At 38.8% G+C, this 144,179-nt stretch overlaps 1 protein-coding gene and 1 pseudogene across 1 annotated transcript; one reads left to right on the forward strand and one right to left on the reverse strand.

The window, feature by feature from the left end:
* The first annotated feature begins 8,406 nt into the window (after window positions 1-8,406).
* LOC101151965 (cytochrome P450 2C19) lies at window positions 8,407-96,759 on the forward strand. Its single transcript, XM_004049816.5, has 9 exons — window positions 8,407-8,599; window positions 20,462-20,624; window positions 20,794-20,943; window positions 25,904-26,064; window positions 27,226-27,402; window positions 61,754-61,895; window positions 83,983-84,170; window positions 91,050-91,191; window positions 93,836-96,759. Exons 1-9 carry the CDS (start codon window positions 8,432-8,434, stop codon window positions 94,015-94,017), a joined length of 1,473 nt encoding a protein of 490 aa, XP_004049864.4. The 5' UTR covers window positions 8,407-8,431; the 3' UTR covers window positions 94,018-96,759.
* Window positions 76,190-80,182, reverse strand: LOC134759189 (uncharacterized; annotated as a pseudogene).
* Window positions 96,760-144,179: the final 47,420 nt, after the last annotated feature.

Here is a 144,179-nt window from a genome sequence, read left to right on the forward strand (position 1 = left end):
ATGTAAACTTTGTTGGGGAAGAAGTAGCAGGATTTCAGAGGATTGATTCCAATTTCAGGAGCAGTTTTACTGTGGATGAAATGTTATCAAACAGCATCACATGCAATAGAAAAATTTTTCATGAAAGGAAGAGTCAATGTGGCAAGCTTCATCACTGTCTCATTTTAAGAAATTTTTACAGCCACTCAAAGATTCAGCAAACACTACCATGATTAGTCAGCAGCCATCAACACTGAGGTAAGACCTTCCACTAGCAACAAGATTATGACTTGCTGAAGACTCTAATGATCATTAGCATTTTGTAGTCATAAAGTATTTTAAAATTGTTATGCACACTTTTTATATGTAATGCTATTGCACACTTAACCTACAGTATAGTGTAAACATAACTTTTTTTTTGAGGTAGGAAGTATTTATTGAAAATTGCATAAAACACTGCATTTTAAAATGTAACGATTTCATTTCAAATATAATTTTAACAAAGATATGGAATTGTAAATTTATTGACAATTATTAGGAAGTGTCTTCTTGTTGTATATTGATTGATGATATTATTCTTTCTAGATTTTTTAGTCTTCTTATTATTATACTCTAAGTTTTAGGGTACATGTGCACAATGTGCGGGTTTGTTACATATGAATACATGTGCCATGTTGGTGTGCTGCACCCATTAACTCATCATTTAGCATTAAGTATATCTCCTAATGCTATCCCTCCCCATGCCCCCCACCCCACAACAGTCCTCAGAGTGTGATGTTCCCCTTCCTGTGTCCATGTGTTCTCATTGTTCAATTCCCACCTATGAGTGAGAACATGCGGTGTTTGGTTTTTTGTCCTTGCGATAGTTTGCTGAGAATGATGGTTTCCAGTTTCATCCATGTCCCTACAAAGGACGTGAACTCATCATTTTTTATGGCTGCATAGTATTCCATGGTGTCTATGTGCCACATTTTCTTAATCCAGTCTATCATAGTTGAACATTTGTGTTGGTTCCAAGTCTTTGCTATTGCGAATAGTGCCGCAATAAACATATGTGTGCATGTGTCTTTATAGCAGCATGATTTATAATCCTTTGGGTATTTACCCAGTAATGGGATGGCTGGGTCAAATGGTATTTCTAGTTCCAGATCCCTGAGGAATCACCACACTGACTTCCATAATGATTGAACTAGTTTACAGTCCCACCAACAGTGTAAAAGTGTTCCTATTTCTCCACCTCCTCTCCAGCACCTGTTGTTTCCTGACTTTTTAATGATTGCTATTCTAACTGGTGTGAGAAGTTATCTCATTGTGGTTTGGTGTGAGAAGTTATCTCATTGTGGTTTGGATTTGCATTTCTCTGATGGCCAGTGATGATGAATATTTTTTCATGTGTTTTTTGGCTGCATAAATGTCTTCTTTTGAGAAGTGTCTGTTCATATCCTTTGCCCACTTTTTGATGGGGTTGTTTGTTTTTTTCTTGTAAATTTGTTTGAGTTCATTGTAGATTCTGGATATTAGCCCTTTGTCAGATGAGTAGGCTGCAAAAATTTTCTCCCATTTTGTAGGTTGCCTGTTCGCTCTGATGGTAGTTTCTTTTGCTGTGCAGAAGCTCTTTAGTTTAATTAGATCCCATGTGTCAATTTTGGCTTTTGTTGCCATTGCTTTTGGTGTTTTAGACATGAAGTCCTTGCCCATGCCTATGTCCTGAATGTTATTGCCTAGGTTTTCTTCTAGGGTTTTTATGGTTTTAGGTCTAACATGTAAGTCTTTAATCCATCTTGAATTAATTTTTGTGTAAGGCATAAGGAAGGGATCCAGTTTCAGCCTTCTACATATGTCTAGCCAGTTTTCCCAGCACCATTTATTAAATAGGGAATCCTTTCCCCATTGCTTGTTTTTCTCAGGTTTGTCAAAGATCAGATAGTTGTAGATATGTGGCATTATTTCTGAGGGCTCTGTTCGGTTCCATTGGTCTACATCTCTGTTTTGGTACCAGTACCATGCTGTTTTGGTTACTGTAGCCTTCTAGTATAGTTTGAAGTCAGGTAGTGTGATGCCTCTGGCTTTGTTCTTTTGGCTTAGGATTGACTTGGTGATGCAGGCTCTTTTTTGGTTCCATATGAACTTTAAAGTAGTTTTTTCCAATTCTGTGAAGAAAGTCATTGGTATCTTGATGGGGATGGCATTGAATCTATAAATTACCTTGTAGCCCATTTACATTTAAGGTTAATATTGTTATGTGTGAATTTGATCATGTCATTATGATGTTAGCTGGTTATTTTGCCTGTTAGTTGATGCAGCTTCTTCCTCACATTGATGATCTTTACTATCTGGCATGTTTTTGGTGGCTGATACCAGTTGTTCCTTTCCATGTTTTGTGCTTCCTTCAGGAGCTTTTTAAGGCAGGCCTGGTGGTGAGAAAATCTCTCAACATTTGCTTGTCTGTAATGAAATTCTGAGTTGAAAATTCTTTGCTTTAAGAATGTTGAATATTGGCCCCCACTCTCTTTTGGCTTGTAGAGTTTCTGCCAAGTTATCTGCTGTTAGTCTGATGGGCTTCCCTTTGGCGTAACCTAACCTTTCTCTCTGGCTGCCCTTAACATTTTTTCCTTCATTTCAACCTTGGTGAATCTGACATTTATGTGTCTTGGGGTTGCTCTTCTTGAGGAGTATTTTTGTGGTGTTCTCTGTATTTCCTGAATTTGAATGTTGACCTGCCTTGCTAGGTTGGGAAATTCTCCTGGATAATATCCTGAAGAGTGTTTTCCAGGGTGGTTACATTCTCCCCGTCCCTTTCAGGTACAGCAGTCAGATGTAGATTTGGTCTTTTCACATAGTCCCATATTTCTTGGAGGCTTTGTTCATTTCTTTTTACTCTTTTTTCCCTAAACTTCTCTTCTTGCTTCATTTCATTCATTTGATTTTCAATTACTGATACCCTTTCTTCCACTTGATTCAATCGGCTACTGATGCTTATGCATGCATCATATAGTTCTCATGCCATAGTTTTCAGCTCCATCAGATCATTTAAGATCTTCTCAACACTGTTTATTCTAGTTAGCCATTCGTCTAATCTTTTTTCAAGGTTTTCAAGTTCCCTACCATGGGTCAAACATCCTCCTTTAGCTTGGAGAAGTTTGTTATTACCGACCTTCTGAAGCCTACCTCTGTCAGTTCATCAAAGTCATTCTCCATGCAGCTTTGTTCCATTGCTGGCAAGGAGCTGTGATACTTTGGAGGAAAAGAGGCCGTGTGGTTTTTAGAATTTTTGACTTTTCTGCTCTGGTTTTTCCCCATCTTTGTGGTTTTATCTACCTTTGGTCTTTGATCATAGTGACCTACAGATGGGGTTTTGGTGTGCATCTTCTTTCTGTTTGTTAGTTTTCCTTTTAACAGTCAGTTCCCTCAGCTGCAGGTCTGTGGGAGTTTGCTGGAGGTCCACTCCAGGGCCTGTTTTCCTGGGTATCACCAGCAGAGGCTGCAGAACAGCAAATATTGCAGAACAGCAAGTATTGCTGCTTGATCCTTCCTCTGGAAGCTTCATCTCGGAGGGGCACCTGGCTGTGTGAGGTGTCAGTCAGCCCCTACTAGGAGGTGTCTCCCAGTTAGGCTACATGGGGGTCTGGGACCCACTTGAGGAGACAGTCTGTCTGTTCTCAGAGCTCAAACACTGTGCTGGGAGAGCCACTGCTGTCTTCAAAGCTGTCAGACAGGGACGTTTAAGTCTGCACAAGTTTCTGCTGCCATTTGTTTAGCAATGCCCTGCCCCCAGAGGTGGAGTCTACAGAGGCAGGCAGGCCTGGTTGAGCTGTGGTGGGCTCTACCCAGCTTGAGCTTCCTGGCTGCTTTGTTTATGTACTCAAGCCTCAGCAATGGTGGATGCCCCTCCCCCAGCCAGACTGCCACCTTGCAGTTCGAACTCAGATTGCTGTCCTAGCAGTGAGCAAGGCTCCGTGGGCATGGGACCTGCTGAGCCAGGCACAGTGTAGAATCTCCTAATGTGCCATTTGCTAAGACCATTGGGGAAGCACAGTATTTGGGTGGCAGTGTCCTGATTTTCCCAGTACAGTCTCTCATGGCTTCCCTTGTCTAGAAAAGGGAAATCCCCCAACCTCTTGTGCTTTCTGGGTGAGGCGATGCCCCACCCTGTTTTGGCTTGCCCTACATGGGCTGCACCCACTGTCCAACTGGTCCCAATGAGATGAACCAGATACCTCAGTTGGAATTGCAAAAATCAGCCATCTTCTGCATCAATCACCCTGGGAGCTGCAGACCGGAGCTGTTCCTATTTGGCCATCTTGGAATGAGGGGCCTCTATTTTTATTATTTTTTATCTTTAGATATTAACAGTCTGATTGTAAAGTTTATATGGAGAGGCCAAAAAACCCAGAACAGCCAATGTTAAGGAGAACAAAATCAAGTGATTAACCTTGTCTGATTCAACTTCAAGACTTATTATGAAGCCGCAGTAATCAAGACAGTGTGAAATTGGTGAAGAAACAGTCAAGTAGATTAATGCAAGTGAGTAAAGAGCCTGAAATAGATCATCAGAAATACAGCCAACTGATCTTTGAAAAAAAAGCAAAGGCAATTCAATGGGGAAAAATAGTCTTTTCCACAAAGACTAATGGAGTAACTGGAGATTCACATACAGAAAAATGAATCTGGAAATAGACCTTACATCTTTAATGCAAGTTAACTAAAAATATATTATAGATCTAAATACTAAATGCAAAACTATGAAACTCTGGTAATATAAGGTAGGAGAAAATAAAGATGACCTTGATCTGGCAATGGTTTTTAAAATACTACAATGAAGGCACAATCCGTGAAATAAAGAATAACTAAGCTGGCCTTTATTAAAATTTAAAACTTCTACTCCACAAAAGATAGTATCAAGGGAATGAGATGACAAGACACAGACTGGGATAAATATTTTTCAAAAGATATATCTGATAAATGATGGCTATCCAAAATTTTTAAAACTCAACAATTAGAAATCAGACACCTTGATTAAAAAAATGGGCAATGGGTCTGAACAGACACCTCATCAAGAAGACATACAGATGCCGAATAAATATATGAAAAGTACTAATCATTAAATGTCATTAGGGACCTGCAAGCTAAAACCCCGATGACATACTATTACACACTTATACACTGGCTAAAATTCAAAACACTGATAGAACCAAACGCTGGCAAGGATATGCAGCAAGGAGAACTACTAGTCATTGCTGGTGGAAATGCAAAATGGTACAGACACTTCAGGAGACAGTTGGGCAGTATCTAATAAAACTAAAATATGTTTCCTATATTATCTAGTAGTTGTGCTCCTTGGCATTTGCCAAATGAATTGAAAATATATTTCCACACAAAAATCTGCACATGGATGTTTATAGCAGTTTTATTCATCATTGTCAAAAATTAGAAATCACCAAGATGTTCTTCAATAGATAAATGAGTAGACAACATGGTAAACCTATACAATGAATGTTATTTAGTGTTAAAAGAAATGAACTATCAAGCCATGAAAAGACATGGAGAAATTTTATACATATTAGTAAGTTAAATCTTAAAAGGCTACATACTGTATGATTCCAAACATATGACATTCTGGAAAAGGCAAAACTATGCCAACACTGCAAAGATTATTTGTTGCTAGGGCTCGTGAGGAAGAGAGGGTGAACAGGTAGAGCACAGAGGGTTTTAAGGGCAGTAAAGCTATTTTATATGATACTACAATGGTGGATACATGTCATTATGCATTAGTCAAATCCCATAGAATGTACAACACAAAGAATGAACCCCACAGAAACTATGAGCTTTGGTTGTTGATGTGTCAATGTTGGTTCATTGATTGTAACCTATGAGAGTTCTTGATTGTGAGAGGCTGTGTGTGGGTGCAGGGAAAGAGGCATGTGGTAATTATATACTTTCCACTTTCCACTTAGTGTTGCTGGAAACCCCAAACTGCTGTTAAGAAATACATTTTTCTAAAGCCTACTTTAACCCACCATTCTAGTTAAGCTGAGGTTTGTATTACCCAGTGACTGTGGAGGGCTTAATGTTGATACTCCCCTGATCACTTGGACTGAGATGTGAATTCTATGAGACGGGATGTGACATGTCACTGAACTGGGAGTTGAAAAACTGTGATTCTAAGTCTTATACTGAGGCATTGTGATACTTTGTCTCACTGAGTCAACAATTGCTCATTTAAAAAAAAAATCAATTCCTGTTTAGAATAGTTGATCTCAGAGATCCCTTTTGTCTTCAAATTATCTATAATTCTTTCATTGTATAAACTGAAAGATCTAGGGAGGAGCCTCAACTTAGCAGAAGAGAGGAGGAGCAGAACTGGAACACCTAGCTCTCAAGGAATGAAATGATTATTCTAAAGAGAGCAACCGAGCTTATTTTACCCAAAATAAGGTAGTATATTTCTGTTAGAGTTTAAAGTTACGTGAGTCAGGGACCAAGTTATTGCTTTTCTTTGCCCTGTATAAAGGGTTCTCTAAGGCCTTGGACTCACCCAAGTACTAAAGGTTATAAAACCAAACTCTTCTGACCCCCAATCTAGTCAACTTGGGTTGTAATTATTAATGAAATTAATATTTATTTTGAAAATCATTTACTAGACTGAATCACGAAATACTGAACCATTGTACACAATCAGTAAATATCTGTGGACTCAATTGAACTGAATGTTTTGCTTGAAATGAAACCTTCAAGATGCAGGGCTTATGAATTCTAGTCTCAGCTCTAGCACCAGCAGACACCATGTTCTTGGCTACAGTACTGAATCTTCAAGGCTCAGCCTCCTCATTCCTGAGATGGGTCAATTTTATTGTAAGCAAAGGCAATTGAGAGATTCCAAAGGGATATGAGGTGTGAGAATTCTCTCTAAATGGGGTTAGAATCCCTGTTAAAAATGACCAGTGAAACATTGTGCAATTGTGTCTTAACATAACTTACTTTTTCTTAATAAGAGAACTGGAAATAACCTCACTAGGAAATTTAGAACAAATATGATGATATCTTTAAAGAAAATGGCTTTGTGTAAGTATTGTCGTTAGTGATCTAGTAATGTGTATCTTTCTGGTTGTATTTAGACCTTCAACTCAAATGTCAGCTCCCGTTAAGGTCTATACATTGTGGTGGTTTTGTGCTGTGGGTCCATTTAGTGATTTCCCTACCTCCCATCCTCTATTAGATTCACAACTGTTTTTCTGCCCATAATTTCCTATGCTTGCTTTGCATTGTTACATTTTTTTTTTGAAAATCAGAAAGCAAAATCAATATAAAGCAGCCATGTCTGGAGGAGACCAGGAGGTCAAGAAGCCTTAGTTTCTCAAACCCTTAGCACCAAATTCTCTGAGATCAGCTCTTCCTTCAGTTACACTGAGCGTTTCCCCTCTGCAGTGATGGAGAAGGGAGAACTCTTATTTTTTCTCATGAGCATCTCTGGGGCTGTTTTCCTTAGATAAATAAGTGGTTCTATTTAATGTGAAGCCTGTTTTATGAACAGGATGAATGTGGTATATATTCAGAATAACTAATGTTTGGAAGTTGTTTTGTTTTGCTAAAACAAAGTTTTAGCAAAGGATTTTTTTTTTTCAAATTTGTGTCTTCTGTTCTCAAAGCATCTCTGATGTAAGAGATAATGCGCCACGATGGGCATCAGAAGACCTCAGCTCAAATCCCAGTTCTGCCAGCTATGAGCTGTGTGGCACCAACAGGTGTCCTGTTCTCCCAGGGTCTCCCTTTTCCCATTTGAAATATAAAAAATAACAATTCCTGCCTTCACGTGTTTTTTTAGGGGGTTAAATGGTAAAGGTGTTTATATCTGCTAAGGTAATTTACTTGATATATGTTTGGTTATTGAAGATATATGAGTTATGTTAGCTATTTCATGTTTAGGCTGCTGTATTTTTAGTAGGCTATATTAAATAGAGGATTTCATTATAAAGGACAAAGTCTCCTAATCTTTGATATAGGATTGACATACTTTTTAATTATACAAGGCATAGAATATGGCCATTTCCGTTAAATCATAAATTCCCAACTGGTTATTAATCTAAGAATTCAGAATTTTGAGTAATTGTTTTTGCATCAGATTGTTTACTTCAGTGCTCTCAATTATGATGGTGCATTGGAACCACTTGGGTTAACATTTTTTTGTTTTTATTACCAATACCTAGGCTTCCACCTAGTACAATGAAACCAGAATGTACAGAGTGGGCACTGGGACGAAGGAGAACAAGACCAAAGGACATTTTATTTTTATCTCTATCAGTGGGTCAAAGTCCTTTCAGAAGAAGCATATAGTGGGCCTAGGTGATTGGCCACTTTATCCATCAAAGAGGCACACACACTTAATTAGCATGGAGTGTTATAAAAGGCTTGGAGTGCAAGCTCACGGTTGTCTTAACAAGAGGAGAAGGCTTCAATGGATCCTTTTGTGGTCCTTGTGCTCTGTCTCTCATGTTTGCTTCTCCTTTCAATCTGGAGACAGAGCTCTGGGAGAGGAAAACTCCCTCCTGGCCCCACTCCTCTCCCAGTGATTGGAAATATCCTACAGATAGACATTAAGGATGTCAGCAAATCCTTAACCAATGTAAGTATGCTCCTTCAGTGGCTTGCAAAAGGTAAGTAAATTCACCTGTATTTTTTAAATAAAGTATATCCCTAGAGGTACAATGTTACAAGAGATCATTGTAAAGTAAAATACTTTGAAAGGGTTTTGTTGCCTTTTCCTGTCTGTCAGTGTCAGAAATAGTGGAATGAAATAATATATTTTGTTATTAGAGAAAGATTTAGGTCTTTGCATGTTAAATTCAGAATAACAAACTGTCAATAGTTTGAAATGTTGTATTCCTTCTTTATTTCATAGCCATTTGCTAGAATTTTTGGCTGAGGGTAAACAGTAAGGGAAGTGTTTGTTATTAGAGATTTTATTAAATAAGTCCTCTACTATATTAGCCATGTGTTTTATTCAGAATAGCCGTGAAAATTGAACTTCTCTGAAGAAATAATTTATGCCTGTTGTAAAGGAAGCAGCTGTGGGTTTAGGACCAGCAAAAGCAGATAAGCGGTAGATAAGAAGTTATAGACTTCAATTATTAGATCCACAAACTAATGTTTTAATTAAGCTATAGCTACAATATATAAACCCCAAAATGACCTTAGGGTTTAGTAATAATAGAAAGAGGGTTAGAAGATGTATAAGCATTACGGTTTTTTCTTGAGTAAAAGATGTTTTAATAGTGTTAATATGATATGTGAATACACCTCGTTGTGTAATTATTAGCATATACAGAGAGTAAAGGGCTGCGATTAGTATATTAAGCCTTATAAGCATGATGGTATGATTAGATCAAGAGAATGAGACTGTAGTTATGAAGACTACTCCTACTAGATTGATGGTAGGGGGCAGGGCAAGATTGGTGGGGCTAGTTAAGAGTCATCACTTTCAGGGAGAGCAGTGTTTGAAGGCCCCGTGTTATTAGTATGCTTTTGTGTCTGGAACTGGTTCCTTCCAGTGGGTTCTTGGTCTCGCTGACTTCAAGAATGAAGCCACGGACCCTCGTGGTGAGTGCTACGGTTCTTAAAGATGTTGTGCCAGAGTTTGTTCCTTCAGATGTTCAGGTGCATCTGGAGTTTCTTCCTTCTGCTGGGTTCATGGTCTTGCTGACTTCAGGAGTGAAGCCGCAGACCTTCGCAATGAGTGTTACAGCTCTTAAAGGTGGCATGTCTGGAGTTGTTCATTCCTCCTGGTGGGTTTCTGGTCTCGCTGGCTTCAGGAGTGAAGTTGCAGACCTTTGCGGTGAGTGTTATAGCTCATAAAGGTAGTGTGGACCCAAAGAGTGAGCAGCAGCAAGATTTATTGTGAAGAGCAAAAGAACAAAGCTTCCACAGCATGGAAGGGGACCCAAGCAGGTTGCCGCTGCTGGCTCAGGTGGGCAGCTTTTATTCCCTTATTTGGCCCCACCCATGTCCTGCTGATTGGCCCATTTTACAGAGTGCTGATTTGTCCATTTTGCAGAGTGCTGATTGGTCTGTTTTTACAGAGTGCTGATTGGTGCGTTTACAAACCTTTAGCTAGACACAGAGAGCTGATTGGTGCATTTTTACAGAGTGTTGATTGGTGCATCTGCAAACTTTAGCTAGACACAGAGCACTGATTGGTGTGTTTACAATCCTTTAGCTAGACAGAAAAGTTCTCCAAGTCCCTACCTGACCCAGAAGCCCAGCCGGCTTCACCTCTCAATCCCCCCTTTAAACAGGACACCCCAACTGCTGTTGGGAATTCGGTGATGACTGCTGTAGCTACTTCCTGCTGGAGAGGGGCGAAGAAGGGGCCCTGCAGTTGTAGTGTCCTCCAGAGGGGAACTCTTTAGGCCAGTGAAAGGGCCAGTGGGTCAGTCTAGGTGTCCTTGGAAGGAGTTGTTAGTTGAGCTCATTTGGGGTTCCATTTGTAAGACCATCTGTAGCTTGATGGCTTTGATCCTAGAGGAAACAAATTTGACAAGGAGGTTAAAAATATGGGGCCTGAAGGTGAGTAATAGCAAGATGGCTGCCATGGGACCTAGAAAGGGGAGAAGCCATGTTGCCTAACTCCAGAGGTTGGTATGAGTTTGAAAAGCATTGTCTGATTTCAGAAGCCATTTCCTGTAAACGCTGGGTGGCATCTCATACTATTCCTGATTGGTTAGTGTAAAAATTATACTCTTCCCCTAAGAAGGTGCAGAGTCCTCCTTTCTCAGCAGTGAGGAGGTCTAGTCCTCAGTGGTTTTGGAGAGTCACTGTTGCCAAAGAGTCTATTTGGGATTGTAGAGTAAGGATAGATTTTGTTATTTCTTGTAAACTGTCTGAGAAATTCTTTGAGAGTGTGTGGTAGTAGGATAATGAAGTAGATAAACTGGCTATTCTGGTTCCTGTAGCAGTAGCCATTCCTAACCCTATAAGTAGGGATATCAGTGCATGGCTTTGCACTCATGGAGTTGAGTTTTGAGGGGTACTGATAGGGTCTGATTTCCTGGGGCAATGTTAATGTTGGGACTTAGAAAGACTAAGGTGCAGGTGCCAGTCCAGTTAGTGGGAAGGCAGATATAGGTCGACATTCCACATAAGAAGAATATACCTTGGCTGGGTAGACACAACTGGTTGTGTATGTTAAAAAGGTGTGTGTTTGTTGTTTTCATTTTCCCATACTCCTAGAGTACTTGCCAAGGTAGCTCCGGTGAGTGGCTGGAAAGGGGTGTTGGGAGCAAACTGAGTGGCTCCCTGTGTTCTATTTTCCCATTGGAGAAAAAACCGTTCTGTGTCTACTAGGAACCATTCAAGAGAGTGATTGAAAGGGGATGAGAAAACACTTACTAGTGGTGGGGGAGCTGCTGCAGGGGATCCAGGGGTGAATGGTCATGCAGGGAGTATGTTTGCCATTACAAAACCTGGACTGTTTGTTAAGCAGGGAGGAGGTGATGATATTTTGGGGCCCTGAGAAGTGGACAATCCATCTGAATAGAGCTGTTTGAGTGACTCAGAAGTTACTATGATCAGTTGGGGCTTGAAGTTGTAGGGTGTAATTACACTGATGGGGTAGTAGGTGCCTCAGGGGCAGGCCTGATAACAGGTTGCATTGGATTCATACAGGGGCTTGGAAAGTTAAGATGGTATTTGTAGTTACAAGGCTGTGTATGGGCTTTTCATTGCTTGTGTAATAGGTGAGGTTGGAAATGTAAGAATGTAAAAGTTGGATTGCACGTCCTGTTAGGGTATTCTTGGTCCTGTCAGAGATGGAGAAGTCAGCTAATGATTGCATATTTAGAAGTTGGAAAGGGTCTTTTCCATCATAATGAAGGTGGTAGGTTAATTTGGTAAAGATCCAGTTTTTTGTGGGAATGGGGGTGGCAACATAAGCAGAGGTTGATAGAGAGATACAAAGCCAACAGTCATTTGCCAGGGAAGGATTGGACTCATTTAACAAAGAGTGGGTTAATCTGAGAGTCTTGTAGAGATAATGAGGAGCTAGTGGAAGGGGAGGGGTGATTGTATGAGGTATCCAAGGAAGCAGGAGGGATAGATAGGCAAAGAGTAAATAGGAAGGTAAAGATGGTGCTCTGGAAGATGAGATCATTTTATCCAGGCCGAGTAAAAGGTAGGAGTAAATTGCTGTCAGAAGGAAGGAAGACAGAAAAAAGGTTGATGTGATTAGGATTTTCATCCCAGCAGGAGCTACAGTATATAGTCCTATTGCAAAGAGTATGGTTAATATGCTGCTTAATAATATGATGAAATAGTAAAAGTGTTCCATTAAAGGGGCAAGAAGAGGTGTTAAAGATAAAGATTATGTAGGTTTTCACTTATCTTTTTTAAGGAGGAAGGGGTTTTTCTTCAGGATCGGTGGTAGGAGCCTTTTTAGTCTGGGATGTTTCCTTCTGAAATAAGAGATGCAAGTCCTCCAACAGTTCGCAGGTGTATTGAGGCTGGTCTGGCTGATCTTGGGACTCCTGAGCTGATGGTCCTGCAGGTTCCTCAGGGGATGTCCAAAATTTAACTCAGGTGTGGTGAATCCAAGATTCCACTCCTGAACCTTAACTGCAGTGGGGTTAGAGAGGATTACCGAGTATTGTCCTTCCCACAAAGAGGCCATAGATAGGGAGGTAGAGGGGAGAGATTTGATCAACACTAGATCTCCTGGTTGAAACAACTCTGTTCCCTTTTCTCTGTGATATCCTTCAGGTAGGTTTTTAATGTTTCATTGATATTTTGCCAAAGAAGTTATATCTTTGACCAAGTTGGCCATTTCCTGATCAAGTAGGAGGTCATTTTGTGAAAAAAGGCCATCCATACAGCATTTCATTTGGACTGAGCCCCATTTTGTGAGAATTTCGGATTCTCAACAAGGTCATGGACAAAAGAGTAAAGAGTAGGCCATGGGAAATGAGATTCTTGTGTTAGTTTCCTTAAGTGCCTCTTGACTGTTTTATTTGCCTTCTTGACCTTCCCTGAGGATTGTGGCCTTCAGGTGCTGTGAAGGTGATATTGTATCCCTAGCGCCCTGGAAATTCCCTAAGTTATTATGGCTTTAAAAGCCAGACCATTGTCACTCTGTAAGCTTTGGGGAAGCCCAAATCTAGGAATTATTTCATGAATTAGGACTTTAATCACTTTCTCAGCCTTCTCTGTCTTGCAGGGGAAAGCTTCTATCCAATTTGTAAAGGTATCAACACAGACCAACAAGTATTGAAATCCCTTTGACTTAGGCATATGGGTGAAATCTAACTGCCACTCCTCTCCAGGATAGTGACCTATTCTTTGTTCCCCCCAAAGGGGCCCTATGATTGACCAAGGGATTATTCTTTTGGCACACCTCACAGGGTTTGACTACCTGTCGGATTGTCTGGAGGAGATTTGGCCCTGTAAATAGGGATTTGGCCATTTGATGAGTGTTTTCAATACCCATATGAAAAGTTTGGAGGAGGGTTTTAAGTATTTTCCACTGGCTGGCTTCAGGTATAAGTACCTGTCCTTCTTCTGTCATTAACCACGCGGAGGGGAGAGAAAACTATGCCCCTGTGAAAGTTCCCATTCTGTTTCAGTCAGGGAATACTGGGGCTTAATCTCTTGGAGGGGTTTGTTCCATACCAAGTGTCCTTCCATAGGTATTTCTAATGGGAGGTTCCACCTGGCAGCAGTTTTGGCCTCAGCACCTGCCTGATGGTTTCCTTCTGCCTTTTCTCCTTCACCTTTCTGATGGCTTTGGAAGTGTAAGACTGCCACCACCTTGGGTTTTTGCACTGAGTGCAATAACTCCATAATTTCCTTGTGGTATTTAATGGGGGTTTCTCCAGAGGTTAGGAACTTCCTTTCTTTCCATATTGCAGCATGGGTATGTAGGATTAGATAAGCTACTTGCTATTTGTATACACATTTATTCTTTTTCCCTTTCCCAGTTCTAAGGCTCGGGTAAGTGCCACCAGTTCTGCTAACTGGGCACTGGTCCCTGTGGGAAGAGGCTTACTTTCAAATACAGTTACATCACTAACTTTGCCATAACCTGCCCTTCATATCCCATTCTCCACAAATGAACTTCCTTCGGTATATAGGTTAAGGTCAGGATTAGCTAAGGGGACTTCTAAGAGGTCATCTCAGGTGGCATAAATCTGGACTATAATTTGTTGGCAGTCGTGATACCTTGGTTCCCCATCCTCTGGGAGAAAAGTGGCAGGGTTGAGGGCTATGCCTGTATGTATTTGAAGCACCAGTCCCTCAAGGAGTAGCACCTGATATCTAAGTAGGCAGTTGTCTGATAACCATAAACTTCCTTTGGCACCTAGTATGCCATTTATATCATGAGTAGTGCAGACAGTGAGATCCTTTCCTTGTATTATTTTGATAGCCTCTGACACTAAGACAGCCACCACCACAACTACCCATAAACAGTGAGGCCAGCCTTTTGCTACAACATCAATTTCCTTACTTAGGTATACCACTGGTTGTGGGGTTGTTTCACGAGTCTGAGTAAGGACTCCAAGAGGTATCCCTGCTCTCTCTGTGACGTATAAAGAGTTTTGTCCTGTGGGAAGGCTTAAAGCTGGAGCTTGTACTAGGGCCTGCTTTAAGGTTTTGAAGGCTGTTTCTGCCCCTGGTTCCCATTCTACTAGATGAGTATTTGCCCTCTGGGTTTCCTTGATTAAAGTACAGAGGGGCCTGGCTATCTCACTGTATCCGGGGATCCATAGTTGGCAAAAGTCGGTGATTCCAAGGAATGCCCACAAGTGTTTTAATGTCTTAGGGTGAGGATAAGGCAGTATAGGCTGTATTCATTCCTTGCTGAGGGCCCTGGTCCCTCTGGCTAAGATTAGGCCTAGATATTTGACCTGCTGTAGGCAAAGCTGGGCCTTTGACCTAGACGCCTTGTACCCTTGATTAGCTACAAAGTTCAAGAGATCTAGAGTAGCCTGCTGACATGAGGCTTCCGAACTGATAGCTAAAAGTAAATCATCCATGTACTGAAGGAACAGAGTGCCTGGACTTGAGAAGTGGCCTAGATCTTGGGCCAGTACCTGACCAAACAGATGAGGGCTATCCCTAAACCCTTGGGGCAAGACCGTCTACATAAGTTGGGACGTGTGGTCTGAGGGATCCTCAAAGGCAAAGAGAAACTGGGAGTCAGAGTGCAGGGGAATACAGAAGAAGGCATCCTTGAGGTCCAGAACAGTGAATTATTCTGCTTCCTCTGGTATTTGACAGAGCAGGGTTTAGGGGTTGGGTACAACTGGATATAGAGGAGTTACTGCCTCATCGATGAGTATAAGATCTTGCACTAGTCTCCACAGACTGTTTGGTTTTTGTACTCCTAGAATTGGGGTGTCGCAGGGACTGCTGCATTTCCTTACTGAGGCTTGAGTTTTTAAACGTTTAACAATATCCTGTAATCCTTCATGAGCTTCAGGCCTTAAGGGATATTGCCTTTGATAAGGAAAAGTGGTGGGGTCTTTTAGCCTGATTTGGACTGGGTGGGCATTTTTTGCCCTTCCAAATTGTCCTTCCAGTGCCCAGACTTCAGGGTTAATTCCCTCCTCAAGTAGGGGACAACAAATGGGTAACTTGTTTCTCATATTCATGTAGATAATAGCTCCAGCTTTCACTAATATATCCCTCCCTAATAAGGATGTGGGACTTTCAGACATAACAAGAAAGGCATGTGAAAAGAGCAAAGTATCCCAATTACAGCTGAGGAGGTGGGAGAAATACCTGGTTACAGGCTGTCCCAGGATTTCTCAGATGGTAACAGACCTTGAGGACCGTCATCCAGGACAGGAGATTAACACTGAGAAGGCCACACCAGTGTCCAGGAGGAAGTCAATTTCCTGGCCCTCAATGGTTAAACATACCCAGGGCTCAGTGAGGGTGATGACATGAGCTGGCACTTACCCTGGGCACCCTGAGTCCTGTTGTTGGATCATCTGGTTGGGGGCTTCTGGCCCAGAGAACCATTGCACTCTGGGGAAGTGTGCCTTCCAGTGATTGCCTTGGCATAGCAGACATGGGTGAGGGGGTGGCTTGTTTCTCATTGGACAATCTTTTTTATAAACGTCCTTGTAAACCACACTGATAACAAGCCCTACTGGGTGATTGGCCTGCTATTTTCTGTCCTCTCTGAACCACCAAGCTTTCTTTGTCTGAGGGCCGTGACTAAGGCTGCGACCTTTCTCTGATCTCAGTTTTCCTTTTGGGCCTGTTCCTCTTGGTACCTATTATAGAACACTGAGGTTGCCAGGTTTAATAATGCCTCCAGATTTTGTTCAGGGCCCAGGGCTCACTTTTGGAGCTTTCTCCTGATATCTGCAGCTGATTGGGTAAAAACTTATCTTTTAGGATCAATTGACCTTCTAGTCAGTTGGGTGACAGGGGAGTATATTTTCTTAAGGCCGCCTGTAGCCACTCAAGGAAAGCAGAAGGATTTTCTTCCTTTCCCTGAGTTATGGTGGACATCATTGAATAATTCATGGGCTTTTTCCTAATTCTCCTTACTCCTTCTAGAACACTGGTCAACAGATGTTTATGACTACAGTCCCCATGATCTGAGTCGAGGTCCCAGTGGGGATCCATACTAGGGATGGCTTGCTGACCAGTAGGGAATTTGTCCCTTTCTTCAGCTGTCATCCTATCATTTACTTGACTAAGATACTAGGTCTCTCCAAACTCTCAGGCTGCAGCTAAAACCACATTCTTTTCATTAAAGGCCAGGGTTTGATCTAACAATAGCATGACATCTCTCCAAGTGAGATCGAAGGTTTGCCCTAGACCCGGTAGGACATCTATGTACCTATCAGGATCATCTGGAAACTTCCCCAGGTCTGCCTTGATCTGCTGTAAATCAGAGAGGGAGAAGCGGCCATGCACCCAGGTTGGGCCAAATTCACCTCCCCCTACAGCTTGAAGGCGGCATAACTGATAGCCTGGGGATTTTTGTGGTCCTTTGGAGATTTCTTTGCTTATTTCCTTCTGGGAAGGGGAGATTAGAGGAGGCTTATCATTAATAGGAAGTGGAACTATAGGTAGGCTAGGATACGGGGGTAAGCTGAAAAGTCCTCCTGTGGGATGTAAATTGCAAGCTTTGCATAGTTGTGTATTCTTCTTCAATGAAAAGAAAGCTTGGATATAAGGTATTTCACTCCATTTGGCTTTCCTCTTACAGAAATGGTCAAGTTGCAGGATAGCATTGTAATTTATACTTCCCTCAGGTGGCCATTTTTCCCCATCAGAGAGAGAATAGTGGGGCAGGCCATAGTGCAGAAAAAAATGAGCCACCTCTTTTTCAGGGTTTGTGAGTCAAACTGGTCCCAATGGCTTAGGATGCATTTCAAGGGTGAGCCTGTTGATGCCTGATTGTCTCTCATTGGAAAGACAAAACTCTCCATGGTTTTGGTTTGTTTGTTTCTACCCTGCCCAGGAACCTGCAACAGTCCCTGGACCCTGCTGATCAGAATAGTTGCACTCACTGATGCAGCAGCAGAAACAACTCTTGCCCAAGAACCCAAAACAGTCCCTGGACCTTGCTGATCAGAATAGTTGCACTCACCGACACAGCAGCAGAAACACTAGTTTTCCTCCTAGACCAGAAGGAGGACTGAGGAAGGTCGGATTTAGTGGCCCTTACCAACACATTCTTGAAAATGTGTACCCCTGCCTGTCCTCCTAGACCACAAAGAGGACTGAGAAATATCAGATTTAGTTGCCCTTACCAATGCATTCTCAAAAACCTGTTAGAGTCCTAAGTGTTCTCCTGTTAGTATTGGAACTTTGCCTGTGTCCTATGAAGATGTTATGCCCCAAAAATGAAATGGAGGGCCATACCCTGAGGGAGGGAAGGGATCTCCAGAGTTGGAAGTGTGATGCCTTTTGTCCTCATTTATATGAACAGGAAGGATAGAATTTCTGAGGATCCCCATATCCTAGCTTCAGGAATAGTTTTTGTTAGGCCTGCTTGTCTGAGGAGGGATTCTAAAATTCCAGATAGTACCCCCTAAAACGGGGCTTTGGGCAAAAATTATGTCTTTCTGATTGGTGAGCCCGGGTGCCTAAAGAAGGTAACAGAGTCCTGGAGTTTATACTAGAAATCATTCATATAGGAGAAACTAGAAAAGCACCAGAGACAGGCAGTGGTTTTTAGCAGCGGGACTAGCCTCGGAGAAGAGAGGCAAGAGGAAGTTTGTCTGGCAGGCATTAGGACCCAGGAGGCAAGGGTCAGGATAGCTAGGATAGATAGGCAAGTCTCGCTTGGGTGACATGACTTTGAGAGTTCTGCTCATGGCCACAGGGTCAACCAACTTGTTGTCGGGACCCCGGAGCTGAATGGCTTTCTTCTCTGTCAACCCTTGGCGCAGCCCAGAAATACAGGAAAAGTGGAAGCTGGTTCCAGGCAAACCAACGCTCCCAACTCCAAAGAGTCGGGGATTGTTAGAGAGCCCTTTCCCAGAAAGCCTGACACCCCTGTCTTTAGTCTGGTGGCCACATTGGTCACTTTTAACTGGCTGACAGGTGCCCAGTATTTAGCCCCTGAATTCTAAGGAAAAATAGGACAGAACTGCAAGTGAAAGGGATCCAATGGTACTTGCTGCTTGGCAATAGGCAAAAGTCCCTTCATTGTCACCAAAATGTGTCCAGAATTGGTTCCTTCCGGTGGGTTCTTGGTCTCACTGACTTCAAGAATGAAGCTGCGGACCCTCATGGTGAGTGTTACAGTTCTTAAAGATGGTGTGTCTGGAGTTTGTTTCTTCAGATGTTCAGATGTGGCCAGAGTTTCTTCCTTCTGGTGGGTTCATGGTCTTGCTGACTTCAAGGGTGAAGCTGCAGACCTTCACAGTGAATGTTACAGCTCTTAAAGATGGCACATCCAGAGTTGTTCATTCCTCCTGGTGGGTTCATGGTCTTGCTCACTTCAGGAGTGAAGCCACAGACCTTCTCAGTGAGTGTTACTGCTCATAAAGGTGGCGCGTCGAGTTGTTCATTCCTCCTGGTGGGTTTGTGGTCTTGCTGGCTTCAGGAGTGAAGCTGCAGACCTTTTCAGTGAGTGTTACAGCTCTTAAAGGTGGCATATCTGGAGTTGTTCTTTCCTCCTGGTGGGTTTGTGGTCTTGCTGGCTTTGGGAGAAAAGCTACAGACCTTTGCAGTGAGTGTTACAGCTCATAAAGGTAGTGAAGACCCAAAGAGTGAGCAGCAGCAAGATTTATTGTGAAGAGTGAAAGAACCAAACTTCCACAACATGGAAGGGGACCTGAGCAGGTTGCCACTGCTGGCTTGGGTGGCCAGCTTTTATTCCCTTATTTGCCCCACCCATGTCCTGCTGATTGTTCCATTTTACAGAGTGCTGATTGGTGTGTTTACAAACTTTTAGCTAGACACAGAGTGTTGATTGGTGCATTTTTACAGAGTGCTGATTGGTGCATTTACAAACCTTTAGCTAGATACAGAGCATTAATTGGTGTGTTTACAAACCTTTAGCTAGAGAGAAAAGTTCTCCAAGTCCCCACCCGACCCAGAAGCCCAGATGGCTTCACCTCTCAGTTTGGTTGTGTACTTGTTTGTAGTTTGAATTTGCAAGGCAGAATAATAGGGATGAGGTTAGTCCATGGGTAATTATTAGGGCAGTTGCACCTGTAAAACTTCAGGGGGTTTTAATGAGAATAGCCATGATAATAAGTGACATGTGGCTTATGGAGGAATAAGTAATGAGTGATTTTAGATCAGTTTGGCACAGAAAAATTGAGCTTGTTATGATTATTCCTCATAGGGATAGTATGAAGGAGGAATAAGCTATAAACTCTGTTAAGGGGTTAAGGATTAAGGTGATTCTTATAATCCCCTAGCCACCTAATTTTAGGAGTGCTGCTGTGGAGACTATTGGCCCAGCAATCGGGACCTCTACATGGGCTTTTGGGAGTTCTAGGTGGATTCCATAGACAGGTGCTTTTACTATAAGTGCTATGATGCATGCTAATCATAAAAGACTGTTGGACCAGGAAATTGTTAGTTCTTGAAGCTGGGTATTTGTCTTAAGGTAGACACAAGAGTGCTGATAAATTTCTCAAGCATGAGTGTTTGAATAAGCGAAGTTTCAAACTTGGGTCTTCTGTATATTAGCTGTGGGACACTGAAAATGAATTTCTCATTCTCTTAGCTCAGTTTGTTTGTTTAAAATAGAGCAAATAGACCTGCTGAATATGTTGGTGTGAGGATTAATTGTAATCTGTGTAGCAATTGTCTGACCATTGCCTTGCACATCATAGGCCATCTGAGTGGCAAGTATAATAATCATCATCATGTTTATATATAAAATTCAGAAATATTTGAGCCTGTGTGACTGAATAAAAGCATACAAATACAATGAAAATATGAATCTAAGTCAGGCTTAGTAAATGGACAAAACAGTGACTTCATTTGCTGTTAACTGTATCTCCTTTTCTAGCTCTCAAAAGTCTATGGCCCTGTGTTCACTCTGTATTTTGGCCTGGAACGCATGGTGGTGCTGCATGGATATGAAGTGGTGAAGGAAGCCCTGATTGATCTTGGAGAGGAGTTTTCTGGAAGAGGCCATTTCCCACTGGCTGAAAGAGCTAACAGAGGATTTGGTAGGTGTGCATGTGCCTGTTTCAGCATCTGTCTTGGGGATGGGGAGGATGGAAAACAGACTAGCAGAGCTTCTCGGGCAGAGCTTGGCCCATCCACATGGCTGCCCAGTGTCAGCTTCCTCTTTCTTGCCTGGGATCTCCCTCCTAGTTTTGTTTCTCTTCCTGTTAGGAATCGTTTTCAGCAATGGAAAGAGATGGAAGGAGATCCGGCGTTTCTCCCTCATGACTCTGCGGAATTTTGGGATGGGGAAGAGGAGCATTGAGGACCGTGTTCAAGAGGAAGCCCGCTGCCTTGTGGAGGAGTTGAGAAAAACCAAGGGTGGGTGAACATACTCTCTATCACTTACCTTTCTGGACTGCTCTCCTCTCTACTGACATTCTTGGAAACATTTCAGGGGTGGCCAGATCTTTTATTTGGAGTCCTGGTTGTTAGCTCATGTGAAGCAGGCTTTGAAGCTGAGAGCCAAGGGAATTTGCACATGTTTGTGCTGTGTGTGTACAGGCATGATTGTGCATACAGTGTGGGTATAAAAGTTCATTTAATCCTATGTTCTCCTGAACTTTGCTTCTTTGTTTTCAAATAAGAAATGATGAATATAGATTTTGAGTTCATTTTTTGAAAGAGTTAAAGAGCAGTGTTTTTCCCATTACCTATTCCAGAACATGTGACCAGAGAATACTTGACAAGTGGACATGGTGGAAATGGCCCTATCACACCCCTAGGGAGCATGAACCAAATGGCATGTGCTTTTATTTAATTGGACTATGTTTGTATGGTCAGCCTCACTGACTTGTCTAGGGTTTCTTTTAGGCCCATGCTTGCCATTCTGGCCAGTAATGACATTCTACAGTTTTTATTGCTTAGGCATATCTTAGTGTAGTTCTCATCAGCTTTTATTTCTCTGTAAATACAGCATTATTTAAAAAATAGTGTTAATTATTTCTTGTTACTCTATTAATTTTGAGTAAACATGTGCTATAACATAATTCTGTGAAATACACAAATGTCTATAAAATAATTTATTTAACTAGATTTTAATTATTAGTAATAACTGTAATTTTTATTCCTTAAGTATAATTTGGCTCTGTTTCATTTTGCTTATCTCTTTCCAATTATATTTATGAAATTTTGGCTTAGAAATTTATGGTAATTATTATTTTCCACTGCCAACTCTACTCACCTATGAAGTTTTACAATGAATCAGTTTATCAGCTTGGATACCAAATTACCTGATTTTTAAATTCTGTTTTCCAAATGAAGTGAAAGACTGAAAATCAGATTTATCTGTGAATGATACACACACACTCAACAGACTTCCAGCTGTTCAATGCCTTGCTATTCATTCAGAGTACTTTTCACTAAAGTCACTATTTAGGGCCTATAGGTGTGAATTTGGAAGCTCTTTAAATATAAAGTTTAATATTTCAAAACAATAAGAGCTATTTATGAAAAACCCATAGCCAATATCATATTTAATGGGCAAAATCTGGAAGTATTCCCTTTGAAAACCAGAGCAAGACAAAGATGCCCTCTCTCACCACTCCTATTCAACATAGCTTTGGAAGTTCTCACCAGGGCAATCAGGCAAGAGAAAGAAATAAATGGTATTGAAATAGGGTGAGAGGAAGTCAAATTGTCTCTGTTTACAGATGACATGATTGTATATTTAGAAAACCCCATTGTCTCATCCCCAAAACTGTTCATGCTAATAAGCAAATTCAGCAATGTCTCAGGATACAAATTCAATGTGCAAAAATCACAAGCATTCCTATACACCAATAATAGACAAGCAGACAGTCAAATAATGAGTGAACTCCCATTCACAATTGCTACAAAGAGAATAAAATGGCTAGAAATACAACTTAAAAGGGATGTGAAAGACCTCTTCAAGGAGAGCTACAAACCACTGCTCAGGGAATTAAGAGATTACAAAAACAAATGGAAAAACGTTCCATGCTCGTGAATAGTAAGAATCAATATTGTGAAAATGGCCATATTGCCAAAAGTAATTTATAGGTTCAATGCTATTCCCATCAAGCTGCCATTGAGTTTCTTCACAGAACTAGAAAAAACTACTTTAAATTTCATATGGAACCAAAAAAGAGCTTGTAAAGCCAAGACAATCCTAAGCAAAAAGAACAAAGCTGGAGGCATCATGCTACCTGACTTCAAACTATACTACAAGGCTACAGTAGCCAAAACAGCATGGTACTGATACCAGAACAGATATATAGAACAATGGACCAGAACAGAGACCTCAGAAGTAATGCCACACATCTACAACCATCTGATCTTCAACAAAACTGACAAAAACAAGCAATGGGAAAAAGATTCCCTATTTAATAAATGGTGTTGGACAAACTGTCTAGCCATATGCAGAAAACAGAAACTGGATCCCTTCCTTTCGTCTTATAAAAAATTAACTCAAGATGGATTGAAGACTTAAACATAAAACCTAAAACCATAAAAACCCTAGAGAAAAACCCAGGTAATACCATTCAGGACATAAGCATGGGCAAAGACTTCATGACTAAAACACCAAAAGCAATGGCAACAAAAGCCAAAATTGACAAATGGTAAACTAAAGAGCTTCTGCATAGCAAAGGAAACTATCATAAGAGTGAACAGGCAACCTAAAGAATGGAAGAAAATTTTTGCAATCTATCCATTTGACTAAGGTCTAATATCCAGAATCCACAAGGAACTTAAACAAATTTACAAGAAAAAAAGAAAACAACAACAACAACAAAAAACTGCTGGGTCTGTCCTGCAGACCCTGGCCAATGGATGAAATGAGTACTCATATACAGGTATGAGGTGTAAGAGCAGCTAGGGGACTGTCTGGCTCAAGTGGCCAGAGTGTAACCTCGAGAAGCTGGAGCTGTATGTTTTTATTCAGTGCAGGCACAATGCTGAAAACCTGGAGCCCATGCAATCTGTAGGTAATTAATATTTATTGTTCGCCTTTCAGGGAACATCAAGAATGGATGATCAAAGGTCAGTTCCTGGTCAACATAAGTAAACAAGCCTGTTTAAGATGACTTCCCCTTCCCTCCCTTGTGCATACTCCTTGTCCTCTCCCTCAGGGTCAGAGAACAGCTGCGTTCAGCTATTCTCACCTGAAGCTATGCAGAGCCTTCCGACCTTTCAGAAGGCCTGCTCCTTTCCCTATACTTTCTCCCACCACTCTGATGGATCTCCTACAAACAACCCCATCAAAAAGTAGGTGAAGGATATCAACAAACACTTCTTAAAAGAAGACATTTATGTGGCCAACAAACATATGAAAAAAAGCTCATCACTGGTCATTAGAGAATGCAAATCAAAACCACAGTGAGGTAAAATCTCATGCCAGTTAGAATGGTGATCATTAATAAGTTAGGAAACAAGAGATGCTGGTGAGAATGTGGAGAAATAGGAAAGCTTTTACACTGTTGGTGGAAGTGTAAATTATTTCAACCACTGTGGAAGACAGTGTGGCGATTCCTCAATGCTAGAACCAGAAATTCCATTTGATCTAGCAATCCCATTACTGGGTATATACCCAAAGGGCTATAAACCATTCTACTATAAAGATACATACAAACGTATGTTTATTGCAGCACTATTTACAATAGCAAAGACTTGGAACCAACCCAAATGCCCATCAATGACACACTGGATAAAGAAAATGTGGCACATATACACTGTGGACTACTATGCAGCCATTAAAAAGAATGAGTTCATGTCCTTTGCAGGGACATGGATGAAGCTGGAAACCACCATCCTCAGCAAACTAACAGAGGAACAGAAAACCAAACACTGAATGTTCTCACTTATAAGTGGGAGTTGAACAATGAGAACACATGGACACAGGAAGGGTAACATCACACACCAGGGCCTGTTGAGGTGTTGGGGGGCAAGGGGAGGGAGAGCATTCGGACAAATACCTAATGCATGTGGAGCTTAAAACCTAGATGACAGGTTCATAGATGCAGCAAACCACCATGGCACATGTATACCTATGTAACAAATCTGCACAATTCTGCACGTGTCCCAGAACTTAAAGTAAAATTAAAAATTAAAAAATATAAAGTTTAACAATCACTTGATTACAACAACTTTATTTCAGAGATCCTTCACCAAACAAGAAAACCTTTTGTATAATTTAATTTATTTAGCTATTAAATGATAGACTTGGTCTAATCAATGTCAAATTTCAAATAAGTTAAATTTGAAGGATGATTAGAGATGATGGGCATTTAATTCCTAGAGAAGAAAATTCATTTTTAAAAAACTGAAGAAGAAACAAAAAACTCCATTTATTAATTTACTTTTTTTCTTTTTTCTTTTCTTTTCTCTTCTTTTTTTTTTTTTTTGAGTTGGAGTCTCACTCTTTTGCCAGGCTGAAGTGCACTGGTGTGATATCAGCTCACTGCAACCTCTGCCTCCTGGATTCAAGTGATTCTCCTGCCTCAGCCTCCCAAGTAGCTGGGATTACAGGCACCCACCACCACACTCGACTAATTTTTGCATCCTTAGCAGAGATGGGGTTCACCATGTTGGCCAGGCTGGTCTTGAACTCCTGACCTCAGGTGATCCACCTGCCTTGGCCTCCCAAAGTGCTGGGATTACAGGCATGAGCCACTGTGCCCTATCTAATTTACTTTTCCTTGTTTGCCTTATCTGGGATTTACATTTCAAATAACAAGTTTTTGTTTAATTTTTTTGACAAACTAATCTATGTTAGACATTCTATTCATTTATGTTTGTATTTGTTCTCATAAAACACATTCTGCTTCTTACATTTATTTTCTCAAATACATGAATTCACCCCTAGTCTCTCTAGTTCCTCTCTTCTGGTTCAATACATGATTCTTTGAGCTATTTGTTGTAATATAAAAAGCTTTGAAATCCCCAACTATTCTCACCCTTTCTATCTCAGTGCTTTGTTGTCTACAGACTTTGCAGACTGATGTGATTCCCTCTGAAACTTGAATTATTCGGTTTCTAAAAAAGTCTCTTTTTTTTCTTTCCAAAGTAAAAGACAAATAGGCCGGGAATGTAAATTTAGCATTTGAGCAACCATTATTTAACCAGCTAGGCTGTAATTGTTAATTCGAGATTAATGTAAAAGTGATGTGTTAATTTTATGCATGCCAAACTCTTTTTTGCTTTTAAGGGAATTCATAGGTAAGATATTACTTAAAATTTCTAAACTATTATTATCTGTTAACAAATATGAAGTGTTTTATATCTAATGTTTACTCATATTTTAAAATTGTTTCCAATCATTTAGCTTCACCCTGTGATCCCACTTTCATCCTGGGCTGTGCTCCCTGCAATGTGATCTGCTCCATTATTTTCCAGAAACGTTTCGATTATAAAGATCAGCAATTTCTTAACTTGATGGAAAAATTGAATGAAAACATAAGGATTGTAAGCACCCCCTGGATCCAGGTAAGGCCAAGATTTTTGCTTCCTGAGAAACCACTTACAGTCTTTTTTTCTGGGAAATCCAAAATTCTATATTGACCAAGCCCTGAAGTACATTTTTGAATACTACAGTCTTGCCTAAACAGCCATGGGGTGAATATCTGGAAAAGATGGCAAAATTCTTTATTTTATGCACAGGAAATGAATATCCCAATATAGATCAGGCTTCTAAGCCCATTAGCTCCCTGATCAGTGTTTTTTCCACTAAACTCCAAAGCCCTGTTTCTATAAAGTACTTTGGTGACAACCCCAAAGCGTGCTTATAACACTCCATGGACATCCAGGCACTTTGGAGTCTTCCATTACTCACAAGGCTTGTCCTTCAATTCACACTTTGTCATATTGTGTGACAGAAATATCCTAATCTAAAAGACATTATCTCCTTCAAGGACAGAGAATATTTGGAACCACAGAAGCTGCCAAGAAACACTGAATAGGGCAGAGGTGTTTGATGTCTCAGTTGGGATTCTAGCTGATGAGACAGCTGGTTAGGAATGAAAAAATTATTGTTTTTTTGGTGTATGAACCATAAACAGACATCACACTTTTACCCTGTGCTGAATTGGCATGTTTTATACTCTGCCTAAATAATAATTGTATGATTTTACAGAAGTCATTTAACTGCTCTGGTGCACAGTCGGAATTTGAAGTATCTTTGAGCCCCTCCCACTTCTAAAATACTAATTCAATTTCAGAGGCTGCTTGATAGAAATCAATATAGCAGGGACTATCTTTGTAGTATCAATCAGGTTGTGCAAACTCTTTTAACCTATGCTGTCATCTCCAAAATGTTAATGTAGTAATTCATACCATCTTATATTTCAAGATTGTAGAGAAGAATTGTTGTAAAAAGTAACAGAATTAATATAAAGATGCTTTTATACTATAAAAAGCAGGTATGAGTCTAGGAAATGATTATCGTCTTTGATTCTCTTGTCAGAATTTTCTTTCTCAAATCTTGTATAATCAGAGAATTACTACACATGTACAATAAAAATTTCCCCATCAAGATATACAATATATTTTATTTATATTTATAGTTTTAAATTACAACCAGAGCTTGGTATATTGTATCTATGCCTTTATTAAATGCTTTTAATTTAATAAATTATTGTTTTCTCTTAGATATGCAATAATTTTCCCACTATCATTGATTATTTCCCGGGAACCCATAACAAATTACTTAAAAACCTTGCTTTTATGGAAAGTGATATTTTGGAGAAAGTAAAAGAACACCAAGAATCGATGGACATCAACAACCCTCGGGACTTTATTGATTGCTTCCTGATCAAAATGGAGAAGGTAAAATGTTAACAAAAGCTTAGTTATGTGACTGCTTCCATATTTGTGATTCATTGACTAGTTTTGTGTTTACTACGGATGTTTAACAGGTCAAGGAGTAATGCTTGAGAAGCATATTTAAGTTTTTATTGTATGCATGAATATCCAGTAAGCATCATAGAAAATGTAAAATTAAATTGTTAAATAATTAGAATACATAGAAGAAATTGTTTAGATAAATATAATCTATCTGAACAATAAAGATGACAGGATAGGAAAAGCTCTGTTCTGCAGCTTCCAGTGAGATCAGCGCAGGAGGAACTTAAACAAATTTAAAAGAAAATAAAAAACATCTCCATCAAAAAGTGAGTGAAGGATATGAACAGACACTTTTCAAAAGAAGTCATTGGAGAAATGCAAATAAAAACAACAATGAGATACCATCTCATGCCAGTTAGAATGGCGATCATTAAAAAGTCAGGATATAACAGATGCTGAAGAGGATGTGGAAAAATAGAAATGTTTTTACTCTGTGGGAGCATAAATTAGTTCAATCATTGTGGAAGGCAGTGTGGCAATTCCTCAAGGATCTAGAACTAGAAATACCATTTGACCCAGCATTCCAATTACTGGATATATACCCAAAGGATTATAAATTATTCTATTATAAAGACACATGTACACATTTGTTTATTGTGCCACTATTCACAATAGCCAAGACTTGGAATCAACCCAAATGTACATCATTGACAGACTGGATTAAGAAAATGTGGCACATATACACCATTGAATACTATGGAGGCATAAAAAAGATGAATTCATATCCTCTGCAGGGACATAGATGAAGCTGGAAGCCCCCATTCTCAGTAAACTAACACAGGAACAGAAAACCAAACACCGTATGTTCTCACTCATAAGTGGCAGTTGAACAATGAGAACACATAGACACAGGATGGGGGAACATCACACACTGGGGCCTGTCAAGGGGTGGAGGGCTAGGGGAGGGATAACATTAAGAGAAATACCTAATGTAGATGACAAGTTCATAGGTGCAGGAGACCACCATGGCACGTGTATACCTATTTAACAATCCTGCACGTTCTGCACATGTATCCCAGAACTTAAAGCATAATAATAATAACAAAAATCTACCCAAGGGGAAACAAAATGCAGGTTTTAGGTGAAATGGAAGCAATTATCAACAAGTTAGAAAATATAAAATATTATGTCATAGGATGAAAATGGGCATCATTATCGCACACAGTTTATTGGAGAATGGGAAAGAATGGTTTAACCTAGGTGGGTTTCCTGCATTCCTGCAGATTGAAATAGGCCTTAAAATATTTGCAGTGAGAGTCAGAGGAGGGGTTTCAGATGGGTTGGAATGCTTTACATGGAGGTGTAGAGGTGTGTGATGGAAAAGAGTAGGTGGATGGAAGAGGGAAGGCTTCATTGAGTGTAAACTAAAATGATTTGTACAGATAAGAATTGGAATTTGGTATCTATCAGATACCGTGTAAACATCACCTCTTTTGTCATTGCACCATTTTTGAAAAGGCTATTTTTTCCTCCTATTGAATTGTCTTGACAACCTTGTCAAAACCCAATTGACTATAAATGTGTGAAGGGTTTTTTTTGGGGGGCTCTCAATTCTACTCCATTGATCTATATGTCTGTCCTAATGCCTATAGTACACCATCTTGAAGTCTTAATTACTGTACCTTTGTATTAATATCAACTTATTAAATCAAGGAGTGTGAGTCTTTTGTTGTTCTTTTTCAATACTGTTTTCACTATTCTGGGTCCCTTGAATCTTCATATGAAATTTAGGATCAACTTGCCAATTTCTTCAAAGGAGCCAATGGGAATTTTGACAGGATTGCATTAAATCTGTAGAACAGGGAGTTATGCCATTTTAAAAATTGAAGTAAAATTCACACAACATACAATTAACCAGTTTAAAGCATACACCTAAGTGGTATTTAATGTATTCACAATGTTGTGCAACCATCAGCTTTCTCTGGTTTCAAAATGTTTTTATTATGCCACAAAAACATATTATATTCGCTAAATAATCACTCCATTCCCCTACTCCATCATGTAATAACCTCTAATCTTTTTTCTGTCTCTATGGGTTTGTGTGTTATGGATATATAAAGAATTCATAGCATATGCAAACTTTTATTTCTGGGTCCTTACACTTACAATGTTTTGGAGGCTCATCTAAGTTGTAGCATATATCTGTACTTCATTCTTTTTTGTGGATAAAGTATATTTTATTTTCTATGCACATTTATCACAAATTGTTATTCATCTGTTTATGGACATTTGCATTGTTTTCAACTTTTGGCTCTTATAGATAATCTTTCTTTAACCATTTGTGTATGTTTCCTTATGGGCATGTTTTCATCATTCTTGGGTGTTTTCTCAGGAGTTGATTTGCTGGGTCAAATGGTAATTTTATGTTTATCTTCTTGTATAAGAGCCAAACTTTTCTAGAGTGAATGTGGCATTTTATATTCCTTCCAGCAATGTAGAAGGATTTCTGTTTCTCCACATAGTTGCTAATACTTGTAATTTTCTGTGTTTATTAAAGCCATCCTAGTGAATGTAAAGTGGTACCTCATTATGGATTTATTTATTTATTTATTTTGAGACAGAGTCTCACTCTGTTGCCCAGGCTGGAGTGCAGTAGCATGATCTCATTCAAGCAATTCTCCTGCCCCAGCCTTCAGAATAGCTGGGATTACAGGAATGTGCCACCATACCTGACTAATTTTTATATTTTTGGTAGAGATAGGGTTTCACCATGTTGGCCAGGCTGGTCTCGAACTCTTGACCTCAGGTGATCTGCCCACCTTGGCATCCCTAAGTGCTGGGATTACAGGTGTGAGCCACCATGCCCAGCTCTCATTGTGGTTTTAACTTGTATTTAATGACCTGTGATTTTGAACTTCTTTTAATATACTGTTACCCATTTGTATATCTTCTTTGGAGAAATGTTATTCAAGTCCATTTCCTATTTAAATTAAGTTGCCTTTATTTTTCTTTTTAAGCTATTAGAATTGTTTATGTTTTCAAAACATTAAACTCTTACATATACATAATATGAAAATATTTCCTCCCATTCTGTTGGTTGTCATTTCACATTCCTAATTATATTTTTGATGCACAAAGTTTAATTTTGATGAAGTTTGGTTTATCTATTTTTTCTTTTGCTCCTCTGGTATCAAATTTATGAATCTATTGCCAAATATGAAGTCATGAAGATTTACCCCTACGTTTTATTCTGAGAGTTTTATAGTTTTAGCTCTTATATTTAAGTTTTTCCGTCCATTTTTCAGTTATATTTTTCATTTGGAGTGAGGTAGGTTAGGTTCAGTTACATTCTTTTGTATTTTGTCATCCAATTGACTCATCACCATTTGTTGAAGAGATTCTTTCCTCGGACTGAATGGTCTAGGCACCCTTAATGAAAGTAAATTGGCCATAGATGTTTAGGTTTATTTCTTGATTTCAGTTTTATTCCATTGGTCTTGATGTCTATCTTTATGCTAGTACCACACTTTTGATTATTATACTTTGTAGTAAGTTTTGAAGTCAGAAACTGAGAACTCAGTGATACAGAAATTAAGAAGAAATTACTTAGGCAGAGAGTAAGCATTTGGGAGTTCTCAGTAAGGTTTTTCTTCTTAATGAAAAGCAACCCTAAATCATTGTCTGGCAAAGAGCATCGCGTAAAATCGAACTGCAAACATAGACAAGCAAGCTGGAAGCCTGCCCGGTGAATGCTGATAGCAAAGAACTACCTGTGACTAGGCATGTTCAAAATGGCGGCTCTATCTTCCCTTCCCTTTGCCAGCCACATGTACAGTAAGGAGCAGACAAGATGGCGCTGGTCAAGTGGAAAGTCTATTTGCATAATAACATTAGAGTGGGTTGGCCAGCCTTCCCTGCCCACTATGTAAATGCCACACCTGATTGAGCCAATCTTTGGGCCCTATATAAATCAGACACTGCCTTTTCCAGCCTGCCTATAAAATCTGCTGTGGTCCGCCTCCTTCCCCCTCTTTGGATGTCTCTCTCTCTCTCTCACAAGAAGCTGCTCTTTTTCTCCTTTCTTCTGTTATTAAACTACCTGCTCCTTAACCCACTCAGATGTGTCCATGTCCTAAATTTTCCTGGGGCACGATGACAAACCTGAGGGTATATATCCCAGGTAATGTAGCTGCTTCATCACCATGTACTTGCATATGAATTGGACAATCAACTTTCCCATTTCTGGAAAAAGGTCACGGGTATTTTGGTAGGGATTGCATTGAATTTTTAGATCACTTTGAGGAGTATTGCCATCTTAACAATATTAAGTCTTCCAATCCTGGAACATTGAAGAGTTTTCAATTTATTTAGGTATTAGATATTCTTTTTTCCTCTTTTGCAAGGGTCTGGTTTAGTTTAAAAGACAAGTTTACCTTAAATTTTGTATTTAGTTATGATCATTGCTTGCCTGATTTTAAAATGATACCATATGAAATACTTTCTTTTTAAAAAAATTTTCAACTTTTAGATTCAGGAAGTGCATGTTCAAGTTTGTTACATGGGTTTATTGTGTGATGCTGAAGTTTAGGGTACAAATAATTTCATCACCCAGGTAGTGAGAATAGTACCCAATAGGTAGTTTTTCAGCTCTTGCCTTTATATCTCTCTACCCTCTATAGTAATTGCCAGTGTGTATTGTTTCCATCTTTGTGTCCCACTTTTATATGAGAACACATGGCATTTGATTTTCTGTTGCTGCATTAATTCTCTCAAGACAATGGCCTCCAGCTGCATCTATGTTGCTGCAAAGACGTGATTTTTTTTATGGCTGCATAGCATTTCATAGTGTATATATACCACATTTTCTTTATGCCACACACCATTGGTTGCTTCTGTGTCTTTGCTATTGTGAATAGTGCAGAGATGGACATATGAGCACATGTGTCTTTTTGGTATAACAATTTGTTTTCCACTGGATATGTACCCAGTAGTGGAATTGCTGCATCAAATGATAATTTTGTTTTTAGTTCTTTGAGAAATTTCCAAACTGCTTTCCATAGTGGCTGAACTAACTTACATTTCCACCAGTAGTGTATAAGTTTTCCCTTTTTTCTGCAGCCTTACCAACATCTGTTATTTTTTGGCTTTTTAATCATATCCATTCTGACTGGTATGAGATGATATCTCATTGTGGTTTTGATTTGCATTTCTCTGATGATAAGTGATGTTCAGCATTTTGTCATATGCTTGTTGGCCATGTGTATGTCTTCTTTGGAAGGACATACGTTCTTTGCCCACTTTTTAATGAAGTTATTTGTTTTTTAACTTGTTGAATTGTCTAAGTACCTTATAGATCCTCACTATTGGACCATTGTTAGAGTCACAGTTTGCAAATATTTTGTCCCCATTCTGTAGGTTGTCTGTTTATTGTGTTGATACTTTGTCTTGCTGTGCAGAAGCTCTTTACTTTAATTAGGTCCCACTTGTCAATATTCATTTTGGTTCCAATTGCTTTTGAGGGATTATTCATAAATTCTTTGCAAAAGCCTGTATCCAGAATGGTATTACATAGATTTTTTTCTATAGGATTCTTAGTTTGATGTTTTAAACTTAGATCATTAATCCATCTCGAGTTAATTTTTGTATATGGTGCAAGGAAGTGTTCCAGTTTTATTCTGCGTATGGCTAGCCAGTTATCCTAGTTCAATTTACTGAATAGAGAGTCCTTTCCTGATTGATTATTTTTGTCAACTTTGTTGAAGATCAGATGGCTATAGGTGTGTGGCTTTATTTCTGGCTTCTGTATTGCTTTGGCTACTTGGGCTCTTCTTTGGTTTCAAACGAATTTTAGAATAGTTTTTCCTAATTCTGTGAAAAATGACATTGGTAGTTTGATAGGAATAGCATTGAATCTGTAGATAGATTTGGGCAGTCTAGCCATTTTAATGATATTGATAGTTTCAATCCATAAGCATGAACTGTTTTTTCATTTGTTTGTGTAATCTATGATTTTGTTCAACAGTGTTTTGTAGCTCTCCTTGTAGAGACCGTTTGCCCCTTTGTTAGCTGTATTCCTAGGTTCCACCCCCACCCCCCACTATGGCTATTGTAAATGGAATGGCATTCTTGATTTGGCTTTCAGCATGAACATTTTTGGTGTATACAAATGGTACTGAGTTTTGTACATTTATTTTGTGTGCTGAAATTTCACTGGAGTTGTATATCAGTTCCAGGAGCTTTTTGGAAGGTTCTTTAGGGTTTTCTAGGCCTGAGATGGGTCTTCTAGGTCTGAGATGGAGCTTCTACATCTACTAGTAAAAGATTGGCCTTGTACTCTTGAAGACAGTAGAAGGATGGGTATTTTTTAAAATTTTTAAATTATACCTTAAGTTCTGGGGTACATCTGCAGAACGTGCAGTTTTGCTATATAGGTATATACGCACCATGGTGGTTTGCTGCACCCATCATCCTGTCACCTACATGAGGTATTTCTCCTAATGCTATCCCTCCCTGTGTCCATGTGTTCTCATTGTTCATTTCCCACTTATGAGTGAGAACACGCAGTGTTTAGTTTTCTGTTCTTGTGTTAGTTTGCTGAGAATGATGGTTTCCAGCTACATCCATGTCCCTGCAAAGTATGTGAGCTCATCCTTTTTAATGGCTACATAGTATTCCATGATGTATATGTGCCATATTTTCTTTATCTGTCTATCATTGATTGGCATTTGTGTTGGTTCCAAGTCTTTGCTGTTGTGAGCAGTGCTGCAATAAATATACATGTGCATGTGTCTTTATAGTAGAAGGGCTTATAATCCTTTGGGTGTATACCCAGTAATGGGATTGCTGGGTCAAATGATATTTCTAGTTCTAGATCCTTGAGGAATTGCCACACTGCCTTCCACAATGATTGAACTAATTTACATTCCCACAAACAGTGTAAAAATATTCCTATTTCTCCATATCCTTTCCAACATCTGTTGTTTCCTGACTTTTAATGTTCGCCATTCTAACTGGCATGTGATGGTATCTTATTGTGGTTTTGATTTGCATTTTTCTAACGACCAGTGATGACGAGCTTTTTTTCATATGTTTGTTGGCCATATAGATGTCTTCTTTTGAGAAGGGTCTGTTGATATCCTTCACCCACTTTTTGATGGGGTTGTTTTTTTTTCTTTTAAATTTGTTTAAGTTCTTTGTTGATTCTGGATAGTTGCCCTTTGTCAGATGGATAGATTGCAAACATTTTCTCCCATTCTGTAGGTGGCCTGTTCACTCTGACGATAGTTTCTTTTGCTCTGGAGAAGCTCTTTAGTTTAATTAGATCTCATTAGTCAATTTTGGTTTTTGTTGCCATTACTTTTGGTATTTTAGTTATAAAGTCCTTGCCCATGCCTATGTCCTGAATGGTATTGCGTAGGTTTTCTTCTAGGGTTTTTATGGTTTTAGGGCTTATGTTTAAGTCTTTAATCCATCTTGAATTAATTTTTGTATAACGTGTAAGAAAGGGATCCAGTTTCAGCTTTCTCCATATGGTTAGCCAGTTTTCCCAACACCATTTATTAAAAAGGGAATCCTTCCCCTATTTCTTTTTTTGTCAGGTTTGTCAAAGATCAAATGGCTGTAGATGTGTGGTGTTATTTCTGAGGCCTCTGTTCTGTTCCATTGATCTATATATCCATTTTGGTAACAGTACCATGCTGTTTTTAATTACTTCGGCCTTGTAATATAGTTTGAAGTCAGGTAGCGTGATGCCTCCAGCTTTGTTCTTTTTGCTGAGGATTGTCTTGGCTATACTGGCTCCTCCTTGGTTCCCTGTGAAATTGAAAATAGTTATTTTGAATTCTGTGAAGAAACTCAGTGGTAGCTTGATGGGGATGGCATTGAATCTATAACTTACCTTGGGCAGTATGGCCAGTTTCATGATATTGTTTCTTCCTATCCATGAGCATGGAATGTTCTTGCATTTGTTTGTGTCCTCTTTTATTTCGTTGAGCAGTGGTTTGTAGTTCTCCTTATAGAGGTCCTTCACATCCTTTGTAATTTGGATTCCTAGGTATTTTATTCTCTTTGTAGCAATTGTGAATGGGAGTTCACTCATGATTTGGCTCTCTGTTTATCTATTATTGGTGTATAGGAATGCTTATGATTTTTGCACCTTGATTTTTGTATCCTGAGACTTTGCTGAAGTTACTTAACAATTTAAGGAGTTTTGGGCTGAGACAATGGGGATTTCCTAAATATAAAATCATGTCATCTACAAACAGGAACAATTTGACTTCCTCTTTTCCTAATTGAATACCCTTTATTTCTTTCTCTTGCCTGATTGCCCTGGGCAGAACTTCCAATATTATATTGAATAGGAGTGGTGAGAGAGGGCATCCTTGTCTTGTGCCAGTTTTCAAAGGAATTTCTTCCAGCTTTTGCCCATTCAGTATGATATTGGCTGTGGGTTTGTCATAAATAGCTCTTATTATTTTGAAATATGTTCTATCAATACCTAATTTATTGAGAGTTTTAGCATGAAGAGCTGTTGAATTTTGTCGAAGGCCTTTTCTACATCTATTGAGATAATCATGTGGTTTTTGTCTTTGGTTCTGTTTATATGATGGATTACATTTATTGATTTGCATATGTTGAAAAAGCCTTGCATCCCCGGGATGAAGCCAACTTGATCATGGTGGATGAAGCCAACTTGATCGTGGTGGATAAGCTTGTTGATGTGCTGCTGGATTTAGTTTGCCAGTATTTTATTGAGGATTTTTGCATCAATGTTCATCAGGGATATTGGTCTAAAATTCTCTTTTTTTGTGTGTCTCTGCCAGGCTTTGGTATCAGTATGATGCTGGCCTCACAAAATGATTAGAGAGAATTCCCTCTTTTTCTATTGATTGGAATAGTTTCAGAAGGAATGGCACCAGTTCCTCTTTGTACCTCTGGTGGAATTCAGCTGTGAATCCCTCTGGTTCTGGACTTTTTTTGGTTGGTATGCTATTAATTATTTCCTCAATTTCAGAGCCTGTTATTGGTCTATTCAGAGATTCAACTTCTTCCTGGTTTAGTCTTGGGAGGGTGTATGTGTCCAGGAATTTATCCATTTCTTTTAGATTTTCTAGTTTATTTGCGTAGAGGTGTTTATAGTAATCTCTGATGGTAGTTTGTATTTCTGTGGGATCAGTGGTGATATCCCCTTTATCATTTTTTATTGCATCTATTTGATTCTTCTCTATTTTCTCCTTTATTATTTTTGCTAGCAGTCTATCAATTTTGTTGATCTTTTCAAAAAACCAGCTCCTGGATTCATTGATTTTTTGAAGGGTTTTTTGTGTCTATCTCCTTCAGTTCTGCTCTGATCTTAGTTATTTCTTGTCTTCTGCTAGCTTTTGAATATATTTGCTCTTGCTTCTCTAGTTCTTTTAATTGTGATGTTAGGGTGTCAAATTTAGACCTTTCCTGCTTTCTCCTGTGGGTATTTAGTGCTATAAGTCTCCATCTACACACTGCTTTAAATGTGTCCCAGAAATTCTGGTGTGTTGTGTCTTTGTTCGCATTGATTTCAAAGAACATCTTTATTTCTGCCTTCATTTCATTAGTTACCCAGTAGTCATTCAGGAGCAGGTTGTTCAGTTTCCATGTAGTTGAGCGGTTTTGAGTGAGTTCCTTAATCCTGAGTTCTAGTTTGATTGCACCATGGTCTGAGAGACAGTTTGTTATAATTTCTATTCTTTTACATTTGCTGAGGAGTGCTTTACTTCCAGCTATGTGGTCAATTTTGGAATAAGTGCAATGTGGTGCTGAGAAGAATGTATATTCTGTTGATTTGGGGTGGAGAGTTCTGTAGATGTCTATTAGGTCCACTTGGTGCAGAGCTGAGTTCAATTCCTGGATATCCTTATTAACTTTCTGTCTCATTGATCTGTCAAATGTTGACAGTGGGGTGTTAAAGCCTCCCATTATTATTGTGTGGGAGTCTAAGTCTCTTTGTAAGTCTCTTAGGACCTGCTTTATGAATCTGGGTGCTCCTGTATTGGGTGCATATATATTTAGGATAGTTAGCTCTTCTTGTTGAATTGATCCCTTTACCATTATATATTGGCCTAGTTTGTCTCTTTTGATCTTTGTTGGTTAAAGTCTGTTTTATCAGAGACTAGGATTGCAACCCCTGCATTTTTTTTGCTTTCCATTTACTTGGTAGATGTTCCTCCATCCCTTTATTTTGAGCCTATGTGTGTCTGCACGTGAGATAAGTCACCTCAATTCAGCACGCTGATGGGTCTTGACTCTATCCAATTTTCCAGTCTGTGCCTTTTAATTGGAGCATTTGGCCCATTTACATTTAAGGTTAATATTCTGTGAATTTGATCCTGTCATTATGATATTAGCTGGTTATTTTGCTTGTTAGTTGGCACAGTTTCTTCCTAGCAATGATGGTCTTTACAATTTGACACTTTTTTACAGTGGCTCATACCAGTTGTTCCTTTCCACGTTTAGCACCTCCTGCAGGAGCTCTTGTAAGGCAGGCCTGGTGGTGACAAAATTCTTCAGCATTAGCTCGTCTGTAAAGGATTTTATTTCTCCTTCGTTTATGAAGCTTAATTTGGCTGGATATGAAATTCTGGGGTGAAAACTCTTTTCTTTAAGAATGTTGAATATTGGCTCCCATTCTCTTCTGGCTTGTAGAGTTTCTGCTGAGAGATCAGCTGTTAGTCTGATGGGCTTCCCTTTGGGGGTAACCCAACCTTTCTCTCTGGCTGCCCTAAATATTTATTCCTTCATTTCAACTTTGGTGAATCTGACAATTATGTGTCTTGGGGTTGCTCTTCTCGAGGAGTATCTTTGTGGCATTTTCTGTATTTCCTGAATGTGAATGTTGGCCTCTCTTGCTAGGTTGGGGAAGTTCTCCTGGATAATATTCTGAAGAGTGTTTTCCAACTTGGTTCCATTCTCCCCGTCACTTTCAGGTACACCAATCAGATGTAGATTTGGTCTTTTCACATAGTCCAATATTTCTTAGAGGCTTTGTTCATTTCTTTTTACTCTTTTTTCTCTAAACTTCTCTTCTAGCTTCATTTCATTCATTTGATCTTCAGTCTCTGATACCCTTTCTTCCACTAGATTGAATCGGCTACTGAAGCTTGTGCATGCATCACATAGTTGTCATGACATGGTTTTCAGTTCCATCAGGTCATTTAAGGTCTTCCCTATGCTGTTTATTCTAGTTAGCCATTCATGTAATCTTTTTTCAAGGTTCTAACTTCTTTGTGATGGGTTCAAACATCTTCCTTTAGCTTGGAGAAGTTTGTTATTACCGATCATCTGAAGCCTTCTTCTCTCAACTCGTGAAAGTCATTCTCTGTCCAGCTATCTTCTGTTGCTAGCAAGGAGCTGCTTCCTTTGGAGGAGAAGAGGTGCTCTGATTTTTAGAATTTTCAGATTTTCTGCTCTCGTTACTCCCATCTTTGTGGTTTTATCTACCTTTTGTCTTTGATAATGGTGACATACAGATGGTGTTTTGGTCTGGGTTTCCTTTCTGTTTGTTAGTTTTCCTTCTAACAGTCAGGACTCTCAGGTGCAGGTCTGTTGGAGTTTGCTGGAGGTCCACTCCAGACCCTGTTTGCCTGGATATCACCAGTGGAGGCTGCAGAACAGCAAATATTGCAGAACAGCAAATGTTGCTGCCTGATCCTTCCTCTGGAAGCTTTGTCTCAAAGGAGCACCCAGCTGTATGGGGTATCAGTCGGCCCCTACTAGGAGGTGTCTCCCAGTTAGGCTACTCGGGAGCCAGGTACCCACTTGAGGAGGCAGTCTGTCCATTCTCAGATTTCAAACTTCCTGCTGGGAGAACCACCACTTTCTTCAAAGCTGTCAGATAGGGATGTTTAAGTCTGCAGAAGTTTCTGCTGCCTTTTGTTCAGCTATGCCCTGCCCCCAAAGGTGTAGTCTACAGAGGCAGGCAGGCCTCCTTGAGGTGTGGTGGGCTCCACCCAGTTCGAGCTTCCTGGCTGCTTTGTTTACCTACTCAAGCCTCAGAAGTGGTGGACGCCCATCCCCCAGCCTTGCTGCCACCTTGCGTTTTGATCTCAGACTGCTGTGCTAGCATTGAGCGAGGTTCTGTGGGCATGGGACCCTCTGAGCCAGGCATGGGATATAATCTCCTGGTATGCCATTTGCTAAGGCCATTGGAAAAGCACAGTATTAGGGTGGGAGTGTCCCAATTTTCCAGGAACCATCTGTCACGGCTTTCCTTGGCTTGGAAAGGGAATTCCCCGACCCCTTGTGCCTCCCAGGTGAGGCGATGCCCCGCCCTGCTTCAGCTCACACTCCATGGGCTGTACCCATTGTCTGACAAGCCCCAGTGAGATGAACCTGGTACCTCAGTTGGAAATGCAGAAATCACCCATCTTCTACGTTGCTCACACTGGGAGCTGTAGACTGGAGCTCTTCCTATTCGGCCACCTTGGAACCTCCCAGTATGGCCATTTTCTCAATATTTATTATTCCTATCCATGAGCATGGAATATTTTTTCCATTTCTTTGTGTCCTCTTTTATTTTGTTGAGCAGTGGTTGGTAGTTCTCCTTGAAGAGATCCTTCACATCTCTTGTATGTTGGATTCCTAGGTATTTTATTCTATTTGTAACAATTTTATATGGGAGTTCACTCATGATTTGGCTCTCTGTTTGTCTCTTTTTTGTGTATATGAATGCTTGTGATTTTTGCACATTGATTTTGTATCCTGAGACTTTGCTGAAGTTGCTTATCAGCTTAAGGAGATTTTGGGCTGAGACGATGGTTTTTCTAAATACACAATCATGTCATCTGCAAACAGGGACAATTTAACTTCCTCTTTTCCTAATTGAATACCCTTTATTTCTTTCTCCTGCCTGCCTGATTGCCCTGGCCAGAGCTTCCAACACTATGTTGAATAGGAGTGATGAGAGAGGGCATCCTTGTCTTGTGCCGGTTTTCTTTATATATGTAAATATATATATATATTTTTATACTTTAAGTTCTAGGGTACATGTGCACAATGTGCAGGTTTGTTACATATGTGTACATGTGCCATGTTGGTGTGCTGCACCCATTAACTCATCATTTACATTAGGTATATCTCCTAATGTTATCCCTCCCCCCACCCCCACCCCACGACAGGCCCCAGTGTGTGATATTCTCCTTCCTGTGTCCAAGTATTCTCATTGTTCAATTCCCACCTATGAGTGAGAACATGCGGTGTTTGGTTTTTTCTCCTTGCCATAGTTTGCTGAGAATTATGGTTTCCAGCTTCATCCATGTCCCTACAAAGGACATGAACTCATCCTTTTTTAAGGCTGCATAGTATTCCATGGTGTATATGTGCCACATTTTCTTAATCCAGTCTATCATTGATGGACATTTGGGTTGGTTCCAAGTCTTTGCTATTGTGAATAGTGCCGCAGTAAATGTACATGTGCATGTGTCTTTATAGCAGCATGGTTTATAATCTTTTGGGTATTTACCCAGTAATGGGATGGCTGGGTCAAATGGTATTTCCAGTTCTAGATGCCTGAGGAATTGCCACAGTGACTTCCACAATGGTTAAACTAGTTTACAGTCCCACCAACAGTGTAAAAGTGTTCCTATTTCTCCACATCCTCTCCAGCACCTGTCGTTTCCTGACTTTTTAATGATCGCTGTTCTAACTGGTGTGAGATTGTATCTCATTGTGGTTTTGATTTGCATTTCTCTGATGGCCAATGATGATGAACATTTTTTCATGTGTCTTTTGGCTGCATAAATGTCTTCTTTTGAGAAGTGTCTGTTCATATCCTTCACCCACACTTTGATGGGGTTTTTTTTTCTTGTAAATTTGTTTGATTTCTTTGTAGATTCTTGATATTAGGCCTTTGTCAGATGAGTAGATTACAAAAATTTTCTCCCATTCTGTAGGTTGCCTATTCACTCTGATGGTAGTTTCTTTTGCTGTGCAGAATCTCTTTAGTTTAGTTAGATCTCATTTGTCAATTTTGGCTTTTGTTGCCATTGCTTTTTGTGTTTTAGATGTGAAGTCCTTGCCCATGCCAATGTCCTGAATGGTATTGCCTAGGTTTTCTTCTAGGGTTTTTATGGTTTTAGGTCTAACATGTAAGTCTTTAATCCATCTTGAATTAATTTTTGTATAAGGTGTATGGAAGGGATCCAGTTTCAGCTTTCTCCATATGGCTAGCCAGTTTTCCCTGCACTATTTGTTAAACAGGGAATCCTTTCCCATTTCTTGTTTTTGTCAGGCTTGTCAAAGATTAGATAGTTGTAGATGTGTGGTATTATTTCTGACAGCTCTGTTCTGTTCCATTGGTCTATATCCATATGGTACAAGTACCATGCTGTTTTGTTTACTGTAGCCTTGCGGTATAGTTGGAAGTGAGGTAGCATGATGCCTCCAGCTTTGTTCTTTTGGCTTAGGATTGACTTGGCAATGTGGGCTCTTTTTTATTTCCACATGATCTTTAAAGTAGCTTTTTCCAATTCTGTGAAGAAAGTCATTGGTATCTTGATGGGGATGGCATTGAATCTATAGATTACCTTGGGCAGTATGGCCATTTTCACGATATTGATTCTTCCTATCCATGAGCATGGAATGTTCTTCCATTTGTTTGTGTCCTGTTTTATTTCATTGAGCAGTGGTTTGTAGTTCTCCTTGAAGAGGTCCTTAACATCACTCCTAAGTTGGATTCCTAGGTATTTTACTCTCTTTGAAGCAGTTGTGAATGGGAGTTCGCTCATGTTTTGGCTCTCTGTCTGTTATTGGTGTATAAGAATGCTTGTGAATTTTGTACATTGATTTTGTATCCTGAGACTTTACCGAAGTTGCTTATCAGCTTAAGGAGATTTTGGGCTGAGACAATGTGGTTTTCTAGATACACAATCATGTCATCTGCAAACAGGGACAATTTGACTTCCTCTTTTCCTAATTGATTACCCTTTATTTCTTTCTCCTACCTGATTGCCCCGGTGAGAACTTCCAACACTGCGTTGAATAGGAGTGGTGAGAGAGGGCATCCCTGACTTGTGCCAGTTTTCAAAGGGAATGCTTCCAGTTTTTGCCCATTCAGTATGATATTGGCTACGGGTTTGTCATAAATAGCTCTTATTATTTTGAGATATGCCCCATCAATACCTAATTTATTGAGAGTTTTTAGCATGACGGGTTATTGAATTTTGTTGAAGGCCTTTTCTGTATCTATTGAGATAATCATGTGGTTTTTGTCTTGGGTTCTGTTTATATGCTGGATTACGTTTATTGATTTGCATATGTTGAACCAGCCTTGCATCCCAGGGATGAAGCCAACTTGATCGTGGTGGATAAGATTTTTGATGTGCTGCTGGATTCGGTTTGCCAGTATTTTTTTGAAGATTTTTGCATCGATGTTCTTCAGGGTTATTGGCCTGAAATTTTTTTTGTGTGTGTCTCTGCTGGGCTTTGGTATCAGGATGATGCTGGCCTCATAAAATTAGTTAGGGAGGATTCCATCTTTTTCTCTTGGTTGGTATAATTTCAGAAGGAGTGTACCACCTCCTCTTGGTACCTCTGGTAGAATTTAGCTGTGAATCCTTCTGGTCCTGAACTTTTTTTTTGGTTGGTAGGCTATTAATTATTGCCTTAATTTCACAGCCTGTTATTAATCTATTCAGAGTTTCAAATTCTTCCTGGTTTAGTCTTGGAAGGGTGTATTTGTTCAGGAATTTATGCATTTCTTCTAGATATTGTAGTTTATTTGCATACAGGTGTTTATAGTATTCTGTGATTGTAGTTTGTATTTCTCTGTGATTGGTGGTGGTATCCCCTTTATCATTTTTTATTACATCTATTTGATTCTTCTCTCTTTTCTTCTTTATTAGTCTTCCTAGTGGTCTATCAGTTTTGTTGATCTTTTCAAAATATCAGCTCCTGGATTCATTGATTTTTTTTAAAGGGTTTTTTGTGTCTCTATCTCTTTCAGTACTGCTCTGATCTTAGTTATTTGTTGCCTTCTGCTAGCTTTGGAATTTGTTTGCTCTTGCTTCTCTAGTTCTTTTAATTGTGATGTTTTGGTGTCAATTTTAGATCTTTTCTGCTTTCTCTTGTGCATATTTAGTGCTATAAATTTCCGTCTACACACTGCTTTAAATGTGTCCCAGAGATTCTAGTATATTGCATGTTTGTTCTCATTGGTTTCAAAGAACATCTTTATTTCTTCCTTCATTTCATTATGTCCTCAGTAGTCATTCAGGAGCAGGTTGTTCAGTTTCCAAGGGGTTGTGTGGTTTTGAGTTAGTTTCTTAATCCTGAGTTATAATTTGATTGCACTGTGGTCTGAGAGACAGTTTGTTATAATTTCTATTCTTTTACATTTGCTGAGGAGTGCTTTACTTCCAATTATGTGATCAATTTTAGAATAAGCACGATGTGGTGCTGAGAAGAATGTATATTCTGTTGATTTGGGGTGGCGAGTTCTGTAGATGTCTATCAGGTCCACTTGGTCCAGAGCTGAGTTCAAGTTCTGGATATCTTTGTTAACCTTCTGTCTCATTGATCTGTTTAACAGTAGGATGTTAAAGTCTGCCATTATTATTGTGTGGGAGCCTTAGTCTCTTTGTAGGTCTCTAAGGACTTGCTTTATGAATCTGGGTGCTCCTGTATTGGGTGCATATATATTTAGGATAGTTAGCTCTTCTTGTTGAATTGATCCCTTTACCATTATGTAATGGCCTATGTCTGTTTTGATCTTTGTTGGTTTAAAGTCTGTTTTATCAAAGGGTAGGATTGGAACCCCTGATTTTTTTTTTTTTTTTTTTTGCTGTCTATTTGCTTGGTAGATCTTCCTCCATCCCTTTATTTTGAGCCTATATGTGTCTCTGCATGTGAGATGCATCTCCTGAATACAGCACACTGATGGGTCTTGACTCTTTATCCAATTTTACAGTGTGTGACTTTTAATTGGGGCACTTAGCCCATTTACATTTAAGGTTAATATTGTTATATGAGAATTTGATCCTGTCATTGTGATGTAGCTTGTTATTTTGCATGTTAGTTGATGCAGTTTTTTTCATAGCATTGATGGTCTTTACAATTTAGCATGTTTTTGTAGTGGCTGGTATGGTTTGTTCCTTTCCACGTTTAGTGCTTCCTTCAGGAGCTCTTGTAAAGCAGGCCTGGTGGTCACAAAATCTCTCAGCATTTGCTTGTCTATAAAGGATTTTATTTCTCCTTCTTTTATGAGGCTTAGTTTGGCTGGATATGAAATTCTGGGTTGAAAATTCTTTTCTTTAAGAATGTCAAATATTGGCCCTCACTCTCTTTTGGCTTGTATGGTTTCTGCTGAGAGAGGCACTGTTAGTCTGATGGGTTTCCCTTTGTGGGTAACCTGAGATTTCTCTCTGTTGCCCTTAACACTTTTTCCTTCATTTCAACTTTGGTGGATCTGACAATTATGTGTCTTGGGGTTGCTCTTCTCGAGGAGTATCTTTGTGGCTTTCTCTGTGTTTCCTAAATTTGAATGTTGGCCTGCCTTGCTAGGTTGGGGAAGTTCTTCACTTCCTGAAGAGCGTTTTCCAACTTGGTTCCATTCTCCCTATCACTTTCTGGTACACCAATCAAATGTAGATTTGGTCTTTCACATAGTCCAATATTTCTTGGAGGCTTTGTTTGTTTCTCTTTACTCTTTTTACTCTAAACTTGTCTTCTCACTTTATTTCTTTATTTCATTAATTTGATATTTGATCACTGATACCCTTTCTTCCACTTGGTTTTGTTGACTGCTGAAGCTTCTGCATGCATCATGAAGTTCTCATGCCATGGTTTTTGGTTCCATCAGGTCATTTAAGGTCTTTTCTACACTGTTCTAGTTAGCAATTCATCTAACCTTTTTTTCAAGGTTTTTAGCTTTCTTATGATGCATTAGAACATGCTCCTTTAGCTTGGAGAAGTTTGTTATTACCGACATTCTGAAGCCTACTTCTGTCAACTCATCAAAGTCATGCTCCATCCAGCTTTGTTCCTTTGCTAGTGAGGAGCTGTGATCCCTTGAGGAGGAGAGGCACTCTGGTTTTTAGAATTTTCAGCTTTTCTGCTCTGGTCTCTCCCCATCTTTGTGGTTTTGTCTACCTTTCATCTTTGATGTTGCTGGCCTACAGTTGTGGTTTTGGTGTGAATGTCCTTTTTGTTGATGTTGATGCTATTCCTTTCTGTTTGTTAGTTTTTCTTCTAACCGTCATGTCCCTCAGCTGCAGGTCTGTTGGAGTTTGTTGGAGGTTCACTCCAGACCTTTTTGCCTGGGTATAACCAGCGGAGGCTGCAGAACAGCAAATATTGCAGAACAGCAAATATTGCTGCCTGCTCCTTTCTCTGGAAGCTTCATCCCAGAGGGACACCCACGTGTATGAGGTGTCTGTTGGCCCCTACTGGGAGTTGTCTCCCAGTTAGGCTACATGGGGTTCAGGTACCCACTTGAGGTGGCAGTTTGTCTGTTCTCAGAGCTCAAACACCATGGTGGGAGAAGCACTGCTCTCTTCAGAGCTGTCAGATAGGGATGTTTAAGTCTGCAGAAGTTGTCTGCTGCCTTTTTTTCAGCTATGCCCTGCCCTGGATTCTATAGAGGCAGTAGGCCTTGCTGAGCTGCAGTGGGCTCCACCCAGTTCAAGCTTCCCAGCCCCTTTGTTTATCTACTCAAGCCTTAGCAATGGCGGACGCCCCTTCCCCCACCTGGCTGCAGCCGCGCAAGTTGATCTTAGACTGCTGTGCTAGCAGTGAACAAGGCTCCATGGGCATGGGACCCACTGAGCCAGGCACGGGAGAGAATCTTCTAGTCTGCCTGTTGCTAAGACCATGGGAAAAGCACAGTATTTGAGTGAGAGTGTCCTGCTTTTCCAGGTATCATCTCTCACGGCTTCCCTTCACTAGGAAAGGGAAATCCCTTAACCCCTTGCACTTCCTGGGTGAGGCAGTGCCCCACCCTTCTTCAGCTCACCCTCCATGGGCTGCACCCATTGTCCAACCAGTACCAATGATATGAACCAGGTACTGCAGTTGGAAGTGCAGAAATCACTTGTCTTCTGCCTCAATCATGCTGGGAGCTGCAGACCAGAGCAGTTCCTATTTGGCCATCTTGCCACTAAATCTCTAGTTCTTTTAAATGTCATGTTAGTATGCTGATTTTAGATCTTTCATGCTTTCTCTTGTGGACATTTAGTGGTATCAATTTCCCCCTACACAATGCTTTAAATGTGTCTCAGAGATTCTGGTTCATTATTTCTTTGTTCTCATTGGTTTCAAAGAACATCATTACTTTTGCCTTAATTTCGTTAGTTACTCAGTAGTCATTCAGGAGCAGGTTGTTCAGTTACCATGTCATCATGCAGTTTTGAGTGAGTCTCTTAATCCTGAGTTCTAAGTTGATTGCACTGTGATTTGAGAGACTGTTTGTTATGACTTCCATTCTTTTCATTTGCTCAGGAGTGTTTTACTTCTAATTATGTGATCAATTTTAGACTAAGTGTTATGTGGTGCTGATAAGAATGTATATTCTGTTGATTTGGGATGAAGAGTTCTGTAGATGTCATTAGGTCCACTTAGTCCAGCGCTGTGTTCAAGTCCTGAAAATCCTTGTTAATTTTCTGTGTCATTGCTCTGTCTGATATTGACAGTGGGTGATAAAATCTCCCACTATTATTGTGTGGGAGTCTAAGTCTCTTTTTAGGTCTGTAAGAACTTGGTATATGAATCTGGATGCCCCTGTATTGGGTGCATATAATTTAGGATAGTCAGCTCTTCTTGTTACATTGTGTCTGGATTTTGTTCCTTCTGGTGCGTTCGTGGTCTTGTTGACTTCAGAAATGAAGCTGTGGACCTTTGTGGTGAGTGTTAGAGCTTTTAAAGGTGTTGCAGACCAAAAGAGTGAGTAGCAGCAAGATTTATTGTGGAGAGCGAAAGAACAAAGCTTTGACATCATGGAAGGAGACCTTAGCGGGTTGCTTCTGCTGGCTGAGGTGGCCAGCTTTTAGTCCCTTATTTGTCCCCACCCATGTCCTGCTGATTGGTCCATTTTACCGAGTGCTGATTGGTCCATTTTACAGGGCACTGATTGGTCTATTTTTCAGAGCACTGATTGGTCCATTTACAGTGTGCTGATTGGTCCAGTTTACAAACCTCTAGCTAGCTACAGAGCACTGATTTGTGTTTTTTACAGAGCGCTGATTGGTGCATTTTACAATCCTTTTGTAAAACAGAAAAGTTTTCCAAGTCCCCACCCAACCCAGAAGTCCAGCTGGCTTCACCTCTCACCTTTACCATTAGGTAGTGGCCTTCTTTGTCTCTTTTGATATTTGTTGCTTAATGTCTGTTTTATCACAGACTAGGATTGCAACCCCTGCTTTTTATTGCTTTCTATCTGCTTGGTAAATCTTCCTCCATCCCTTTATTTTGAGCCTATGGGTGTCTCTGCATGTGAGATGGGTCTCCTGAATACAGCACACCAATAGGTCTTGACTTTTTATCCAATTTGCCTGTCTGTGTCTTTTAACTAGGGTATTTAGCCCACTTACATTTAAGGTTAATATTGTTATGTGTGAATTTGATCCTGTCACTATGATGTTAGCCGGTTATTTTGCTTGTTAGTTGATGCAGTTTCTTCGTAGAGTCAATGATCTTTACAATTTGGTGTGTTTTTGCAGTGGCTGGTACCAATTTTTCCTTTCCATATTTTGTGCTTCCTTCATGGGTTCTTGTAAGGCAGGCCTGGTGGTGACAAAATCTTTCAGTATTTGCTCGTCTGTAAAGGATTTTATTTCTCTTTCACTTATGAAACTTAGTTTGTCTGGATATGAAATTCTGGGTTGAAAATTATTATTTTTTTAAGAATGTTGAATATTGGCCCTCACTCTCTTCTGGCTTGTCATGTTTCTGCTGAGAAATCCACTGTTACTCTAATGGGTTTTCCTTTCTGGGTAACCCAACCTCTCTGGCTGCTCTTAATATTTTTTCCTTCATATCATATTTTGAATATTTTATCTGTCATTTCTGAGTTGTCAATTTATTTAGGGTTCATTTCTGGGGAGTTAGTGTGATCTTTTGGTGGTTTTACAATATTCAGATATTTCATGGTGCCAGAATTCTTATGCTGGTTTCTTCTTATTTGGAGAGGCAACCTCTTCTGATTTTTGAATTTTTGTTTTCTGCAGATAGAATTGTTTTCTCTCCCTATTTTTTTTCTTTCCTTTTTCCCTCTCCCATCCAATGGGGGTGTAACTATAAAGTATGTTGGGTAGGGTCTTTGACTTTAATTCCATAGCTGTGTTTACTTCTGCGGGTAGTTTTATATCGGCCTGTGCAGTTTGACATACATGTCAGTAGATGGGACTTGTGAGCAAAAGCCAGCTGCAGCTAGCACAATTTGCTCTAGCACAGCTTGATCCTTGTTTTCTGGGGGATCTTCTTTGTTTCCTCAGGCAATCTGTTCATCTGTGGAATGCAGAGTGGTCTAGGCTCCCTGCTCAGCCCCAGGGGAATCAAGATGGGTGGCACTGGACTGGGCAGTCTTATCTAGTTTCCCTAATGACAGGCACTAGCACCAGCACTGAGAAATAATCCAGTGGGCAGACATGAAGCCCCCAGGGTTGTGCTAGCCATGGAGCTGAGAAACCTCTTTGGCTCCAAGTACTCTGCAGGGGTAAGGGAGGGGAGACTTGGTGGTGGCCTAAACTTCTAATCCAGGTGAGTGGGTGCTTTGAATGCTTCATGATCTGTCTGAGTGTGAAGGAGAGAGAGCTCCCCTGCAGCCAGATCTCTGTACAGGAAGGGGAGGGTGGCTCAGGCTGCCAATCCAGGTGAGCAGGTGCTTTGAATGCCCTGAGATCTGCCTGGATATGGAGCAGAGAGGGCCCACTTGCACCATGATCTATGCACAGGCACAGGAACTGTGGGGTGGCTCAGGGTGCTGATCCAGGTGAGGAATGCTCTAAATGCCTGGCAGTCTGCCTGGGTGTGGAGCACAGAGGGTCCTTCTGGACCATTATCTATACCAAGGAAGAGTGGGGTGGCTAGGACTGCTGGTCCAGGCAAGTAGATGCTCTGAGTGCCTGGAGCTCTGCTTTGAGGATGGAATGGAGAGGGCTCCACTCCTCAATCTTAGGGGAAAGGCTGACGCACCAAGCAAGGACACATGCAGACCATTTCCAGGTCACCAAGCTAGTCCTGGCTGTAAATGTCATCACCCAGGAGAACTGCTGTAGCAGCTCTCCTTCCATCCCAGGTCTGTAATGTGGGAGGGCACAATTCCAGTACCCACTGCTAAGGTGCTTTCCACAATTATGGCTGTGGAGGTCCCTACCTTCCTCCAGACCAACTGCTCCGATCTCTGGCCTGAGACTAAAATATCTGCGTGGCCATGATGCCAGGCTGCCAAAGAATGATTGACTTTTTATGCTCCCGTATTAAAAGCAGCATCTTGCTCTTGGTCCCAGGTATGGGAAAATGTGTGCAGCTTTTCCTGGTGTCTTTCCCTCTCAGCATGTTCAAGCCTCTCCCAACCTTAGCTGCAGGGCTTAGAATAAACAAAGTGCTCTCCCTTGACCTGGGTTGCTCAGATCCCCAGTTGAAAGGTGAGTAGCCAGGGGAGGCTCTCTTTCACATAACGGGTCTGTACTTACTTTTATCAGCTGAATGCCATCATGAGGCTGTTTGTCCACATTTTCCTCCCCAGGTATCTTAGATGTCTTTCACGATTTCTGTGGATTTTTCTTCTTGAATTTAAGCTTACAGAGTTGATCTTTATGTACTTTGCTATTTCCAAGTGGCTGAAGCATGCTAATTGCCTCTAATCTGCCATCTTGGAAAATATGGTATTCTTTATTCTTTAGCAATGTTTAATAGTTTTTAGTGTCAGAGTCTTTTATTTTCTTGATTATTGTTTTCCTTGTGTATTGTATGAGATTTTTCTATATATAGAAACATGTTATCTTGAACTACACATGATCTGAATTTTTCCTTTCCTATTTGGATGTGTTTTATTTCATTTTCTTGCGTGGTTGCTCTGGCTAGAACTTCCAATACTATGTTTAATAGTAGTAAAAGTGGGCATCCTTGTTTTTTTTCTTTTCTTTCTGATTTTAAGTTATAAGACTTTAGCCTTTCAAAATTTAGTATGCCTTAGCTTTGCAGTTTTCATAAATATGCTTTATTATGGTAAGGGAGTTTTATTTATAGTTTTATGAATATTTTTGTTATGATAGGTGTTGAAAGTTGTCATTTTTTTCTGCATCTAATGAGATGAACATGTTTTTCTCTTTTATTCTAATATGGTGTAGTGCACTGGTTGACTTTCTTGTTGAACCACCCTTGCATTTCTGGGATAAATCTCACTTGTTTATTGTGTGTAATCTTTTAAATTTTGTAAAACATGTTATGGCAAAATACACAAAAAAGTTTCTGTATTAATCATTTTAAGTGTATAGTGTATTGGCATTGATTACATTCACATTGTTGTGCAAACATCACTGCCATACATCTACAGAATTCTTTTCATCTTACAAAATGGAAACCTTATACCCATTTAATAATAACTCTTGGCCGGGCATTGTAGATCATGCCTGTAATCCCAGCACTTTGGGAGGTTGAGGTGGGCAGATTTCATGAGCTCAGGAGTTTGAGACCAGCCTGGGCAACATGGTGAAACCCTGTCTCTACCAACAAAGCAATCAACAAACAAAACCAAAGTAATATAATTTCCTCAACTATGCAAACTATTTCATATTAATAATTCCATGAAGTGTGTCCATAGTAACACAAGATGGGCCTTATAAAGTTGGCCTATCACATTCTTTGAGGTCTTTGTCAGTCTTATGTGCCAGATACTGTGTGGACTAGCTGCAGTTAAAATTCCCATTCCCTTATCACTTGCTCTGAAATTTATCTGAAGTCAAAGGGAATGGGTTGCCCAAAGAGAAGTGTCCAGAGACGTGGATGATGTGACAAGAAATGTTGTAGAACCCCACCCCCACCTCAAATGATAACTGTACATTTCTCCTTTCCACCGTCCCGTGGCAACCAACATTCTACTTTATGTCTCTATGAAATCGAGTATGCTGGGTACCTCATAGAAGTGGAATCATTACATATTTGCCCTTTTGTGACTGGTTTATTTCACTTTGCCTAATGTTATGTTCTCAGGGTTCATTCATGTTTTCGCATGTGTCAGATTTTTCTTCATTTCTAAGGGTGAATAATATTCCGTTGTATGTATAAACCAAATTTGCTTACCCATTTTTCTGTTGATGGGCACTTGGATTACTTTCACCTCTGGCTTTGTGAGTAATGTTATTATGCATATGGGTAAATAAATATCTCTTTGATGTGCTGCTTTCAATTCTTTTGGGTATATACCCAGAAGTGGCATTTCTGGGATATGTGGTAATTCTATTTCTAATTCTCGAACGTCTTAATGTTTTTCTTAACAGCTGCACCATTTTACATTACATTCCCATCAGTAGGACATGAGGGTTCCAATTTCTTCACATTCTCACTTGTTGTTTTCTTTTGTTTTCTTAGCCTTTATTTATTAGATTTACTTATTATTTATTTATTAATAATTTATAAATATTACAAATTATAATAATGCAAATGTATAATAGTAAAAAATATATTATAAATATGTTACCATAAATGTATATTATATAACATATATAAAAGTATATTATTATTGATATATTATAAATTTATAATTTATTATTTTAGTGGGCACAATAATTGTACATATTTATGGGGTGTACTGTAATATTTCAGTATATGTATACAATGTGTAATGATCAAGCAGGATGATTAACATATCTATAACCTCAAGTATTTTTCATTCCCTTGTGCTTGAAACATTAAAAATCTGCTCTTCTAGCTATTTGAAAATATACAATAAAGTGTTGTTAATTATAGTCACCCTACACTGCTATAGAATACTATAACTTTTCTCTTTTGTATAGCTGAAGTTTTGTATCTGTTAACCAACTTCTGGCTATCCCCCTTACTTCTCTACCTCTACTAGCTACCATTCTGTTCTCTATTTCTGTGAGATTAACTTTCTTAGCTACCATATATGAATAAGAACATGCGTTATTTATCTTTCCATGCCAGGCTTATTTCACTTAACATAATGTCTTCTAATCTCAACCACGTTGTTGTGAATGATAGAATTTTGGGCTTTTCTTATTGGTAATTAGTTTTCCATTGTGTATGTATACATACCACGTTTTCTTTACCCATTCATTTGTTGATGGACACTTAGGTTGATTCCATATCTTGGCTATGGTGAATAGTGCTTTAAGTAAATATGGAAGTATAACTATCTCCTTGATATAACAGTATCTTTTCATCTGGTTATATACCCAAGAATGGGATTGCTGGATTATATGGTAGTTCTATTTTTAGTTCTTCGAGGATTCTTTATACTGTTTTCCATCATGGCAGTACTAATTTACATTATCAATAAGTTTTTCAGTTCTCTTTCTCTGCGTCCTCACCAGCGTTGGCTGTCTTTTGTCTTTTTGATGATAGCAATTCTAACTGGAGTGAGCTGATATCTCATTGTGGCTTTGATTTGAATTTCCTTGCTGATATAATCATAAGCATTTTTCATATACCTATTGGCCACTTGTATGTCTCTTTTGGGAGATGTCTGTTCAGTTCATTTACCCATATTTTAATTGTAGTATTTGTTTTTTTGTTTCTGTTGAGTTGTTTGAGTTACTTGTATATTTTGGATATTAATCCTGGTCAGATGAAAATATTGCAGATATTTTCTGTCATTCTTCAGGTTGTCTTTCCACTTTATTGAATGTTTTCTTTGCCCTGCAGAAGTTTGCTATAATCTCATTTGTCTAATTTTTACTTCAGTTGCCTGTGCTTTTGAAGTTTTATCCATTGCCAAGACCAATACTCTGAAGCATTTCTCCTGTTTTTCTTCTAGTAGTTTCATAGTTTCAGGTATTAATCATTTCATTTGTTTTGAGTTTATTTTTGTAAATAATGAGAGATAAAAATCTTGTTTCATTTTTCTGCATATAAACATCCAGTTTTCCTGTTGCTATTTAATGAAAAGACTGTTCTTTCATCAGTGAACGTTCTTGGTGCCTTGTCAATAATGTTTGCTATAAAGGCATGGAATAATTTCTGTGTTCTCGTTCTCTTCCATGGGTCCATGTGTCTGCTTTTAGGCCAGTATAATGCTATTTTAGATATTATAGCTTTATAGTATTTTTGTGTGTTTTTAAATGTTTCTGGGTACACAGAAGGTATATATATTTGATGGGTACATGAGATCTTTTGATATAAAAATGCCATGTGTAATAATCACATTATGGAAGATGGTTTATCTATCCTCTCAAGCGTTTATCCTTTATGTTACAGACAATCGAATTATACTCTTTAAGTTATTTAAAAATGTATGATTGACTAATTATTGACTATAGTCACCCTATTGTGCTATCAAATACTAGGACTTATTCATTAATTATAACTATTTTTGTACCAATTAGCAATTTCCACTCCCTTTCACCCACTCACTGTCCCTCCCAGCCTCTGGTAACCATCTTTCTACCCTGTATCTCCATGGGCTCAATTGTTTTGAGTTTTAGATCCCACAAATAAGTGAGAACATGTGATGTTTGTCTTTCTGTTCCTGGTTTATTTCACTTAACATAATAATCTCCAATTCTATCCGTGTTGTTGCAAATGACCGAATCTCATTTTTTTAAATGGCTGTATAGTACTCTGTTGTGTATATGTACCACGTTTTCTTTATCCACTCATCCATTGATGAACACTTAGGTTGCTTCCATATCTTAGCTATTATAAACAGTGCTGAAACAAACATGGGAGTGTAGATATCTCTTCGATATACTGATTTCCTTTCTTTTGGATATATACCTAGCAGTGGGATTGCTGGGTCATTTGGTAACTTTATTTTTAGTTTTATGAGGAACCTCCAAATCTTGCTCCATAGTAATTGTATGAATTTAAATTTCCACAAAAATATATGAGGGTTCTTTTTTCTTCACATCCTTACCAGCATATGTTATTGCTCATCTCTTGGATATAAGCCACTTTAACTGGGGTGAGATGATATCTTATTACAGTTTTTATTTGCGCTTCTCAGATGATCAGTGATATTGAGCACTTTTTCATATGTCTGTTTTCCATTTGTATGTCTTCTGTTGGGAAACATCTATTCAAATCTTTTGCCCACTTTAAAACTAAATTATTAGATTTGTTCCTAGAGAGTTGTTTGAGCTCCTTATATAGTCTGGTTGTTAATCCCCTGTTAGAGGGGTAGTTTTCAATTATTTTCTTCCTATCTGTGGGTTATCTTTTCACTTTATTGATTGTGTCCTTTGCTGTGCTGAAACTTTTTAACGTGATATAATCCCATTTGTCCATTTTTGCTTTGGTTGGAGTTTTCTAAATCTACAATCATGTAATCTGCAAACAGACAAAATTTGATTTTCTCTCTTCCTGTTTGAATACCTTTTATTTTATTTCTTTCTCTTGCCTGATTGCCGTGGTCAGAACTTCCAATATTATGTTAAATAGAAGTGGTGAGAGAGGGCATCCTTGTCTTGTGCCAGTTTTCAAAGGGAATGCTTCCATTTTTGCCCATTCAGTATAATTTTGGCTGTGGTTTGTCATAAATACCTCTTACTATTTTGAGATACATTCCATCAAAATCTAGTTTATTGAGAGTTTTTAGCATGAAGAGGAGTTGAATTTTGTCAAAGGCCTTTTCTGCATCTATTCAGATAGTCATGTGGTTTTTGTCATTGGTTATGTTTATGTGATGGATTATGTTTGTGTGTGTTTGTTTATTTATTTATTTATTTTGAGACAGAGTCTTGCCCTGTCACCCAGGCTGGAGTGCAGTGGCATTATCTCAGCTCACTGCAACTTCTGCCTTTCAGATTCAAGTGTTTCTCCTGCCTTAGCCCACTGAATAGCTGGAATTACAGAGGCTGACACCACGCCTGGCTAATTTTTTGTATCTTTAGTAGAGACTGAGTTTCACCATGTTGGCCAGGCTGGTCTCAAACTCCTGACCCTGTGATCCACCCACCTCAGCCTCCCAAAGTGCTGGAATTATAGGCGTGAGCCACGTCGCCCGGCCTACATTTATTGATTTGCATATGTTGAACCAGCCTTGCATCCCAGGGATGAAGCCAACTTGATCGTGGTGGATAAGCTTTTTGATGTGCTGCTGGATTCAGTTTGCCAGTATTTTGTTGAGGATTTTCGCATGGATGTTCATCACGGATATTGGCCTGAAATTTTCTCTTTTTTTTGTTTTATGTCTGCCAAGTTTTGGTATCAGGATGATTCTTCCCTTATAAAATGAGTTAGGAAAGAGTCTGTCTTTTTCTACTGTTTGGAGTAGTTTCAGAAGGAATGGTACCAGCTCCTCTTTGTACCTCTGGTAGAATTCGGCTGTGAATCCTTCAGGTCTTGGGCTTTATTTTTTGCCTGGTGGGCTATTCCTTGCTGCCTCAATTTCAGAACTTGTTATTGGTCTCTTCACGGATTGGACTTCTTCCTGGTTTGGTCTTGGGAGGGTGTATGTGTCTAGAAATTTATCCATTTATTCTAGATTTTCTAGTTTATTTGCATAGAGGTGTTTGTAGTATTCTCTGATGGTAGTTTGTATTTCTGTAGGATCAGTGGTGATATCCCCTTTATCATTTTTTGTTCTCTCTATTTGATTCTTCTTTCTTTTCTTCTTTATTAGTCTGGCTAGCAGCCTATTTTGTTAATCTTTTCAGAAAATTAGCTCCTGTATTCTTTGATATTTTGAAGGGATTTTCCTGTCTCTATCTCCTTCAATTCTGCTCTGATCTTAGTTATTTTTTGTCTTCTGCTAGGTTTTGAATTTGTTTGCTCTTGGTTTTCTAGTTCTTTTAAATGTGATGTTAGGGTGTTGATTTTAGATCTTTCCTGCTTTCTCCTCTGGACATTTAGTGCTATAATTTTCCCTCCAAACACTGCTTTAGCTGTGTCTTAGAGATTCTGGTACACTGTGTCCTTGTTCTCATTGGTTTCAAAGAACATCTTTATTTTGCCTTCATTTTGTTATTTACCCAGTAGTCATTCAGAGCAGGTTGTTCAGTTTCCATGTAGTTGTGCAGTTTTGAGTGAGTTTCTTAATCCTGAGTTTTAATTTGATGGCACTGTGGTCTAATAGGTTGTTTGCTTTAATTTCTGTTCTTTTGTATTTGCTGATGGGTGTTTTACTTCCAATTATGTGGTCAATTTTAGAATAAGTGTGAAGTGATGCTGAGAAGAATGTATATTCTGTTGATTTAGGGTGGAGAGTTCTTTAGATATCTATTATGCCCGCTTGGTCCAGAGCTTAGTTCAAGTCCTGGAGATCCTTGTTAACTTTCTGTCTCATTGATCTGTCTAATATTGACAGTGCGGTGTTAAAGCCTCCATCTATTATTGTGTGGGAGCCTAAGCCTCTTTGTAGGTCTTTAAGAACTTGCTTTATGAATCTGGGTGCTCCTGTATTGGGTGTGTATCTATTTAGGATAGTTAGCTCTTCTCGTTGCATTGATCCCCTTAACATTATATGATACCACCCCTTTTTTTAATCTTTGTTGGTTTAAAGTGTGTTTTATCAGAGACTAGGATTGCAACCCCTGCTTTGTTTTGCTTTCCATTTGCTTGGTAAATATTCCTCCATCCCTTTATTTTGAGCCTATGTGTGTCTTTTCACGTGAGATGTGTCTCCTGAATACAGCACATTGATGGGTCTTGACTCTATCCAATTTGCCAGTCTGTGTCTTTTAATTGGGGCATTTAGCCTGTTTACATTTAAGGTTAATATTGTGTGTGGATTTAATCCTGCCATTATGATGCTAGCTGATTATTTTGCCTTTTAGTTGATGCAGTTTTTTTATAGTGTTGATGGTCTTTACAAAATTTAGTATGTTTTTGCTGTGGCTGTTCCCAGTTGATCCTTTCCATATTTAGTGTTTCCTTCAGGAGCTCTTGTAAGGCAGGCTTGGTGATGACAAAATCCCTCAGCATTTGCTTGTCTGTAAAGGATGTTATTTCTCCTTTGCCTATGAAGCTTAATTTAGCTGGATATGAAATTCTGGGTTGAAAATTCTTTTCTTTAAGAATGTTGAATATTGGCCCCCACTCTCCTCTGGCTTGTCGAACTTCTCCAGAGAGATATGCTGTTAGTCTGACGGGCTTCCCTTGGTGGTAACCCGACCTTTCTTTCTGGCTTCCCTTAACATTTTTCCTTTATTTTAACCTTGGTGAATCTGACAATTATGTGTCTTGGGGTTGCCCTTCTTGAGGAGTATCATTGTGGGTGTTTTCTGTATTTCCTGAATTTGAATGTTGGTCTGTCTTGCTAGATTGTGGAAGTTCTCCTGGATAATATCCTGAAGAATGTTTTACAACTTGGTTCCATTCTCCCCATCACTTTTAGGTACACCAATCAAACGTAGATTTGGTCTTTTCACATAGCGCCATATTTCTTGGAGGCTATGTTCATTTCTTTTTATTCTTATTTTTTAACTTTTTTCTTCACATTTTATTTCATTAAGTTGATCTTGAATCTCTGATATCCTTTCTTCTGCTTTATCAGTTTGGCTATTGATATTTATTTATGCTTCATAAAGTTCTCATTCTGTGTTCTTCAGCTCCATCACGTCACTCATGTTCTTCTCTAGTTAGCAATTTGTCTAACTTTTCTCAAGGTTCTTAGCCTCTTTGCAATGGGTTAGAACATGCTCCTTTAGCTCACTGGAGTTTGTTATTACACACCTTCTGAAGCCTACTTCTGTCAATTCACCAAATTCTTTCTCTGTCCAGTTTTGTCCTCTTGCTGGCAAGGAGTTGTGACCCTTTGGAGGAGAAGAGATGTTCTGGTTTTTGAAATTTTCAGCCTTTTTGTGCTGTTTTTTTTCCCTCATATTTGTGGATTTATCTACCTCTTGTCTTTGGTGTTGGTGACCTTTGAATGGGTTTTTTGCGTGGACATCCTTTTTGTTGATGTTGATGCTATTCCTTTCTGTTTGCTAGTTTTTTTCCTAACAGTCAGGCCCTTCTGCTGCAGGTCTGCTGGAGTTTGCTTGAGGTCCACTCCAACCTTGTTTGACTGGGTATCACCAGAGGAGGCGACAGAACAGCAAAGATTGCTGTGTGTTTATTCCTCTGGAAGCTTCGTCCTAGAGGGACACTTGCCAGATGCCAGCCAAAGCTCTTTTGTATGAGGTGTCTGTTGACCCCTGCTGGGAGGTCTGCTCTTCTCTTTAGAGCCAGCAGGCAGGAACATTTAAGTCTGCCGAAGCTGCACCCACTGCCACCCCTTCTTCCAGGTTCTCAGTACAGTGAGATGGGAGTTTTATCTATAAGCCCCTGACTGGGACTGTTGCCTGTCTTTCACAGATGCAACTGCTCAGAGAGTAGGAATCTAGAGTGGCAGTATGGCTACAGTGGCTTTGCGGAGCTGAAGTGGACTCCACCTAGTCCTAGCTTCCTGGAGGCTTTGTTTACACTGTGAGGGGAAAACCACCTACTCAAGCCTCAACAATGGCAGACTCCCCTCACCCCCCCACCCCCAAGCTCGAACATCCCCAGTCAACTTCAGACTGCTGTGCTGGCAAACAGAAGTTCAAGCCAGTGGATCTTAGCTTGCTGGGCTCCATGGGGGTGAGATCCCCTGAGCTAGATCTCTTGGCTCCCTGTCTTCAGTCCTCTTTCCAGGGGACTGAATGGTTCTGACTTGCTGGTGTTACAGCACCACTGGGGCATAAAAAAAACCCCTCCAGCTAGCTTGGTGTCTGCCCAGATGACCACCCAGTTTTGTGCTTGAAACCCAGGGCCCTGGTGGTGTAGGCTTTCAAGGGAATCTTCTGGTCTGTGGGTTGTGAAGACCATGGAAAAGCTGCAGTATTTGGGCCAGAGTGCACCGTTCTTCACAGCACATTCTCTCAAGGCTTTCCTTGGCTATGGGAGGGAGTTCACCAATCCCTTGGGCTTCCAAGGTGAGACAACATTCCTCCCTGCTTCAGTTTAGCCTCCATGCACTGCACCTACTGTCTAAACATTCCCAGTGAGATGAGCCAGGTACCTCAGTTGGAAATGCAGAAATCACCTACCTTCTTCATTGATCTCGCTGGGAGCTGCTGACTGGAGCTTTTCTTATTCAGTCATCTTGCCAGCCACCCTCCTGATTGAGTTTCTTTAAGGTAATTATTTTGAATTCCTTTTTTGAATATTTGTGGATTTTTTTTCATTGAGGTCTGTTATTTGAGAGTTATTATGTCCCTTTGGTGGTGCCATATTTCTTTATTTTTCATGTTGTGTCCCTGAATTGATGTCTATGCATGTGATGGAACAATTGCTATTCCAAAATCTCTAGAGTGAATTTCATAGAGAAAGACTTTTATCTGAAGTTGAGTGTTTGTGTGCAGGTGATGAAGAGTGGGTAACTCAGTTTTTGATAGATGCATTGTGATAGTATCTGTGTAGTTTCTCTAGCTATGGCCAATATCAGCAATAATTTTGGGTGCCTCAGTGGCCTAGGCTGTAGAAGTTTGCAGCAGTATCAGGAGCAGTGTAGGTTGTTAATGTCCTTAGTGTCAAAGTATTTGGGCGTCCTCCTATTTTTATTTTCCTAAAATTGGGGTGACTTAGCCTAAGGGATTCCTTTTGGTGTCATCTCTGACATGGCATTAACTCAGCGGCATTGGTGCTGGGTTACAAGTACAGATCCTTGAAGTTGTAATAGAAGCATCATTCTAGACTCAGGGTCTTTTAATCATGTATTGTGACACCTGGGTCTTGCGGTGCAGGTTCACTCTCTGTGGCAGTGTTGAATGTAGATTACCCACAGAACCAAGGTCTATGACTCTAGTACACCTTAGCAGCCGAAGCCCACAGACTGAGTTGTGGCTGTGAATCTGTTTCTGAGGGTGAGGTGCAGGAAAATGCCGTTGCCTGCCTCTGATGTAGAAGGGGTGCTCTTTAGATTTGAGCCCAGCAAGTAGAATATGGCTACTATCATTAATAAGATAGGATATACTACCTTATTAATGCTAAGTAACCAAGCTCAAGTCATGAGATGGAAATGTTAATACTGGTTTGTGACTGCACTGTTCTTCTTACTTAAGAGTAATTTTCAACATGGCAAGCTTAGAAAACTGTGTGAAGCTGATGTTACCAAGGGAGAGGACTCTTTGTCTACACATGTTGAGAGAATCTAGTCTATTTCAGTGGCGTTAACTACACAATATTTAACATGACACAGGTCACTTGGAGACTCTAAAAGCATAATTAATTTATTGCTGGCCTAGGGACTTGTTAGAAAGTAATATGTTTTTGTATATTGATGATCTCTTGTACTCAGTATTCAAAACTTTCCCCTTATTGTTGTCAATTCTGCATCACATCAACACCCCAGCCCTAATTCAAACTAAGTATTCCTCATCCATTGCTTTCGCTCTCTGAACTTCCAAATTGTGAGAACTCCAGTCTCTGAGCCTTGGCATATGCCTTACCCTTACTCTCTCTTTTATTCCCTGTGGGCAATTAATGTCCTTATTCTCCATCTTCATCATTGTCCTTTCTCTTCACTTTGTATAATTTTATTTATTCCTGCACTACTTGCATTCTAGAAAAAGTTGTCTGTTGCCTCCCATATAGATTACAATACTGTGGGCCCATCTTGTCATTGTAAACTCATTCTCTTTCTCTATAATTTATTCTAGGTTTTACTGTCATGTTGCTTTTTTCATATCTGTTTTTATAAAATTTCAACTTTATAATGAATCTGCAGGCAATATTGAGTCCAAGTACCTTTCTGACAGAAGAAGATAATTGCAGACTCTTGTTTCAGGCTCATAGTATCTAATGATATGACCCTAATTTTCCTATTTTTATTAATTTAAGTTGTGGTTGTCTACAGGTAATAGTAACTTTAACAGAAAATGTCTTTATATCTTCTCATTTGTGTTTTGAGAATGAAAGAGGAAATAGAAGAAGTGGACCTAGAGATCTTCTGCTTATATATTTTTTTTGCCAAAAAATATGCTGTGTGAGTCAGCTAACTGCAGAGTCTGACAAATGGAATTTTTAAGCAAGCATGGAATAAGGGGGCAGGAAATAAAGTTTGGGCCAGTTGGTCTACAGCATCCACTACACCATACAATATTTTTTTCTAGTACTATACTTTACAGTTTCTATGTTGGTAAGTATACAATGTGAGTAATTTTGAATTTACTGTCATCAAATATGCAGTTAAATAATTTGTCAGATCATTGCATCAAATCATTCCTAGGAAAAGCAAAACCAACAGTCTGAATTCACTATTGAAAACTTGGTAATCACTGCAGCTGACTTACTTGGAGCTGGGACAGAGACGACAAGCACAACCCTGAGATATGCTCTCCTTCTCCTGCTGAAGCACCCAGAGGTCACAGGTATGATCACAGAGGATGAGTTAATTGAGTTTTAGGAAAGATGTTGGGAAGGTGCTGCTAGTGTTCTCCTTTCTGTTTCTCTCAGAGTAGTTTCATTATTTAAATTTCTGTGCCCACAGCTGTAATCTGTCCCAATTTAACGGTGTGATTAAAATGGAATATCCTGGCCTGGTGCAGTGGCTCATGATTGTAATGCCAGCCCTTTGGGAGGCCTAGGTGGGTGGACCATTGAGGCTAGGAGTTCAAGACCAGCCTGGCCAATATGGCCAAGCCCCATCTCTACTAAAAATACAAAACGTAGCCGGGCATTGTGGCACACCACTGTAATCCTAGCTACTTGGGGGCTGAGGCATGGGAATCGCTTGAACCCGGGTGGTGGAGGTTGCAGTGAGCCAAGATTGTGCCACTGCACTCTAGCCTGGGTGACAGAGTGGGACCCTGTCTCAGAAAAGAAAAAAAAGGAAAAGAAAAGAAAAGAAAAAAAGGACATCTTTGCACAGTAGAGGAAGATAACTGAGAGAAATGAAGACAGCATGGCAGTTTCAAAAGCAATAGAGCTCTGGCCCAGTGTGTCTGGATTTCATCGACAGTGACTTATGGCAGGAAGAGACAACATAAGTTGGCCTGGGATTGCATGTTGGTTTTGTTATTAAAAGGCCATTTTGAACAGCAAGTGTATTGTTAAAGATAATTTTTCTCATTCTCAAAATTTCAGGTTCAAATGCTGGAGTAGGGAAAATGGAAACTCTTCTTATTGAAGGATAAATGGTAATCCTAGAAATGTAGTGAGGCTGCCTGAAAAAATTCCTAGTCTGATAAGTGTTCTAAAAAGTTAGATTCATGAGAAAGTTGATTCTGTTTACTAAAAGAGGTACCTAAAGCATGTTCCGTTTAGGCAGAAGATGTACCTGAGACAGTTTCTGTGAAATTGGTGTTGGATAAAATAAGAATATTTTTGGGGGGGCCAATAATTTTATCTTTTATGAACAACTTTACTTTAGAAATTTTAAAGACTTTTGGTTATGCTGCAGATAATAAATATTCTTTTTTCCCCTGTGTCAGTATCCCCCATTTAATGACAATAACCTAATTACAAATAAGAGTTAGGCCTTTTTTTGAACAATTACTAACCTATAACGTTCTAGAAGATTTTTTCAACTTTTTTTTATAGATTAAAGGGTAAAAATACAGATTTGTTACATGGGTAAATTGTGTATCACTGAGTCTCGGGGTCCCAACTATTTCATCACACTGGCAGTAAGCATAGCACCCGACAGATGGTTCTCCAACCCACATCCCTTCTCTCCCTCCCCTATATAGTGATCCTCAGTGTCTGTTGTTCCCATCTTTACGTTCATGTGTATTCAATGTTTACTTCCCATTTATAAGTGAGAACATGTGGTATTTGGTTTTCTGTTCTTGTATTAGATTGCTTAGGATAATGGCCTCCTGCTTCATCTATAGTGCTGTAAAAGACATGATTTTTGTTCTTTTTTATGGCTGCATAGTATTCTATGGTGTATATACTAGTCTGTTCTCATGCTGCTAATAAAGACATACCTGAGGCTGGGTAATTCATAAAGGAAAGAGGTTTAATGGACTGTCAATTCCACATGACTGGAAAGGCCTCACAATAAGTCTCTGATAGCAAGACTTATTTACTATCACAAGAACAGCATGGGAACACCCTGCCCCCATGATTAAATTATGTCCCATTGAGTCCCTCCCATGACATGTGGGAATTATGGGAGCTAAAGTCCAAGATGAGATTTGAGTGGGGACACAGCCTAACCATATCAGTGTATATTTACCACATTTTCCTTATACAGTCTACTGTTGATGGGCACTTAAGTTGATTCCATTTTTTTGCTATTGTGAATAGCACTACAGTGAACATATTGGTGTGTGTGTCTTTTTGATAGAATGAATTTTTTTGGGGGGCATATACTCAATAGTTGGATTGCTGGGTCAACTAAAGTTCTATTTTAATTTCTTTCAGAAATATCCAAACTGCTTTCCACAGTGACTGAACTAGTTTGCTTACCCACCAGCAGTGTAAAAGCATTTTCTTTTGTCTGCAACCTCACCAGCATCTCTTGTTTTTGGACTTTTTAATATTAATAATTGCCATTCTGACTGGTGTGAGATGGTACCTCCTTGTGATTTTGATTTTGATTTCTCTGATGATTAGTGATGTTGAACATTTTTTCATATGTTTGTTGGCTGCTTGTATGTCATCTTTTGAGAAGTGTCTGTTCATGTCCTTTGACCATTTCTAATTTTTTTTGTTTTTTGCTTGTTAATTTGTTTTAGTTTTTTATAGATTTGGGATATTAGCTGTTTGAGCTCTTTAAGCTATGTAGAGTACAGGCAATAGTCAATAAAGCTTTAACAAATTTCTAAAACACAGAGAGCAAATGGAGGAATAATAAATCTGTAAGAGAGGATAAACTTGTAACCAAAAAGTCAGAAGAGGAAAATTTATCAAGGAGGAAAATTAATCAGTGTCCCTTAAGTCCCCTCAATATTAGTATTTGGAAGTACCAAGGGTCAAATATGGTAGAGAATGAGGTTGAAAAAGGAGTCTCTCTCTGCCTAGGTTTCCTACACAACTCTTTTCATCAAGTAACTAATTTTCTCCCACAAGAAAAAGGAGGCTTACTCTCTAGAGAAACTGAGTTTAAGAAGCCCCGTACTCAGGGACAAAGGGCAGTGCCAGAAAAGACATGAGGTGTAGGCTAGAAAGGCAGATTTGGTAAGGGTCCACACCTTCAGTTCAGAGACTTAAAGCTCTTTTATTCATCTTGCTTCCTAAAATTCAGCAGCTAGCGTTATCCTACAGAAAGGGAACTGATCTAGAGAAATGACATTTTTCTTTTGCCATCTTAACAGAAAATTATCTTCAATGTCTAACAGAGTGAATTAAATGAAAACATACACTGCTAGACACAGGGTCATGGAATTTCAGGACACCAGAATTAAAGGGAAAATCACAAAAACTTTCAGAGCTATACCAGGTCATATTGAAAGAATTAGGATTCAGAATTCTCAAGAGGAACTATTAATATTATTTAGCATATTAATAGAAATAGTGTGTTTTCAGACTTGCACATTTGCCAAAATTTTACCTTCTATTGTCCCTTTCTCAGAAAAATATTGGAGAATGTGCTTAATTCAAATGCCTGAAACCTAGTTATAGAAAGTCCTGAGCTCCAGCAATCAGACCTCACGTAGGACAATAAGAGTGTCAGGGAGGCTGCCTAGCACCAGGCCTAGAAAACAACTACTTCAGAATGGACCTGGTGGATAATTCAGAAGTGAGATGAGACAGCAAGAACAAGAGATGTGACAGATTTTATGAGTTTCCAATAACTAAAAAAGGAGTTTCAAACATCTGCCTGAACATTTGTAAGTATTTCTAACTTGGGAAACAGAAAATTACAAATAGAAATAAAGAGATGTGGTTAAGTTTAAGAAAGAGCTAAAAATAAAATATAATCATAGCTGTCTTACCAGAGAACCATATTTATGTAGTCAGAATGATATAAGCAATGAATACTGATATCATAAAAATTGTCATCTAAATATATTCTGGAAAAAGCAGTGTGGAAAAATTAGTGTGTCTATCTGAGGGTGTGTTCAAATATGAGGTGAACATGGAGATTAAAATTTTCATGTCTCATAATAAAAAATTGTTAAATATAATCTACAAAAAGATAAGTAAGAAATAGAAACAAGGTCTTTATTTAGAAATGTGAATGTATTTTCAGAAGAAGCTGCTAGAATGTTCAAAATGGTAGATTTGGAAAGTGTGAGAATGAAGAGAATACCATTTCAAATTGCAGACTCTCACACACACAAGTACAGCTGCACAAATACACAGTTATATATATGCGTAAATCTGTTAGCATAACTTAATGTTTAAACGTGTTATTTTGATGTAAAATTAATTCCTGTTTTTTTCCAAGACAGTAATTTTATGACTAAATTTATGCTTTCTTTATGTTTTCAAACATTTCATTTTTCTTATTATACTTTAAGTTTCAGGGTACATGTGCACATTGTGCAGGTTAGTTACATATGTACACATGTGCCATGCTGGTGCACGGCACCCACTAACTCGTCATCTAGCATTAGGTATATCACCCGATGCTATCCCTCCCCCTCCCCCCACCCCACATCAGTCCGCAGAGTGTGATATTCCCCTTCCTGTGTCAATGTGATCTCATTGTTCAATTCCCACCTATGAGTGAGAATATGCAGTGTTTGGTTTTTTGTTCTTGTGATAGTTTACTGAGAATGATGGTTTCCAATTTCATCCATGTCCCTACAAAGGACATGAACTCATCATTTTTTATGGCTGCATAGTATTCCATGGTGTATATGTGCCACATTTTCTTAATCCAGTCTATCATTGTTGGACATTTGGGTTGGTTCCAAGTCTTTGCTATTGTGAATAATGCCACAATAAACATATGTGTGCATGTGTCTTTATAGCAGCATGATTTATAGTCCTTTGGGTATATACCCAGTAATGGGATGGCTGGGTCAAGTGGTATTTCCAGTTCTAGATCTCTGAGGAATCACCACACTGACTTCCACAATGGTTGAACTAGTTTACAGTCCCACCAACAGTGTAAAAGTGTTCCTATATCTCCACCTCCTCTCCAGCACCTGTTGTTTCCTGACTTTTTAATGATCGCCATTCTAACTGGTGTGAGATGGTATCTCATTGTGGTTTTGATTTGCATTTCTCTGATGGCCAGTGATGATGAGCATTTTTTCATGTGTTTTTTGGCTGCATAAATGTCTTCTTTTGAGAAGTGTCTGTTCATGTCCTTTGCCCACTTCTTGATGGCGTTGTTTGTTTTTTTCTTTTAAATTTGTTTGAGTTCATTGTAGATTCTGGATATTAGCCCTTTGTCAGATGAGTAGGTTGCGAAAATTTTCTCCCATTTTCTAGGTTGCCTGTTCACTCTGATGGTAGTTTCTTTTGCTGTGCAGAAGCTCTTTAGTTTAATTAGATCCCATTTGTCAATTTTGGCTTTTGTTGCCATTGCTTTTGGTGTTTTAGACATGAAGTCCTTGCCCATGCCTGTGTCCTGAATGGTAATGCCTAGGTTTTCTTCTAGGGTTTTTATGGTTTTAGGTCTAACGTTTAAGTCTTTAATCCATCTGGAATTGATTTTTGTATAAGGTGTAAGGAAGGGATCCAGTTTCAGCTTTCTACATATGGCTAGCCAGTTTTCCCAGCACCATTTATTAAATAGGGAATCCTTTCCCCATTTCTTGTTTTTCTCAGGTTTGTCAAAGATCAGATAGTTGTAGATATGTGGCATTATTTCTGAGGGCTCTGTTCTGTTCCATTGATCTATATCTCTGTTTTGGTACCAGTACCATACTGTTTTGGTTACTGTAGCCTTGTAGTATAGTTTGAAGTCAGGTAGTGTGATGCCTCCAGCTTTGTTCTTTTGGCTTAGGAATGACTTGGTGATGCGGGCTCTTTTTTGGTTCCATATGAACTTTAAAGTAGTTTTTTCCAGTTCTGTGAAGAAAGTCATTGGTAGCTTGATGGGGATGGCATTGAATCTGTAAATTACCTTGGGCAGTATGGCCATTTTCACGATATTGATTCTTCCTACCCATGAGCATGGAATGTTCTTCCATTTGTTTGTATCTTCTTTTATTTCATTGAGGAGTGGTTTGTAGTTCTCCTTGAGGAGGTCCTTCACATCCCTTGTAAGTTGGATTCCTAGGTATTTTATTCTCTTTGAAGCAATTGTGAATGGTAGTTCACTCATGATTTTGCACTCTGTTTGTCTGTTGTTGGTGTATAAGAATGCTTGTGATTTTTGTACATTGATTTTGTATCCTGAGACTTTGCTGAAGTTGTTTATCAGCTTAAGGAGATTTTGGGCTGAGACGATGGGGTTTTCTAGATATACAATCATGTCGTCTGTAAACAGAGACAATTTGACTTCCTCTTTTCCTAATTGAATACCCTTTATTTCCTTCTCCTGCCTAATTGCCCTGGCCAGAACTTCCAACACTATGTTGAATAGGAGTGATGAGAGAGGGCATCCCTGTCTTGTGCCAGTTTTCAAAGGGAATGCTTCCAGTTTTTGCCCATTCAGTATGATGTTGACTCTGGGTTTGTCATAGATAGCTCTTATTATTTTGAAATACGTCCCATCAATACCTAATTTATTGAGAGTTTTCAGCATGCAGGGTTGTTGAATTTTGTCAAAGGCTTTTTCTGCATCTATTGAGATAATCATGTGGTTTTTGTCTTTGGTTCTGTTTATATGCTGGATTACATTTATTGATTTGCGTATATTGAACCAGCCTTGCATCCCAGGGATGAAGCCCACTTGATCATGGTGGATAAGCTTTTTGATGTGATGCTGGATTCGTTTTGCCAGTATTTTATTGAGGATTTTTGCATCAATGTTCATGAAGGATATTGGTCTAAAATTCTCTTTTTTGGTTGTGTCTCTGCCTGGCTTTGGTATCAGAATGATGCTGGCCTCATAAAATGAGTTAGGGAGGATTCCCTCTTTTTCTATTGATTGGGATAGTTTCAGAAGGAATGGTACCAGTTCCTCCTTGTACCTCTGGTAGAATTCGGCTGTGAATCCATCTGGTCCTGGACTCTTTTTGGTTGGTAAGCTATTGATTATTGCCCCAATTTCAGCTCCTGTTATTGGTCTATTCAGAGATTCAACTTCTTCCTGGTTTAGTCTTGGGAGAGTGTATGTGTCCAGGAATTTATCCATTTCTTCTAGATTTTCTAGTTTATTTGCATAGAGGTGTTTGTAGTATTCTCTGATGGTAGTTTGTATTTCTGTGGGATTGGTGGTGATATCCCCTTTATCATTTTTTATTGCATCTATTTGATTCTTCTCTCTTTTTTTCTTTATTAGTCTGCTAGTGGTCTATCAATTTTGTTGATCCTTTCAAAAAAACCAGCTCCTGGATTCATTAATTTTTTGAAGTGTTTTTTGTGTCTCTCTTTCCTTCAGTTCTGCTTTGATTTTAGTTATTTCTTGCCTTCTGCTAGCATTTGAATGTGTTTGCTCTTGCTTTTCTAGTTCTTTTAATTGTGATGTTAGGGTGTCAATTTTGGATCTTTCCTGCTTTCTCTTGTGGGCATTTAGTGCCATAAATTTCCCTCTACACACTGTTTTGAATGCGTCCCAGAGATTCTGGTATGTTGTATCTTTGTTCTCGCTGGTTTCAAAGAACATCTTTATTTCTGCCTTCATTTCATTATGCACTCAGTAGTCATTCAGGAGCAGGTTGTTCAGTTTCCATGTAGTTGAGCGGTTTTGAGTGAGATTCTTAATCTTGAGTTCTAGTTTGATTGCACTGTGGTCTGAGAGATAGTTTGTCATAATTTCTGTTCTTTTACATTTGCTGAGGAGAGCTTTACTTCCAAGTATGTGGTCAATTTTGGAATAGGTGTGGTGTGGTGCTGAAAAAAATGTATATTCTGTTGATTTGGGGTGGAGAGTTCTGTAGATGCCTATTAGGTCTGCTTGGTGCAGAGCTGAGTTCAATTCCTGGGTATCCTTGTTGACTTTCTGTCTCGTTGATCTGTCTAATGTTGACAGTGGGGTGTTAAAGTCTCCCATTATTAATGTGTGGGAGTCTAAGTCTCTTTGTAGGTCACTCAGGACTTGCTTTATGAATCTTGGTGCTCCTGTATTGGGTGCATATATATTTAGGATAGTTAGCTCTTCTTGTTGAATTGATCCCTTTACCATTATGTAATGGCCTTCTTTGTCTCTTTTGATCTTTGTTGGTTTAAAGTCTGTTTTATCAGAGACTAGGATTGCAACCCCTGCCTTTTTTTTGTTTTCCATTTGCTTGGTAGATCTTCCTCCATCCTTTTATTTTGAGCCTATGTGTGTCTCTGCACGTGAGATGGGTTTCCTGAATACAGCACACTGATGGGTCTTGACTCTTTATCCAATTTTCCAGTCTGTGTCTTTTAATTGGAGCATTTAGTCCATTTACATTTAAAGTTAATATTGTTATGTGTGAATTTGATCCTGTCATTATGATGTTAGTTGGTTATTTTGCTCGTTAGTTGATGCAGTTTCTTCCTGGTCTCGATGGTCTTTACATTTTGGCATGATTTTGCAGCGGCTGGTACCGGTTGTTCCTTTCCATGTTTAGTGCTTCCTTCAGGAGCTCTTGTAAGGCAGGCCTGGTGGTGACAAAATCTCTCCGCATTTGCTTGTCTGTAAAGGATTTTATTTCTCCTTCACTTATGAAGCTTAGTTTGGCTGGATATGAAATTCCAGGTTGAAAATTCTTTTCTTTAAGAATGTTGAATATTGGCCCCCACTCTCTTCTGTCTTGTAGAGTTTCTGCCAAGAGATCCGCTGTTAGTCAGATGGGCTTCCCTTTGAGGGTAACCCAACCTTTCTCTCTGGCTGCCCTTAACATTTTTTCCTTCATTTCAACTTTGGTGAAACTGACAATTATGTGTCTTGGAGTTGCTCTTCTCGAGGAGTATCTTTGTGGCATTCTCTGTATTTCCTGAATCTGAATGTTGGCCTGCCTTGCTAGATTGGGGAAGTTCTTCTGGATAATATCCTGCAGAGTGTTTTCCAACTTGGTTCCATTCTCCCCGTCACTTTCAGGTACACCAGTCAGACGTAGATTTGGTCTTTTCACATAGTCCCATATTTCTTGGAGGCTTTGTTCATTTCTTTTTATTCTTTTTACTCTAAACTTCCCTTCTCACTTCATTTCATCTTCCATTGCTGATACCCTTTCTTCCAGTTGATCGCATCGGCTCCTGAGGCTTCTGCATTCTTCACGTAGTTCTCGAGCCTTGGTTTTCAGCTCCATAAGCTCCTTTAAGCACTTCTGTGTATTGGTTATTCTAGTTATACATTCTTCTAAATTTTTTTCAAATTTTTCAACTTCTTTGCCTTTGGTTTGAATGTCCTCCCATAGCTCAGAGTAATTTGATCGTCTGAAGCCTTCTTCTCTCAGCTCGTCAAATTCATTCTCCATCCAGCTTTGTTCCATTTCTGGTGAGGAACTGCGTTCCTTTGGAGGAGGGGAGGTGCTCTGCTTTTTAGAGTTTCCAGTTTTTCTGTTCTGTTTTTTCCCCATCTTTGTGGTTTTATCTACTTTTGGTCTTTGATGATGGTGATGTACAGATGGGTTTTTGGTGTAGATGTCCTTTCTATTTGTTAGTTTTCCTTCTAACAGAGAGGACCCTCAGCTGCAGGTCTGTTGGAATACCCTGCCGTGTGAAGTGTCAGTGTGCCCCTGCTGGGTGGTGCCTCCCAGTTAGGCTGCTCGGGGGTCAGGGGTCAGGGACCCACTTGAGGAGGCAGTCTGCCCATTCTCAGATCTCCAGCTGTGTGCTGGGAGAACCACTGCTCTCTTCAAAGCTGTCAGACAGGGACATTTAAGTCTGCAGAGGTTACTGCTGTCTTTTTGTTTGTCTGTGCCCTGCCCCCAGAGGTGGAGCCTACAGAGGCAGGCAGGCCTCCTTGAGCTGTGGTGGGCTCCACCCAGTTCCAGCTTCCCGGCTGCTTTGTTTACCTAATCAAGCCTGGGCAATGGCGGGCGCCCCTCCCCCAGCCTCACTGCCACCTTGCAGTTTGATCTCAGACTGCTGTGCTAGCAATCAGCGAGACTCCGTGGGTGTAGGACCCTCCGAGCCAGGTGCGGGATATAATCTCCTGATGCGCCCTTTTTTAAGCCTGTCAGAAAAGCGCAGTATTCGGGTGGGAGTGACCCGATTTTCCAGGTGCCGTCCGTCACCCCTTTCTTTGACTCAGAAAGGGAACTCCCTGACCCCTTGCACTTCGCAAGTGAGGCAATGCCTCACCCTGCTTTGGCTCCCGCAGGGTGCACACACCCACTGACCTTCGCCCACTGTCTGGCACTCCCTAGTGAGATGAACCCGGTACCTCAGATGGAAATGCAGAAATCACCCATCTTCTGCGTCACTCATGCTGGGAGCTGTAGACCAGAGCCGTTCCTATTCGGCCATCTTTGCTCCTCCCCACATTTCATTATTTTTATTTGTATTACTTATATATACTAACGTATATGTACATACAGATTTATCTTTTTTCCTTTTTTATTTTTTATATTTATGGGTACAGAGTAGGTATATATTAATATGTTTATGGGGTGGCATGCAATGTGAAATAAGCATGTCATGGAGAATGGGGTATCTGTGCCCTCAAGCATTTATTCTTTGAGTTACAAACAATTCAATTACACTCTTTCAGTTATTTTAAAATATACAATTAAGTTATTATTGACCATAGTCACACTGTTGTGCTATCAAATAGTAGGTCTTATTCATCCCTACTTCCCTTCTCACCCCCCACTATCCTTTCAAGTATCTGGTAGCCATCCTTCTACACTTTATGTCCATTAGTTAAATTCTTTTTATTTTAGATCCCACAAATAAGTGAGAACATGCTATGTTTGTTTTTCTGTACCTGGCTTATTTTACTTAACATAATGCTCTCCAATTCCATTCATGTTTTTGCAAATGACTGAATCTCATTCTTTTTTTATGGCTGAATAGAACTCCATTGTGTATATGTACTACATTTTCTTTATACATTTGTCTGTTGATGGTTATTTAGGTTGTTTCAAAGTCTTAGCCATTGTAAACAGTGCTGCAACAAACACAAGCGTGCAGATGTCTCTCCGATATAGTTATTTCCTTTCTTTTGGGTATATACCCAGTAGTAGGGTTGTTGGTAGTTTTATTTTTAGTTTTTTAAAAAACTTACAATATATATTTTTAGTTTTTTGAGGAACATTCAAACAGCTCTCCATAGTGGTCATACTAATTTACATTCCCACCAACGTTGTACGAGGGTCCACTTATCTCCACATCCTCACTAGCATTTGTTATTGCCTGTCTTTTGGATATAAGCCATTTTAACTGGAGTGAGGTGACATCTTATTGTAGTTTTGACTTACGTTTCTCTGATGATCAGTGGTGTTGACCACCTTTTTGTATGTCTGTTAACAATTAACATGTCTTCTTTTGAGAAATGTCTATTCAAATCTTTTGCCCACTTTTGGATTGGATTATTAGATTTTTTTCTATAGAGTTACTTAAGTTCCTTATATATTCTGGTTATTAATCTCTTGTCAGATGAGTAGTTTGCAAATATTTTTCTCCATTCTGTAGGTTATCTCTTCCCTTTGTTGATTGTATCTTTTACTGTGCAGAAACTTTTTAACTTGATATGATCCCATTTGTCCATGTTTGCTTTGAATGCCTGTGCTTGTGGGGTATTGCTCAAGAAATTTTTGCCTAGACCAATGTCCTGGAGATGTTTTCTAGTATTTTCCTATAGTATTTTCACAGTTTGAGGTCTCATATTTAAGTTTTTAATCCATTTTGAGTTGATTTTTGTATGTGGCAAGAGATATGAGTCCAGATTCATCCCTCTGTGTAGGATATTAAATTTTCCCAGCACAATCTATTGATGAGATGGTCTTTCCCCCAGTGTACGTTCTTGGTACCTGTGTTAGTCTGTTCTTATGCTTCTAATAAAGCCATACACAAGACCGGGTAATTTATAAAGGGAAGATGTTTAATGGACTCACAGTTCCACATGGCTGGGGATGCCTCAAAATCATGGTGGAAGGCAAATGAGGAGAAAAGTCACATCTTACATGGTGGCAGGCAGAGATCTTTGCAGGGGAAGTCCCATTTATAAAACCATCAGATCTTGTAAGACTTATTCACTACCATGACAACAGTATGGGGGAAACCACCCCATGTTTCAATTATCCCCACATGGCCTTGTCCTTGGGGTGTGGGGATTATTACAATTCAAGATGAGATTTGGGGTGGGGACACAGCCAAACCATGTCAGCACCTTTGTCAAGAATGAGTTCGCTCTAGGTGTGTGAAATTGTTTCTGGATTCAGTATTCTGTTCCATTGGTCTATGTGTCTGTTTTTATGTCAGTACCATGCTGTTTTTGTTAGTATAGCTGTGTAGTATAATTTTAAGTGAGACAATGTGATTCCTCCAGTTTTTTTTTTTTTTTTGCTTATGGTAGTTTTGACTATTCTGGGTCTTTTGTGGGTCCATGTCAATTTTAAAGATTTTTTTTGCTATTTCTGTGAAGAATGTCATTTGTAATTTGATGGGGATTTTATTGAATCTGTTTTGTTTTGATAGTATGGACATTTTAATAATATTGATTTTTCCAATCCATGAACATGAAATATTTTTCCATTTGTTGTGATCTCTTAAAATTCTTTCCTCAGTGCTTTATAGTTTTCATTGCATAGATCTTTCAGTTCTTTGGTTAAATTAATTCCTAGGTATTTTATTTTATATATGGCTATTTTAAATGGGATTACATTTTAAATTTCTTTTTCTCATTTTTCACTGTTGGCATATATCAACACTACTGATTTTTATGTTGAGTTTGTATCCTTCAACTTTACAGAATTTGTTCATCAGTTCTAATAATTATCTTGTGGAATCTTTAGGTTTTTCCTAGTGTAAGGTTATATCATCTGCACACAAGGATATTTTGACTTCTTCCTTTCTAATGTGGATAGCCCTTATATCTTTCTCTTGCCTGATTGCTCTTGCTAGGTCATCTAGTAGTATGAAGAATAACAATGGCAACAGTGGACATCCTTGTCATGTTCATGATCTTACAGAAAATGCTTTCAGTTTTCCCCATTCAGTATGGTACTAGTAGTAGGTCTGTCATATAGCTTTTTTTATGTTGAGGTATGTTCCTTCTATCTCAAGTGTTTTTTTCTTTTTTTTTAATTATACTTTAAGTTTTAGGGTACATGTGCACATTGTGCAGGTTAGTTACATATGTATACATGTGCCATGCTGGTGTGCTGCACCCAAATGTCCAACAATGATAGACTGGATTAAGAAAATGTGGCACATATACACCATGGAATACTATGCAGCCATAAAAAATGATGAGTTCATGTCCTTTGTAGGAACATGGATGAAATTGGAAATCATCATTCTCAAGTGTTTTTAATGAATTTTTATCATGAAGGGATGTTGAATTTTATCAAATACTTTTTCAGCATCAACTGAAATGATCATATGGTTTTTATCCTTCATTCTGTTGATATGATGTATCACACTGCTTGATTTCCACATGTTGAACCATCCTTGCATCCCAGAGATAAATCCCACTTGGTCATTGTGAATGATCTGTCTATTGTATTGTTGAATGTGGTTTCCTAGTATTTTGTTGAGGATTGTTGCATCAGTATTCATCAGGTGTATTGGCCTGTAGTTTTCTTTTTTTGATGTGTCTTAGTCTGATTTTGGTATCAGGGTAATACTGGCTTCATAGAATGAGTTTGGAAGTATTCTCTTCCCCTTTATTTTTTGGACTAGTTTGAGTAGGGTTGGTATTAGTTCTTTGTTAAATGTTTGGTAAAATTCAACAGTGAAGCCATCCAGTCTTGGGGTTTTCCTTATTGGGATAATTTTTATTACAGGTTTGATCTTGGTACTGGTCATTGCATGTTCAGGTTTTGGATTTCTTCCTGGTTCAATCTCAATAGGTCATATATGTCTAAGGATTTGTCCATTTCTTCTAGATTTTCCAATTTATTGGCATATAGTTACTCATAGTAACCACTAATTATTCTTTGAATTTCTGCAGTATCAGTTGTATTGCTTCCTTTTTTATTTTTGTTTTTATTTATTTGAAACTTCTTTTTTTTTCTTAGTCTGGCTAAAAACTTGTCAATTTTGTTTAATTTCTCAAAGAAACAACTTTTTGTTGCATTGACATTTTGTTTTGTTTTCTTCATTTAAATTTCATTTATTTCTGCTCTGATCTTTATTATTTCTTTTGTTCTACTAATTTTGGTTTTCTTTCTTTTTTCTTTTTTTTTTTTGTGCAGTTGCAAGATTTAATAGACTGAAACAGAGCTCCCATACAAAGGGAGGGGACCCAAAGGGGGTTGCCATTGCTGGCTCAAATGCCTGGGTTTATATCCCAATCATTGTCCCTCCCACTGTGCTTTCAGGCAGCAGATGATTGGCTATTTCTTTACCTCCTGTTGTTGCCTAATTAGCATTTTAGTGAGCTCTCCTTACTATCTGATTGGTCATGTGTGAGCTAAGTTGCAAGCCCCGTGTTTAAAGGTGGAAGTGGTCACCTTCCCAGGTAGGCTTAGGGATTCTTAGTCAGCTAGGAAATCCAGCTAGTCCTGTCTCTAAGTCCCCCATCTCAACATGAAAACCCAAGTGCTGTTGGGGAGGTTGGCCGACGACTGCTCTAACTGCTTCCTGCTGAATTGGGGTGTAGTAGGGGTGGTGCAGTTGAGATTTCCTCGGGAGAGGTGCCTTCAATGTCATTAACATCGGAGCATGAGCTAGCAGGCTGGTCCAAGGGTCTGCAGTAGATCTTAGTCATGGACTGCATCTGGGGCTCCATTTGAAGAATGATTTGTAGCTTTACAGCTTCAATTCTGGAAGAGACACACTTAAAAAGGAGGTTAAAGATACAGGGATTGAAATGTATGGCCTGCAGTGCCTTTGGCACACTTCACAGGCCCTGACTATCTGCTTGATAGTTTTGAAAAGGCCTGGTCCAGTAAATAATAATTTGGCCATCTGATGGGTGCTATCAATACCTAAGTGAAAGGTTTGGTGAAGGGTTTTAAGTAATTCCCATTGGTTAGCTGCAGGCAAATGTAATTTTCCTTTTTTGGTGGCTAGCCATCCCGAGGGGAGAAAACTATGTCTTCATGAGGTTACCCATTCTATTTCTCCTGCTGAGTATTGGGGCTTGGTTTCCCGGAGGGGATTACCCCATACTAGGGGTCCTTCTATAAGCATTTCTAATGGAGGGTTCTGCCTTGCAGCTCTTTTGGCCTCAATATCTGCTTGGCGGTTCCCTTCTATTTTCCTTTCCTTTCCTTTCTGATGACCCCAGCAGTGTAAGACTGCCACCTCTTTAGGTTTCTGTACAGCCAATAATAATCTCCTAACGGCTTCCTGAGGTTTGATAAATGTTCCCTCGGAAGTTAGGAATTTCCTTTCCCTCCATATTGCTGCATGGGCATGGAAGACTAGGTAAGCATACTTAGATCTGTATATATATATTTACCCTTTTTCCTTTTCCTAATTCTAGTGCCCGAGTGAGGGCTATTAGTTCTGCCAGCTGAGCACTAGTTCCTGGTGTGAGGAGATTACTTTCAAGTATTCCATTATCACTGACCACTGTGTACCTCGCTTTTTGAAGTCCTTTTTCTACAAAGGAACTTCCATCAGTGTACAAGTTGAGGTCAGGATCAGTCAAGGGAACCTCTAAAAGGTCCCCTCGAGTGGTGTAGGTTTGAGCAATTACTTGTTGACAGTTATGTTCTATCTTTTCTTTATTATTTGGAAGAAATGTGGCTCAGTTAAGAGTTGCACAAGTGTGCAGTTGCAGCACTGGCTCTTCAAGTAATAGAGCCTGATATTTAAGTAAGTGGTTGTCTGACAGCCACAAGTCTCCTTTAGCAGTGAGTATGCCATTCACATCATGGATGTCCACACAGTAAGATCTCTTCCTTGTATTCTTTTAACTTCAGATACTAAGCCTGCTACTGCTGCCACTACCTGTAAACCATGAGGCCAACCCTTTGCCACTACATCAGTTTCCTTACTCAGGTATGCCACAGGTTGCAAGCTCATCCCTTGGACCTGTGTAAGGACTCCTAGAGCTATTCCTGTTTTTTCTGTGATATATAAAGAAAAGTCTTGCCCTGCTGGCAAGCTTAACACTGAGTCTTGGGTTAGAGACTTCTTTAGGGCCTGGAAAGCCACTTCTGTTTCAGGTGTCCATCTTACTAAATGGATATTGACTTTCTGAGTTTCCTTACTTAGTGTATATAATGGTCTGTCTATTTCACCATACCTGAGAATCCACATTCAGCAGAAACCTGTTATGCCAAGGAACCCTCTTAGTTGCTTTATGGTTTTGGGATGAGGATAAGCCAGAATAAGCTGGATACGTTCCTCACTGAGGGCCCTGGTGCCTTTGGATAATTTTAGCCCTAAGTATTTAACCTGCTGTGAGCAGAGCTGAGCCTTTGGTTTGGAAATCTTGTAGCCACAGGTAGTGAGGAAATTTAAGAGCGCTTGGGTGGCTTGATGGCACAAGGTTTCTGAACAGGTAGCTAAAAGTAAATCATCCACGTACTGAAGGACAAGAGTGTCCAGGTATGAGAATTGACTCAAGTCTTGGGCTAATGCCTGGCCAAATAGAGGGGGGCTATCCTTGAACCCTTGGGGTAAAACAGTCCAGGTGAGTTGAGATGTTGGGTTTGAAAGATCTTCAAAGGCAAACAAGAATTGAGAGTCAGGATGTACAGGGATGCAGAAAAAGTCATCCTTAAGGTCCAGGACTGTAAACCACTCTGCTTCCTCTGGTATTTGGGAAAGCAGAGTATAAGGGCTGGGTACAGCTGGATATAGAGGGACAACAGCCTCACTGATAATCCTGAGATCTTTCACTAACCTCCACTGTCCATTGGGTTTCTGTACTCCTAAAATTGGAGTATTGCAGGGGCTATTGCATGGTTTTACTAGGCCTTGAGCTTTTAGGTCCTTAACAATCTTTTGGAGTCCTTGTTGGGCCTTGGGTCTGAGGGGGTGCTGCCTTTGGTAGGGAAAGGAGGTGGAGTCCTTTAGTTTAACTTGAACAGGACAGGCATTCTTTGCTCATCCATATTGTCCTTCTGTTGCCTAGACTTTAGGATTAATTCCTTCCTCAAGCAGGGGACAACCAATGGGTGTTCCTTCTCCTATGTTCAGGTGTATAATGGCCCCTGGTTTTGCTAGAATATCTCTCCCTAACAGGGGAGTGGGGCTTTCAGGCATAATTAGAAAAGCATGTGAAAAGAGTAAAGCTCTTCAGTCACAGCTTAGTGACTGGGAGAAGTATCTAGTGACTGGCTGTCCTAGGACCCCTTGGATAGTGACAGATCTGGAGGACAGTTGTCCGAGACAGGAGAGTAAGACTGAGAAGGTTGCACCAGTGTCCAGGAGACAGTTAACCTCCTGGCCCTCAATGGTCAAGCATACCCAGGGCTCTGTGAGGGTGATGGCATGGGCTGGGGCTTGCCCCAGGCACCCTCAGTCCTGCTGCTGGATCATCTGGTTAGTGGCTTCTGACTCAGAGGACCTTCATCCCCTGGGGCAGTGGCCCTTCCAGTGGATTCCCTTGACATAAGGGGCATGGATGAGGGGGCAGCTTACTTCTACTTGGACAATCTTTTTTAAAGTGTCCTTGTAGACTGCACTGGAAGCAAGCCCTATTAGGCATATGATTTTCCCAGCTTTTCCCTTTTCCAGAGCCTCCAAAGTCCACTTGCCTGGTATGCTTCCTCAATGCCTCCCTTAGTCTCTCCAGAAAGGCAGTAGGATTTTCTTCCTTTCCCTGTGTTATAGTGGACATCATTGAATAATTCATAGTCTTCCTAGTTTTCCTTAGTCCTTCTAGCACGTAAGTTAGCAAATGTCTGTGGCACCAATCTCCATGTTCTGATTCTGTGTCCCAGTGAGGGTCTACACTGGGAACTGCCTGCTGGCCTGTGGGGAATCATTCTCTTTCCTCTGATGTCATCCTATCATTGACCTGACTGAGATACCAGAGATCGCCAAACTCTTGGGCTGCAGATATGGTGGCACTTCTCTCATTTGGGGTTAGTGTCTGATTTAGCAGTAACATTATATCTCTCCATGTCAGATCAAAGGATTGCCCTAACCCTTATAAAACATCAATATAGCCATCAGGGTTATCTGATCTAAAATACCTAGGTCTATTTTAATTTGCTTTAAGTCTGAGAGAGAAAAAGGCACATGCACTCTGGCTGGGCTGAATTCTCCTCCTCCCTCTGCTTGGAGGGGGCATAATCAGGGAATATTGGCACTCTTTGGTTCATTATTTACCCCTTTATCTATCTCTTTTTGGACGTTTGTGTTGAAGGGGGATCTACATAATTGTGAGTTGTCTCTTAATGAAAAGAAAGTTGTACATATGGCACTTCACTCCATTTGCCTTTTTCCTACAAAAGAGGTCTAGCTGTAAGATGGTGTTATAATTTATACTTCCCTCAGGAGGCCAGGTTTCTCACCCTTGAAGAGGATATCGTGGCCAGGCGGTACTGCAGAAAAATATAAGTCATTTCTTTCTTTGACCCTTTCTTAGAGGGTCAAATTGGTCCTAATTCTCCAGAATACATCTTAGGGGTGTTTTTGCCTTGGGGGAAATGTTTCCCATCTGAAAAAAGAACATAGGGAAGCCAGCACCCCTAGTCATTTTCTGATGAGCATTAGTCCTAGAGCATCCTCTATGGTCCTAATGCTTATTCCTTTCCAGGGTGCATAACCACCCATGGACCTCTGCTTATCGGATTAGTTACACTCACCGATGTAGCAGTCCTGCATCTGTTTTTCCACCTCTCTTGACCACAAAGAAAGGGGCCCGGGCTGCTGGATTCTAGTGGTCCTTTACCAGCGTGCCCAACATTGCCTTTGCACTCAGAGGTGAGTTCCTTTCCAGGCTGTATAACCACCCATGGACCTCTGCTAATCGGATTACTTATGCTTACTGATGTAGCAGTCCTGCAACTGTTTTTCCTGCCTTTCTTGACCACAAAGAAAGGGGTCCAGGCTGCTGGGTTCTAGTGGTCCTTTACCAGCATGCCTAACATTGCCTTTGTACTCAGGGGTGAGTCCTAGAGCTGGGCTGGGTTCCTGAGTATTTCATAACAACCCAGCTGCCCCATCAACATGCATTCGCATAAACAACAGTTCTTATGCAAATTTGTTTCAGAGAGGGTGTATTGAATCTTTTGAGTCAGGATTGAGATAGTCTTTTGATTCTGTAAGTACTTTAAGTCTTGGCTGAGTGCAAAGAGTTCGCACTTTTGAGGAGACCAATTATTAGGCAATTTTTCTAAATCTGCTTCCACAAGAGTCTCTGTATCAGTTACTGAATATCCATTGAGGTTTTTTCCCCAGTCACCTGGGAGGAACCATCTATCATCCTGTCCTGAAGGGAGTTCCTCCTATGTCTGGTCGGACTGTTGTATGGTAATTAAGATTTAAATCCCTGTTAGGAAATCTGCTGGGTTAAGGGAATTATCAGAGGTTGGAGTTACATTACCTTTTTCTAACATTATAGCCCCATACATTAAGATTTTTGAGTTAGTGAGCTACCTTTTTGCTTTTTTTTTTTTTTTTTTTGACTTAGAATAACTCTGAACTGGTGAGGTGTGCTCACAATGAGGTTTCCTCTAAAAGTTACTTTTCTACTTTTAGTTAAGCAGTTGTTTCTACCGACTGAATGCATTTGGCCCATCCGCGGGTTACTGGGTTAAGGATTTAATAAGCCTTTATTTACACTGACAACAAAGTGGCGATTACCAATTACAGGTTTTAAATTTACCCTGGCTTTTAAAGGAATGGGGCACAATTTTTTTTTTTTAACTATTTCTATCTTTTTCTTTCTTTTTCTCTCTGAATCCCTCTTTGTCTCTCTCTCTGTCTCTCTCTCTTAGCCATTACAAACTTGGGGCCCTGGCAAGTGTGGTGGGGAATGGGTCCCATGTAACTGCCCATGTCGAGAGCTGTATACCTAAATCAGGAGGGATACCAGGGATAAGTCTCCCTGGGTTATAGCCTAGGTGCCTAAGGATGCAGCGTAGAGACTCCTTAGATCCCTTTAGAGATACAACTTGCTAGAGGAAATGAAAGTCTGAAACATTAGTACCTAGGAGGCAGGGATCAGAGGAAGTAGATTCAGAGGTAAGGAGAATTTTGGGGCTACACTTTCAAGAAAGTCATGGTCAGGACCCAGGAGGTATGGGTCAGAAGGAAAGGTAGGGGCGCACGCATGGGTGACTGCTGAGTAGAGACTTCTGGCTGCGCCATGATCTCAACCGGCTACTGCCAGGAGTTCGGGACAACAGCTTTCTGCCTCTATTCAGCCCTCAGCTTCCCCAAGAAAATTGGAAGTGGAAGCTGGCTCCAGGCAGACCAACATTCCCAATAGAAGGGTTGGTTGTTAGAAAGCCCTTCCCCAGATAGCCTCACACCTCAGTCTTAAGTCTGGTGGCCACACTAATCATTTTTAACTGGCCGACAGGTGCCTGGTATTTTCCTCCAGTTCTAAGGAAGGATAGGACAGAACAGCTAGTGAAAGTGGTCCAATATTACTGCTTTGGATGTCCCTTTGTTGTCACCAAAATGTTACCAGGGGGGTCCTTGCTCACAGAGCTCCCAAGATGGTGGTGAGCTGCTTCCAAGATGGTCGTGGGCCACTTCCAAGATGGTGGCAAGCTTCGTGTTCTCTGACCTGGGGTTCTTGGCCTCACGGATTCCAAGGAATGGAATCTTGGGCCATGCAGTGAGTGTTATAGCTCTACTAAAAGCTGTGGGTCATGGAAGAGAACAGTGGAACCCGGCAACTAGTGTTCAGGTTGATTAGGACAAACCCAGGCACTTAGCCATGCAGGAACAATGGCAAGATTTTAGCCCTATCGGGAATGGCAATGGGACCCTCACTGGATCAGGAGCACAGCAGACACCCTGCCAGATCTGGAGGGATGGAAGTCTGCAGCGGGTTTGCAATGGTGGCAAACAGCAGTGGTGGACGGCGAGTGAAAGCTCAGCTCCAGCCATAACAAACACAGACCAGAAGAGTGCAGTTGCAAGATTTAATAGAGTGAAAACAGAGCTCCCATACAAAGGGAGGGGACCCAAAGGGGGTTGCCCTTTGGTGTTCATTTGCTCTTGCTTATCTAATTCTTTAGGATTCATCATTAGATTGTTTATTTGAAAATTTTCTCCATTTTTGACGTAAGCTCTTAGAGCTATAAACTTTCCTCTTAGTACTGGTTTTGCAGTAGCCCCTAGGTTTTGGTATGTTATGTTTCCATTATCATTTGTTTCAAGAAATTTTTGAATTTCCTTTTTAATCTCTTCATGGACCCACTGGCCATTCATGAGCATATTGTTTAATTTCCATTTACTTGTGTAGTTTCCAAAATTCCTTGTGTTATTGATGGCTAGTTTTATTACTTGGTGGTCAGAGAAGATGCTTGATATTATTTCAGTTTCTTTGAGTGTTTTAAGACTTGTTCTGTGACCTAACATCTGGTCAATTCTTGATAACAATCCATGTGCTGTGGAAAAGAATGTGTATCTGTAGCAGTTGGATGAAATATTCTGCAAATATCTATTAGATCCATTTGGTCTATAGTGCAGATGAAGTTCAATGTCTCCTTGTTGATTTTCTATCTGGATGACCTGTCCAATGCTGAAGTGGGTTGTTGAAGTCTCCAGCTATTATTATATTGGGGCCTATCTCTCTCTAGTTCTAATTATGTTTCTTTTACATATCTGGGTGCTCCATTTTTTGTTGCATATATACTTAAAATTGTTCCATCCTCTTGCCAAGCTGAGTGCTTTATCACCAATTGTCATATTCTTTGTCTCTTTTTACAGTTTTTGTCTTGAAATCTATTTTGTCTGCTTTAAATATAATAACTCTTCCTCTTTTTTTGTTTCCTTTGGAATGTACTCTCTCATTCCATTCCTTTACTTTCAGTCTATGTGTGTCTTTTTAAGTGAAGTTTTGTTTTTTTTTTCTTTAGGCAGCAGATTAATAGGTCTTGTTTCTTCATCTAGTCAGTTTGTCTTTTGATTGGAGATTTTAGTCCATTTACATTCAGTGTTATTATTAAGTAAGGACTTACTTCTGCCTTTTTGTTATTTGTTTACTGGTTGTTTTGTGGGCTTCTCTTCCTTCTTTCATTTCTTCCTGCCTTCCTTTATTGATAATAATTTTCTCTGCATATATGTGTACAGATTTTTCTTAATGCCTAGCTTAAGGCACAGTTACATATTTGTGCATCTGTAACAGTCCTCTCTTTAAGTTACACATACTTCCAGCACTATAATTTAAATTTATTATGATGTTTGGATACCTTCATCATGATTCATGTACCCCTGAATTGCTAGAACAAATGTTCCATTTCTCTCCTTTTCCATCAGTTCTTACTTGTGTCTTGTCAGCTAAAGTCCAGGAAGAGATTGAACGTGTCGTTGGCAGACACCGGAGCCCCTGCATGCAGGACAGGGGCCACATGCCCTACACAGATGCTGTGGTGCACGAGGTCCAGAGATACATCGACCTCATCCCCACCAGCCTGCCCCATGCAGTGACCTGTGACGTTAAATTCAGAAACTACCTCATTCCCAAGGTAAGTTTGTTTCTCCTACACTGCAACTCCATGTTCTTTTATTCCTCAAATTCACAGTATGATTCTTACCCTCTACCATCACTGGGTGAGAGAAGTGCATTGCTCCTATGTATGGCAGTTTAATTGGACTTTCTGTTGTTTCCAGTTTGGGACTGTAAAGATTTGTAACAGGTCTTAGTGTCTCACAGTGTGTGTTTTTCAGATTTATTCTTTCTTCAAGATTGTTCTGGCTATTCTTAAGTGGTTATATTTCCAGACAAATTTTGAAGGTGTTAATTTTTCAATTTCCCAAAACATTGGGCTAGAATTTCTGTCAGGGTGACATTAAATTTATAGGTCAGTTTGGAAAGAACTGACATCTTGACACCTTGAGTCTTTCTGTTTGTGAATATAATCATGCTTCCAATTTATTTGCACTTTCTTTATTTTCCCAGGAATGTTGTGATTTTGTTGTCATGGCTTGCAAGTCTTTGGTTTTTCCTACATAATTAATGTTTTTGTTGTTGTTATAAACTTACAAAATGCCTTTTGATTTCTTTGTACTTGGTATGTTGAAACATAATTAGTTTTTATCATTCTGATGACCTTAATCTATCAACTTTGCTAAATTTACTAATCACTATTCATAATTTTTCTCTAGATTCATTGGAATTTCTGTGTACAGTACACTGTATCTGTGTTAATATTGTTTTATTTCTTACTTTCCAATTCTTGTGGGCTTAATTTCTCTTTATTGCATTGGCTAGAATTTCTAGGAGAGTGTTGAATAGAATTGCTGATAGTGGGCATCCTTGTTTCTCATTTCTAATCTGCAGGAAGCAGTGGAAGTTTTACATTTCAATATTGAAAATGATGCTAGAAGTAGATTTTGGTAGAAATTCTTTATCAGATTAGGGAAGTTTGCCCTCACATATATATAGAAATAAATATAAATAGAAATAAGTATGCACATAGAGATGAATTTATATTCTTCATATTGTTTAGGGCTTCTGTGTTTACATTCACAAGGATTTAGTTTGTAACTTTCTTTCTCAGAATTTTCAAGATTTTTGATATCAAGATTAGGCCAGCCTTATAAAACTAAGTGAGAAATGTTTCCTAATGTGAGTCTGTTTTTACTGCCTCCCCGTCCCCACTTTTCTTCTTGTGATCACTTAGTTGTATCTTTGAAATGCCTAATAACTTTTGGTTAAATACCAGATGTTATGTGTAAGAAAGTGCAGAATTTCAGAGGATGTTTATATTCTTCAAAGAAAGATTCATTCCTCTCCCATTGGCAGTCATAATGACATAACACATGTTGTCATGATTCAGAATTGTACATAATGTGAACCCAGTCGAAAATTGACTGTCAATGTTAGCTTAGCTCTCTGAGGTTCTCCTACCTCTGGAATCTTGAGACCAATTTTTGTCTTGGCAGCTTTACAATTGCCTTCTATCACATGGTTTCTGTATTCATCCAGACACTCTAGTTGCCATCTCAAACCTGCTCTTTTCCAATTTAAACCAAGACATATTATTAGTAAAATTAAAAATAATATAACCTAAAGTTATATTTTCAAGGGGAAAAATCAATGAGATTGGTAAGGTTGCAATTACTAATGTCACTTTTTGAAGAAGACAGAATTGTTAATTTACCAAGAGATTATGGGGCTTACCCTGAGGTCACTGATTTAGTACAAGAGTTAAGACTTCAATGCACTCTGTTTTCACAAACACAGGAGATAACCAGGAGAAGGCTTTCGCTTCTCAAAATTAGGGTCTGAGGGTAATAGTAATGAAACTTATTTCTTCTCCTATAACTAATTAATGAGAAATATACTGAAGAATCAGGATGAGTCGCCAGTCTCCCAATCCACTGCATCAGCTTTGGTGACCTGTTGAAGGGGAATGCTGCATCTGATGAGATTCTTCATTCACCCACCTGCAGGGCAGCTCATGCTATGCCTGGTGTCTTTTGAGCCCTGAGAACCCAGAGCTCAAGGAAATCACCCACTGAATCCCTTCTTCATGGAACAGCCTATAGAAAAGTGCAGCACTGTGTGGCCAATTCTACCCTCTTTACAAATCAGGCAAATGTATTCTTCTGCTACAGGCTGGATCCACTTATCTAGGTGGAGATAATAGTCTGAGAGAGGAGTTGGCAAACTGTTCCTGTAATGGGCCAGATAGTAAATATTTTAGACTTTTTAGGCCATGATGTTTCTGTTGCAATCCTTGACATCTGCTATTGTAGCATGAAAGCAGTCATAGACAATGTACAAATGAATATCTTCCAATTTTTATAGAAACAAATGTAAATTTCCCATAAATTTTTGTTTCAAAAATATTATTTATTTGCATTTGTTCAATGTAAATACTTTTAGCTCACATACTATACAAAAACAGGTGGCAGGATGGACTTGTGCAGAGAGTATTGTTTACTGATGCCTAATATAAGACTTTCCTGTCCAGTAGAATTTTCTGCAAAGATGCTCGATTGATTTGTGTCGTATTTAAAGAATATTTGTCAGCACAAGATTCCAAAGACTGACTTTTAACTTTCCCATAATTTTTTTGTTTTAGCTCTTATATTTACATCAATGACATGTTTCAAATTAATTTTTATTTGTAGTATGGAGTAATAATGGTCGTGCTTCAATGTCTATAAATTTCTATTTATTCAAGTAACATTTGTTGAAATAAATCTGCTTTGGTACCTTAAAAACATTTTAATATAGTACTTATTTATAAATATTCAAGGGAATATTTTTTAAAACAAAATTGTAGACTATTTATATGAAAACTTAGTGGGTAGAATTTTTCATCACCTTTGTATTATAAAATTTTTAAGAATAAATAACATTACACACATATATCTATATGTACATATGGCAGTGTGTATATATATCTACTTTGATATCTGTCCATCCATCTATCTAGACCTCAATACTTCAGTATATGTAGCCCAATAACAATGGTTTTCTCCTACATAATAATAATAATAGCATTCATAGTATGGAGTTATTGATACAATAATATTATTTACTGTACAGCTTATATTTAAAATTTCCCAATTCTTAAGGAACATTTTAATTACTTTTTTCTTTCAATTCACTCTCCAGTCAAGAAACAGGCACATAATTTGGGTATGTTGTCATTTTTATCTCCTGTAATCAAGAACAGTTCATTTCCTCTGTTTCCTTTCAGTATGTTGATCTCTGTGAAGAGTTGAGGCCTTTAGTCATTTAAATTTTCTTCGGGCTTGTTTTGTGTAATTGTTTTCTAGATATTATATTCCAGTTATGACTTTGGCAAGAAAACTACATAGTACTTTGACTATTCCACTGAATCACAGTGGTGAGGCAGAGGCACATAATGTTACATATGCTATTATTGGTTATGCTAAGATCCTGACCTAATAAGTTGGAATCTGCCAGATCTCTCCATTGAAGGAGTTCTGCTTTTATGTGTAAATGATGAAAATCTATGGCATGACACTTTAAGACTGAACACCCTCTTTCCAAAGTCACACATCCAATAGTTTTATCTTTCATTGATGATCCTTGCCTGGCCTGATGATCTTGACCTGAATGGTTACAAAAGATGATTTTTTTCTAATTTCATTATTCCTTCTGTATTTTTTTAACTATTAGAATCTATTTATTTATTTATTTATTTTATTATTTTTATACTTTAAGTTTTAGGGTACATGTGCACAATGTGCAGGTTAGTTACATATGTATACATGTGCCATGCTGGTGTGCTGCACCCATTAACTTGTCATTTAGCATTAGGTGTATCTCCTAATGCTATCTTTCTGTATTTTTAAGCTATGATTAATCTGTAATGAATATCTCTCCCATATCTTTAAATGATGACAAACAAACTGCATGGCAATGACAAACATTCAATAGTTTTATACTTGTAACTATACTTGTTACCATCCTAGAAGACGTCGTTTGAAGCTTAATCATATGTTTATTCACAAATGCCCTGTGAATAGACACTCTGGCCATTTCCCATGTCAACAGAGACTTCAACTTTATATTATTTATTTATTTATTTATTTTTATTATTATACTGTAAGTTTTAGGGTACATGTGCACAACGTGCAGGTTAGTTACATATGTATACATGTGCCATGTCGGTGTGCTGTACCCATTAACTTGTCATTTACCATTAGGTATATCTCCTAATGCTAACCATCCTCCCTCCCCCCACCCCAAAACAGTCCCTGGTGTGATGTTCCCCTTCCCGTGTCCATGTGTTCTCATTGTTCAATTCCCACCTATGAGTGAGAATATGCGGTGTTTGGTTTTTTGTCCTTGTGATAGTTTGCTGAGAATGATGGTTTCCAGCTTCATCCATGTCCCTACAAAGGGCATGAACTCATCATTTTTTATGGCTGTGTAGTATTCCATGGTGTATATGTGCCATATTTTCTTAATCCAGTCTATCATTGTTGGATATTTGGGTTGATTCCAAGTCTTTGCTATTGTGAGTAGTGCTGCAATAAACATATGTGTGCATGTGTCTTTATAGTAGCATGATTTATAATCCTTTGGGTATATACCCAGTAATGGGATGGCTGGGTCAAATGGTATTTCTAGTTTTAGACCCCTGAGGAATCACCACACTGACTTCCACAATGGTTGAACTAGTTTACAGTCCCACCAACAGTGTAAAACTGTTCCTATTTCTCCACATCCTCTCCAGCACCTGTTGTTTCCTGACTTTTTAATGATCGCCATTCTAACTGGTGTGAGATGGTATCTCATTGTGGTTTTGATTTGCATTTCTCTGATGGCCAGTGATGATGAGCATTTTTTCAAGTGCTTTTGGCTGCATAAATGTCTTCTTTTGAGAAGTGTCTGTTCATATCCTTCACCCACTTTTTGATGGGGTTGTTTGTTTTTTTCTTGTAAATTTGTTTGAGTTCATTGTAGATTCTGGATATTAGCCCTTCGTCAGATGAGTAGATTGCAAAAATATTCTCCCATTCTGTAGGTTGCCTATTCACTCTGATGGTGGTTTCTTTTGCTGTGCAGAAGCTCTTTAGTTTTATTAGATCCCATTTGTCAATTTTGGCTTTTGTTGCCATGGCTTTTGGTGTTTTAGACATGAAGTCCTTGCCCATGCCTATGTCCTGAGTGGTATTGCCTAGGTTTTCTTCTAGGATTTTTATGGTTTTAGGTCTAACATTTAAGTCTTTGATCCATCTTGAATTAATTTTTGTATAAGGTGTAAAGAAGGGATCCAGTTTCAGATTTCTACATATGGCTAGTCAGTTTTCCAAGCACCATTTATTAAATAGGGAATCCGTTCCCCATTTCTTGTTTTTGTCAGGTTTGTCAAAGATCAGATCATTGTAGATGTGTGGTATTATTTCTGTTGGCTCTGTTCTGTTCCATTGGTCTACATCTCTGTTTTGGTACCAGTACCATACTGTTTTGGTTACTGTAGCCTTGTAGCACAGTTTGAAGTCAGGTAGTGTGATGCTTCCAGCTTTGTTCTTTTGGCTTAGGATTGACTTGGCAATGCAGGCTCTTTTTTGGTTCCATATGAACTTTAAAGTAGTTTTTCCAATTCTGTGAAGAAAGTCATTGGTAGCTTGATGGGGATGGCATTGAATCTGTAAATTACCTTGGGCAGTGTGGCCATTTTCACGATATTGATTCTTCCTACCTATGAGCATGGAATGTTCTTCCATTTGTTTGTATTCTCTTTTATTTCATTGAGCAGTGGTTTGTAGTTCTCCTTGAAGAGATCCTTCACGTCCCTTGTAAGTTGGATTCCTAGGTATTTTATTCTCTTTGAAGCAATTGTGAATGGAAGTTCACTCATGATTTGGCTCTCTGTTTGTCTGTTATTGGTGTATAAGAATGCTTGTGATTTTTGTCCATTGATTTTGTATCCTGAGACTTTGCTGAAGTTGCTTATCAGCTTAAGGAGATTTTGGGCTGAGACGATGGGGTTGTCTAGATGTACAATCATGTCATCTGCAAACAGGGACAATTTGACTTCCTCTTTTCCTAATTGAATGCCCTTTATTCCCTTCTCCTGCCTGATAGCCCTGTCCAGAACTTCCAACACTATGTTGAATAGGAGTGGTGAGAGAGAACATCCCTGTCTTGTGCCTTTAAGTCATAGTCTACACATAAGATTTGTGAAAACTGAAGTGATGAAATAGAGTAGCAGGAGAGGACAGGCACTAAAGCCCAAGCTTGATGAAAAGGACAGATTCAGAAGGTTGCACCCAAGTACACAAGTACTCAGTACTTCAAATGTGATTGTGGGCATTTTATTTATTTATTTATTTATTTTTTTCATCAGCAGATTTTATTAAGAAGAAGAAACAGGAAATTCAAAAGCAAGTTCATTTTAAATTAGCTGGTCAGAAGAGTACAAAGAGAAAAAAAAGAAAAGAATCAAGAAATCCTATGGGACTTTGGGATTTTTTTAAATTTTATTATCATTATACTTTAAGTTTTAGGGTACATGTGCACAATGTGCAGGTTTGTTACATATGTATACATGTGCCATGTTGGTGTGCTGCACCCATTAACTCATCATTTAGCATTAGGTATATCTCCTAATGCTATCCCTCCTCCCTCCCCCCACCCCACAACAGTCCCCGAAGTGTGATGTTCCCCTTCCTGTGTCCATGTGTTCTCATTGTTCAATTCCCGATTGTGGGCATTTTAGCAAGATTATTGTCACTGGCCTTAAGCTCATGCCTCTTATTACTTCGTCTGTCTGTCTGGAAATGGTACTGCTCTTCTTTGGAATGGTGTTTCATCATCTGTACATCAAAAGATTTAACTGCATGATTACCACTGTTTCTTAAACCTTCGTGACTTCTTTACAGCTCAGTTCATCTATGTCTCTTGTTTCTAGGGCACAACCATATTAACTTCCCTCACTTCTGTGCTACATGACAACAAAGAATTTCCCAACCCAGAGATGTTTGACCCTCGTCACTTTCTGGATGAAGGTGGAAATTTTAAGAAAAGTAACTACTTCATGCCTTTCTCAGCAGGTAATATAAATTTATTTCCCTTTGTGTTTCAGGGTACAAGATAATTTTTTTGATCAGTTGGAACTTACATGTGCCTTCTCTGCAGTGGTACAGTTACTCTTTGTACATGATCAAGAGCACTGTTCTGAATGCCTGTGTTTTCTCCGCTCGTGATACATCCTCATTATTGGGCCAGATTAGTGGGTTTTGGAGAATTAATCCAATTCTTCCAAATTGAGAAAGCTGAAGTATAGGTTGGTTGAATTCTGCCTCTAGATACACCACTGAGGTACTCAAGAACTCCTCCTGGAAGATAAAACTAATTACATTTTCCTCACTAGCCATGAGGAAGTTATCTCACTCCAGAACTTCACTGAGTGTCTTCCACATGGTGTCCCTCACCCCCTAGGCTGGGCTTGTAGGATAAAATTATCCTCAAACACAGAATAGGGTCTTAAGAGGCTCACTTCTGTGTTTGGAAAGCAGAGTAAACAGATCATTGTAGTTCAATAGGACTGAGGCTGTGATATAGAAAAGAACAGGCTGTTGTGGGTTGGGAGGTAGATGGAAAAGCTGTCTGCTTCTTGTTCTCTTATAACCCAAAATGAGACATAAGTAACTAATAGCAGTAAAGACATTTAAGCTACATCAAAGGAGTCAGAGAGGATGAAAAGAAGAGAAGGCAGGGCTATTAAAGGAGATAATGAGCCACAGGAGCAGGACATTGGCTCTAAATAAAGGATATTAAAACCTTTGCCAAATAACCATGGATGGGATCAGGGGGACATTAAGAATGTAGCAGGATACTCTGCAGTGATGCAGAGCACCATGCTCTTTCCCTAGTCATGACAATGTTTTTTGGATGTTTGATCTCCACACGTGAAATGTGTGTGCTGAGCATCTGGTGATAGAATCTCCTTCCTTTTTCTGTGACCTTTGATGTCTGCTTTATATGTGGCACTGTAGATACCAAGATAACAAGGAAAGAAACCTTCCTTCAGGCATTCACATTTAGCACATGTATCAGTCCATTCTTTCATTGCTATAAAGAACCACCTGAGACTGGGTAATTTATGAAGAAAAGAGGTTATTTGACTCACAGTTCCACAGGCTGTACAGGAAGAATGGCTGGGAGGACTCAGGAAACTTGCAGTCATGGTAGAAGGCAAAGAGGAAGCAAGCATATATTTTCATGGAAGAGCAGGAGAGAGAGAGCAAAGAGGAAAGGCTACACACTTTTAAACAACCAGATCTCATGAGAACTCAGTCACTATCATGAGAACAGCAAGTGAGAAATCATCCCCTATGATGCAATCACCTTCTACCAGGTATCTCCCCCAACACTGGGAATTAGAATTTGACATGAGATTTGGGTTAGGACACAAAGACAAAGCATACCAGCACACAAATAAATAAATAAATAAATAAGAAATAAGAAATTATGATTCTAGGTGACACATGCTGTTTCTTCTGCCATATCAAAATACCCAAGACTAGGCAACTGATAAATAACAGAAATTTATTTCTCACAGTTCTGAAGGCTGTGAATTCCAAGATTGAGGTGTCAGAAGGTTCACTGTCTGGTGAGGGCCTGTTCCTTATTGATAATGCCCCCTCTGTATCCTCATGTGGCAGAAGCGCAAAAAAAGCAAAAGGGGAGAAATGGTTCCCTTGCATCTCTTGGTGTTATTATTTTAGCAAGGACAGAGCCCTCCTGACTTATTCACTGCCTACAAGGCCTCATCACTTTAGTAATGTCGCATTGGGGATTATGTTTCAACATATGAAATGGGGGGAGGAATATTCAGACCATAGCACATTTTTCAATGGAAGCATGAACATGATGTTGAGGAATCCCAGAGAAACGAACATTTTCTTGCTCAGTGAGATGAGAAAGAGGGTAAAAAAGGAGATAAAATTTGACCTATGTCCTGACTGTGGTAATAGAAAAGTTCATCTTGTTCAAAAGGAGAAGCATGATATAAAACTTGAAACCTCATAGTGTGTTGGAGACTGATGATGAGTGGCTATGCCTAGAGTTGAGAGTAGGGGAGGTGAAGAGTGTAAAATGTGATATGGATCATCAGACTGGAAACAGAATGTGAGGGTCCAGGTCAAGCTATTTGGATCTTATCCCATAGGACAGACAGGGAAGCCATTTAAAGTTTTAAAGTGAGGGGGTAACATGTTTAGACATGTGATTCTGAAAATACTTAGGGGGAAAAAATCTTTGGCTGCATACTGAGCCAGAAATACAAAGGGAAATGCCGAACGTGAGCCTCCTCCCCTAAGCCCTTCTCAGTTCAACCCACTGGACAGGTAATGTATGTTTCTCAAGAAAGATTTTAATGAATTGCTTGGCATGTAGCTGACAGTCAATAAACATTTGTTGAATACATGGTGCTTGATAAGATCTGAAGATAGGTGAAGAGTAAGCATGTCCATTCATTGTTCAGTTGCCTATCCATCCATTCATCCATTAATCCACCCACCCATCCATCCTTTCATTCATGCATTCACCCAACCACCCATCTATCTACTCATCCCTCCTATGATTCACCGAACAGTTCTTGCGTATTCTGTCTGTGCCAGTTATAGAGACAGTGTTTGTCACTCTCACAGTTACACATGAGGAGTAACTTCTCCCTATGTTTGTTATTTTCAGGAAAACGGATTTGTGTGGGAGAGGGCCTGGCCCGCATGGAGCTGTTTTTATTCCTGACCTTCATTTTACAGAACTTTAACCTGAAATCTCTGATTGACCCAAAGGACCTTGACACAACTCCTGTTGTCAATGGATTTGCTTCTGTCCCGCCCTTCTATCAGCTGTGCTTCATTCCTGTCTGAAGAAGCACAGATGGTCTGGCTGCTCCTGTGCTGTCCCTGCAGCTCTCTTTCCTCTGGTCCAAATTTCACTATCTGTGATGCCTTTTCTGACCCGTCATCTCACATTTTCCCTTCCCCGAAGATCTAGTGAACATTCAGCCTCCATTAAAAAAGTTTCACTGTGCAAATATATCTGCTATTCCCCATACTCTATAATAGTTACATTGAGTGCCACATAATGCTGATACTTGTCTAATGTTGAGTTATTAACATATTATTATTAAATAGAGAAAGATGATTTGTGTATTATAATTCAAAGGCATTTCTTCTCTGCATGTTCTAAACAAAAAGCATTATTATTTGCTGAGTCAGGTTATTAGACCTTCCTTCCTTTGTGCATAATGCAGGTGACAAATTAAAGAAAATAGAGTTCCAGGAGGCTATGCTGGTTCTCAAAATGATAAGGACAGAAAGGACAAAGGGGAAGATGGTAGGGAAGCTATTTTGGCTGAGCATTACCAAAATTTAGAGTTACATGAGGATTGGATTTGAAAGTGAGAAACTGTGTCCAGGAGCAGCTTCAACTTCTAGGGAAATATTCAGAGGATCAGGTATTGGGAGGAATGGATATTAAATGTTCCACATTGGTGTTCCTTTTTTTTTTTGAGACAAAGTCTCACTCTGTCTCCCAGGCTGGAGTGCAGTGGTGCAATCTCGGCTCACTGTAACCTTTGCCTCCCAGGTTCAAGAGATTCTCCTGCCTCAGCCTCCTGAGTAGCTGGGATTACAGACACATGCCACCATGCCTGGCTAATTTTTTTTGTATTTTTAGTACAGACAGGGTTTCACCATGTTAGCCAGGATGATCTCAATCTGCTGACCTCCTGATCTGCCTGCCTCAGCCTCCCAAAGTGCTGGGATTACAGGAGTGAGACACTGTGCCTGGTCTAATATTACTTTAAAGTGTCATTACTTTATCTCTAAATAAAGAATCAGGTTACTTTTATTACTTCATGTTTCCAATTTAGAATGAAGTAATGAAGTATAAATATATGCTTTCATATTGCTGCTCATGTGTTTTGTCATGCTTTTCTTTTCAAACATGAACAAAATTTCTTTTCTTTTTTCTTTTTTTTTTTAAATGGAGTCCCACTTTTGTTCCCCAGGCTGGAGTGCAATGGTGCGATCTCGGCTCACTGCAATCTCCACCTCCTGGATTCAAGTGATTCTCCTACCTCAGCCCCCCAAGTAGCTGGGATTACAGGTGCCTACCACCACACCAGGCTAATTGTTGTATTTTTAGTAGAGACAGGGTTTCACTATGTGGGCCAGGCTAGTCTTGAACTCCTGACCTCAAGTGATCCACCCACCTCAGCCTCCCAAACTGCTGGGCTTACAGGCGTGAGCCACTGCACCTGGCTGAACAAAATTTCTAAGAAGAATTACCAGGGTTTAATCTTTTTCAGCTTCTCCTATATTGTTTTAGTTTTAACATTAGTGGGATGATAATTTTATGCTATTGTCCTAATATAATTAGCCTCATGTCATCTCCAAAGCATAGACAACTAAGTATCTTATGTTAAATTATGTTCACCACTCTTCCTGTCTTCTACTTGAAATGTAAGAAATAAGAAGTAACATAATTGATTATGCTTTTCACAGCTCATCTCCCAGAACAAGCTACTTACAATTTGGAATACATTGAAAGATAATATATGGGTACAGATGTACATGTACATCAATGCATGTGTGTGTATATTATGTGCATTCACACATAATATATATATGTATAACTTATGCACACATACATATAGGGTTAAATGTTTATTTACAATATTGGGCTCATATCACACATCTTGTATTAAAACTTGCTATTTTCCTACCAAGTAATATGCCAGCAAAACCTCTAAGGTGATAGAAACATAGGCAAATAATTCGGAGAGTTAATAGAAGAGAAAGTGGAAATGGGTATTACATTAATGGAAAGATACAGATGGAAATTACACATTATACATTTTAAACATTCTTCATTGGGAAATGAAAATGTATTAATGTAGTGTTAGTAGAGGTGTTGACAAACACCCATGGGTGAGATAAATAAAAAAGTTGTCTAGTCTGTTTCCTCCTGGAGACTGTAGTGGATAATCTGTTTTCCTGCCTATTTCAGCTCCTAAAGGCTGCCTGCATTCCTTGGCTCATGAACTCCTTTTTCTTTCACTCCAAACACTTGCTTCTTTTGTTACATCTCCTACTCCTACTACTCTTATTCTCTCTCCCTTATGTAAAGACCCTTGTGATTACATGAAACCCACCAGTGTAATCTCTTCATGTCCAGACATTATTTAGCCTACCATACTATTATTATACCCATTTGAACAACCAAACAATTGCACTGATGATCTGTTAAGCATCTTGTTCAAGGTCACACAGCTTTTTAAGTGTCAGAGCCAACAATTGAACAAGGGCAATCTGACTGGAAAGTAGAAGTTGCTAACAACTTTGCTAATTCTCTGCATTTATTTTTATTGTTTGTATTTCTTCCCTAAAATACATGTTTCATATGAGAAGAGAACTTTATTTGGCTCACTAATGAATACCAGCCACCTGAAACACTGTTTAGAAGATACTGGCTCAATAAATATTTAATGAATGAATGACTACTTAATGAATTAATGAATTAATGTGGGCATAAAGGAGCACGTGAATTTATTTATTCTATTTTAAGGCCAATGTGACAATATTCATAGAAATGTATATGAACACCTCAGTCCTTCAAACAGTTTCACTTCTTGAGTATTCATGGATATCATTGAGTGTATATATTACTTACTATATATAAATGCTTATTTTATGATTGTTCATAATAGACTTGAAACAAAAATTTTACTGGAGGGTGTGAATAAATTATGGTGGATCTTTTTTTTTTATTATACTTTAAATTCTAGAGTACATTTGTACAACGTGCAGGTTTGTTACTTAGGTATACATGTGCCATGTAGGTTTGCTGCACCCATTAACTTGTCATTTACATTAGGTATTTCTCCTAGTGATATCCCTCCTCCATCCCCCACCCCATGACAGGCCCCAGGATGTGATGTTCCTCACCCTGTGTCCAAGTGTTCTCATTGTTCAATTCCCACCTATAAGTGAGAACATGCAATGTTTGCTTTTCTGTCCTTGTAATAGTTTGCTCAGAATGATGGTTTCCAGCTTCATCCATGTCCCTGCAAAGAACATGCACTCATCCTTTTTTACGGCTGTACAGTATTCCATGGTGTATATGTGCCACATTTTCTTAATCCAGTCTATCATTGTTGGACATTTGGGTTGGTTCCAAGTCTTTGCTATTGTGAATAGTGCCACAACAAACATACGTGTGCATGTGTCTTTATAGTAGCATGATTTATAATCCTTTGGTTATATACCCAGTAATGGATCACTGGGTCAAATGGTATTTCTAGTTCTAGATCCTTGAGGAATCACTACACTGTCTTCCACAATGGTGGAACTAGTTTACACTCCCACCAACGGTGTAAAAGCATACCTATTTCTTGACATCCTCTCCAGCATCTGTTGTTTCCTGACTTTTTAATGATCGCCATTGTAACTGGTGTGAGATGGTATCCCATTGTGGTTTTCACTTGCATTTCTCTGATGACCAGTGATGATGAGCATTTTTTCATGTGTCTTTTGGCTGCATAAATGTCTTCTTTTGAGAAGTGTCTGTTCATATCCTTTGCCCAATTTTTGGTGAGGTTGTTTGCTTTTTTCTTGTAAATTTGTTTAAGTTATTTGTAGACTTTTGATATTAGCCCTTTGTCAGATGGGTAGATTGCAAAAATTTTCTCCCATTCTATAGGTTGCCTGTTCACTCTCATGGTAGTTTCTTTTGCTGTGCAGAAGTTCTTTAGTTTAATTAGATCCCGTTATTCAATTTTGGCTTTGTTGCCATTGCTTTTGGTGTTTTAGTCAAGCAATTTTTGCCCATGCCTATGTCCTAAATGGTATTGCCTAGGTTTTCTTTTGGGTTTTTATAGTTTTAGGTCTAACATATAAGTCTTTAATCCATCTTGAATTAATTTTTGTATAAGCTGTAAGGAAGGGATCCAGTTTCAGCTTTCTCCTTATGGCTAGGAGTTTTCCTAGCACCGTCTGAATGTTGGCCTGCCTTGCTAGGTTGTGGAAGTTCTCCTGGATAATATCCTGAAGAGTGTTTTCCAAGTTGGTTCCATTCTCCCCGTCCCTTTCAGGTACACCAATCAAACATATATTTGGTCTTTTCACATAGTTCCATATTTTTTGGAGGCTTTGTTCATTTCTTTTTGCTCTTTTTTTCCTCTAAACCTCTCTTCTCACTTTATTTCATTCATTTGATCTTCAATCGCTGATACCCTTTCTTCCACTTGATCGAATCAGCTATTGAAGCTTGTACATGCATCAGGTAGTTCTTGTGCCATCGTTTTCAGCTCCATCAGGTCATTTGAGGTCTTCTCTATACTGTTTATTCTAGTTATCCATTCATCTAATCTTTTTTCAATGTCTTTAGCTTCCTTGCCATGGGTTCAAGCATCCTTGTTTAGCTTGGAGAAGTTTGTTATTACCAACCTTCTGAAGTCTACTTCTGTCAGCTCATCAAAGTCATTCTCCATCCAGCTTTGTTCCATTGTTGGTGAGGAGCTGCAATTCTTTGGAGAAGAAGAGGCGCTCTGGTTTTTACAATTTTCAGCTTTTCTGCTCTGGTTTCTCTTATCTTTGTGGTTTTATCTACCTTTGGTCTTTGATTTTTGTGACCTACAGATGGGGTTTTTGTGTGGATGTCCTTTTTGCTGATGTTGATGCTATTCCTTTCTGTTTGTTAGTTTTCCTCCTAACAGTCAAGTCCCTAAGCTGCAGGTCTGTTGGAGTTTGCTGGAGGTCCACTTCAGACCCTGTTTGCCTGGGTATCACCAGCGGAGGCTGCAGAACAGCAAGTATTGCTGCCTGATCCTTCCTCTGGAAGCTTCATCCCGAGGGGCACCCACCTTTATGAGGTGTCAGTCGGCCCCTACTGGGAAGTGTCTCCCAGTTAGGCTACATAGGGATCAGGGACCCACTTGAGGCAGCAGTCTGTTCATTCTCAGACCTCAAACACTCTTCTTTGAGGACCACTGCTCTCTTCAGAGCTGTCAGACAGAGACGTTTAAGTCTGCAGAAGTTTCTGCTGCCTTTTGTTCAGCTATGCCCTGCCCTGAGAGGTGGAGACTACAGAGACAGCAGGCCATGCTGAGCTGCAGTGGGCTCCACCCAGTTCAAGCTTTCCCAGCTGCTTTGTTTACCTACTCAAGCCTTAGCAATGGCAGACACCCCTCCCTCAGCAAGGCTGCTGCCCCACAGGTCGATCTCAGACTGCTGAGCTAGCAGTGATCAAGGCTTTGTGGGCGTGGGTCCTGCTGAGCCAGGCATAGGATATAACCTCCTGGCATGCCGTTTGCTAAGGCCATAGGAAAAGTGCAGTATTTGGGAGGGAGTGTCCTGTATTTCCAGGTACCATGTCATGGCTTCCCTTGGCTAGGAAAGGTAAATCCCCCAACCTCTTGTGCTTCCCAGGTGAGGCAATGACCTGCCCTGGTTTGGCTCACCCTCCATGGGCTGCATCCACTGTCCAACAAGTCCCAATGAGATGAACCAGGTAGCTCAGTTGGAAATGCAGAAATCACCCATCTTCTGGATCGATCATGCTGGGAGCTGCAGACCATAGCTGTTCCATTTTGGCCATCTTGGAATGGAATCCCCCCAATTTTTTTCTATTGTGGATCTAAAAAATGGAAAAGTATGCTGTAGTTTCAAATGATTTTCATCATCATATAATAATAAGTTATTTATTGTATGGCAGACACTATAATCATATGAAAACATTAATTAATTTAGTTCCTATAACAATACAATGAGTTTAGTACAATTGTAATTCATCTCCATTTAACAGATAAAGTCATGGAGGAACAGAGATGTTTATTAATGTGTCCAATATCATAAGGCCAATAAGTGACACAGCTGGAGTAAACAGAAAGTCTAATTCCAAAGTCCGTTCTCCTAAACTCTACAGTGTGCTGGGTTTATTTCTGGGGAGTCTCATCTGTACAGTTCTTCTAGGCTCTGGCTGTTAGAGACTTGGTCTCTCTTCCTCCACCTAAAACTATCCTGATATCTATATTCTCCTTTCTATTACTCTTCAATGCTATTCCAGATCTGGGTAGGAAAGCCTTAGCTTCACAGTCCCCCAATAATAATGAAATGGGTGTGTTCCCTTATCCCTCTCAGGATGTGTGACAGGGGTGTGGCTCACTTCCTTGGTGCTTCGCTGCTCAAACCGCAAGTGGGAGCATGCTGACAGGCAGGTACAGAGGCCGTGGGGAGTGCTTTTTAGGCTCTGGCACCACAGCAGCATCTAGGGGTGTCTGTAACTACTGAAGCCCAACCGGGTTGTGTTACAGTGTGCTCTTTCAACTTTGCTGTCTGCAGATGGCTTGTGTTAATCAGCTCAATTAGACCCTCTGCCTTATCGCAAGGTCAGAGGGCTTTCTGTATCCCAGGTTCTTGCCCTAGTTACTGGAGAAATCAGATCACATGTGGGTTTGGAGGATGAATGCAAAGTTTTATTGTGTGGTGATGGTAGCTCCTATAGAGATGAGTGAGGAGGTAGAAGGGAGATGGTTGGGAAGGTGGTCTTCCCCTGGAGTACGGCTGGCCAGTGGCTGGACTGTCCTCCAAACACCTCTGGCTGAATTCCCCTCAGCAGTATACTACCTGTACCCTGACAACTTATGGAAAAATAAAAAAAGAATAAATAAATTTGTAACATTTAAAAAATAAATAAATAAAACTAATGCCCCCCCCCCAATTAAAAGAGCACAGGAAACAACACAAGGGCTTACACAGTGCTAGTAATAATTCCTGTGACCATCCTCCAGAGAGAAAAACCTCTAACTCATTGGATATCAGGTAGAGTGCTCAAAGCATATTGCCTCAGTAAAGGGGGGAAAATCCATAGGCTAACAGCTGCTCTTGTGTGTTCTAATAAAGTTTAAATACAACTCTCATAAGGATAAAACTGGTTTCTAATGACTTAAATACATTTCAGAAGAATACAGAAAAATATTTATAAGATCATATGAATTTTCTGCAGCCTTAACATAAAATCACAATGGTTTTTATCCAAAGGAGAGTTATCAGACATGCAAGCAAAAGTGAAGATATGAGAAAAAAAGTAATATATACAAGTAGGTTTAAAAATTACACGATGATTGAATTCATGACAAGGAAAATAAGATAGTTATAACTGAATATCTAGATTTCGTATGTTCAAGAAAACAGAGGGAAGACTGGCCATACTACTCATCAAAAGGGGATACATAAAAAAAACACAGATTGAAAACCTAGAGAAAAAAATGCAAGGTCTGAAATGAAAAGCACACTGAACATAATTAAGGGCAGATTAGAAACTACAAAAGAGATAAGTGAATTTGAAGACATAAGAGAAAAAATGATCTTAAATTAAACAAAGAGAAAAAAAGACTGAAATAAAATGACCAAAGAATAAATAAGTGGGGGGACAACTTCAATTAAATTTAAAAATATGCAATCATAGCTCATAAATGTGGGTAAAAAAAGTGTGGGAAATATAATGGCTATATTTTCTTCAAATTTGATTAAAACTATAAGCCAAAAGATCCAAGTAACTCAACAAGCTCTAAGTACAAGAAACATAAAGAATTTTACACGAATGTACCCCATAAATAAAATGTATAAAGCCAACCATAAGACAATCTCGAAAGCAACCAAAAAGGATTTTAAATATGGGGGAAATGAAATTAAGGTGTATAGTCTTATTTTAGTTCTCTTTTTGCTTTTTTTAAATGTACACAGTATTAAGTTGATATCAGCTTAAAATAATGGGTTATAAGATAGTATTTGCAAGCTCCATGGTAACCTCAAAAAAAAAAAGTACAATGGAGACACAAAAGTTAAAAGCAAGAAACTAACTTATATGGCTAGAGAAAATAACCTTCATTAAAAGGAAGACAAGAAAAAAAAAAAGAGGGAGGAAAAGACCAAAAAACAAACAAAAGCAAATAACAATATGGCAGGGTTAAGTCCTTACTTATCAATAATAACATTGAATATAAATGGACTAAACTGTTCAATCAAACTTCATAGAGTGGCTAAATGGATTAAAAAAAGACCCATTGATCTGTGGCTTTAAAGAAACATATTTCACCTATAAAGACGCACATAGACTGAAAACAGAAAGATGGAAAAAGATATTCCAAGTCAATGAAAACGAAAAAGGAGCAGCATTGCTATACTTATATCAGACAAAACAGATTTCTACACAAAAACTGTAAGAGACAAAGAAGGTCATCATATAATGATAAAGGGTTCATTAAACAAGAGGGTATAACAATTTTAAATATATACACACCCAACACTGAAGCAGCCAGATATATAAAGAAAATATTAGAGCTAAAGAGGGAAATAGGCCCCAATACAATGATAGGAGGAGGCTTCAACTCCGCACTCTCAACATTGTACAGAATTTCAGACAGAAAATCAATAAAGATACATCAGACTGAATCTGCACTATAGAACAAATATATATAATAGGTATTTACAGAACACTTTATTCAAGAGCTACAGAATACACATTCTTTTCTTCAGCACATGGATCATTCTCAAGTATAGACTATGTGTTAGGTCACAAAACAATTCTTAAAACATCCACACAATTTGAAAGTATGTGAAGTATCCTTTTTGACTGCAATGGGATAAAACTAGAAATCAATAACAAGGGGAATTTTGGAAACTATACATATACATAGAAATGAAACAGTTTGCTCCTGAATGACTAGTGAGTCCATGAAGAGATGAAAAAGGAAAGTGAAAAGTTTCTTGAAATAACTGACAATGGAAACACAACATACCAAAATCTAGGGGCTACAGCAAAGACAGTACTAAGAGGGAAGTTTATAGTTATAAGTTCCTACATCAAAATGATGAAAAACTTCAATAAAAAATCTAATTATGCATCTTAAGGAACTAGAAAAGCAAGAGCAAACCAAGCCCAAAATTAGTAGTCAAAAATAAATAATAAAGATCAGAGTAGAAATAAATAAAATTGAAATCAGAAAACAATAAAAAAGATCAATAAAACAAAAAGTTGGGTTTTTCAAAAAGTTAAAAAAAAGATGAATCATTAGCCAGACTAAGTAGGAAAAGAAGTTAGAAAATCCAAATGAATGAAATCAGAAATAAAGGAGATGTAACAACTGATACCAAAGAAATTCAAAGGATCATTAGTGGCTACTATAAGCAATTGTATGCCAATAAATTACAAAATCTAGAAGAAATAAACAAATTCCTGGATATATAGAATGCACCAAGACTGAACCATGAAGAAATAAAAAAGCCTGAACAGATCAATAACAAGTATCAAGATGGAAGCCATAATAAAAGTTTTCCACTAAAGAAAGGCCTGGGACCTGACAACTTCACTGCTGAATTCTACCAAACATTTAAAGAAGAATTAATATCAATTCTACTCAAAAGATTCCAAGAAACAGGATATGGGAAGACTTCCAAAGTCATTCTATGAGTCTGGTATTACTCTGACACGAAAATTAGACAAAGACACATTAAAAAAGAAAACTATAGGTCAATATCTCTGATGAATATTGATGCAAAAATCCTCTACAAAATACTAGCAAGGTGAATTCAACAATACATTAGAAAGATCATTCATCATGACCAGGTAGGATTTATCCCTCAAATCAATCAATGTGATACATCATATTCACAGAGCAAAGCATTAAAAACCATATAATCATTTCAATTGATGTTGAAAAAGCATTTGATGCAATTTAACAACCCTCCATGAAAAAAACCCTCAAAAAACTGGAGATAGAAGGAACATACCTCAACATAAAATCCATATACAACAGACACACAACTAGTATCATATTGAATGGGGAAAAAAACTGAAAGCCTTTTCTCTAAGCTCTGAAACACAATAAAGATGCCCACTGTCATCACTGTTATTCAAGATAGTACTGTAGGTCCTAGCTAGAGCAATCAGACAAGAGAAAGATATGAAGGGGATCCAAATTCGAATGGAAGATGTAAAATTATCTTTATTTTTTATTTTTTTCATAAGTTATTGGGGGTACAGGTGGTATTTGGTTACATGAGTAAGTTCTTTAGTGGTGATTTGTGAGATTTTGGTGCATCCATCACCTGAGCAGTATACACGGCACCATATTTGTAGTCTTTTATTCCTCACCCCCCTTCCCACCCTTCCCCACAAATCCCCACAGTCCATTGTATCATTCTTATGCCTTTGGATTTTTATAGCTTAGCTCCCACATATCAGTGAGAACATACAATGTTGGGTTTTCCATTCCTGAGCTACTTCACTTAGAGTAATAGTCTCCAATCTCATCAGGTTTCTGCAAATACTGTTAATTCACTCATTTTTTATGGCTGAGTAGTATTCCATCATAAAAATATATGCCACAATTTCTTTATCCATTTGTTGATTGATGGACATTTGTGTTGGTTCCACAATTTTGCAATTGTGAATTGTGCTGCTATAAACATGCGTGCACAAGTATCTTTTGCATATAATGACCTTTTCCTCTGGGTAGATACTCTGTAGTGGGATTGCTGGATCAAATGGTAGTTCTACTTTCAGTTCTTTAAGGAAGATCCACACTGTTTTCCATGGTTGTACTAGTTTACATTCCCAACACCAGTGTAGAAGTGTTCCCTGATCACCTCATCGACGCCAACATCTACGGATTTTTTATTTTTTGATTATGGCCATTTTTGCAGAAGTGAGGTGGTATCACATTCTGGTTTTGATTTGCATTTCCTTGATCATTAGTGATGCTGAGAATTTTTTCATAAGTTTGTTGGCCATTTGTATATATTCTTTTGAGAATTGTCTATTCATGTCCTTATCCCACTTTTTGTTGGGATTGTTTGTTTTTTTCTTACTGATTTGTTTGAGTTTGTTGTAGATTCTGGATATTAGTCCTTTGTCAGATGTCTAGATTGCAAAGATTTTCTCCCACTCTGTGGGTTGTCTGTTTACTCTGCTGACTATACCTTTTTCCATGCAAAACCTCTTCAGTTAAATTAAGTCCCAACTATTTGTCTTGGTTTTTATTGCATTTGCTTTTGGGTTCTTGGTCATGAAATCCTTGCCTAAGCCAACATCTAGAAGTGTTTTTTTTTTTCAGTGTTATCTTCTAGAATTTCAGATCTTAGATGGAAGTCCTTAATCCGTCTTTAGGTGATTTTTGTATAAGGTGAGAGATGAGGATCCAGGTTCATTCTCCTACATGTGGCTAGCCAATTACCCCAGCACCATCTGTTGAAAAGGGTGTCCTTTCCCTATTTTATGTTTTTGTTTGCTTTGTCAAAGATCAGTTTGCTGCATTTGGGTTTATTTCTGGGCTCTCTGTTCTGTTCTATTTTTCTCTTTGCCTATTTTTATACCAGTATCACACTGTTTGGTGTCTATCGCCTTATAGTGTAGTTTGTAATCAGGTAGTGTGATGTCTCCAGATTTCTTCTTTTTGCCTAGTCTTGCCTTGGCTATGTGGGCTCTTTTTTGGTTTGGTTCTATATGAATTTTAGAATTTTTTTTCTAGTTCTGTGAAGAATGATGTGGTATTTTGATGGGAATTGTGTTAAATTTGTAGATTGCTTTTGGCAGTATAGTCATTTTCACCACATTGATTGTACCCATCTCTAAGCATCGGATGCGTTTCCATTTGTTTGTCTCATCTACAATTTCTTTCAGCAGTGTTTTGTAGTTTTCCTTGCAGAGGCCTTTCGACTTCTTGGTTAGGTATATGCCTAAGAATTTTAATTTTTTTGTAGCTGTTGTAAAAGGAATTGGCTTCTTGATTTGATTCTCTGCTTGGTCACTGTTGGTGTATAGAAGAGCTACAGATTTGTGTATATTAATCTTTTATCTGGAAACTTTGCTGAATTCTTTTATCAGTTCCAGGAGCTTTCTGGAGGAGTCTTTAGGGTTTTCAAGGTAAACGATCATATTGTCAGCAAACAGTGACAGTTTGACTTCCTCTTTATTGATTTGGATGCCCTTGATTTCTTTCTCTGGTCTTATTGCTCTAGCTAGGACTTCTAGTACTGTGTTGAGGGGGAGTGGTGAGAGTGGGCATCCTTGTCCTGTTCCAGTTCTCAGAGAGAATGCTTTCAACTTTTTCCCATTCAGTATTATGTTGGCTGTGGGTTTGCCATGGATGGCTTTTATTACATTGATTTTGCTGAGGCTTTTAATCATAAAGCGATGCTGGATTTTGTCAAATGCTTTTTCAGCATCTAGTGAAATAATAATGTGATTTTTGTTTTAAATTCTGTTTATGTGGTGTATCACATTTATTGACTTGCATATGTTAAACCATCCTTGCATCCCTGGTATGATACCCACTTAATCATGATGGATTATCTTTTTGATAGGCTGTTGAATTATGTTAGCTAGTATTTTGTTGAGAAGTATTCTCAAGTGAAGTATATTTCTAAGTATTCTCTGGTGAAGTGTTCTGGAAGAGGTAAACCACATTTATGCTATAGAGAAAGAATAGTATTTTAAATCTTTCTGAAAAGGAACTCAAATCTTGTGTTCATGATTTCTGATTTGAAAAGAAGGAAACAAAGTTGAGGCAAAAGGATTAAGTGACCTTGTATACCCACACTGTATGCAACTTTATTCCTGTGTAAACACAGGACAGGTACACAGCAGCTCTTTTGGCTCTCTGCTCCAAATAATCCCTCCTCTACATCAGGGCTGACAACCACCATCTATAATGAAAGATCAGATCACCACTGAAATGTTTCCAGTGTCATCTGTGAAGATAGCTGACTGTTAAGGTCAGTGATGCAGAGTAGAGTTATCCACCCTTGGTTCTTCTCAACTCCCAAACAATACAGTGGGCTTCCACTTGAACATGCTTCCCCAGTGCTCCTCTTTACCACCCCACAATTCCACAGGGTCATGAGCAAGAAGGGCCAGATCTCCTTACATGGCTTTCTGTTGCTAAAAATGATCTTAACAGGAAGGAAACAGAAACAAGGAGGGAGATCCCATCCAAGAAAGAGGGAACTGATTTTCAACAGCCACATGGGTGGGCCAAACTCTGTTTTAGGAGCTCTTCAAGTGCCTGTTTTCCATTCCCCTTCTGCCTCATTACCAATACAGACAAAAGGTACACAAACACCTACCAACTACTTACTAGTTTTTTTTTGGATACTGGGAAAATACCTTTTCCAGAAAACTCCTCCCCATGATGAATTAGAGCTTTCTTCAACACTTCATATCCATGCAACACCAGGACAAGCTTCATGTCAAAATACAGTGAACACTGGGACATAGACTTTTGAGAACTGGGAAAGGAGATGCAAATAACAATTTGGTTCATATACTATACTTAATTCAGACTGTTATTACCATTGTATTTTGTAAATATTTTATTTTATAATGAACAATCTTAAATATTCCTGAAATTTATATATGTATATATATATGTGTGTATATATATATATATATATATATATATATATATATATTTGATGATGATTACTATAGTTGCCACTTATGGGTGGCCTACAATGTGCCATGAAATAGCCCAACCAGTAGACAGATTAAAATTAATCCTCACATCAATACTCTCAGCACGTTTATTTGCCTTGTTTTGCAAATAAAGAAACTGAGGTCAGAGAATTTCAAATTCATTTTCAGGGTCCTACAGGTGATATATAGAAGATCCATATTTGAATCTCTACTTATTCAAACTATGTTCAAACTCTGACGCTTGAGCAAATTATCAGTAACCTCAAGGTAATTTTTTTTAGTTACTAATATTTATTGTAATTCAAATGTAGCATCATTTTTAATCCTCACATATTTCTATGAGATGAAAATTATTACCAATTTTACAAAGGCAAGATTTTAGTAATAATAAAGGATGGTATTTTTATTTTATTTTATTTTACTTTAAGTTCTGGGATACATGTTCAGAACGTGCAGGTTTGTTATACAGGGATACACGTGCCATGGTGGTTTGCTGCACCTATCAACCCAGCATCTAGGTGTGAAGCCCCACATGCATTAGGTGTTTCTCCTAATGCTCTCCCTCCCCTTGCTTCCCACCCCACGGCAGGCCCCAGAGGTGATGTTCCCCACCCTGCATCCAAGTGTTCTCATTGTTCGATTCCCATCTATGAGTGAGAACATGCGGTGTTTGGCTTTCTGTTCCTGTGTTAGTTTGCTGAGAATGATGGTTTCCAGTTTCATCTATGTCCCTGCAAAGGACATGATCTCATCCTTTTCTATGGCTGCATAGCATTGCATGGTGTATATGTGCCACATTTTCTTTATCCAGTGTATTATTTATCAGCATTTGGGTTGTTTCCAAGTCTTTGCTATTGTAAATAGTGCTGCAATAAACGTACCGGTGCATATATCTTAATAGTAGAATGGTTTATAATCCTTTGGGTATATACCCAGTAATGGGATTGCTGGGTCAAATGGTATTTCTGGTTCTAGATCCTTGAGGAATCGCCACACTGTCTTCCACAATAGTTGAACTAATTTACACTCCCACCAACAGTGTAAAAGCGTCCCTATTTCTTCCCATCCTTGCCAGCATCTGTTGTTTCCAGACATTTTAATGATCGCCATTCTAACTGGCATGAGATGGTATCTCATTGTTGTTTTGATATGCATTTCTCTAATGACCAGTGATGATGAGCTTTTTTTCATGTGTTTGTTGGCTGCATAAATGTCTTCTTTTGAGAAATATCTGTTCATATCCTTCTCCCACATTTTGGTGGGGTTTTTTGTTTATTTCTTGTAAATTTGTTTAAGTTCCTTGTATATTCTGGATATTAGCCCTTTATCAGATGGATAGATTGCAAAAATTTTCTCCCATTCTGTAGGTTGCCTATTCACTCTGATGATAGTTTCCTTTGCTGAGCAGAAGCTCTTCAGGTTAATTAGCTTCCATTTGTTAATCGTGACTTTTGTTGCCATTGCTTTTGGTGTTTTAGTCATTAAGTCTTTGCCCATGCCTATGTCCTGAATGTCACTGTTGAGGTTTTCTTCTAGGCTTTTTGCAGTTTCAGATTTTACATTTAAGTCTTTAATCCATCTTGAGTTAATTTTTGTATAAGGTGTAAAGAAGAGGTCCAGTTTCTGTTTTCTTCAGCCAGTTTTTCCAGCATCATTTATTAAATAGGGAATCATTTCCTCATTGCTTGTTTTTGTCAGGTTTGTCAAAGATCAGATGGTTGTAGCTGTGTGGTGTTATTTCCGAGGCCTCTGTTCTGTTCCATTGGCCTATATATCTGTTTTTGTACCAGTACCATGCTGTTTTTGTTACTGCAGGCTTGTAGTATTGTTTGAAGTAAGGTAGCATGATGCCTCCAGCTTTGCTCTTTTTGCTTAGGATTGTCTTTGCTATACAGGTTCTTTTTTGTTCCATATGAAATTTAAAATAGTTTTTCCTAGTTCTGTGAAGAAAGTCAATGGTAGCTTGATGGGAATAGTAGCATTGAATACATAAATAACTTTGGGTACAAAGACCATTTTCATGATATTAATTCTTCCTATCCATGAGCATGGAATGTTTTTCCATTTGTTTGTGTCCTCTCTTATTTCCTTGAGTGGTGATTTGCAGTTCTCCTTGAAGAGGTCCTTTACATCCCTTGTAAGTTGTATTCCTAGGTATTTTATTCTCTTTGTAGCAGTTGTGAATTGGAATTCACTCATGATTTGGCTCTCTGTTTGTCTATTATTGGTGTGTAAAAATGCTTGTGATTTTTACACATTGATTTTATATCCTGAGAATTTGCTGAAGTTGTTTATCAGCTTAAGGAGTTTTTGGGCTGGGGTGATGGGGTATTCTAAATATACAATCATGTCATTTGCAAACAGAGACAATTTGATTTCCTCTCTTTCTCTTTGAATACCCTTTATTTCTTTCTCTTGCGTGATTGCTCTGGCCAGGACTTCTAGTAATCTTGAAATAATACCAAGACAGTCTACTTCAGGGTCATGTGTAATGTTCTTTCCATAAAGATCATGACACAGTAGAACTGTGATGTACATTAGAAATCTTTATTTTTAGAAAATTACAGGACAATCTCCTAATGAACATAGATACAAAAATTCTCAGCAAAATACTAGAAAACCAAATCCAACAGCACATCAAAAAGATGTTATAGCATGCTCAGGCTGGACACGGTCACTCACTCCTGTAATCCCAGCACTTTGGGAGGTCGAGATGGGTGGATCACCTGAGGTCAGGAGTTTGAGACCACCTGGCCAACGTGGTGAAACCCCCTCTCTACTAAAAATACAAAAATTAGCCAAGTGTGGTGGTGCACCCCTGGAGTCCCAGCTACTTGGGAGACTGAGACAGGAGAATTGCTTGAGCCCAGGAGGTGAAGGTTGCAGTGAGCTGATATCAAACCACTGCACTCTAGCCTGGGCAACAGAGTAAGTCTCCATCTGAAAAAAAAAAAAGATAATACACCATGATCAAGTGGGATTGGTTCCAGGCACACAAAATGGTTCAACATACACAAATCAATAAATGCGATACATTACATCTGCAGGATGAAGGGCAAAAACCATGTGATCATTTCTACAGACAAAGAAAAAGCATTTGAGAAAACTTAGTATCCCTTTATGATAAAAACGGTTGACAGAGTAGGCATTGAAGGAACATATCTCAACATAATAAAACCTATATATGACAAATCCACAGCTAATGCCATATCAAATGGGGAAAAGCTGAAATCCTTTTCTCTAAGAACTGAGCAAGACAAGGATGCCTACTTTCACCACTCCTACACAACATAGTACTGGAACTTCTAACCAGCTAAATCAGCAGCATTTCTATACACCAATAATAAAATAGCTAAAAAAGAAATCAAAGAGGCAATCCTAGTTAGAATATCTGCAAAAATTACCTAGGAATAAATTTAACCAAAGAGGTAAAAGACCTCTATAAGAAAAACTACAAAACACTGGTGTAAGAAACTGTAGATGACAGAAATAAATAGAAAACTATTCCGTGCCCAGGGATTGAAATAATTAATGTTGTTAAAATGACCACATTACACAAAGTAATCCACAGATTCAATGCAATCCCTACAGAAATACCTATAACGTTCTTAATAGAAATAGAAAAAGCAACCCTAAAATTTGTATGGAACCAAAAAAGAGCCTAATAGCCAAGGTAATTTTAACCAAGAAAAGAAAAAGCTAGAGGAATCATACTACCACACCTCAAAATATGTTACAAGACTATAGTAACCAAAACAGCATGATATCAGTATAAAAACAGATACACAGACCCATGGAACAGAATAGAGAAACTGGAAATAAATCCATATATTTACAGCCAACTGATTTTCAACAAAAGCATCAAGAACATATCTTGGGGAAAGTGTGAGTGGTGCTAGCAAAACTGGATATCTATATGCGGAAGAATGAAACCAGATTCCTATCTCTCACCATATAAAAAATTAACTCAAAATGATTAAAGACCTAAATGTAAGACCTGAAACTATAACACTATTTAAAGAAAACAAGGGAAATAGTACAGGACATTGGTCCAGACAAATATTTTATGACTAAGATGTCAAAAGCATAGGCAACAAAAACACAACTAGACAATTGGGACTATAGTAAAGTAAAACACTTTTGCACAGCAAAGGAGAAAATCAAAAAAGAGACATGTGGAATCACAGAAATTATTTGCAAACTATTCATCTGAAAAAGGGATCATATCCAGAAAACACAAGGAACTAAATAACTCAACAGCGAAATACATATAATTCCATTAAAATGTGGGCAAAGAACATGAATAAACATTTTTCAATATAAGACATACAAATAGCCAAAATATATATGAAACATGCTCAAAGTCACTAATCATGAGGTAACTGCAACTCAAAACCACAATGGGATATCATCTTGTCCCAGTTAGAATGGCTATTGCTAAAAAGAGAGAAAGTAACAGAAGCTGGGGAAGATGGACAGAAAAGGGAACTCATATACTGTTTTTGGGAATGTAAATTACTATGACCATTATGGAAAACAACATGGAGATTTCTCAAAAAACTAAAAATAGAACTACCATATGATCCTGCAATCTCACCACTAGGTATATAACCAAAAGAAAGAAAATCAGTGTATCAAAGGGATACCTGCAGTCTCATATTTTTTGCAGCACTACTCACAATAGCAAAGATATGGAAATAATACATGTCCAACAACAGATGCATGGATAAAAAAATGTGGTATATGCATGTTCTCATTTATAAGTGGGAGTTGAATGATGAGAACTCATGAACACATGGTGGGGAGCAACACACATTTGGGTCTGTCCGACGGGTTTGAGAAGAGGCAAACCTTCAGGAATAGCTAATGGACGCTGGGCTTAATACCTAGGTGATGGGATGATGTGTGCAACAAACCACCATGGCACATGTTTACCTATGTACCAGACCTACATATTCTGCACATATACCCCTGAAGTTAAAATAAAAGTTGAAGGAAAAAATGTGGTATATACACACAGTGAAATACTATTTGGCCATAAAAAGGGATGCAATCCTGTTTTTTGCAGCACCATGAACGGAACTTGGGGTCATTATGTTAAGTGGAATAAGCCAGGCACACAAATATGCCATGTTACCACTCATACATGGAAACTAAAAAAGTTGATCTCATGGAGGTAGAAGGTAGGATAATAGTTACCAGGAAATGTTAAGGGTGGGAAGTGTAGGTGGAGTGTTTGCTTAATGGGTAAAAACATGCAGTGAGATAAAATAAATAAATTTTAATGTTCAATAGAACAGTAGGGTGATTATAATTAACAATAACATATTACATATTTCAAAATAACTAGAAGAGAGGACTTAAATATTCCCCAAATATAGAAATGATAAATACTTGATAAATACTTGAGGTGTATAACACTGACTTAATCATTACACATTCCATGCATGTAACACAATGTCACATGTACCCCATAAAAATTTACAAATATGATAAAGCAATAAAATATAAAGTGAAAATAATTCACCCCCTGTAATTTTAGTGCCCATCCCAGTTTGTTACAGCTGGTATTGTTATCACAAAAAGAGTGAGCACCAAGGAGGCAGAACCAGGACATGCAGCATCTCCTGGAAAAACAGTTTCTTTCACCGTCTAGCATTATTGGTCACAGGTAGCCACTTTGCAAAGAACTCAAAATTCTGTACCAATAATTGAGCCCTGACTTATTACTTCTTTCATGCATTTATGCTGTTCCTGAACACATAGCTGTTTCCTTGACATCAGGCATAAAATGATGCTTCAGCAAAGTTCATTTTTCATGGCAATTCTGAATAAAACACATAGCTAAGATAGTAGATGATTTACTGAATGAAATCTTGAATCACATTTTTTCTTAGCCTTTACCTTCAGCTAACAATCATAGTAAGTGACTATAAAAAAAGAAAGAGTGTGGCAGTCCCAAATTTTGCCATTTTATTATTTTTATTCTATACAAGGGCCTAAATGTTTTTCTACTCACAAAATGCAGTAACAACTTATTTCACTACTTCTGACAATGAGAGATTAGAAAAGGCAACAGAAACATCATCGTTTATATGGAGTAATTTCCTTTCCAAAGGTCTATTATAATAGTGGGTCTCCTGAAATATATTTTATTTTTAAAAAGGGGTCAATTTACTCATCCTTTGTGAGTCACTGGAGAAACATAAAGCGTACTTAAATTGCTACTAGATTTGCAGATATCCTTATCAGCCATCTGTAGGATACTTTCAATAACTTGGAGAGGAGTGGAATCAGAAGGGAGCTTCCCTCTCCCAGAGATCTGTGTTCACAGTGAAAGGAGAAGCAAACAGGAAAGACAGAGCATCAGTACCGCAGCCAGATCCAATGAAGGCTTCTCTTCTTACTAAGGCAACTATGAGCTTGTACTTCAAGACATCTATAACACTGCCTGCTAATTCAGTGTGTGCCTCTTTGACATATAAAGTGACCAATCACCTAAATTCACTTATTCTCTTTTCTGAGTGGGCCTTGACCTTCTGACAGAAATAAAAATAAAATGTTCTGTGGCCTTATTCTCCTTTTATCCAGAGCTCTCCTTGGACATTTTTATTTAATTGCACTGGGTGGGGCTGAGGTATTGGTAATGAAAATAGAACCTGGTTGTTCCAATGTGAAGTTATAATTAAGAAGCACTAACATAAATGATTTCATGCAAAATAGTTACTCAAAAATCTGAATTCTCAGATTAATAGCCAGTTGTGAATTTATGACTTTGAGGGAAATCAGTACATTTTATGCCTTGTATAAATCAAATATTAGGATATTTGTCCTGGATAATAAAAGCCTTTCAGACATTAAATATACTTTACTAACATAATAGTGACCTAAACATGAAATAGCTATCATAACTCATACATCTTTAATTACCAAATGTTATGTCATGTTATTAGCTAATAAATTTATATGCATTTCACCATTAAACAAAAGAAAATGTTGGAAGACAGAGATTATCATTTTTTTCTCTTTCAAATGGGAAAAGGTAGGCTCTGGGAGAAGGGGAGACCTGTCAGTACCACACCATTCATACCTGGGAAAACTGAGATTTGAGCTGAGATGTTCCGATGTCAACTGTGGTGCATTGTCACTTACACCAGAGCTGCCTCAAGAACAATTTTATGAAAACAGAACAAACCCCCAAACATTAGTTACTCTGAATACACACCACATTGATACTATTCATATGGCAACCAGGCTTCACACCAAAGAGAAACCCCTTATTTGACTCCAGGGTTAACAGGACCAGAGATGCTCAAGAGAAGAAATAAAAGATAGGGTTCTCCCTATCTTTTATTCTCCCATCACTGCGTAGGAGAAACTTGCTTAGCACAACTGAGTGAAGGACCAATCTCCAATAATTTACTGCAGAGAGCTTGAGAAACTATGACTTCTCCATCTCCCAGTCACATCTAGACATGACCGCTTTTGTTGTTTTCGGTCTGTCATTGTCACAAATAATAGAAAGTAGTAACATGCAGTAAGGAAAGAAATTACACACAGAACAACACTTTTAGATGCAGTAGAGGATGGGAAGTAGGAAAATCATTAAATGGCCCTGAGTATAGAACCACCAGAAGGTGCAGACCTGAACAGGAGATGATATTTAGTGGTCATGAAGATTATAATACACTTAGAATTAAATACATTACTGTATCACTAATGACAATGTTTGTGCAAAGGCACATTCTGTAAAGATATCAGCATATTTGTTTTAAATGACTAGCATGGTTATTTCCAGCTCTTTTATTAAGAAAAATTATGTCATGACACAGTTACTTAATGTAGCTCATGTTTACAAACTTTCTGACAATTTACAGATAATTTTTACACCCATTGTATCCCTTTTGATTCTCTTAATTATCTTTGCCTAAGGCAAAATTATTTCTGTTTTAGAGAGAAGAATATTGAACCTCAGAGATTCAGTACTTTGACCAAGGACAGACTGATTGCAGATGGAAGAACTGAGGCAGAAATCCACAACCCTTGCATCTTGCAGCTTTCCCTCCAAGTAAAACATTCAGTTCATCCAGGTTAACCAAGAGTTACTGATGATTTACTATGACTCAATATTTAGAAGATTCAGTCTAATAATTAAATTTAAAAATACCCATTAATTTAGTTAATAATTCCAGTACTACTTGACTAAAATATGGGTTAGAAGAGTTTTCTTTTGTAACCTTTTGTACTTGAGTGAGTCCAGGTCTTGTAAATTCTTTATCTAGGGCAAAGTAAAGCAGTAATTTACTGCCCGATCCACATAACTATAAACTCTAAAGGAGCTACACCAGCTTATTTGGATAACAATAAGCCAGTTGCTCTCTTTGGAGCAAGTCTTTCATTTCTTGAGAGACAGGTGTCCCTGTTCTGCTTCTTCTCCCTTCTGTGGAGCTGGGTTCCCAACTAGATCATTTGTTTTATAGAATAAAAGAAACACAGGTAATTTAAAGATAGATGGGATCTATGAAATCAACTAGTCTAAACTTTGCTTTTTAGGAATGAGTAATGTGATGCTTCCAGATTTGTTCTTTTTGCTTAGTCTTTGGCTATGTGGGCTCCTTTTTGGTTCCATATGAATCATAGGATTGTTTTTTCTAGCCCTGTGAAGAATGATGATGGTGTTTTAATGGGAATTACATTGAATTTGTAGATTGCTTTTGGCGGTATGGTCATTTTCACAATATCAAATCTACTCATCCATGAGCATGGGATGTGTTTCCATTTGTTTGCGTTGCGTATGATTTATTTCAGTGTTTTGTAGTTTTGCTTGTAGAGGTCTTTCAGGTTCTTGGTTAGGTATACTTCTAAGGTTTTTTCTTTTTTGCAGCTCTTTTGAAAGGCATTGCGTTCTTGATTTGATTATCTGCTTGGTCGCTTGGGTGCATAGTAGAGAGCTACTGATTGGTGTACATTAATTTTGTATCCTGAAACTTTGCTGAATTCATTTACCAATTCTAGGATTTTTTAGGGGTCATTAGGGTTTTCTAGGTATACAATCATATTATCAGCAAACAGCAACAGTTTGACTTCCTCTTTACCAAATTAGATGCCCTTGATTTCTTTCTCTTGCCTGATTGCTCAGGCTAGGACTTTCAGTACTATCTTGAATAGATGTGGTGAAAGGGCATCCTTGTATTGTTCCAGTTCTCAGGGGGAATGCTTTCAACTTTTCTCTGTTCAAGATAATGTTGGTTGTGAGTTTGTCATAGATGGCTTTTATTACCTTAAGGTATGTCTCTTCTATGCCGCTTTTGCTGAGGGTTTTAATCATAAAGAGGTGCTGGATTTTGTCAAATCTTTTACTGCGTTTGCATTTATTGAGATCATCATGTGATTTTCATTTTTAATTCTGTTTATGTGTTGTATCATATGTATTGACTTATATATGTTAAACCATCCCTGTATCCCTGATATGATACCCACATAATCATGATGGATTATCTTTTTGATATGCTGTTGGATTATGTTAGCTAGCATTTTGTTGAGAATTTTTCCATCTATGTTTATCAGGGATGTTGGTCTGTAGTTTTCTTTTTTTTGTTAGGCCTTCCCTTGTTTTGGTATTAGGGTGATACTGCTTTCATAGGATGATTTGGGAGGCTTCCCTCTTTCTCTATCTTTTGGAATAGTGTCAATAGAATTGGTACCAATTCTTCTTCAAATGTCGGAGAGAATTCAGCTGTGAATCCATCTGATCCTGGACTTTTTCTTGTTGGCATTTTTTATTTTATTTTATTTTATTTTTGCATTTTTTAAAATCACCATTTCCATCTTGCTGCTTGCTATTGGTCTGTTCAGAGATTCTATGTCTTCCTTGTTTAATCTAGGAGTGCTGTATATTACGAGGAATTTCTCCATTTCCTCTGGGTTTTGTAGTTTATCTGCATAAAGGTGTTCATATTAGCCTTAAATAACCTTATGTATTTCTGTGGTATCAGTTGTAATATCTCCTGTTTCATTTCGAATTGAGCTTATTTGGATCTTCTCTCTTCTTTTCTTGGTTAATTTCACTCATGTTCTATCAATTTTATTTATCTTCTCAAAGAATCAGCTTTTTGTTTCATCTATGTTTTGTATTTTTTTGTTTCAATTTCATTTAGTCCTGCTCTGATCTTCATTATTTCTTTTCTTCTGCTGTGTTTGGGTTTGGATTGTTCTTGTTTCTCCAGTTCCATAAAGTATGACCTTACATTGTCTATTTGTGCTCTTTCAGACTTTTTGATGTAGGCATTTAATGCTATAAACTCTCCTCTCAGCACCACCTTTGCTGTATCCCAGAGGTTTTGATAGGTTGTGTCATTACTATTGTTCAGTTCAAGGAATTTTTTAATTTCCATATTGATTTCATTGTTGACCCAATGATCATTCAGGAGCAGGTTATTTAATTTCCATTTGCATGGTTTTGAGTGTTCCTTTTGGAGTTGATTTCCAATTTTATTCTACTGTGGTCTGAGAGAGTACTTGATATAATTTCAATTTTCTTAAATTTACTGAGACTGGTTTTGTGGCCTATCATATGGTCTGTCTTGGAAAATGTTTCATGTGTTGATGAATAAAACATATCTTCTGCAGTTGTTGGGTAGAATGTTCTGTAATATCTGTTAAGTCCATTTGTTATGGGGTATAGTTTAGGTCCATTGTTTCTTTGTTGACTTTCTGTCTTGATGATCTGTCTAGTGCTGTCAGTGGAATATTAAAGCCCCCCACTATTATGGTGTTGCCATCTATCTCATTTCTTAGGTCTAGTAGTAATTGTTTTATAAATTTGGGAGCTCCAGTGTTAGGTGCATATATATTTAGAATTGTAATATTTTCCTGTTGGACTAGTCCTTTTAACATTATATAATGTCCCTTTTTGTCTTTTTTAGCTGCTGTTGTTTTAAAGTTTGTTTTGTCTGACATAAGAATAGCTACTCCTACTTGCTTTTGGTGTCCATTTGCATAGAATATCTTTTTCCACCTTTTTTACCTTAAGTTTATGTGAGTCCTTATGGGTTAGGCTAGTCTCCTGAAGACAGTAGAAACTTGGTTGGTAAATTCTTACCATTCTGCCATTCTATATCTTTCAAGTGGGGACATTTAGGTTATTTATAATCAGTGTGAGTATGGAGATATGAGGTACTATTCTAGTCATCATGCTATTTGTTGCCTGAATACCTTGTTTTTTTATTATCTTATTGTTATATTGGTCCTGAGAGATTTATGCTGTAAGGAAGTCCTATTTTCAAGGATTTGTTTCAAGATTTAGAGCTCCATTTAGCAGTTCGTGTAGTGCTGCCTTGATAGTGGTGAATTCTGTCAACATTTATTTGTCTGGAAAATACTATATCTTTCCTTCATTTAGGAAGCTTAGTTTCACTGGATACAAAATTCTTTCCTGACAATTGTTTTGCTTAAGGAGACTAAATATAGGATTCCAATCCCTTCTAGCTTGTAGGGTTTCTGCTGAGAAACCTTTTGTAATCTAATAGGCTTTTCCTTATAGGTTACCTGATGCTTTTGCCTCAGACCTCTTAAGATTCTTTCCTTTGTCTTTAGATAACCTGATGATTATGTGCCTAGGTGATGATCTTTTTGTGATGAATTTCCCAGGTGTTCTTTGAGATTCTTGTATTTGGATGTCTAGATCTCTAGCAAGGCTGGGAAAGTTTTCCTCGATTATTCCCTCAAATATATTTTCCACACTTTCAGATTTCTCTTCTTCCTCAGGAACACCAATTATTCTTAGGTTTGGACATTTAACCTAGTCCTAAAATTCTTGGAGACTTTGTTCATTTTTTTTACATTTTTTTTTTACTTTATCTTTGATGGATTGGGTTAATTCAAAAGCCTTGTCTTCAAGCTCTGAAGTTCTTTCTTCTGCTTGTTCAGTTTGATTGCTGGGACTTTCCAGCATTTCTCTAAGTGTGTCCTTGTTTTCCAGAAGTCGTGGTTGTTTTTTATTTATGCTGTTTCACAGAAGAATTTTACTCTCACATCTTGTATCATGTGTTTTGATTTCTTTAAGTTGGATTTCACCTTTCTCTGGTGCCTCCTTGGTTAGTTTAATAAATGACTTATTAGTTTAATAAATGACTTTTTCTGGCAATTCAGAGATCTCGTCTTTGTTTCGTTCCATTGCTGATGATCTGGTATGATCTTTTGGGGGTGTTAAAGAATATTGTTTGGTCATATTACCAGTATTGTTTATCTGATTCCTTCTCATTTGGATAGATTATGTCAGAGGAAAGATCTGGGGCTCAGGAGCTGCTGTTCAGATTCTTTTGTCCCAAAGAGTGCTTGCTTGATGTGGTGTTCTCCCCCTTTCCCTATGAATAGGGCTTCCTAAGAGCCAAACTGTAGTGACTATTTTTGCTTTTCTGGGTCTAGGCACCCAGTGGAGCTACTGGGCTCAGGGCTGGTCCTGGGGAATATCAGCAATGAGTCATGTGACATGATCCACTTTCAGGTTTTGCAGCTGTGGATACCAGCACCTGCTCTGGTGGAGGTAGCAGGGAATTGAAGTGGACTCTGTGAGGGTCCTTGGTTGTGTTTTTGTTTAGTGTGCTGGTTTTGTGTTGGTTGGCTTCCAGCCAGGAGGTGGTGGTTTCAAGAACACATCATCTGTGGTCCTATAGAGAGGATGCAAACTTGCCCTAGAAACACCTGGTTAAGAATTCAGGTGGTGGGCAGGGCCATAGAGCTCCCATGAGATTGTGACCTTTGTCTTCAGCTACTAGGGCAGGTAGAGAAAGACCACCAGGTGGGGGCATGGTTAGACATTTCTTAGCTCAGCTTCCTCTTGGTTGGGACTTGCTGTGGCTGCTGTGGGAGATGGGAGTGTGGTTTCCAGCCCAATGGAGTTATATTACCAGGGGGATTATGGCTGTCCCTGCTGAATCATGGGGGCCACCAGGGAAAAGCCATCAGTCACAGGCCTCACCTCGCTCCCACACAGCTCACAGTCCTAAAGGCCAGTTTCACTCCCATTGATCCCCCCCTGCTCCCAACAACACCGAGTCTGTTTCCAGGTAGCCTGTGACCAGGGCTGTGAACTTGCCCCACCATGAGCCTCCCTGCTGAGAAAGCAAGCAGACTCATGGTTTCTTGGCAACTCAGGGAGCCTGCAGCAGCGATTCAGTTCCTTCAAAGGGTCTGTGGATTCTCTCAGCTTTCCTGATTTGCTCTTGTGGTAGTTCTTGGAATAAAATTTTACCATGTGAGTCTCCACAAGCTGCTCTGTCCATCCGAGCAGGAGCTGCAAGCTAGTACTGCCTCCTATCTGCCATCTTCCTCCTCAACTATTTCTTAATAGCAGTGTGAGAACATACATATACAGCTGCTATTATCATCACTATCACTACTGCTATTATTATTATTACACTTTGGGCATGAGCTTCAGATTCCATGCCTGCTTCATACCATTTTGTTATGACAGCCTTGCAATGTCTACTCTTGGATTCAGTGTTATATCTTCTAAGCTGCTTTTTGTTCTGTTCATTTCTTTGTCATCTATTCTGTGGTAACATTGGGAGGAAAGTTTTTTGCCCATTTTTTATTCCTTTTTTTTCTTGCTGTTGAGTTGTTTGAGTTTCTTGTTATTAATCCCTTGTCAATTGAATAGTTTGCAAATATTTTCTTCCATTCTGTAGGTTATCTCTTCACTATACTAATTATTTTCTTTGTTGTGCAGATTTTTAGCTTGATATGATCCCATTTGTACTTTTTTTTTTTGCTTCTGTTGCTTGTGCTTTTGAGGTGTTATTCAAGAAATCTTTGCCTGAACTAATGTCCTGAAGAGTTTCCCCAATATTTTATTCTAGGAGTTTCATAAAGACTTACATTTAAGTCTTTAATCCACTTTAATTTTATTTTTTGTATATGTTGAGAGATAGGGGCCTAGTTTCATTATTCTGTATGTGTATATCCAACTTTCCCAGCATCATTCATTAAAGGGACTGCCCTTTTCCCAATAAATGTTCTTGGTGCATTTGTAAAAAATGAGTTGACTGTAAATGGGTGGGTGTATTTCTGGGTTCTCTATTCTGTTCCACTGATCTTTGTTTCTGTTTTTATACTAGAACCATGTTGTTTTTGTTACTATAGATTTGTAGTGTAATTTGAAATAAGGTAATGTGATGCCTCTAGCTTTGTTCTTTATGCTCTGGATTGCGTTTAGTATTCTGGGTCTTTTGTGGTTTTATATAAATTTTTGGATTTTTTTCTATTTCTGTGAAGAATTTTATTAGTATTTTGATAGAAATTGCAGTAAATCTGTAGGTCACTTTGGATAGCATGGTCATTTTAACAATATTGATTTTTCCAATCCATGAGCATGGAATATCTTTCCATTGTTTGTGTCCTCTTCAGCTTCTTTCATCAATGTTTCAGAGTATTTTAAGGTTTTATTCTTAATTATTATGGATACATAGTAGATATACATGTTTATGGGGCACATGTGATGTGTTGATACAGGCATACAGTGTGTAATGATCCAATCAGAGTAATTGTGGGTACTCATCACCTCAAGCTTTTATCATATCTTTGTGTCAGGAACATTCTAATTTTACTCTTTTCGTTATTTTAAAATATACAATAAATTGTTAACTGTAGTTGCCCCATCATGCCACACACTATGAGATTTTTAGTTTTTATTGCAGAATTCTTTTAATTATTTGATTCAGTTTATTCTTAGATGTTTTATTTTATTTGTAGCTATTGTAAGTAAGGTTACTTTGTTGGTTTCTTTTTCAAGTTGTTTGCTGCTGGCATATAGAAATGCTACTGATTTTTGTATATTGGGTTTGTCTCCTGCAACTTCACTGAATTCACTTATCAGTTTTATATGATAGCTTTATAATATGTCTTAAAGCTTTTCTTTTTCTTGTCTGCCTGCCAAACTGAGGTTCCTCCACTGATTGGTATCCTCTACTCTGAAAGGGCCAAGTGACTCCGTGTACTTGTAAACTACAGCTACTGGGAGATCCTAAGGAGGGCACCACATAAACTGGAAGCCATGAAATGATGGCTGATTAGCAGCAATGTATACGTGCCTCTTTGGAACAACCAAAGTAATGTAAAGACAGTCACACTTTGAATACATTATCCAAAAGGGAACATAGAATTTCAACAGAAAAGTGTCATGAAGGTTAAACAAACTAGGAAGGAGAAGGAAAACAAGAAGCTGCTTGGCCATAAGTGACCCTAATATGAAGAAAGGGTGAATGAGTATTTTTGCAGTTCACTTTCCCACTGGGAATTGTTTAATCCAGGCTATGGAAGAGCACTGACATGCCCGAGTTCAGAATCTAACTTAGGAAGCAGCCAAGAGACTGTGTAATGGAAGTGCTTCAGGGAAAGAACTCACTCTTGGTACCATGACCTTTTGAAAACCTAAGCAACTACAGCAAGATGCCATTTCTGATCCTAGCTTTTAACAGACTGCTATCCTGGGAACCAACACTACCACTCCTAGGCATTAGGGAAACTTGCACTGTTGGTTGCAGAACAGGGACAAAAGTAAGGAGTGGAATAAAGCTAGAAATCAATAGCAAGAGAATCACTGGAAAATATACAAATAAATCCACATTTAAAAGCATGTTCCTGAATGACCATTGGGGCAACAAAAATATTAAGATGGAAAACAAAAAATTTCTAGTTCTAAAGGAACTAGAAAATCAAGAACACACAAAATTCCAAATTAGCAGAAGAAAAGATAATGAAGATGAGAACAAAACTGAATGAAATATTTTTAAAAATACAATGATTTATTTTCTGGATAGAAGTCCAAGGAGGATAATGTAGCCACAGTCCTTGCTGTCACGAAACAGCAGGAGGCCAAGACGGTGTTGAATCCTCTGTTTGAGAAAAGTCCTAAGAATTTTGGCATTGGAGAGGACATTCAGCCCAAGAAAACCCCCACCCACTTTGGGAATGACCCCGCTATATCAGGTTGCAGTGGCAAACAGCTATCCTCCATAAGTGACTGAGAGTGCCTCTGGGAACAAACCAGTTCACCAGGCCTTGGAGCAGCAAACATTTAATTAACTGCTTAAGCTGGCTCACAAGTACAGAAAAGAGACAAAACAAGAGAAGAAACAGAGATGGTTAGCCTGGGTTGAGAAGAAAGCTGCTGGCAAAGGGGATGTTCCCACTAGGAGCCAACTTGTCTTTAAGCAGTGGTTAACACTGTCACCACCTTCACAGAGAATATACCTCAGCTGGTGATGATTGCACATGACATGGATTCAATCAAGCTGGTTGTTTTCCTGCCTGTCCTGTGTTATAAGATAAAGATCCCTTACTGCATTATCAAGGGGAAGGCAAGACTGGGGCAGGTAGTCTATAGAAAGACTTGCACCAATGTCACCATCACACAGGTTAACTCAGAAGAAAAAAGATCTCTGGTTAAGCTGGTGGAAGCTATCAGAACCAATTACAAGGACAGATATGAGGAGATCTAGCATCACTGGGAAGATAACATCCTTAGTCCAAAATCTGTGACTCACATTGCCAATCTGGAAAAGGAAAAGTCTAAAGAACTTGCCGCTAAACTGGGTTAAGTGTACACTGTTGAGTTTTCAGTATATAAAAATAATAAAAATTATCCTTCTAAAAACACAGGTATCAATGTAATAAAAAGCTGATATTCTTAAAAGTTAAACAAAAATGATAAACCAGTAGCTTTACTAACCAAGAAAAGAAAAGAGAAGACCCAATAAACAAAATCAAAAATGCAAAGGGAGACATTATAAAGTATACCACAAAATACAAAAGGCCATCAGAGACTATTATGAAAAATTATATGCTCACAAACTAGAAAACCTAGAGGAAAGGGATACATTTTTGAAACTATGCAACTTCCAAAGAATTAAAGAGAAAGAAACAGAAATTCTGAGCAGACAAATAATGAGCTGTGAGATTCAGTCAGTATTAAAATAACTTCCCAAGAACAACAAAAACCCCAGGACCAAATGGATTTACAGCGGAATTCCAACCAACGTACAAAGAAGAAACAATGCCAATCCTTCTGAAGCTATTATAAAAAAAATGGAGGAAGAAATTATTCCTAACTAATTTTAGAAGGTTTGCATCACCCTGATGCCAAATTCAGAAATAGACATAACAAAAAAAAAAAGTAGAGATCAACATCGTTGATCAATATAGATGCAAAAATTTCAGCAAAATACTAGTAAACTGAATCCAACAGCACATCAAAATGGTAATACATCATGATTAATTCAGTTTTATGTTAGAAATTCAAAGATGGTTCAACATACACAAATCAATATATGTGATATATTAAATCAACAGAACGAAGGACAAAAATCATAACATCATCTCAAAAGATGTAGAGAATGTCTTTAATAAAATTCAACATCTCTTCACAACAAAACACTCGACCATCTAGGCATAGAAGGAACATACCTCAATAAAAGCCATATGTGACAAACAAAGAGCTAACATCTTATTGAGTGAGGAAAAGCTGAAAGCCTTTCCACTAAGACCTGAAGCAAGACAAAGATGCCCACTTTTGCCTCTCCTATTCTACATAGTACTGAAAGTCCTAACCAGAGTGAAAAGAGAAAGAAATGGAAGGCATCCAAATTGGAATTGAGGAAGTCAAATTATCCCTGTTTGCTAAATATATGATCTTATATCTAAAATAACTTAAAGACTCCACCAAAAACCTCTTAGATTTGATAAATGAATTTCATAAAGTTATAGGATATGAAATCAAAAAATCAGTAGCATTTCTATACACAAATAATGATCTAATTGAGAAAGAAATCAAGAAGGTGATCCAATTTGCAATATATACAAAAATAAAATATCTAGAAAACTATTTAACAAAGGAAATAAAATATCTCTACAGAAAGACAGCAAAACATTGACAAAAAATTGTAGATGACCCAAACAAATGAAAAAACATCTTATGCTCATGAACAGGAAGAATCAAGATTGTTAAAATAACCATCCATACTGCTCCAAGAAATCTAGAGATTCAATGCAATTCTTATCAAAGTACATATTTTTTTCACAGAATTAGTAAAAATAATACTAAAATTCATATGGAACAACAAAAGATCCTAAACAGCAAAATAAAATCCTGAGCAAAATAACAAAGCTGGAGGAATTATATTACCTGACTTCAAATTATAGTACAAGGCCATAGTAAGAAAAACAGCATGGTACTGGTATAAAAGTAGACATTTAGATTGATGGAAAAGAATGAAGAACCTAGAAATAAAGCCACTTAGGTACAGCCGAGTAACCTTTGACAAAGCCAAAACAAACATGTTTGGGGAGAGGACACCATCTTCAATAAATATTGCTGAGAAAATTGGACTGCCATATGCAGTTAAGTGAAGCTGGACCCATATCTCTCACCATATACTATAATAAACGCAAGATGGATTACAGATTTAAAGCTAAGGTGCAACATAAAAAAATACTAGAAAAAAATCCTAGAAAAAGCCTTCTAGATTCGGTATGGGCAAAGAATTTGTGATGAAGACATTGAAAATACAGACAACAAAAACACAGACAAGTGAGAATTAATTAAACTAAAAAGCTTCTACACAGAAAAAAAGATAAACAGATTGAACAGGCAACCTGTTATGTGAAAAAAAATATTTACAAACTATTCATCTGAGAGAGGACCAATATCCAGTATAATGATCAGTGAACAAAAGGAAAAAATGCTTAATATTACTAATCATCAGGGAAATGCAAATCAAAACCACAATGAGATATTGTCTTACCCCAGTAAGAATGGCTATTACTAAAAAGAAAATAATAACAGGTGTTGGTGTGGATGCACAACAAAGGAAACTCTTATACACTGTTGGATGGAATGTAAATTAGTATACAGCCTCTATGCGAAACAGTACACAAATTTCTCAAAGAATTTAAAAATAGGACTGCAATTCAATCCAGCAATCCCACTACTGTGTATCTAAACAAATAGAAAAAAACCAATATTTCAATAAGATATCTGCACTTGTATATTTTCAACTGCACCATTTACAACATCAAATATGTGGAATCCACTCAGGTGTTCAACAGATGACCAGATTAAAAAAATATGGTATATATGCAAAATGGAATACTATTCAGCCATAAAAAAACCCCAAATCATGTCATTTGAAGTGATATTAATATAACCGGAAGTCATTATCATAAGTGGAATAAGCCAGGCACAGAAAGAAAAATATTGTGTTTTCACTCATATGTGGGAGCTTAAAAATGTGTTCACATGGACTTTAGAGAGCAGAATGATAGATAATGGAGACTCAGAAAGATGAAGAGTGACAGGGGGAAGGATAATGAGTTATCAATTAATGGGTACAATGTACATTATTTGCATGATGAATACCCTATAGCCCTGACTTTGCCACTACACAATCTATGCATGTAAAAAAAACTACACATAAATTCCATAAATGTATACAAATAAAATAATAACAATAATAAAACATACTCTGCGTAATTAAAAAATGTCTTAAAGTTGGGTCAAGTAGGGTCAGTCCTCTGACTTTGTTCTTCAATAGTGGCTGTTCTGGATTTGTGTTCTCACCACATAAACTTTGTAATCATGTTGTCAGTATCTAGAAAAGAAGTTGCATGATATTGATTGTAACGGCATTGTGTCTGTAGATTAGACAATGACTGACAACAATAATGAGACTTCATGAACTTAGAATCTCTCTCCATTTATTTAGATTTTTTGGTTTCTTTCATCAGAGTTTTGTCACTTTCCTTTAATCTTCTTCATATTGTGACAGACTTATACCTAGGTATGTCATATATTTTGCTGCTGATATAAATGATACTTTGCTTTTAGTTTCAAATTACAACTGTTCGTTGCTAGCAAATAGAAAGTAATTGACTGCTGCACAGTAACCTTGCATCCTACTACCTTACTATAATTGCCTGTTAGTCTCTGGAGTTTTTTGTTTTTCTTATTTCCTTTTTTTTTAGAGATTTTTTAATTTGGGGGGATTTTCTACATAGATAATCATGTGATCCGCAAACAATGACAGTTTTAGTTCTTCCTTCCCTATTGGTGTATCTTTTATTTCTTTTTCTTATTGCATTAGTTAGGATTTCTAGTATGATGCTGAATAGGAGTAGCGAGAGGAAATATCTTACCTTGTTCTTGTTCATAGCCAGAAAGTTTCAAGTCTCTTACCCTTAATAATAATGTTAGTTATAAGATTTTTGTAGATGCTCTTTATCAAATTGAGAAGGTTTCTCTTCTATCTTTACTTTGCTGGAGATAATTTATGATGGATTAGTGCTGGATTTTGTCAAAGACTTTTTCTACAACTGTTAATTTGATCATGTTGACTTATCTTCTTTAGCAAGATAATGTGATGGAGCACATTAGTTGATTTTAAAATGTTGAACCAACCTTGCATACCGGAATAAATCCTACTTGATTAGAAATATAATTATTTTTATGTATTGTTGAATGCAGTTTGTTAGTATTTTGTTTAAATTTTTGGCATCTATTTTGATTAGATATATTTGTCAATAGTGTTCCTTTTTATTAATATCCTTGCCTAGTTTTGCTGTTAGGTTAATGCTGGACTCATAGAGTGAGTTAGAAATATTTATTTCTGCTACTATTTTCTGGAAGAGATTAAGATAATTGGTATAAATTTTTCCTTTAATGTTTGGAGGAATTCAAGAGTGAACTTAATTGAGCCTTGTGCTTTCTTTTCTGGAAGTTATTAATTATTGATTCAATTAAGTCAGTAAATAATGATTTAATCAGATTACCATTTCCTCTTTCCTGGGTTTTGGAAGATTGTGTCTTTAAGAAATTAATCTGTTTCATCTAAATTACCATGTTTGTGGACAGAGACTTGCCTGTAATGTATCTTTATTATCCTTTTAATGTCTAAGGTATCAGTAGTGATGGCCCCTGTTTTAATTCTGACATTATTAAAACGTGTCTTGTCTCTTTTTTCTCTTGGTGAAACTGGCTAGAGTTTTGTTAAATTTATTTTCAAAGAACAAGCTTTTGGTATCGTACATAGAGTTGGACCTTGTTTTTTATCTACTCTGATAGTTTCTGTCTTTTAGTTGGTGTATTTAGTTATGTTTAAAGTGATTTTGATATAGTGGGATTATATCTATCACTTATTAGTTGCTGTTTTCTACTCATTGCCCTTGTTCTTTTTCTGTTTTTGTCATCAATTCTTGTTCTGCCTTCCATGGTTTTAAATGAGCATTTTATGTAATTTAATTTCCTCTTCTTAACATACTATATTTCAATATTTACTTTAGTAATTTCCCTATAGTTTGCAATTTGTATTTGTAATTAATTCAAATTCACTTTCTAATAACACTACACTGCTTCATGAGTAGTGCATCTACCTGTAACAAAGTATTCCTAATTCCTCCCTCCAGTTCCTTATATGATTACTGCCATTCATTCCACCTATCCATAAGCTATAATTACCAAATATATTGTTGTCATTATTATTTTGAACAAACTACTATCTGTCAGAATAATTAAAAAAGAAAAATAAAAGTTTTGTGTTGCCATCAATTACTCCTTCTCGAACATTGTTCTTTTCCTTATGTGGGTCAGTATTTGGCTTGTATCATTTTCTTCTTTCTGAGGAAATTCTTTTAACATTTCTTGCAAGGTAGGAACTAAAGACAACTTTTCTCAACTTTCTGTGGGTGACAGTCTTTATTTCTCTTTCAGTTAAAAGGGATGTTTTCTGGATACAGAAAGCAAAATGGGTGAGAATGTTTTCCAACACTTTAAATATTTTGCTTCACTCTCTTCTTATTTGCATGAACTTTTAAGAGATGTTTGATGTAAGTTTTATTCTCATTCCTAGATAGCTAGGATGTTTTCTTCCCTTGGCCTCTTTCAAGATTTTTGCTTAGTCTTTACTTTTTTCATTTGAATATGATGTGCCTAGGTGTAGACTTTTGGGTACCTAACCTACTTGGTGTTCTCTGAGGTTCTTGGATCTGTGGTTTGCTGTCTGTCCTTAATTTTGGGAAATTCTCAGTAATTACTTCTTCAAATATTACTTCTGCTGAACACTTTGTTTTTATATAAGCTTTTTCATTGAAGTATAACATACATAGAAAAATACGCACATATTCTAAATGTACAGCTCAAAGGATTAATGTAAAGTGAACATATTTATATAACCTACAAACAAGACATAGAAAAGAATTTTGTTTCTAAGGCATTCTCATCCTTTCTACTGCCACATCCTCTTGTAAGGTATCTGGTATCATTCCATAGGTTAGTTTTTAAAAATTTTGTTGTATTATACATTCAGGGTATACATGCTCATATTTCTTACATGGGTATGTTGTGTACTGGTGGGGACTGGTCTTCTAGTATACCCATTACCCAAATGAGGAACATTATATCCAACAGGTAATTCACCAACCCTTGCCCGCCAGTCTGTCCTCCACAGTTTTGGAGTCTCCAGTGTCTATGATTTCCATCTTTACGTCCACGTTTACCCATTGTTTAGATCCCACTTACAAGTGAGACCATGTGGTATTTGATTTTCTGTTTCTGAGTTAGTTCACATAAGATAATGGCCTCCAGCTCCTTCTATGTTGCTGAAAAAACATAATTCCATTCTTCTGTTTTTTATGACTATGTGTTACTCCATGGTGTAAATACACCACATTTTCTTTATCTGAACAACCATTGATGGACATTTAGAGTGGGTCCCTGACTTTGCTATTGTGAATAGTGTTGCAAGAACATGAAGGAAGGTGTGTTTTTATATAATTATTTATTTTCTTTTGGGTATATGCCCAGTAGTGAGATTGCTGGATTGAATAGTAGTTCTATTTTTAGTTCTTTGAGAAATCTCTATACTGTTTTCCATTGAAGTTGAAATAATTTATATTCCACCAACAGTGTATAAGTATTCCCTTTTCTCCACATCCACACTAACATTTGTTGTATCTTGATTTTTTAAAAATTATACTTTATGTTCTAAGTTACATGTGTAGAACATGCAGTTGTGTTACGTAGGTATACACATGCCCTGCTGGTTTGCTGCACCCATCAACCCGTCATCTACATTAGGTATTTCTCCTAATGTTATCCCTCCCCTATACCCCCACCCTCCCTTCTGTTCTCATTTTCACCCTGTGAGATGCCAGCTCCTCCTTTTGCCCTCTGCCATGATTGAAAGCTTCCTGAGCCCTCCCCAGAAGCCAAGGAGATGCTGGCGGCATGCTTCCTGGATGGCCTGCATAACTGTGAGCAAACTGAACCTCTTTTCTTTATAAATTACCCAGTCTCAGGTATTTCTTTCTTTTTTTTTTTTTTTCTGAGACAAGGTCTTACTTCGTCACCCAGGCTGGAGTGCAGTGGTGCGATCTTGGCTCACTGCAACCGCTGCTGCCAGGGTCCAAGTGATTCTCATGCCTCAGACTCCCACGGAGCTGGAATTACAGGCATGTGCCACCATGCCTGGCTAATTTTTTGTATTTTAGTAGATATGGGGTCTCACCATGTTGCCCAGGCTGGTATAGAACTCTTGGACTCAAGCGATCCACCTGCCTTGGCCTCCCAAAGTGCTGAGATTACAGACGTGAGGCACCTTACGTGACCTCGGCTATTTCTCATAGCAATGCTAGAACAGCCTACTACAGGCAGTTCCTAATGTTGGATTCACATACAGATAGGAAACCTGAGACTCTGTGGTGGTCAAACAGTCTGCAGTTTCTACAGTCTCATTACAAACTTTGATCTGGCTGACACCAAGGATCTGTGACACAGTTCTGCTGAGTCTGACAGCTGCTTTGCTGAAAATGTTTGTGGCTCTGGACCAGGCTCAGAATCAGCACAGCCTCATCTGTCATTTGTAGTGTAAGAAGGGTCTGAGCCTCAGACCCAGGACTTCTTGCCTAAATTCCTGAGACCTCAGCTGTGCTTTCTTCTCTCACACCTTCCCACATGCCAATCCTGGGGATATGCTTGACTCTGTTTCAGCCCCTTGTGGCTGCTGAGTAGAGCTACTTCTGTACTTTGTCCTCAAGCAGCAAAGTCCCACACCCAAGCTTTTGGGAAAGATGCCTATGATGACATTAACAGGTGAAGCCCAAAGACAGCATTTTGGCAAGGAGGTGATATTGGGATAGGATCATTTTTCTTATGAAGCATTTGAGGTCCCCAGTGGCCATCAGTTCTCCTGGTGAGTTGGAACAGAGGGAAGGAGTCACAAGTGTAAGTCTTCCTCCCTCTTCAGTGAGAATCTACAGTAAGTGCCTGTAATCTCAGCTGAGACAGGAGGATTGGTTGAACCCAGGAGGCAGAGGTTGCAGTGAGCCAAGATCTCACCACTGCATTCCAGCTTGGGTGACAGAGCAAGACTCTGTCTCAAAAAAGAAAAAAAAAAAGAAAAGGAAAAGATGAGCCTGGAATTTCTTGCTCTGCCAGAAAGTAAGGAATTGCTTAAGAATTGAGGGGGACATGAAAAAGGGATGCAGAATCCAGTCATTAGAAGATAATTTGAGCACCAAAGTAAATAATGTTATAATGGATTATAACCCATTGAACACAACTGAATTCGTGATTGATTTATTTATATCATTATGTCCATAATGATACATGAATACATTAAAAACTTGATAGGGAATATACAGTTATATATTATAGTTATACAGTATCAAAGTATCTACCCACAAATAGATATAGAATCAAAGAATCTACCCACAAAGTATTTCTTAATCACAAATGTAAGAAGAATAACATTATGGTGGAGGACACAACCAGATACCATAACAAAAAATCAAAGTAGACATCACCCATAATGCGACAGATTGAAATTATTTGTCACCAGATATGTTGCAATGAGAAGTCAAAGATCTTCTGTGATATTCCTGCCAAAGCTGCATAACCAGAATCTGATTATGAAAAAACATCAGATAATCCCAAATTGAGAGAAATTTTAAAAACTCCCAACCTATGCTTTTCAAAAGTGACAAGGTCAAGGAGGTTGAGGAAAGACTGAGGAACTGTGTCAGGCTGTGATTGACTAAGGAGACATGACAACTAGTTGCAAAATGGAATTCAGGATTCCAAACTGGATTCTGAAATGAATATAATGAATATCATTGGTACTTATTGAGGAAACACTAATGTAAATGAGGATTAGATGGCCCTATTGCATCAATATTAATTTCCTGAATTTGAAGGTTTTATTTTGGTTATATAGTCAAATTGCCTTGCTTATAAGAGCTATATACTAAAATATTTCAGGTTTGGAACTTTAGGTCAGAAAATACTCTCAAATGTTCAAAATAGAGAAAATACTCTGTACTTCCAACTTTTTGTTACATTTATAGTTATTAAAATTACATAACTGTATTACATATGCATATATATACACATATATACACAATTGCATATACATATACAAATGATATATATAAAGCCAACAATGGACTCATACCTAAACTATGCAAGTCCTTCAAAAAAGACTTGATATTGCCAAAGCACTCAGCATCATGAAGCTTCACTGAAATGCAAATTAACACTACAATAAGAGAAGATGGCCAAATAAGAACAGCTCCAGTCTACAGCTCCCAGTGTGAGTGACACAGAAGATGGGTGATTTCTGCATTTCCAACTGAGGTACTGAGTTCATCTCACTGGGGAGTGCCGGACAGCGGGTGCAGGACAGTGGGTGTAGTTCACCGTGCATAAGCCAAAGCAGGGTGAGGCATCACCTCACCTGGCAAGCACAATGGGTCAGGGAATTCCCTTTCCTAGTCAAAGAAAGGGGTGACAGATGGCACCTGGAAAATCGGGTCACTCCCACCCGAACACTGCACTTTTCCAATGGGCTCTACAAACTGCACACCAGGAGATTATATCCCGCACATGGCTCAGAGGGTCCTATGCCCACAGAGCCTCGCTCATTGCTAGCACAGTAGTTTGAGCTCTAACTGCAAGGTGGCAGTGAGGCTGGGGGAGGGGTGCCCGCCATTGCCAAGGCTTGAGTAGGTAAACAAAGTGGCCAGGAAGCTCAAACTGGGTGGAGCCCACCACAACTCAAGGAGGCCTGCCTGCCTCTGTAGGCTGCATCTCTGGGGGCACGGCACAGACAAACAAAAAGAGCAGTAACCTCTCCAGACTTAAATGTCTCTGTCTGACAGCTTTGAAGAGAGTAGTGGTTCTCCCAGCACATAGCTTCAGATCTGAGAACGGGCAGACTGCCTCCTCAAGTGGGCCCCTGAACCCTGAGTAGCCTAACTGGGAGGCAACCCCCAGTAGAGAAGGACTGACACCTCACATGGCCGGGTACTCCTCTGAAACAAAACTTCCAGAGGAATGATCAGGCAGCAGCATTTGCGGTTCACCAATATCCGCTGTTCTGCAGCCACTGCTGCTGATACCCAGGCAAACAGGGTCTGGAGTGGACCTCCAGCAAATTCCAACAGACCTGCAGCTGAGGGTCCTGACTGCTAGAAGGAAAACTAACAAACAGAAAGGACATCCACACCAGAAACCCATCTGTACTTCACCATCATCAAAGACCAAAGGTACATAAAACCACAAAGATGGGGAAAAAACAGAGCGGAAAAACTGGAAACTCTAAAAACCAGAGCACCTCTCCTCCTCCAAAGGAACAGAGCTCCTCACCAGCAATGGAACAAAGCTGGATGGAGAATGACTTTGATGAGTGGAGAGAAGAAGGCTTCAGAAGATCAAACTACTCCAAGCTAAAGGAGGAAGTTTGAACCAATGGCAAAGAAGTTAAAAACCTTGAAAAAAATTAGACAAATGGATAACTGGAATAATCAATGCAGAGAAGTCCTTAAAGGACCTGATGGAGCTGAAAACCATGGCACGAGAACAACATGATGAATGCACAAGCCTCCATAGCTGATGCGATCAACTGGAAGTGAGAGTATCAGTGATGGAAGATGAATGAAATGAAGTGAGAAGAGAGAAGAGAAGCCTAGAGAAAAAAGAATAAAAAGAAACGAACAAAGCCTCCAAGAAATATGGGACTATGTGAAAAGACCAAATCTATGTCTGATTGGTGTACCTGAAAGTGACAGGGAGAATGGACCAAGCTGGAAAACACTCTGCAGGATATTATCCAGGAGAACTTCCCCAATTTAGCAAGGCAGGCCAACATTCACATTCAGGAAATACAGAGAACACCACAAAGATACTCCTTGAGAAGAGCAACTCCAAGACACATAATTGTCAGATTCACTAAAGTTGAAATGAAGGAAAAAATGTTAAGGGCACCAGAGAGAAAGGTTGGGTTACCCCCAAAGGGAAGCCCATCAGACTAACAGCTGATATCTCAGCAGAAACTCTACAAGCTAGAAGAGAGTGGGGGCCAATATTCAACATTCTTAAAGAAAAGAATTTTCAACCCGGAATTTCATATCCAGCCAAACTAAGCTTCATAAGTGAAGGAGAAATAAAATCCTTTACAGAAAAGCAAATGCTGAGAGATTTTATCACCATCAGGCCTGCCCTAAAAGAGCTCCTGAAGGAAGCACTAAACATGGAAAGGAAAAACTGGTACCAGCCACTGCAAAAACATGCCAAATTTTAAAGACCATCGAGGCTAGGAAGAAACTGCATCAAGTAATGAGCAAAATAACCAACTAACATCATAATGACAGGATCAAATTCAGACATAACAATATTAACCTTAAATGTAAATGGGCTAAATGCTCCAATTAAAAGACACAGACTGTCAAATTGGATAAAGAGTCAAGACCCATCAGCATGCTGTATTCAGGAAACCCATCTCACATGGAGAGACACACATAGGCTCAAAATAAAGGGATGGAGGAAGATCTACCAAGCAAATGGAAAACAAAAAAAGCAGGGGTTGCAGTCCTAGTCTCCGATAAAACAGACTTTAAACCAACAAAGATCAAAAGAGACAAAGAAGGCCATTACATAATGGTAAAGGGATCAATTCAACAAGAAGAGCTAACTGTCCTGAATATACATGCACCCAATACAGGAGCACCCAGATTCATGAAGCAAGTCCTTAGTGACCTACAAAGAGACTTAGACTCCCACACAATAATAATGGGAGACTTTAATGCCCCACTGCCAACATTAGACAGATCAAGAGGCCAGAAAGTTAACAAGGATATCCAGGAATTGAACTCAACTCTGCACCAAGTGGACCTAATAGACATCTACAGAACTCTCCACCCCAAATCAACAGAATATACATGCTTTTCAGCACCACACCACACCCATTCTAAAATTGACCACATAATTGGAAGTAAGCACTCCTCACTAAATGTAAAAGAACAGAAATTATAACAAACTGTCTCTCAGACCACAGTGCAATCAAACTAGAACTCAGGATTAAGAAACTCACTCAAAACCACTCAAATACATGGAAACTGAACAACCTGCTCCTGAATGACTACTGGGTACATAACGAAATGAAGGAAGAAATAAAGGTGTTCTTTGAAACCAACGAGAACAAAGACACAACATACCAGAATCTCTGGGACACATTCAAAGCAGTATGTAGACGGAAATGTATAGCACTAAATGCCCACAAGAGAAAGCAGGAAAGATCTAAAATTGACACCCTAACACCACAATTAAAAGATCTATAAAATGAGTTAGGGAGGATTCCCTCTTTTTCTATTGATTGGAATAGTTTCAGAAGGAATGGTACCAGTTTCTCCTTGTACCTCTGGTAGAATTCGGCTGTGAATCCATCTGGTCCTGGACTCTTTTTGGTTGGTAAGCTATTGATTATTGCCACAATTTCAGCTCCTGTTATTGGTCTATTCAGAGATTCAACTTCTTCCCGGTTTAGTCTTGGGAGAGTGTATGTGTCAAGGAATTTATCCATTTCTTCTAGATTTTGTAGTTTATTTGCGTAGAGGTGTTTGTAGTATTCTCTGATGGTAGTTTGCATTTCTGTGGGATCGGTGGTGATATCCCCTTTATCATTTGCTATTGCATCTATTTGATTCTTCTCTCTTTTTTTCTTTATTAGTCTTGCTAGCAGTCTATCGATTTTGTTGATCCTTTCAAAAAACTACCTCCTGGATTCATTAATTTTTGAAGGGTTTTTTGTGTCTCTATTTCCTTCAGTTCTGCTCTGATTTTAGTTATTTCTTGCCTTCTGCTAGCTTTTGAATGTGTTTGCTCTTGCTTTTCTAGTTCTTTTAATTGTGATGTTAGGGTGTCAATTTTGGATCTTTCCTGCTTTCTCTTGTGGCATTTAGTGCCATAAATTTCCCTCTACAGACTGCTTTGAATGTGTCTCAGAGATTCTGGTATGTTGTGTCTTTGTTCTCATTGGTTTCAAAGAACATCTTTGTTTCTGCCTTCATTTCGTTATGTACCCAATAGTCATTCAGGAGCAGGTTGTTCAGTTTCCATGTAGTTGAGCGGTTTTGAGTGAGTTTCTTAATCCCGAGTTCTAGTTTGATTGCACTGTGGTCTGAGAGACAGTTTGCCATAATTTCTGTTCTTTTACATTTGCTGAGGAGAGCTTTACTTCCAACTATGTGGTCAATTTTGGAATGGGTGGGGTATGGTGCTGAAAAGCATGTATATTCTGTTGATTTGGGGTGGAGAGTTCTGTAGATGTCTACTAGGTTCACTTGGTGCAGAGCTGAGTTCAATTCCTGGGTATCCTTGTTGACTTTCTGTCTCATTGATCTGTCTAATGTTGACAGTGGGGTGTTAAAGTCTCCCATTATTAATGTGTGGGAGTCTAAGTCTCTTTGTAGGTCACTCAGGACTCGCTTTATGAATCTGGGTGCTCCTGTATTGGGTTGCATATATACTTAGGATAGTTAGCTCTTCTTGTTGAATTGATCCCTTTACCATTATGTAATGGCCTTCTTTGTCTCTTTTGATCTTTGTTGGTTTAAAGTCTGTTTTATCAGAGACTAGGATTGCAACCCCTGCTTTTTTTGTTTTCCATTTGCTTGGTAGATCTTCCTCCCTCCTTTTATTTTGAGCCTATGTGTGTCTCTGCATGTGAGATGGGTTTCCCGAATACAGCACAGTGATGGGTCTTGACTCTTTATCCAATTTGCCAGTCTGTGTCTTTTAATTGGAGCATTTAGTCCATTTACATTTAAAGTTAATATTGTTATGTGTGAATTTGGTCCTGTCATTATGATGTTAGCTGGTTATTTTGCTGGTTAGTTGATGCAGTTTCTTCCTAGTCTTGATGGTCTTTAAAATTTGGCATGTTTTTGCGGTGGCTGGTACCAGTTGTTCCTTTCCATGTTTAGTGCTTCCTTCAGGAGCTCTTTTAGGGCAGGCCTGATGGTGATAAAATGTCTCAGCATTTTGCTTTTCTGTAAAGCATTTTATTTCTCCTTCACTTATGAAGCTTAGTTTGGCTGGATATGAAATTCCAGGTTGAAAATTCTTTTCTTTAAGAATGTTGAATATTGGCCCCCACTCTCTTCTAGCTTGTAGAGTTTCTGCCAAGAGATCCGCTGTTAGTCTGATGGGCATCCCTTTGTGGGTAACCCGACCTTTCTCTCTGGCTGCCCTTAACATTTTTTCCTTCATTTCAACTTTGGTGAATCTGACAATTATGTGTCTTGGAGTTGCTCTTCTCGAGGAGTATCTTTGTGGCATTCTCTGTATTTCCTGAATCTGAAGGTTGGCCTGCCTTGCTAGATGGGGGAAGTTCTCCTGGATAATATCCTGCAGAGTGTATTCCAACTTGGTTCCATTCTCCCTGTCACTTTCAGGTACACCAATCAGATGTAGATTTGGTCTTTTCTCATAGTCCCATATTTCTTGGAGGTTTTGTTTGTTTCTTTTTATTCTTTGTTCTCTAAACTTCCCTTCTCACTTCATTTCATTCATTTCATCTTCCATCACTGATACCCTTTCTTCCAGTTGATCGAATCGGCTCCTGAGGCTTCTGCATTCTTCACGTACTTCTGGAGCCTTGGCTTTCAGTTCCATCAGCTCCTTTAAGCACTTCTCTGTATTGGTTATTCTAGTTATACATTCGTCTAAACTTTTTTCAAAGTTTTCAACTTCTTTGCCTTTGGTTTGAATTTCCTCCTGTAGCTCAGAGTAGTTTCATCATCTGAAGACTTCTCTCAACTCATCAAAGTCATTCTCTGTCCAGCTTTGTTCCATTGCTGGTGAGGAACTGCCTTCCTTTGGAGGAGGAGAAGCGCTCTGCTTTTTAGAGTTTCCAGTTTTTCTGCTCTGTTTTTTCCCCATCTTTGTGGTTTTATCTACTTTTGGTCTTTGATGATGGTGAAGTACAGATGGGTTTCTGGTGTGGATGTCCTTTCTGTTTGTTAGTTTTCCTTCTAACAGACAGGACCCTCAGCTGCAGGTCTGTTGGAGTTTGCTAGAGGTCCACTCCAGACCCTGTTTGCCTGGGTATCATCAGTGGTGGCTGCAGAACAGCGGATTTTCATGAACCATGAATGCTGCTGTCTGATCATTCCTCTGGAAGTTTTGTCTCACAGGAGTACCTGGCCGTGTGAGGTGTCAGTCTGCCCCTACTGGGGGGTGCATCCCAATTAGGATGCTCGGGGCTCAGGGGTCAGGGACCCACTTGAGGAGGCAGTCTGCCCATTCTCAGATCTCCAGCTGCATGCTGGGAGAACCACTGCTCTCTTCAAAGCTGTCAGACAGGGACATTTAAGTCTGGAAGGGTTACTGCTGTCTTTTTGTTTGTCTGTGCCCTGCCCCAGAGGTGGAGCCTACAGACGCAGGCAGGCCCCCTTGAGCTGCGGTGGGCTCCACCCAATTCGAGCTTCCCAACTGCTTTGTTTACCTAAGTAAGCCTGGGCAATGGCAGGCACCCCTCCCCCAGCTTTGCTGCTGCCTTGTAGTTTGATCTCAGACTGCTGTGCTAGCAATCAGTGAGACTCCGTGGGCATAGGACCCTCTGAGCCATGTGTGGGATATAATCTCCTGGTGCACCTTTGTTTAACCCGTCGGAAAAGCACAGTATTAAGGTGGGAGTGACCTGATTTTCCAGGTGCTGTCATCCCTTTCTTTGACTAGGAAAGGGAACTCCCTGACCCCTTGCACTTCCCGAGTGAGGCAGTGCCTCGCCCTGCTTTGGCTTGTGCACGGTGCACTGCACCCACTGTCCTGCGCCCACTGTCTGGCACTCCCTAGTGAGATGAACCCGGTACCTCAGATGGAAATGCAGAAATCACCCATCTTCTGCATCACTCATGCTGGGAGTTGTAGACCGGAACTGTTCCTATTCAGCCATCTTGGCTGCCCTCCAGCCACTGATTATTTCAATAGATGCAGAAAAGGCCTTTGACAAAATTCAACAACCTCCATGCTAAATACTCTCAATAAATTAGGTATTGGTGGGATGTATCTCAAGATAATAAGAGCTATCTATGACAAACCCACAGCCAATATCATACTGAATGGACAAAAACTGGAAGCATTCCCTTTGAAAACTGGCAGAAGACAGGGATGCCCTCTCTCACCACTCCTATTCAACATAGTGTTGGAAGTTCTGGACAGGGCAATCAGGCAGGAGAAAGAAATAAAGGGCATTCAATTAGGAAAAGAGGAAGTCAAATTGTCCCTGTTTGCAGATGACATAATGGTATATCTAGAAAACCCCATCGTCTTAACCCAAAATCTCCTTAAGCTGATAGGCAACTTCAGCAAAGTCTCAGGATACAAAATCAATGGACAAAAATCACAAGCATTCTTATGCACCAATAACAGACAAACAGAGAGCCAAATCATGAGTGAACTCCCATTCACAATTGCTTCAAAGAGAATAAAATACCTAGGAATCCAACTTACAAGGGATGTGAAGGACCTCTTCAAGGAGAACTACAAACCACTGCTCAATGAAATAAAAGAGGATACAAACAAATGGAAGAACATTCCATGCTCATGGGTAGGAAGAATCAATATCATGAAAATGGCCATACTGCCCAAGGTAATTTATAGATTCAATGCCATCCCCATCAAGCTACTAATGACTTTCTTCACAGAATTGGAAAAAAACTACTTTGAAGTTCATATGGAACCAAAAAAGAGCCCACATTGGCAAGTCAATCCTAAGCCAAAAGAACAAAGCTGGAGGCATCACACTACCTGACTTCAAACTATACTAGAAGGCTACAGTAACCAAAACAGCATGGTACTGGTACCAAAACAGAGGTGTAGACCAAAGGAACAGAACAGAGCCCTCAGAAATAATGCTGCATATCTACAACTATCTGATCTTTGACAAACCTGACAAAAACAAGAAATGGGGAAAGGATTCCCTATTTAATAAATGGCGCTGGGAAAACTGGCTAGCCGTATGGAGAAAGCTGAAACTGGATCCCTTCCTTACACCTTATACAAAAATTAATTCAAGATGGATTAAAGACTTATATGTTAGACCTAAAACCATAAAAACCCTAAAAGAAAACCTAGGCAATACCATTCAGGACATAGGCATGGGCAAGGACTTCATGTCTGAAACACCAAAAGCAAAAGCAATGGCAACAAAAGCCAAAATTGACAAATGGGATCTACTCAAACTAAAGAGCTTCTGCACAGCAAAAGAAACCACCATCAAAGTGAACAGGCAACCTACAGAATGGGAGAAAATTTTTGCAGCCTACTCATCTGACAAAGGGCTAATATCCAGAATCTACAATGAACTCAAACAAATTTACAAGGAAAAAACCAAACAACCCCATCAACAAGTGGGTGAAGGATATGAACAGACACTTCTCAAAAGAAGACATTTATGCAGCCAAAACACACATGAAAAAATGCTCATCATCACTGGCCATCAGAGAAATGCAAATCAAAACCACAATGAGATACCATCTCACACCAGTTAGAATGGCCATCATTAAAAAGTCAGGAAACAACAGGTGCTGGAGAGGAGGTGGAGATATAGGAACACTTTTACACCGTTGGTGGGACTGTAAACTAGTTCAACCATTGTGGAAGTTGGTGTGGCAATTCCTCTGGGATCTGGAACTGGAAATACCATTTGACCCAGCCATCCCATTACTCGGTATCTACCCAAAGGATTATAAATCATGCTGCTATAAAGGCACATGCAGACGTATGTTTATTGTGGCACTATTCACAATAGCAAAGACTTGGAACCAACCCAAATGTCCAACAATGATAGACTGGATTAAGGAAATGTGGCAGATATACACCATGGAATAGTATGCCGCCATAAAAAATGATGAGTTCATGTCCTTTGTAGGGACATGAATGAAGCTGGAAACCATCATTCTCAGCAAACTATCACAAGGACAAAATACCAAACACTGCATGTTCTCACTCATAGGTGGAATTGATCAATGAGAACACATGGACACAGGAAAGGAAGCATCACACACCAGAGACTGTTGTGTGGTGGGGGGAGAGGGGAGAGATAGCATTAGGAGATATACCTAATAAGATATTATTACACACACATCAAAATGGTTAAAATGAAAAAAGACAATATGCTAAGTGTTGGCAAGAAAGAGAAGCAGCTGGCACTCTCAGTACAGTTGTGAATTTACTAAAACCCTGGGATAATTCTTTGGCAGTCATTCATAAAACCGAGCACATGCACATCCAGCAATTATGCTCATAGTTATATCAACATAAATCATTATATTGGGATAACAATGTATTAGAGTAATAACAGCACGATTCACAATAATCACAAACTAGAATCATCTCAAAATTTCATAACAATACAATGAAAAGATAAATTTTGGAATTGTTATAAAATAAAACACTCTAACCCTAACTTACGTACTGCTATTCGTGACAACATGAACGAATCTCACAAGCAAAATTAAGTGAAAATACTAGATTCTTGGCCAGGCTTAGTGGCTCATGGCTGTAATCCCAGCACTTTGGGAGGCCGAGGAGGGTGGATCACCTGAGGTTAGGAGTTCGAGACCAGCCTGACCAACATGGAGAAACCCCATCTCTACTAAAAATACAAAAAATTAGCCAGGAGTGGTGGCACATGCCTGCAATCCCAGCTACTCAGGAGGCTGAGGTAGCAGAATTGCTTGAAGCCGGGAGGTGGAGATTGCAGTGAGCTGAGATTGTGCCATTGCACTCCAGCCTGGGCAACAAGAGTGAGACTCTGTCTCAAAAAAAAAAAAAAGAAAAGAAAATACTAGATACTAAAAAATACATAATATGATTCCATTAATGTTAAGTTCACAAACAGGCAACACTAATCTATGGCATAATACTGGAATTATCTAGTGGGAGAGGAAGGTAGGAGGAGACATAAAGGGGCTTCTGGGGTCCTGGCAAAATTATTTTTCTTGACCTGTGTGTTGATTACACAGATATATTCAGTTCATGATAATTCATTGAGCTATATACATTTAGGAAATTTCTAACATTCTGTTTGTATATTACACTCCATTGAAAAGGTTTATTTAAAAAGAAGCAGTTTGCATTCACAATTCCACCCAAATTGAGGTTTGCATCACTCCGTGAATGTGGAGGGCTTCAGCCAGATGCCCTCCTGACCATCTGGGCAATGATAAGAAATCTCTGCAATGTGAGAATCACTGAACTGGGAATTAAAACCTGGATTCTAAAAAGGAAGATTGTGTACTAATGCACTAGCGACAGTTCACCTCACTTATTCACCAATTCCTCATTTCTAATAATAAAGTAGGGATTAGGCTAGTGGATCTCTAAGACCCCTTCTGTCTCTAATTATCTGTTTCTTTCATTCTTTGAAAGGACCGGCAGAAGTCTCAACAGAAAGGAGGAACAGAGACCCATTTTTCAAGAAATAAAATGATTGTTTTAAAGAAAGGCATGGAGATCATTTTATCTAAAACAAGGTAGTGCACTTCTTTGAGAGTTCAGAGCTACGTGAGCCAAGCAGTAAAATAACTGTTTCTTTTTGTCTCAGATAAATTATTCACCAAAACCTCCACTGACTCAAATTCTAAAGGTTACAAAACCACACCCTAATTGTAATCAACCTGTGTTGCAACTGCTGAGTTGGTTAATGTGTATTTGAAAGTCACTGATTATCCTGAGTAATGAAATATTGCCTCATAGTACATGGTAAGTAAATATTGGTGTCTCGGGTGGATTGAATTTCTTGCTTGGAGGGAATGATGTAAGAGTTAGGGCACAGGGTTCCAGCCTTGGCCCTATCATCTTCAGTCTCTGTGTCCTTGAACAAAATACTGAATCTCTAAGGCCCAGCTTCCTTATCTCTAAAGTGGGAATAATTTTACCACAGGCAAGGGTAATTGAGAGAATCAAAAGGGTTATGATGGGTATAAAAATTCTCTGTAAATTGTCAGAATCCCTGTAAACATGTTTGATAAAACATTGTTGATATGGGTTCTTGACAAAGCTTGAATTTTCCTCATTGCAGTTAGAAATAACTGCATTAATCCAGTATTATTTCCAATAGCCAAGATACGGAAATGACCTAAGTGTTCATGGACAAATAAATGGATGAAGAAATTGTGGTGTATATTTATATACCCATTGGAATATTTTTAAACTTAAAAA

This window comes from Gorilla gorilla, chromosome 8, assembly GCF_029281585.2.
Source record: "Gorilla gorilla gorilla isolate KB3781 chromosome 8, NHGRI_mGorGor1-v2.1_pri, whole genome shotgun sequence".
In the NCBI taxonomy this organism is placed as follows: domain Eukaryota; kingdom Metazoa; phylum Chordata; class Mammalia; order Primates; family Hominidae; genus Gorilla; species Gorilla gorilla.

Excerpts from the sequence above, each read along its gene's own strand:
- LOC101151965 (XM_004049816.5), top strand. The coding sequence starts at position 8,432 with ATGGATCCTTTTGTGGTCCTTGTGCTCTGTCTCTCATGTTTGCTTCTC. Across the intron at positions 8,600-20,461 it reads TCAGCAAATCCTTAACCAAT|CTCTCAAAAGTCTATGGCCC; the intron begins GTAAGTATGCTC and ends CTCCTTTTCTAG. Across the intron at positions 84,171-91,049 it reads GAAACTACCTCATTCCCAAG|GGCACAACCATATTAACTTC; the intron begins GTAAGTTTGTTT and ends TCTTGTTTCTAG.